This window comes from Balaenoptera ricei, chromosome 20 (genome assembly GCF_028023285.1).
Source record: "Balaenoptera ricei isolate mBalRic1 chromosome 20, mBalRic1.hap2, whole genome shotgun sequence".
In the NCBI taxonomy this organism is placed as follows: domain Eukaryota; kingdom Metazoa; phylum Chordata; class Mammalia; order Artiodactyla; family Balaenopteridae; genus Balaenoptera; species Balaenoptera ricei.
In genome coordinates this window covers 18,052,882-18,192,653 of record NC_082658.1, presented here as the reverse complement: position 1 = coordinate 18,192,653, position 139,772 = coordinate 18,052,882, and the positions used below count along the sequence as shown (strand labels likewise).

The 139,772-nt window shown below is 55.8% G+C and overlaps 2 protein-coding genes across 8 annotated transcripts in view; one reads left to right on the top strand and one right to left on the bottom strand.

Annotated features, from left to right (window-relative positions):
- Window positions 1-52,018, top strand: part of SRCIN1 (SRC kinase signaling inhibitor 1) — a 68,088-nt gene extending 16,070 nt beyond the window's left edge. Inside the window, exons 3-23 of one of the 6 annotated variants that reach the window (XR_009499598.1) lie at window positions 9,673-9,977; window positions 13,120-13,218; window positions 19,840-19,863; window positions 23,538-23,733; window positions 24,367-24,565; window positions 25,016-25,109; window positions 25,616-26,481; window positions 27,553-27,645; window positions 27,892-27,935; window positions 28,228-28,415; window positions 29,557-29,732; window positions 34,777-34,907; window positions 35,003-35,150; window positions 35,491-35,737; window positions 36,187-36,421; window positions 38,033-38,187; window positions 38,474-38,626; window positions 39,189-39,311; window positions 40,205-40,603; window positions 40,698-40,768; window positions 41,678-41,761. Coding sequence is in view for 4 of the 6 variants with exons in the window: in XM_059907674.1 (XP_059763657.1) it covers window positions 9,673-9,977; window positions 13,120-13,218; window positions 19,840-19,863; window positions 23,538-23,733; window positions 24,367-24,565; window positions 25,016-25,109; window positions 25,616-26,481; window positions 27,553-27,645; window positions 27,892-27,935; window positions 28,228-28,415; window positions 29,557-29,732; window positions 34,777-34,907; window positions 35,003-35,150; window positions 35,491-35,737; window positions 36,187-36,421; window positions 38,033-38,187; window positions 38,474-38,626; window positions 39,189-39,311; window positions 41,678-42,262; window positions 43,123-43,269; window positions 50,950-51,084 (4,343 nt within the window). In the remaining 2 variants the exon portion in view is untranslated. Of the gene's footprint in view, window positions 1-9,672; window positions 9,978-13,119; window positions 13,219-19,839; window positions 19,864-23,537; window positions 23,734-24,366; window positions 24,566-25,015; window positions 25,110-25,615; window positions 26,482-27,552; window positions 27,646-27,891; window positions 27,936-28,227; window positions 28,416-29,556; window positions 29,733-34,776; window positions 34,908-35,002; window positions 35,151-35,490; window positions 35,738-36,186; window positions 36,422-38,032; window positions 38,188-38,473; window positions 38,627-39,188; window positions 40,604-40,697; window positions 40,769-41,677; window positions 42,263-43,122; window positions 43,270-50,949 lie in introns of those variants that run through there. The other 5 variants (XM_059907675.1, XM_059907674.1, XM_059907676.1 and 2 more) reach the window with 5 other exon arrangements.
- Window positions 52,019-64,743: 12,725 nt separating this feature from the next.
- Window positions 64,744-137,484, bottom strand: ARHGAP23 (Rho GTPase activating protein 23). 2 transcript variants are annotated; one of them, XM_059907665.1, is made up of 24 exons: window positions 137,388-137,484; window positions 111,494-111,655; window positions 108,875-108,902; window positions 107,469-107,564; window positions 107,191-107,269; window positions 106,973-107,027; window positions 102,764-103,928; window positions 100,894-101,049; window positions 100,567-100,678; window positions 100,356-100,413; window positions 98,735-98,878; window positions 93,474-93,791; window positions 92,134-92,195; window positions 91,739-91,869; window positions 90,972-91,093; window positions 89,226-89,381; window positions 83,922-84,000; window positions 81,670-81,743; window positions 81,310-81,399; window positions 80,134-80,259; window positions 73,324-73,365; window positions 72,670-72,766; window positions 70,565-70,596; window positions 64,744-66,010 (listed from the first exon to the last, which is right to left on the bottom strand). In XM_059907665.1, the coding sequence occupies exons 1-24, from the start codon at window positions 137,448-137,450 to the stop codon at window positions 64,979-64,981; spliced, it is 4,479 nt and encodes a 1,492-aa protein (XP_059763648.1). In that variant the 5' UTR covers window positions 137,451-137,484; the 3' UTR covers window positions 64,744-64,978. The 2 variants fall into 2 exon arrangements, with proteins under 2 accessions (XP_059763648.1, XP_059763649.1); XM_059907666.1 differs by lacking the exon at window positions 137,388-137,484 and adding an exon at window positions 115,074-115,124.
- Window positions 137,485-139,772: the final 2,288 nt, after the last annotated feature.

The window sequence follows — 139,772 nt, the reverse complement described above, 5'->3', positions numbered from 1 at the left end:
GTATTTGTAGACAAAAATGTAAATGCTTTAGCAAGGAGACCCTGAACTTGACAAAGCAGGAGAGGGGCCAAGAAGTTGCCTCTCTGAGAAGGGGTAGCTGGACTCAGCATGGGCAAGTGGGGTCCCCAATGTCTTTCACTCCAAGCTGGAGATGCATCGAGCTGGCACCTGAGGGAACCCCCAGATGCACTGCAATCTGTTGAGGGGTTGTAAACGTATATGATGTGTGTGCATGGGCGCAGCACCCTGTCTGGCCACGTAGCATCCAAGGTGGCATCTCTGCAGTGACCCAGTCCCAGCTGGGCCCATGTTGATGCCTGTGGTGGGTGCAGGGGAGGCCTTCGTGACTGGGCATACGTTCGTGAGCCTGTGCTGGGCACGTGGGCATGTACCATGGGGGCACAGGCATGACGATAGAAGTGTGATGAGCAGAAGCGCGGTGGCCTGTGCTTGGAGTCTGGAGGCACCAGGACCCCGATCATCCTGGTGTCTGAGGGAGCTGTCTGGGTGCTGCTGGGCTGTGGGCCTGGGAAGAGCCTCCTCGAGAGAGCCTGACCCCATGAAGGGCAATGTCTCAGAGGAGGGTGTGGAGGGGTACAGCAGGGCTGAGGCTCCTGTCCAACATTTGTGAGGCCCTCGATGAATCCTGGGTGTTGACAACACTTCCCTGTGGGGAGGTGGGGTGATGGGTGGGGCTTCCACCCCTCACCTCCAAGAGATTGGGGTCCCTCCCCCTGGCAACAGGATGCCTCCCTCTGGGCTTGCTTTCAGCCTGAGGCAGCTAGAGGGGCGTGGGGAGGGTCCCTTTGCCCACAGCTGCTGCCCTGGCCTTGGCACCCTGAGGCTCGAGTGGCCCCGAGGAGAGGCGGCTCACTGGCAGCCGCCCCTGAGCAGTGGCAGAGCTGGGAGGACAGGCGTCAGCCCCCCTCCCTTCCCATCCTCTCCTTCCCTTCCTCCCAGCCTGTGTTCTTCTCCGCTGCCTCTCCAAGGAGATGTGGGGCTGACAGGACACCTTCCCTGGGCACGTGACGGTCGGGTGGAGACGCCAGGCGGGAGTTAGCTTGTTAGCGAGGGCTGTGTGGGCACACGCCAGGGCTGTTCCCAGCTTTTCCAGCGACGGCTTCAGACTGGGGGTGATGTGCTCCCCTCTGCTTCCCCGCCCCCGCCCTTCCTGGGGAAGCCAATTAGCCAGATCTTCATTAGTGGCTCAAAATCCAAACCCTACCATCCTGGGTTTGAGAAAACTCTGACTGTGGAGTGAAAGGAAATCAGGCGATTGGGCAGATCAGGAAGGAGCTGTCCCCCACCCGTTCCCTAGGCCGGTGTCTTCCTGCAGTGTACGACCCTCACGCCTGTTATTAGTTTAAAAAAAAACAAATAAAAACAAATGAAAGGACTGAAGCTCAGAGAGGCTGCTGACCTGCTCAAGGTTACACAGCTAGACAGTGGCAGAGCTGGGTTTGAACAGAGCTTTCTCACCTCCAAGTTGAGTGATTTTGGGTAATGCCATAGCTTTGCCGGCAGTGGGGGGAGGGTTGCAGGGAGAAGAGGGAGGGTTGTATATCTGAAATTCTGGGCAAGAGGCTGGCTTGTTGGCCCTTTCGCAGGAGAGGTGGGTCTTGTCTGAGGAGTATGGTCCGGACCCCACGTGGGGACCCTGGTTTCTGTGTGGCAAGCAGCCACTGGGCTGGGGCGGGCGCCTGGGGGTGCAGCTGGCCTGTGACCCACAGCTCTTCTCTCTTTGGGGCTGAGGGTGCTGCGGCATCTTCCACCCCTCTGCTGATTCCTCCTAAGGAGGTTGTTAGTCTCTGCCCACCTGGGGCCTGGAGAGGGGCTCCCTGGCAATTGCTTTCTGGGAAGTGGCAGACAGGTGTGGACAAGTCCTTGTCCCTGGGGGCCAGGGGGCCAGGGTTCCATTTCTGGCTCTGCTTCCAGCTCCTGTATGAATCGGTTCGCTCTCTGGGCCTCCGTTTCCTTCCCCGTGAAAGGCATTTGGCTGGAGGGAAAGCAGACACAGGCAAGGCTTAGCCGAACAATCTTGAGACATCACTCCTCTTTGCCTAAGAGCGAAGAACCGAAGGGAGGGAGGCCTCACCTCGCCAGGGTAGAGGGCTGCTGCGCTCTGTGCCCTGTGGACGTGGGGAGTTGGGGGGGAGAGGGCAGCAGGTAGAAGGAAGCAAGGACTCCAGGGCCACGCAGAGCCAGGGCAGCTGGCAGAGATGGCACTGAGACCAAGCCTGGCATCTTTGACTGTCCCCGGTCCCCCATCCCACTCCTGAGGTGGCTTGTGAATCTCTTCACCCCACCTAATTCCGTCCTGCAAGACCACCCAGTGTGGGCGGAGTGGTATGTCTGCCATCAAGGAGGCCCCGGTCTGAGGGGGGGGAGACAAGCGCCTTGCCCTGAGGGAGCTTCTGATCCAAAGAGGTAAACAGGGGCCCTCCCCTAGTGCCCCCCAAAGAGGAGGCACAGGTCCTGCCCAGTCTGAGGGAGAGATAAGGCTCTGTCCTAGGAGAACCCCTAGTCTGATGGGGGAAACAGGGGCCCTGCTCTGGGGTGTCCCTAGTCTAACGGGGGGAGACAAAGGCTCCCAATCGGAGGGAGGAGGCCTGGGCCCTGCCCTGCGATGTGCCCAGATTGAGGGAAGGGGCCCTGCCCTGCAGGGGCTCCCAGTCTGAGCAAGTGGGCAGAAGCAGCAGGACAGAGTCAGCCTGTGGACGGGTGAGAAGTGAGAGCTGGCAGAGGAAGCATCTGGCTGGGGCAGTGCCCGCCCTATCCCCCAGGAGCCCAACACCCTCTCTCTCTCAAATTCTCTCTCCCTGGGGAAAGCCCCAGAAGCTCTGCTGAGAGCAGCCAAGACCCAGGCAGGTGAGCTCTCCCTCCCCTAGCCCTGACGAGGTCCTTTAATTGATTCCGACTCGTTTACCAAGTGGCCTTTGGTGGGTCTTAAATCTGCGCAAATTGGTTCGTGTTTCTCTGCCTGCACGAAGCTGTGACTGGCAGTGCCCTGCACCCTCCCCTGCCCCCTGGCTCCCTCCGGGACTCTGTCGTCTCCACCCCACTCCCCAGCTGGGTCTAGATGCCCAGCTTCCCTGGGGGCTGGGGGGTAGCAGGGCTCCCTGGACGTGGGGGCAGAAGAGTCCAGGGGGTCACAGGCCACAGTCCTCCTCCCCCTCTGCCCCCCCAGCCCGGGGAGGGCAGTCCACACGGTGACTTCTTAACTCCCTCAGCCTCCCTGATCCCCAGTTTCCCTGCTGTACTGCCAGGAGAATCGACCCACCCCAGGCCGTCCTCCACGGTGGCTCTGTAGATCAGTGCTGGGGGGTGGGGAGGGGGCATCAGTGTCACCAGCCAAGGACTATCCTGCCTCTGATGCCCTCTCGCCTTGCCCACCTTCCCCTACCACTGCGCTGCCCGGGTAGTGGTCCATCGTGGGGATGGACTCCACCTGGCCTCTCCCCACTTGTGTGTCCTCCCTCTCCCACCTCAGGGACAGAGGGAGCTGCCTTCCCTGGGGACCCAGTGATGACAGCTTGCCTGGCCTTGCCCCTGTGCTCCCAGGTTCCAGGGAGTCACCTTTCTTGACTAACCGTCACCCCCATGCTTTCAAGTCATTTCCCTTTCCTCCCAGGCCTCCCTTCCGTGGGATCCCCTCCCCCTTCTTCTCTGTCATCCCCTCCCGGACCAGACAGGCTCTCCTGAGGAGGCCTGACCTTCAGGGCAGTGGGGCTGGGCTGGGGGGGATGGGGAAACACGGGGGCAGGTATGGAGGCTCATGCCAGGAGCTGGACTTGAAGCCCTGTCCGTAATCCTCAGTGCAGCCACCACCCCTGCTCCAATCGCCCTTCCTCCCACTGCCCACCTCCACCCCTGAGGCTCTGCTTGGAGTGACAGGGAGACTCAACAGGGTGCTGGGCATTAGCAGTTTGGGGGGATATTACACAGGAATGTTTACAGAAAGGCAATTGCCCGGAAAATGATTTTGGTTGCTGTGGTATGGGGCGGAAAAGATGGTTTTGCAAAACCGACACAGACGGGCTTCTGCTCCAAGGACCCACGGACAGACAGTGGACTGAGGACCATGGGCACACAGGGCGCCCAGAGCCAGGGGCGCCCAAAGACTGCAGGGCCAGCTACTTCACGGGGGGAGGTGGGGGCGAAGGGATGATCCCTTCACCTCATTCAAGTTCCTGGAGCCTCTGCCAAACTTGACCTTTGTCCTCTGGCCTCTGACCTCCCAGCACAGTGCACTTCCTGACTGCAGCAGCTGCCCAGCAGGATGGACTTGTCAGGCACAGTCGATGGTGGCAGTCGCCTTGGGGCTCCTCCTGGGTGACTTGGGCTCCTCTTGCTTTGGCTGCAGACGGTGGGACTGGGGGAGCCTTGCACTGCATGTGTTCAAGTGTGTGTGTGTGTGTGTATCTGTGGGCAAGGCACTTTGGGTGTGAACCAGGCCCTCCACTTTTCCAGCAATCTCCATGCATCCCTCCCCTTGCCCTGCCTGCGGATCACTCTGGGATCTAGCCCCAGGGTCCTCTGTACTCCCTGAGTTGGTGCTCAACCACCACCCCTGCCCAGGCAATGGATGGGGGCGCACCTGTGAGGTCTCTCAGGTCCCCAGGGGAGGAGCCTTGTCCAGCTTCCCCGTCTCTGGGGAGAGGGAGCCAGGGTCCTGAACTCCGGGTCCTCACAGCAGGCACCCCCGTGAGAGCCCTCTCTTCTCTGTAGCTCTTAGCTTTGCTCTCCCCTCTACTTCCTCCCCTTCCTCTCTCTTCTTCCCTCTCCCTCCCCCTCTCCTCTTCTCCACTCTCTCTTCCTCTGAAGATGATGTCATGGGTGGATGTTGCCCAGTGACAGCCAGAGGACAGAGTCGCTGGTGACATCTGGGGTAAAGACGCCAGGTGGGGAGGGGCTGGATGGCTTATGAGAGAGTGTCACTGAACCCTTGGGATCTTAATTCTCATCTTGAGTTACAGTGATCTCATGTAAAAGAATGCAGTGAGGATAAAAATAAATTGGGCTCATAAATAAACGTGGAATTTGGAGTTGGTGGAACAAATAACAATGTCGCTCTCTTCCCAAGCACCTGCGCCTTTATCCGCAGCCGGCCACTGGGGGGCGCCCACTGCTCCCTGGTCATCCCAGCCTCTGGCGGGTTCACTTACTGGTTGCCCAGGCCAAAAAGGTTGAGCTGAGGGTGACCAGAGGCCCCCTTTCCCACCTTCCTTTTCCCTCATTCTGAGCTGGATTTCATCAGTCCTGGGCATCTTCCCTGCAGCTTGAACCTCTCACTCAAAAATTATAGTTGGCCTTGCACACTGAGGATACTTGGGGAGTTGGCAAACCCTCCAGGCCCAACTTATCTCTCTGAATCCCCCAAGCCCCCATCCCTCAGGGACCTTCAGTCCCAGCGCCCCTTCCAGCAGTGTACCCCCGCTCTGCTTTCCCCTCCAGGGTCTCCCCACTTTTCCCCTGCCCTCAGAGCCCCCTACCCCTGCCCCTCCACCACAGAGTCTTCCAATTCCCATGTCCCTGCCCCCGTAGAACCCAGTCCTGCTTACCCCCTCAAGGCCTCCCTGTCCCATCCGCCCCCCATCCCCCACCCCCCACAAGACCCCCACCCCTCACCAGCCCCTTACTGGTAAACAGCAAACATCGATCTGCTCAGGACCACTGCTACCCAGAGCCTACTGCTTGCTAGACTGTAATCGATCTCCTGGGCTTCTCACTGGGCTGCTCGGTCTGGGGAGGGTCAGGGTCACTCAAGACCTTAGTGGTGGCTGGAGCAGGAGCAGGAGTAATGGGAAGGCTGTCCTGCTGTCACGACAGCCCGTGTGCCAGGCGTGTCTTTCATTCAAAGCAGTGTGCTTTCTCCTCATTATCTTGCCAGCTTCTCACCCAATGCCCAGAAGCAGGGTTTAGAGGTGGACGTCCCCATTTTACAGATTAGTACCCTCAGGCTCCAAGAGGGAAGAGGCTTGTTGATCGAATGGGTAACTAAAGGAATGGTGAACCCGGGGCCCCTCAGGGAAGGAGCTGACTCTAAACCCAGGGTGTCTGTGGCCTGTGTTTTTTTTCTCCCAATGTTCTGACTTCAAGTGCCCAGGGCTGGCTCAGATAAATTCATGCCTGAGCCCTCAGAGCCCCCAAGGGCCTCTTGCTCCCAAGGGCAACAGGATGGGCCCCCCAACCCAGAATCCCAGGCCAGCTGTCCCAGTCCACTGGGGCCCCAGAGAGGAGAGAAATCTGCACAGAGCAGGGAGCTAGGACTCATGGGTTACGCAGGCAACGCAGGAAACTCACCTCTCTCCCTGAGCCTAGTTTCTCTGTTAAACAAAGCCAAAGATCTTGAAGGTTCTTAAACAGATTCTAAAGCTTTTCAAATCAAAGCCCCACCTCCCCTCAGAGATAGCCGATTGTCTCTCCTACCCCCTCCTGTCTCTCTGCCACCCCCTAGAATCCAGCTCCTGCCTCACCCATGACCCCACCCTCTGCCCGTGCCCAGGCACCTGAGGGGTGAGCCCCGACTTGGAGGAGGCAGGGAGGAGTTGGGCCTCGCTTCACTCTCTGCTCGGGCCTGCTCAGCAGCTCTCTCCCCACCGCTGCTGCCCACCTTTGTGAGATTTATGGGGCTGTAGTCATCCAGTGTCTGGAGCCTCCGCCTCCCCGCTGCCCACTCTAGCAGCCGGGACCCCTCCCTGCCAGACCTGCCTCGCCCCTTTAATCGACCTGGGAGAGCCTGGGTGACCCCAGACCTCCCCACAGGGCCTGCTTCTCTCAGGCTGGCATACTGCTTGCCCCACTCCGGATGCACTGAGGCTCCGCCGCACCCCGCCCCAGGAGCCAGGGAAGGAAGTGCTGGCATGGAGGGTGCCAGTGGGCATGAGCATCTCTTCTGGGTCCAGGAGGGTGGAAGGGCAGGAGGGCAGATGTGAATTGGAGACCTTTCCCAGTGCACCTGTATGTGTCCAGAGCCCTAGGAGGCACGGCGAGCCTGGCTGGCACTGGGGAGGGCCCTCTGGCTCAGGCGGGGCTCATGCTGGGCTCTAGAGCTGGGCTTCCAGCAGCCAGGCCTTGGGCAGAGTCTGCCCCAGCCTAGGCAAAGGGAGGACTACGGAGTGTCCAGGGCACTCGGCCAGGGAGGGTCTCCTCCTGCTCAGTTGTGCCCCATGAGGTTGCAGACCTCCAGCAGGTGGTGGAAGAGAGAGTTTAAGGGTCATGGGAGGCAGCCCCCTGACTCCGGTTGGGGCTATTTCTCCTGTGCCCAGAGCAACCCCTATTCCAACTCTTCTTCTTCTGGACGATGATCAGGTCAGTCCCTTTCGGCCATATTCACTGGCCACCGTGGGTCACCACCAGCTCCTCAAGGGCAAGGACTAGGTCCCCAACGAGATGGCCCCAGGGTTCCCAGCCTCAGTCGGGGGCCAGCTTCAGGAATTTCCTCCCTACCAGGGAACCTTCTCACTGTCTTAACTAAATATGTTAACTCACTTTGAACTTAATAAATTTACTTTAAAGGAAACCTTATCTCACTACCATCCCAAGGAACAGTACCCATGAAATCAGTAGTTGGGCCTTCTTGGTTTTTTTTTTTAATCCTTGAAAATAAAGGTATAACTATTAAACTATGAAACAATATTCCTCCCCCAGTCATCTCTTGGGTATCTGGACCTCACTTTGGGGAGCACAACAGAGGGTTGTGACTGTGGTGAGAGGGACAGTTGCCTGCGGGAGGGAGGAGGGAGGGACCCCAGACTCAGCGCCAGCATGAGGAGACAGCAGGCAAACAAGGAGGTGGTACCATTTTTCCATCAATAAACAATTGTCGTCTGGCCAGGAAGGTGTGGTGGGAGGGGGTGAGGCAAACCTAATAAATGTTGGGGTCCAATCTGGCCTCTACCACTGACTGTGGCTTTGGGTGTGTCACTGGCCTTCTCTGACCTGGGTGGCCCCATCTCTGAAATGGGGCCACAGTAATACGCCCCCTCTCCCCCCACACACACACAGGAGGTTTGAAGGCTGTGGTAGCGGCAATCAGTCAGGCCCTTGGAAGCTTTGGAGCTCTGTGTCCACGGAAGCCATTCTTCCCTTGGCTTTGGTGGGCGGTGCTGGGTCATCGAGGGGTCAGTCCCCGAGATCGACATGCCTCTGCCATAGCCCAGGGAGGGGTGTGTGAGTGTGTTGGGCTGGGCGAGGGGTGGCTTTTCCTAGAACGTGGCTGAAACTCCTCTTTCCTCCTGTGGTGGACGGGAGGCGACTGAGGCCTGGCAGTGGGCCTGACGAACAGTGGATGTGTGGAGGGAGGGGGCTGACGGGGGCTGGGCTGGATGGAACGTGGCTGGGTCACAGAATCCTCAGCCCCTCCTCTTTTGCCCCAGTCGGCCCTGTGAGTTAGCCCCTGTATCAGGGTGCCTGTGTCCGCTACAGTGCTTGATGCCCCCCAGAGCTAGGCTACACTTAGGGGTGCTGCTTTGAGGCTAGTGGATTGTGAGGCTGGGGCTATGCTGGGGAGACCAAGTTTGTCTCTCAAGGGGGGTGACTTCTGGAGATGAGGGAGGGCAAATCTGTTTTACGACCAGGAATATGACTCAGGTAAGCCCCAGCAATTCCTCCCACCCCTGGTGTGGGTGACGCTCTGTAACCGCTGTCCCTGCTGGGCTTTGGGAAGGTCAGCGTTGAGGCTGGAGGGTAGGAGACAGCAGAGCTGGGCCTGGGGAGGCCAAGGGCTCAAGGCTGATGGGCATGTGGGGATGGGCTTCAGAGTTCTGCATGGAGACCTCAACCCCCGGCCTTCTCTTTTTTTTGCTTCCGTACTGTACTTTGTCCCCTGTGCGTCCCTTATAGGTCTTGAACTTGTTTGTGTGTGTTTTGGGAAGGGAGCCTGAAGAAAGAGAGGGAGGAGGGGAGGGTCCCGGGGGGGAAAGCTTGAGCTGTTCTGTCTGCTTTCTTTGAGTTTGTTCCCAGTCCATCTCTCACTGTCCTCTCTGTGCCCGGCCTCTCCTGTCTGTCTGTCTGTCTGTCTGTCTCTGGGGAGGGAAGGGAAAGGGGCTCCCATGTCCCAGGCCCTGGACCTCCATCTTCTTGGGAATCCCGGGTGTGATCTTTGCCCTCATTTCCCCCGTTTCCTAGTCCTGACCCTTTTCCAAGCCAGCCCGCAGCCTAAAGACAAGTGTGTCCTGACATGCTAGTCTGAGGGAGGAAGCTAGCCCCTGCCCCACTCCTTAGAAGATGCTCTTGAAAGAAAGACGGTGCAGGCTCCTTTCCACAGCTTTCAGGAAGCGTCTAAAAGGAGACTCCCCTTCCCTCCCCTGTTCAGCCCAGCATAAGGAAGGAGGAAGGGGCTGTGCAGCTAGAGGGGTGTCCAGGACCCCTGCTTCCAAGCCCTCCTTGGCCTCAAAGGAGAGCACCTCAGCCACCGTCCTTACCCTCCAAACCCACCGGCAGAGGGCAGGAAGCTGGGCACTGCCCTCGCTCCCCACGCTCCTGGGAGCCACCCCTTCTGCCTCTTCTGTTCCTAGTGGGGGGCAGGCAGCCCCTGCCTCACCCCAGGTGCCTCGTGCCGCCCCCCCCCCCCTTAGGCCAACCTCTCCTCGCAGTGATCCCAGTGGGAGATGGGCAGTCCCAGGCCGGGCACACGGTGACCCTGCCGTCCCCCCTCTCCCCCCCTTGCAGATCCGGAGCGGAGCAGCCCCCCCATGCTCTCTGCAGACGATGCCGAGTACCCTCGGGAGTACCGGACCCTGGGGGGCGGGGGCGGGGGCGGGGGCAGCGGGGGCCGGCGCTTCTCCAACGTGGGGCTGGTGCACACGTCGGAGCGGCGGCACACGGTGATCGCGGCGCAGAGCCTGGAGGCGCTCAGCGGGCTCCAGAAGGCCGATGCTGACCGCAAGCGCGATGCCTTCATGGACCACCTGAAGAGCAAGTACCCCCAGCACGCCCTAGCCCTGCGGAGTCAGCAGGACAGGATGCGGGAGCAGGTGAGCGGGGCCGGGCTGGGGAGGGGGTGTGACTTGTGCTCCCCTGTCCCCAGGCTCATCCTGATTCTGAGAGGCGTCTGGGGAGGGAAAGCGGATGCCCTGTTGCTGTTTATGGCCTTTTCTGGAGCCTGGGGAGGAAGGGGGTGGGGGCTCAGCACCCAGACCTCTGCCTGCAGCCCTGGAATTTGGAGCATGGGACTGGACAGAGAGAGCCCAGCCTCTAATCAGGCTGTTGGACTGAGCAGAGGAAGGCTGTCTTGGAGAGACAAGAGCGTGGTGGGGAGGGAGGGGGACAGCCTCGTCGTGGACTGAGTGTTCTGAGTCTGAGGGTCCATCCAGCGGTGGAGTTGAGACCTTGGGGTCGGCACCTCTGTGATATGGCCCCTAAGGGAAGGTCAGGCCTTGGGAACTTCAGAAGCCTGGGTCTCATGTGCCCCAGCCCTGCAAGAACAGAGCCCAGAATTCCTGGGGCCTTTTACCTCCTCCCCCACCCCGTTCCTTCCCCCCAAGACTCGCTGTGTGACTTTGAGCTAGAGGACTCCTCTCTCTGTGCCTTGCTTTCTCTCCTGTCATCAGTAGGGCTTAGACGGGAGTTAGGGCTCCTGCCTCTGGTCCAGGACCTGTCTCCTTCTTTATGGGGTGCGAAGCTTCCTTTGTAAAGCTCTCCCAGATCCTTGGGTTCCTGGATGCATCTCTGCATCCAAGTATGCCCTTCTTGTTCGTAGGAAAGTTCTTTCTTGGGATTGGCCTTCTACTTACAGTCCCACCTTGGTAGGGGCCTTGACAGCTGCAGCACGTTGGCTGTTGAGACCCAGGCATTGTCCACTCTGGGAGAAAGGGCTGAGGGGAGGGTGGTTCATCCCATCAGCATCCTTTCAATCAAGCCTTGGGGTATCCGTCCCTGCTCTCGCACCTGTCTGGCTCTGTCCCCCTTTCCAAGTACTGCTGGGTGTGGCTGGGGAGGGGGGAGAGTGTGCCCATCCCCATCCTCACTGTAGGGAACAAGGACACATCGGTGCATTTCTGGTACCTTATCTGCCCCTGATGTCACCTCCAGTTTTGTCCAGCCTTTACCTTTTCTCAGCTCCGGAGTCCTCCCGGGAGCAGAGTTCCAACTAAAATAAGGGAGAGTTGCAGAAGGAGATCTGGCCCTCCCCTTCAGGGGTCCCTCTCAGTGGATTCCTTCTCTGTGCTCTGGCTTAGGGGGAGGGGACAGGGACCTTTGTGATCTAGATGGGGTGAAAGGATGGTTAAACTTAAGTATAAGGGGCACAGTCAGTTGGAAGAGGGTTTGGAGTAGGGGAGATCAGGTGGATCGGCCTGGTCAGGGAAGGCTTCCTGGAGGAGGAGGTACCTAAACTAGGCTTAGAAGGATGGAAAGGGTCTGAATAGTCATAGAGGGGGAGAACGCTGTTTTGGGAGGTAGGGAGATGGGAGGTGAGCATAGGTCTGTGTTGGTTTGAGGACTGGCATAGAGGTCCAACTGGCTGATGCAGAGGGCTCGGGGTGGGAGGCAGTGAGAGGTGTGGGGGCCAGATGGTGGTGACTAGGGGGGCCGTGGCTGTTTCTGGATGGTGAATAGGAGGGGACAAGAGGGAGTGGCTGGCGGCAGGGAAAGGAGAGGAGGAAGAGAGTGTGTCAGGGATGATGAAGGGAAAGTGATGGGGTGGGGGTGGGGTTGGAGGGAAGATGAACAAGGCTTGTTTGCTGCCTGGATCCAGGAGGCAAAGACAGAAAAACCTGGGTGACAGGGACATGTTGGTGCCTTGGGGGGAAATAAGAGGGATGGGAGGGAAATGTTTCGGGGAGTGGGGGACAGGAATAGGGGAGATGAGTTTGAGGAGGGGGTAGGGGTTTCCTGCAGAAGTCTGTTAGGCACTGAATATACAACTCAAGACTCTGAAGGGACCACAGCTTCAGAAGGGAGGTTAGGCACGATATGGGCAGAAATGGTAGTGGGACCCAGGGTAAGCCTGGTCACCAAGGCAGAATGGAGTCTGAGAAGGGAGAGGGCCCTTGACAGCTGTGGGGGGGCACCAGAAATGTCCTGCATCCCTGAGGAAGAGGATAAAGGCCCAGCAGGAGGGCCCCCTGCACTTCTAAAGTCTGGAGGGATGGGAGAGAGAAACAGCCATTGGGACCGGCCAGGATCTGTGGGTCTGGAGGGTATCAAGAGCTCCTTTCTCGTGCTGTGGTGAGGTAACGGCCAGTGTCAGGGGTTGAGGAGGTTGGAGGTGGTGAGGGAACAGGACCCCTGGGCTGCAGATCTGTCTGGGGAGGTTTGGCCAGAAAAACATGAAGACAGCCGGGATGGCGGCCTCAAGGGGCAGCAGGCCTGTAAGAGAGCACGTGGGCATGTTTGAGGGCCTCCTATGTGTCTGGCACATTCACTGGCACAGAGTAGGTGCTCAGTAAATGAATCAAAGCACGGCCACTCACTCACAAATTCATTCCTTTATTCATTCACTCATTCATTCCCTGCCTTGGGGAGTAAGTGGGTAGGATCTACGGCTGTTTCACTTACATTGAACGCTCGGTGCCTAAGCCTAGCGCTGGCTCAGTACGTTAGTGGGGTGACCTAATGAGAGACGGATGACTTTGAGGTTGCTGAGGGCCTGGAGGAATCAGGAGGGGATGGGTTTCGAGCCTTAGGTGTGGTGTGGGAGAAGAAAGTCACCTCCGTGAGATGGCGGGGAGGAAAGCGGTGCTGTCAGGACAGAGGCACACTGGGGTGAGGCCCCCTGCGGAATGGTTCCCGAGTCTGTGGGGTAGGAGGTGACAGCTTCAGCGAGGGGGGAGTGAAGAGCTGGAAGAAGGGACAGGCGAGGGGCAGCCCCCTTGCAGAGTGTCCAGAGAGGCAGTCAAGAATTGAAGACAAGGACTTCAGGAGTATCCGTTGGGGAAGGCCTTGCCCTGGGCTCAAAGAGCCCCCAGCCTGACTGGAGAGAAAGACCCGGCAACAGGCCCAGGGCCCTGCATAGAGACCCAGCCTCGTAAGGGACTAGCCAGTGTCGCAGGGTCCCCCTGTGGGGTGAGCTCTGTGCCAGACTTGCCCCAGGAATGCCCTCCCCGCCCCGTCACAGTCCCCCAGCGGCTCCTGCCCGCTCCCCCTAATGGGGTGTCCCCCGCTTCGCACACACAGGTTGGCGGCTGGACCGTGGACCCCGTGTGCCTCCTCAGCTCCCTCTGCTCCCACCTCCATGGCGACTCCGCCCCCTCCGGGGCTGGCCAGCCGGCCCAGGTGAGTCACCCGCCTCCCCCCCACCCCCCAAACCCATGGCAGACTTGGGCTTTGGGGAGGATATTTTTTGGAGGGGGGATATCCAGGATTTTAATTTTGCATCCCTTTCTCTTATGTAGGAGCCCGCATTTTCAGGAGACTCCTATGCCCTGTACTCTCCCCGTGATAGGCTAATTCCTACCGCTACCTCCCCAAACCTGTGCCAAAGTTTGGCTTTGGGGAGGGAATTTTTTTGAGGGGGAATAGTCAGGTTAGTCTCTCCTTAAACAGGGGTACCTCTCCCCTCACCCCACTGGTTTTCAGGAATCTCTTGTGTCCTGTACCCAATTCCCACCCCCACTGTGGATCATCTCGTTCCTCTATCCCCACCCTATCCTCCATCTCTGAGCAGACCCAACCTTCCCCTGATGTCTCACCAGCAGGAAGTTCTTCATGATATCTCTCTCCCACACTTCTTGCTATGTCCACTGCTTAGTTTCAAAATGTGAAGAGGACCTTGGCCTCTAGCCATTTGTTCTGAACTGATTTCCTGATTCTTCATATTGCCTCAGTTTCCCTGATGGGAAGATGGGACAGGGGCACCCTGGTACAGGATCCTAAGGGCTCAGGCTCCCAGCTCAGGCCTGGAAATTGCTGTGGGAGAAAAGCAGTCATCTGAAGCCCCAGAGGGGAGGAGGGGCCAGGGAGTCAGAGTTACAGCAGGTCAGGGGCAGCCCTGAGGGGGCCTTGACTTGAGGGTGGCAGAGGAGGTGTAGTGGCAGAGAATCCAATGAGTCGCATGGGTGCCATCTTCTCTTCCTTGCATACCCTGCTCCCCCTGGAGAGGGGCAGCAAGCCTTGACTTTTTCAAGAAGAATTAGGAGAAGGAAAAACGTGACAGCCTAGGAAAAAACAAGGCTTCAGAGCACGGTACTGTTAGCCGCCTGTAACTCAAGTCTAGCAAGAGATCGGCATGGTTGGCATCACTCACAGGGCACCCAGCCCCACTTCCTTTCCCAGCTCTTGGCCCTGTACTGACTGAACTTAGGGAACAGAGATGTGTCTGCGCCCAAGGCTAGATGGCAAGTGGCATGGACTCATCTCGAGTGGCCACATGTGCGGTGGAGGTCAAAGTGGGGCTAGGACAGGGATGGTGAGAGGCAGAGGACGGTGCGCTCCCTGGATAGAGCGGATGGAGCGTCTTGAGTTGGGGTGATGGAGGGAAGTGAGGCTGGACTTGGTGAGCTCTGATGCCCCAGGTTATGGGGTCCCAGGCCTGTCCACATCTGGAATCTACTCTGATGGAGGAAAGAGGAGAGCTTGAAGGGACCTTCACCCCAGGGCTTTGAAGTACAGAGAAAAGTGGCTGTGCCCAGGATCTTGTCATCACTTTATACTTAGTGCTTATCACACTTCCCATTCCCCACGGCTGGGTACGAGGCTCCTTTTTGTAAAGTGCAGGACCAGAGACGTTCAGCAAATGCCAGAGTCACACAGCAGAGCAGGATCAGAGGCCACGGAGGAAATTTAGGCATCCTAGGCCTCCCAGACTTGGCTGGGAATTGAGTCATGGGAGAGCTAGAACTGAAACGGTGCACAGCCGAGAGAGACCCCGGTAGGGAGAGACTGTAAGCTCAGAGAGTGGCGGGTCGGGAGGCAGGCCACTCTCCTTCCCCCCGACACACACACAACCTAGGCCAGACCGTTGGGGGTTGGGGCCTAAAGAAGACCCTGAGAGGGGACCGGAGGCCAGACTCCAAGCCACGGCCCTTCCCCCACTTCCACTAGGCTGTCTAACCTCCCTCCCTCCTGCTGCAACCCGAGTCCCGGGCGGCGGGCCGGCGTATCGGGTGACCGCGGCGACGCAGCCACCAGCCTCCGCCGTTCCTTGGCGGGACTGCGCCGGCGGGGCCGCGCCGGGGAGGGGGCCAGAGAGAGGATGTGCACGGCGGCGCGCCGTGCCGCGCCAGGTGGAGTCGCGGTTACCGGGGCGACCGGGGCCCGGGCCGGCTCGGCGGCGGCGGCGGCGCCTCTCTCATTGCAGCAAAGGGCACCGGCGGCGGCGGCTGCGGGGGCTGCGGAGGCAGCCGGGGGAGGGGAGAGCCCGGGCGGGTGGGAGTAGGGGGCTGCCCTCCCTCCCCCGCCCGACGCGCGACCTGGGGCTGAGAACCCCGCGTATACACCTGTGGCCGCAGGTAAGGGGGAGCGGCTGCGGGGGCCGGGGTAGCCGCCTCGGGTTCCGCGGGGCGGCGGCACGGAGATGGGGGGGCCCTTCCCACGACTCCGAGGGGCGGTCTGGGGGTGGGGGGCTCGCAGGCCGTTGCGGTTCCGGATCCCTGAGAAACGCCCCCTCCCCTCCCCCATCTCGTTCTCAGCCTTCCGCAGGGGACCGGCCCCCACCCCGAAATGCGGCTGGCTCCCCCTCCCCCAGCCTCAGAAAGTCATGACCTTTCCGGGGTGCGCCCTTGTCCCCCGCTCAGCGCGGGTCCCGCAGCACCCCCCCTCCCCAACACACACACTCTGCATTGGGAAGGGGTAGGAGGTGACCGTGTCGACGGGCACACAGGGGAGAGGGCCGGGAGTAGTGCACGTGCGTCGCGGTGGGAGGCTGGCGCCCTCGGGGGGCGTTAAGGAGCCCCAGCCTGGCGGGGACAAGGGAGGGGGGAGGCGAATGTTTACGTGGACGCGTGTTCACAGGAGTTGAAAGGTGGGTGTGTGCGCCGGTGCACGCACAGCCAGGGGACTAGAGCGAGGGTGCGACCCATAGGTTGCCCTCGGTCTCCAAAGGATGCGTCCTCGTCGTCGGGGCTCGAGGTCAGGGAGGGGTCACGCACTCACCTAGCCTACAGAGGACGTTTGCCCAGGGGAGGGGAGAGACCTCAGCTGGCTGGGCTAAGGCTCCCAGGGGACACGGCCCCGCCCTCCCAGCGCACTGTGTGTGGGAGAAAGGACCAGCTGCAGGGGGGAGGGAAGAACCCCACCAAGGGCGCCTAGGGTGGAGGAGGGAGGGAGTTAACTCCTTAGCCCCCAGAGGGAAGAAGCTGTTTCCTCTTCTCAACAGGGAGTTTGAGGACCCCCTGGCGCTGCTTCCTTGGGTCTCCAGGAAGCTCCCCTTCTCGCATTTCTGAAAGCCTGGTCCCTACAGAGTGGATGGGTTGGCTTCCATCTTATCCTCCTAGAACACCTCTCATTTTGCCCCAGCTCCTGTAAGATTCTTCCCTACAAGTGATTACCCCAAAGGGTCTCTCCTACTCAGCCCTTTCTTTTTTTCACTGTCTCACTGTCCTCCGGGAAGGTGAGACACCCCTCTCTGAGTATGGGGGAGGGAGACAGCTTTGCCCTAATACTGGAGGTTTTCACTTGGGTTGGGGAGCCAGACCTCTCTTGGGCCCTTCCTGCCCTCTGCCCTCCTTCCGGGGGTTTCTGGTGCTGGGAGATTCCCAGGGAAAAGACATGGAAGGCTGAGCTCTACTGGGTGCCAGGAGATGGAAAGTGGTGCCAGACTAGAGTATGCAGAGATACCCCCTTCCACTTGTGGCTGGTCCTGTTTTCTTGACACTCATTCATGACCAAATATTTGTTGAGAGCCTACTCTATACCAGGCACTGTGTGGAGCAGGGCGGGAGGAACAGACAACCAGGAAGAGGGTGAGGAGTAAAGGGTGCTGGAGATGGGAGGAGGAGAGTCCCACCTTAGCAAACAGAGGAACCCTCTGCTCTCAGTCACCCAAGGCTGTCCCATGGGTTTAACACCCTGGAAAGAGACAGAGACGGGGGATAGACGGCATCCCCAAGGACCTCTCCCTACTATGGTTTTTCCCCTCCAAGGACACTGAGTTGCCAGGAGACTCTGTGTCTCACTCCTGGTGGGGCCAGCATGAAGGAGGATCATCCTTCCCACTTTCCGAGGTGACGGAGGGGCAGGATTCTGTGTACTCGACCAGCCAGCGCCCAAAGTCCCAGGACTCTGATCTCAGCCTCACTCCAAGTTCACCAAGCACAAAAACAGCATCTCTTCCATCTTTACCCTCTAGTGGGGCTTGGCTGGCCTGTTCTGTGGCACTGATGCCACCCAGCCCTCTCCTCTGGCCCCAGCTACTGATCCCTCCTTTCCAGGTCTGGCTGCCCCATGGATGTGCCCAGCGTTGCCTGAGGCAGGCCCAGGTTGAGGGCATAGCTAGTGTGGCTGTAACCAGGCCCCATCCCTGTCCCCCTCCCAGAGACATGAGGTGGGCCCCAGCTGTCTGCACATACTGAGTCCAATGTGTTGACATTTGGGGCAGGGGTGGAGGTGGGGCATCTTCTGCTTCTTTTGAATCAGGTGTTCACCTACCTGCCACGTGATGTCTGGGACATCACAGGCATGGTACAGTGACCGAGGTGGCCAGAGGCACCATGACCTGGCTAGTGGGGGGAAGGAGGGATGAGACTTTCTCTTTGTACGTGTGTGTGCTGCTTTGTGTGTCTCTGCAGTTGGTGTGCGTGTATGTGTGTACATATGTGTGAATGGGTATCCATCATGTCTCTGTTTCTGTGACTCCCTAGGGGCCGGGGTGGCCTCTCTGATTCTGCTTGTGGGAGTGTGTGTGAGCAGGTCAGTGTCCTGGGCGGGTCCGGGGTGCATGTTTTGTATGAATGGGGTTGGTCCACGTATGAATAGCTCTATCTCTGAGTTTCTGTTTCTGGGGTTGTTTCTGACCATGGAGGGCTTTTCTCCAAGTGTTTGTGTCCCTTCGTGGGCATGTCTTTGTTGCTCTGGGTGTGCTTGTGGCCATGTCATTATTGGAGGATGTCTGCGCGTCTGTACGCCGCTCTCCGTGTGGGGCCTGTCGTTGCAGGGCGCTGTGGGTGGCCTGTGTGTACACGGTGTGATGGTGATGGTGGATGAGGGACGGCGGCCTTCTCTGCAGAGCCGTCCATCACCACTGGGGCTGCAGACATGACTCTCATCATAAACCTTCCCCTGCCCTCTGCCTGGCTCTGCCTGCCCTGCCCCCCACCCCCTGCCATCACATGTCCACTCCCTCTGCTCTCCTTCCCCTCCCCAAGGCCACAGGCAGCTGTGGCTACAGCCTGATACTCCAGTCCCCCACCTCCCCTCCCCTCAGCATCTGTGGGCATCCCCTGACACCCACGGGGTGGCATGTGTCCATGGGTAGTTCCAGGCACTGGCTAGGTCACAGACTTTGCTGTCCCCTTCCTCTGCCTGGCATGTGACTATTTTTTGCATCTCTTGGAGCAAATGCTGGGGGGAGAGGTGGGGACTGTGGCCCAGAGGGGATGGTCCTGGTGAGTAAACCTCTTCATCCTAGCCCTAGCCTGGCATCACCCCACCCTAAAGATCCGAAGCCTCCATCCCAGTAGGGCCCCTCTCCAACTCCTTTCTGCCACTAAAGTATTCAGGCGGCACAGGACACCCTGCCATGGTGTCCTCCCCCCATCAGGGACCCTTGGTGTCACTCTCCTCTGCCAGTGGCTCTGAGGCCTAGGGAATCTTGTCTGCTGGTGCCAGGCACCCCAGGGCCAGGCCATCTGCTGCCTCTGTCTTCCTGCTGAGGCTGGCACCGGTCAGCAGGGTGCCCTCAGCTTTGCCAAGAACCAGTCCGGCCTCCGGGTCACTCCTCCCTTGTCCTTAGCCATCTGGAGGGGCCTTCTGGTCTCCAGGGAAGGCAGGGTGACTGTAGGTTATTGTTAATGAGGAGGAACCTGAGGCCCCCATTCTAGGGGAGCAAGGAGCCCTCCCCTCTCATCTGTTCAACCACAGAACGTTGCCGACACTCCCTTGCTGTCCATGGCTCCCCATCCATTGCCCAGTGCTGTGGGGTGACGGGCATCTGTCCACTTCCCCTGTAACCCAGGTGCATCATGTTACACAGGCCTCCCTGCCCTGGGCTCGGCCCCCTGCCTCCCTCTTCCACTCCTTGCCCCATCAGCCCTCCTGGGGTCCAGTCCCATCCCACTCAGTTTCACGCAAATGCTTTCTGCTTGTCCACCCAGTTAAGTCTCAATTCTTTCGCTTGGCATTTAAGGGCGCTCCTCTGGCCCCAGGGCCTTCTTCGCAGCCTAACCTGCTACTTTCCCAGGCCCTGCGCCCCAGCCAAACTGAACTGTTCCCCCAACACACCCTGCACATGCCTCCCCAGGCCCTCTGCTCAGCAGGCCCTTCCTCCCAACCTCCAGCTGCTCATTTTTTAAAGACCCACCAAAAATGTTCATTTTTTAAAGACTCACCAAAAATGCCACCTCTTCCGGGAAGTTTTCCCTGGCCGGCCACAACCAGATGCCATTTCTCTGACCCTGCAGCTCCGATTCAGCTCTGCCAGTGTCTCACGTGTCCCCTGTATCATGGTCATCTGCGTCTTTTCCTGCCTGTAACTCTCTGAGGACAGTTACGTGGCTTATAAACGTCTGGAATGATGGTTCTCCCCTCCCCCAGCAGCAGGCCTGGAGCCCGCTCAGGGCCATGCCGGGCTTCCGTAGAGAATGGGATGTACCAGGCATGGCTTCCTTCCTGTTCCTGGGAGGGTGGAGGGCCCACGTGCCAGGGCTGAGTGCTGAGCGCCAAGGGTCTCTAACCTGCCCCTGGCCCTACTCTGTCCTCCCAGCGCCCCCGCATAACCATCTCTTCTCTTATTTCCATCAGCAGCCAAACTACTGGAGTTTCAAGGTCAGTGTGTGGTGCTTCTGCGTCCGTGACAACCGCATGTGCTCTCCCGCCCCTGCCCCTCCCTGCACATGCTTTGCACAAGGTTGTGCATCTGCAAGGGACCGTCTGGTGTGGGTGGTGGGCCTTGGGACTGCAGGCTGGGTCTGCTGCTTTGAGAGAGCCTGGGTTCGCCTGCCAGGGGCTTGTGGATCCAGCGTGGGAGTTTGTGCCACCCCTGCTGGGGATCTGGGCTGGGGATGCTCAGGCTTCCCCAGGATGTAAAGAGCGTTTGGGAATGAGAGAGGCATTTTCCCCAGCCTGGAGGCACTGCTGGCTCCAGGGGAGGGAAGTGGACCTCATGATCTTATTGAGGGCCTTGTTCCCTGAACTCAGACTTCATCTTCCAGGGAGGCCCTGTGACTATAATGGGCCCCTCATCCCTTTCTTACTTTCCACTATGGGGAGCTGGTCAGTGCCAGGCAAGAGACCCACAGACTTACACCTCCAAACCCTTTGCCCAAGTGGAGGGCTGGGCTCAGGGATGGTGCCTTCCTGCCTCCTCTGGAGAGTTTGGACCATCCACAGCTGGAGAGATGTCTGTCCCCTCCAAGGGCATCCTGCTGACCCCCGAGGGAGCACGCTCCTGGACCTCCTCTTCTCTGGCACCAGACTCAGAACCGAACTGAGTTAGACTGCTGCTTGCGTCCTGGAGTCTCCGGTCCCTCAAATCCTGGGCATCATGACAGGGGGTGGGAAGTATACATTCCAGACTCCCTCAGTGTCATCTTGCTCCAAGCGTCTTGTTTGCATGCATCCTCCCAGAGAAAAGTCCTTGAATCAGAGAATCACGGAATTGTAGAGTCGTGGCATCAGGCATATAGCCTTTTTGGACGAAGCAGTAGAGCGTAGTGGTTCAATGCACAGGGCCAAGGGCCAGGCTGTCTGGTGGTGAATTCCAGTCTGCTACTAACTAGCTGGGTGACCTGGGGCAAGTTGCATAATTCTCTGAGCCTTGGTTTCTCCTCCATAAAATGGAACAGTATCTACATCATAGAGTTGTTGTAAAGGTAGAAGAAACACGAGACTGCATGTCCTAAGCACAGTGCCTGGCTCATGGTGAGCCTTACCTCATAAGCTACTAGCATCCTGGATACTGACTTGATTCCCAGCTCAGAATCACCTTGGGAACTTGTCAAAAACCTTGAACCCCAGGCTTCAAGCCCCAGAGATTCAGATTTAGTGAATGTGGGGCACTGGAAAGAGTGTTTTTAAAAGCTCCCAAGTGATTCTGTCCTAGCCTGTGGACAGCTTTTGGAAATCTCAGATCCTAGTCTGACTGCCCCACTCAGGGTTCCGTCTGCCTGATCTCTGACCAGGAGTCATCGGTTCCTCACTGGAGCATCTCCAGGGACTGGTGCTCACTGCTTCCGATCTTTGGGAAGCCCTTTCCTATCTTTGGAGAGCTCCGCTTAAATTACTGTTTTGTTCTCTTGCCATCTCCCTCTAGTCAGGAAGTCCTTCTGGATGTCTCACTTTTTTTCTGCTCTGTTGTCCCAGCCCAGGGCTGGAGAGACATGCTAATGGGCTTTCTCTCTTCTCAAGAGGGTTTTCTACAAAGGCTGTGAGAATGGAAAGGTGCCCAGGAGGCCAGGATGGAAACAGGAACTGGTGGGGCAGGGAATGTGGGCATCTCTTCTCGCAGGGTTCCCTGGGCTGCCTTCTCAGTCCCTAGGATCCCTGCCCCTCCTTCATTCTGGCCCCTGTTCCATCTTCTTATTGGTAACTGACTTGTGCCCCCCAGGCACTGTGGCCACCCCCTACTCTTCATCCCTGCTAGCTGCCTCATTTTGCCTGAATTCTGTAGCCCCTCATCCATACTAGCCTGGCAACCACTGACCTTCCAGTTGCCTGGCAACCTCATGACCACCAGACCAGGCCTGGTTCCCCACACTGGGAAGAGAGAAGGGCGTAGGCCGGCACTGGTGATCAGCCTAGAACTGAGCTGCAGGGTCCAAAGTCTGGGCACAGGCATCCCCCCAGTGGTTCCAGTTGCTACGCTGCCTCCCTCCTCCCCAGAACCATGCCCACCCGCTGGTCAAGGCATTGTGCTTGAGGCTGGATGCCCGCTAATGTCCCCAAATCTGACCTGCTCTATCTCCAAGCCCTTGAGGACACTTTGGGGACAGCTGGGCACACTGTCCATCAGAGGAAGATGCTCTCTCTTTTCGAGAGTGCTAATCCGACTAAAACATTAAATTGAGTTAATATGAAGATGGAGATTAATTAGGGGTTAATCAGGACTTGGGGATGGAGGGAGCTGAGGAGGAGAATAAATAATTCCTTTTTAGAGATACTTTTACTGTTTTTTAAAAAATGATAAAAATGATACATTCTGATTGTGCAAAGTTCACCCGGCAGAGAAATGTATAAAGTAGAAAGGGAATGCTCTGTCTCAACCCCAAGATAACCAATGTTAATGGTTTTGAATGATTTGTTGCTGTTGAAGATAGGCAATTTATTTTATAGAAAAATACAATTGGGCAACATGATTTTTTTCTTGATAACATGTATATGTGTGATACATCTAATATATATATAATGTTACATAACAGGGAATGATGTAGATCTGATTCAGTATCTTTCTCCCTTAAATAGATGGGTTTCTGACAGCAACCAGGTTTGAGGGGAGGGGCTGGGGCAGACTGACAGGAGCTGTGGCCCTGAGTGACAGCCCCAGCTTTCAGCCAAAAGTAGGCTCTTGATATGCAATTGAAATCAGGGTGTCCCCTCTCCCAAGGAGAGAGTAATCAAGCTGTCCCTGGGGCAGGGAATGGTCACTGGGTGACACCCTTCCCTAGCTCCAGCCAGATATCACCCTCAGCTGTGGCTTCAGGGCAAGGGGCTGCTATGTTGGTACTGGAGGAGGCTTTTCTGGGAGGCTAGCCAGGCAGGTTGGCTGTGTGGCAGCATGTGCCATGCAGGGAGGGGCTGAGGCCTGGCACTTATGCCATGTGCTCGTGTGGGCTGAGCATGTGCACTGCATGTACTAGGCAGGTAGTCTGTGTGAAACTGGGGTCCACTTGGCTTTGGGAGGTTTGGGGTGGTTCTCCCAGTCACTCTAAGTCCAGGACATTGTTCCCAGCTCTGTGAGGGCCCATACCTCCCAGAGCTGGGATCCTGGGGTCCCCAGCTCTCTGCTTTCTCCCTGCTTCCCGCCCCCACCCCAACCCTCTGAACTCCACGAAGGATAAGTTCATCGCTCGCGCATCCGCCGCTTAATTAATGTCTGGAACTAATGCCCCAATTTGCTCAACGATTCTGCTGCTCACCTCGGTGACAAATTTGTGTTGTTGTTCTTTGGAAGCTTAAAATAGCAGGCGTGCCCATGGCTCCCGCTCAGATGGTTTCTTGTCTGGCTTCCCAGGGTGCCTGAGTCCTTTGCCCACTGCTTACCTGCTGGGTGTCCTGGGGAGGCCAAGGCCCCAAGAGGTTGGGGGACTCTCCTGCAGCCACACAGCGAGTCTGGAATCCAGGAGACCCTCCCGTGTGTGTGTGTGTGTGTGTGTGTGTGTGTGTGTGTGTGTGTGTCGCTGGCTGGCTGGCTGGCTGGCTGGGGCTCCCTGAGCCTGGATGGGGGCAGTGGGCAGAGAGAAGGGGTCATTCCTGGTTCCTCTTGCCCCGCCCTGCCCCTGCAGACCCGCAGCTCGCGCCACACTCAGGGAGCCCAGCCTGGGCTGGCAGACCAGGCGGCCAAGCTGTCATACGCCTCGGCTGAGTCACTGGAGACCATGTCGGAGGCGGAGCTGCCCCTGGGCTTCAGTAGGATGAACCGCTTCCGACAGAGCCTGCCCCTCTCCCGCTCAACCAGCCAGACCAAGCTGCGCTCACCAGGTACTGCTGCCCATCTTCCCTCCAGGCTACTGGCTCCTCCCTCTGCTCTGCTCACCCTGGAGCCCTCTCCATCCCCTTCATCACTCCCTCTCTCCTCAACCATCTTTCTAGTAAGCCTCTGGCTCCCTTCCCCCATACCCATCTTCCCCCCCCCTACCCCCAGCAATCTCCTCCCCACAAGGCCTATCCCTCCTCTGCGGCTCCCTTCCCAACTTTCCTCCACTTCTCTCTTCCCTCACTTCTCTCTCCCTCAGCAGCCCCTGCCCTGTCCCTCTCTCTCCAAGCCTCCTCTCTCCCTTAGGCTTCTCTCTCACCCCCTTCAGCAGCCCCCCTTTCCTTCATCCCCTCCCTTCTCACCTCTCTCCCCCTCAGCAACCACTCACTCTCGGTTTCTGCCCCACCTGCTCCTGCCCCCAATTCCATTTCCTCGTCCAGACTCCAACCTGCCTGGGGTCGAGGAGGTGCCTTAAGGGGCCGGCAGCATGAGGAGTGCCTGGGTGCACCTGCACTCCGGGGCGGCATCCGGCCTCAGACCCTGCCTCTGCGGGACCAGCGCGGCTCCCCAAGGCTCCCCGGGCCGCCGGCGTGGTGGTGATAGCCGCCCTGACAGCGAGGGCGGCGTCTCCTTCGCAGGGGTGCTGTTCCTGCAGTTCGGGGAGGAGACTCGGCGCGTGCACATCACGCACGAGGTCAGCAGCCTGGACACGCTGCACGCACTCATCGCGCACATGTTCCCGCAGAAGCTCACCATGGGCATGCTGAAGTCGCCCAACACAGCCATCCTCATCAAGGACGAGGCTCGCAACGTCTTCTACGAGTTGGAGGACGTCCGGTGGGCGTGGCCCCGGGGGGGGGATGGGGTGGGCCTCCCCAGACTCCTCCTCTGAGGGGGGTTCGACGCCGCAGGTCATTCCCCAGCCGCCTCCTGACCTAACCTCAGCCCTTCCCCTCTCCTCCCGGAGCCCTACCGGCCCGCCCCCTTCTTCGGTCATCCCGGCCCCACTCCCTCCCTTTAAATCATCCACCCCTGCTGATTGGCCTTGGCTTGAGCTAACCTGAAAATGGCTCGTGAGGCCGAGAAGGTGTACGGGGTGGAAGCTGCTGAGTGTGTGTGTGTTGGTGGCAGGCAGCCCGAGGCACGAGATCCACTGAGCAAGGAGTTAGGAAGGGCTTGGGGCTCGTGGCCCTTCTTGGCCACCCCTCTTCCGTGTGCCTGGAGTAGCTTCCCCTCCTCATCACAGGGCTGGGGGATGGTGACCCTCTGCACCCCTCCCTCCCCCAGGGACATCCAGGACCGCAGTATTATCAAGATCTATAGGAAGGAGCCACTGTACGCCGCTTTCCCTGGCTCACACCTCACCAACGGGGACCTCCGGGTATGGCTGGGGAGGCCCAGGGCATTGGGGAGGCTGGGCAGATGGGGTCCAGGAGCACAGAGTCTAGTCACTTGTCACCAGGGACAGCTCTGGAGAAGGGAATGTGGAGGCTGAAGCAGAGGGTGGCCTCCCTTAATTGTGGAGTCAGGGAGGAGTCCTTCCCCTCACCTGCCACTTTCCCCTCCTGTCCGATCAGATTTCTCGAACCCGCCTCTAAATATACTAGGAGACCTCTCTCAGGAACCACCCCTCACCTTTTCGCTTCCCATCCCCCACCATAGGGTGGGCTGGGGTCGCTCCTCTGGTGCCTCTCCCTCCACCACTTCTTCCTCCGTGCTGGGAGCCCTGAAGGGAAAGGGGCCCAAGATGCAGCAGGCGGGTGGGAAGGCAGAGAACAGAAGGGACTTCCTAAGCGTCAGGGGGGAGCTGCTGGCTCCTCAAGTAAGAAGCAAGGGATCCCCCTTTGTGACCAGCCCTGTGGGGTTCGGGGGCTGTCTTCTGCACAGAGAGAGATGGTGTATGCGTCGCGGGAGTCGTCGCCCACGCGGCGCCTCAACAACCTGTCGCCGGCGCCGCACCTGGCCTCCGGTTCGCCGCCGCCGGGGCTACCGTCGGGGTTGCCGTCGGGGTTGCCTTCGGGCTCGCCGTCGCGCTCGCGCCTCTCGTACGCCGGGGGGCGCCCGCCCTCCTACGCCGGCAGCCCCGTGCACCACGCGGCCGAGCGGCTGGGAAGCGCCCCCGCCGCCCCGGGCGTTAGCCCGAGCCCCAGCGCCATCCTGGAGCGGCGCGACGTGAAGCCGGATGAGGACCTGGCGGGCAAGGCGGGCGGCATGGTGCTGGTGAAGGGCGAGGGCCTCTACGCCGACCCCTACGGGCTGCTCCACGAGGGCCGCCTGAGCCTGGCCGCGGCCGCCGGCGACCCATTCGCCTACCCGGGCGCCGGTGGCCTGTACAAGCGCGGCTCGGTGCGCTCACTCAGCACCTACTCGGCCGCCGCGCTGCAGTCCGACCTGGAGGACTCGCTGTACAAGGCGGCGGCCGGAGGCGGCCCGCTCTACGGCGACGGCTACGGCTTCCGCCTGCCGCCCTCGTCGCCGCAGAAGCTGGCCGACGTGGCTGCGCCCCCCGGGGGCCCCCCGCCGCCGCACAGCCCCTACTCGGGGCCGCCCAGCCGCGGCTCGCCGGTGCGCCAGTCCTTCCGCAAGGACTCAGGCTCCTCGTCGGTCTTCGCCGAGAGCCCCGGAGGCAAGACCCGCAGCACCGGGGGCTCCTCGACGGCTGGAGCCCCCCCTCCCGAGCTCTTCCCCGGGCCTGGGGAGCGCCCGCTCGTTGGGTTCGGGCCGCCTGTGCCAGCCAAGGACACGGAGACCAGGTGAGGGACGCTGGCGAGGCCCGGGGCTGCGCGGGTGGGGTGGGGAGAGGGGGCACGGCAGAGTCCGTGGCAGATTGTGTCCTGGACTCTGAGACCCGGGAATCCCTGTAGACCCGGAGTAGCCTTGAGGGGTCGCCAGAGTATCTTGGCCGTGGCAGGGAAGGCACTGGAAAGACGTTTCGTCTGCAAGGCCTGAGAGCTGGACGAGAGGGCCCCAGACAAGGACCCTGGAGACCTGGGTTTGCATCCGGTCCCTGAGCCTCAGTTTCCCCAACTAAAACTGAGGCTGAAGTAGAACTCTTCATTTAGTGCCTTTCCTGCTCAGACACAGAATGTGCCGCCATGAGAGCTGTCCAGCACAGGGCCGGCTGAAGTCCACTGGGGAGGGGGTGCTGGTAAGAAGTGGGGATGGGGAGAGAGGCACATTTCTTTAAGTAGCCTCCGAGCTGGGGAACTCTTGCCCATCATTCAGCTCCCTGCTAAGGGTGCAAGGCTGGAGGAAGTAACCAGGGCACTGAGCTGCCCCCCTCTGCCCTCAAGCAGCACTGCTAAGAGATGAGAAGAAACGATCCATTCACACAGCTTTCTTGTGGCCTGTGTGCCAGGCACTGCACTGGCCACTGTTTATGCCAAGCTGAGCAAACACGGTTCCTGCCCTGCCTAGTGACGGAGACACAGCAAAAAATACTTGTTCTTCCCTTGGGAGGGTGTACTCCTCAAGGCTGTTGGGGGCTCTGGGATGGCTTCAGAGAAGAGGGTAGGGAGGAGGGCATGCTGGCAGGGGGAATACATGTGCAGAGACCCAGAGTGGCCTGGTGGGGCCCATTAGGGAGCCAGTGATGAGAGATGAGTCTGGAGAGGGAGGGGGTGACTGTCAGATGGGGAAAGGCCTTTCCATTGTTGGGGGTAGGCTGTGGATCCTTAGGCAGTGGGACCCTTTGAATTGTCTGTGTGCTGGTGGCTGGGGAGGGAATGGTATTTCCTCTAATTATCAATCTTAGGAATGGGGCGCTGGGCAGGAGGGACCCCATGCCCAGAGATGGGGTTGCTCAAAGCCACCGTCTTCCCCAGGGAGCGCATGGAGGCCATGGAGAAGCAAATTGCCAGCCTCACCGGCCTGGTGCAGAGCGCCCTACTGCGAGGTTCGGAGCCAGAGACCCCCAGGTGAGGTTCTTCTCCCAACACCACTGCCAAGGCATGTGGTTGGGCGAGAGGGAGGGAAAGCGAGCAGCAGGAGCCCTGGGCTCAGCTCAGCCAGTGTCTCATCATTTTGCCCTGGGTGAGTCGCTTCCCTTCTCTGGGACTCCGTCCTGAGATCAGGGGACTGGAGGAGTTTATGTTAAGGTCTCACCCAGCTTTGACAGTCTGGGGCCTGGACCCCCTGATGGCCATCTTTCCCCTGTGCCACAGTGAGAAGATCGAAGGCTCCAATGGAGCAGCCACCCCCTCAGCACGTGAGTGACCCTTCTCCCCTCCCCCACAGGTTCTTGCCCTCTCTGAGCCTCAGATGCCTAATCTGTAAAGTGGCTACATCACCAGGCTTCAATGGATAAATGAGTAGTCACCTTAGACCAAGATGCCTTCGCTCCGGCGCTTTGCTCCTCACAGAGGGCTGACCACTAGTTGGGGCAGGGAGCCAGAGCCACGTCTCTCTGTGGCTGCTGTGTGGGGTCAGGAGTGGGGAGGACTTTACCCCAGGCTCACGATTTCTTCCCTTTCTCCCATCCTCGTGGTCCCTGTCTGCAGCCTGCGGGTCAGGCAGCCGGAGCAGCGGGGCCACCCCAGTGTCCGGCCCTCCCCCGCCCTCGGCCAGCAGCACGCCTGCGGGGCAGCCCACTGCCATCAACCGTTTGCAGATGCAGCTACACCTGCGTGGCCTGCAGAACAGCACCAATGACCTGCGCAGCCAGCTTCAGCAATTGCGGAAGCTCCAGGTACCACCCTCTCCGGGGCGTCGCCCTGTACCCCGCTTCCTCAAACCCCGCCCCCTAAAACCCCGCCCCGCCAGAACCCGCCCACGAAACTCCTTCCCGCGAGTCTGCCCCATCCCGAGGCCCTCCGCCGCTCACTGGGCTGCTCTCAGAAACCCTCCTCGAACTCTCGCCACCTCGCTGAGTCTCTACTCCCTCACCACGCCCCCATCCCTCGCCCGGGTCCCCCTCACTGAGCCCTCTTGCCCCTTTCCTGAATCCTCACCGCTCTCTGGAAGCCCCAATCCACCTCACTGAGCCCCCTTCTCCTGTCAGTATCCCTCAGGGCAGTCCCTGTCCCTTCCTGCCCCGCATTCTCTACCCCCTCCCCTCCCTTGGGCGGAAGCCCTTCCCCCAGATCCCCTCAGCTCTCCCTTCCTGAGCCCGCACAGTCTTCCCGCGCCTGCCCCGCCTGGCAGATGGTCCCACCAGTCAGGAGCCTGGCATCGCTGTGCCCGCTCCTCGAGAGTATCCCAGGGCCCGTCAGGTGAGAATAATGAGTAGAGACAGGCTGGAGAGGGGGCAGAGAGTTGCCATCTGGGCAATGGGTAAGATCTCGCCCACCCCCACCTTTGCCCCAACTCGGCCTTAGAACTCGGTTTTCCCGGCCCAGCCACCGAAGCTCTATCAAACCCCAGTGCTTGAGTCCTTCATCGAAGCCATAGCCATGCAGCCGCAAGGTGGGCAGGGCCCTACGCAGGGCCACCCCTTGCCCCCCAAATATCCGCTACCCCGTTCTCCTGCCTCTATATTTCCCCAGACGAAACATTGTCCTCCGCCCCCCACCATCTTACCCCTTCGCTGCAGCTAACCGCCACGGCCATGCAGCTGCACCTTCTGCAGGACCCAACTTGGCACTCCTCCCTCCACTATCCCAGGCCGTTCTCCTCCTGCCTCTATTCTTCCGCAGAACTAAGCCCTCGGCCTGTGCCTCCCCACCATCCCACCCTTTCACTGCTGCTCACGGCCACAGCCGAGCATTGGTATCTTCCGTGGAGCTTGCCCCGCGTCGGGCTCTCCTCTGCCTGCCTCCTCCTAGCCCTCTCCCGGCTGCGCGCCTCCGTTCCCTCCCGCCCCTGTCCATCGGTCCGTCTGCGTCCCGCAGCTGCAGAACCTGGAGTCTTTGCGCGCGCTGCTGAAGGGCACGGAGGCGGAGCTGAGCATGCGCGTGTCGGAGGCGGCGCGGCGGCAGGAGGACCCGCTGCAGCGGCAGCGCACCCTAGTGGAGGAGGAGCGGCTGCGCTACCTCAACGACGAGGAGCTCATTACCCAGCAGCTCAAGTGAGGCTGGGCGCAGCTTTGGAGGGAGGGCTGGGGGTGCGGCCTGGGTGGCCGGCAACCTGGTTTCACGGGGAGGTGAAGCTCCCTTCCTTCTGAATCACAGGTGACGTTCTGAAGCCTGATTTCCTTCTCCTCTGTGGCCTGATTTCTCTGTGACCCACAAACCTTTGACCATCTGGCACAATTCCTGTTTTCTTTTTTTCTGGCTTGATGCCTGCTTTTGCTATGGTCTTGCTTCCTAATGGTCCACAGTCTGGTTTCCCCGTGGCCTGCAGCCTTACTCTCGTGCGTCCAGCTGCCCGATATCACTCTGCCCTCTGCCTGCTTTCATTCTGGCCTGTGACCCGTGCAAGCTGACCCTCGAGTATTCAGGTGGAGCTTTCAGGTGTGGCCAGCTTGGTCAGCTTGGTGCTGACCAGTCACAGTTGCCACCACTCCAAGTCTCTGATCTCTGAGACTAGGTATAGCCAAGGAGAACCCTCCTCCCGTCCTAGTGCAGCTGAAACAGGGCTCCAGGAATAGAGAACACCCCACCCCCAAATGCTTAGACATGGAAGGGTTAACAGAAGACAGTCCTCTGATCCAAATTTAGCAAATGGCTGTCTGGCCAAGATTCGATTGTCTGGCACCATTGAAGGGAGAAGCTGCCTGCCGCTGTCCATCCACTGAGTGAGCAGACCCAGCCCACTGCCGCCTTCCCTGGTCAGTCCCTGGGGTCTGAGACAGAGGCCCTGTTCCTCCATCTGGTCTCCCTCTTGGTGGTACAGGGCACAAGGGGCCTGAGGTCCAGCTCCAACACTGAGAGGCTGTTCGATCACGACAGTTTTTACCCTTCTCTGCACTTCAGCTTCCTCACCTGTGCCCAGTATTAAGATTTTCGCAATTCTTTCCAGAGAGGACTTGGATTCTACTGGTCAGCGACTCGGAGCCGGGGAGGCTGCTCAGAGGGGCCCAGCTTTCTCACCAAGGTCATAATTGGCTGTATCACTTGCAAGGCGCTACTTGAAAAGGGTCCCTGCTCCTCAGTCTTGGGCTCACAGCCTATAAGTACATGTGCTTTTCAGTGATGCACAGGGCAAAGATTCTCATGACCCCTTGTGGCTGAGATGAAATAAGGGGCCATCGCACTTGGAAATAAGCTGGTGGCAGCCACTGCATCACCCCTAGTGTGACAGCTGAGTGACAACTCTTGTCAGATCTCCAAGTAGACTGATGGCTGCCATCCCCCCTTACCCAGGGAATTCCATTTACCCAACTTTCCTGTCCCCTTTTTGCCCCTTTTTATCCAGCACAGAGGAGCGGGGTTGGAATTTTCAAAAGGAACTTTACTGAGACATTAAAGGAAAATAAAAGGAAATATAAAAGTACAGAGGCAGAAGGGATGAAAAGATGTATTTATGCTCCTGTCATATGAGTGTCTCTGTCCGCAGCTTCCTGGGGGCCTCAGTTCTCCAGGAGTACACAGACTCCCTACCCGCTGCCCTGTTATCAAACCCATTGCTCAGACTGCTCAGTTGAGAGAGCTTGGGGGCTGATATATGCTTCCGGCAGGATTCTCCATCTACTTCGAAAGGAGTTCCTGCCTTTTTTTGAGTGGGGCCTGGGCTGCACACCAGCGCTGCAGTGGCTTTGGCTTGGCCAGGGGGACGTCCCTGCCCAGCTCCCATAGCCTCCTGGCATTAAGTCAGCCAGCAGGCCCATTCTTACCCCTGCTCTGGCTGCAGCCCCTGTACCCTTGCTCTTGCTCGGCTTCACTCTGCCCCTTCCTTTTGCCCTGGCATCCTGCTGGAAGTAAAGGCTGATTCAGTGCTTCACTCAGCTTGGCTCACTCACCTGTCCTTCTAGCCAAGCACTTGAGCTCTGTTTAGACGTTGCCCTTAGGGAAAGCCTCTGCTGACTGAGACCTTTTGGCCTCCGGAGCATAATGTGACCCAACCCAGGACCAGCTTTGTAAGCATGTGACCTGTGTAATCGCACAGGGCCCCACACTTGTGAAGGCCCATGCTTGGTTTAATGCTCTGCTGTCACTATCTTGAAATTCTTAATTTCTAAACTAGGGGCAAAATCTTCATTTTGCTTTGGGACCCCCAAATTATATAGCTGGTTCTGTCCTGACCCTCACCTCTCAACTCCTCTAGAACTAAATCTGGGTCTGGAAAGCCCCACTACTTTCTGATCCCAGTGTCTAGACTTGGGATGGTCTGGACTCACTTGTAGAGCCTGCCCAGGTTATGGGCCCCCAAACTTTGGCAGATGGTATGATCAGAAAATCGAGGTGCTAATTGAGCCTAAGAGGGGCCTTGTCCCTTCTGCCTGAGAGTTGCAGTGTTATTTCCTCCTGAAGGCTTACCTGAGTGCTCTTTTAAATGAAGGTCCCTTCCTCTGCAGAGTGATGTTTGGGAGTGACCGTTTTACAAAACTGGCCCGCCCTGAGCCAGTCAGGTATCACACACATCAAAAGAGAGTTGTTCTTTCGCGTGTGGCGGAGTGAAGGCTGGGTGGGACAGTGGGTGGGTGTGGGGTGATGTTAGTCCAGTGTGGGAGGGAGATGCAGCAGAACCCAATGGCTGAAGTCAGACAGGAGTAGATCCTGCTTTGCCACAAAATAGTTGAGTGACCTTGGACAAGTTACTTAATCTCTCTGAGCCTCTTTTTGTTTTTTTTTAATGCCAAAGCCCATTGTTAGGGTAGCTTAGTTAGGGTAGCTAATTAATTAGTTAGGTTAGCTGCTGTAACAAATTGTATAATGGTTCAAAAGTAATCAATATACCTTTCTTTCTCATGGAACAGTATTGGTGGGTTAGCAGAATGGCTTTCCTCCATGCAGTCATTCAGGGACCCAGGCTAATGGAGGTTTTGCCATCTTCAATATGTGTCTTCCAAGATTATCCACAGGGTCATTGTCTTTCAACCAACAGGAAGGGGAAGTGAGCATGGAGGAGCTTACATGGGAGGTTTTTAGGGGCCAGGTCTGGAAGCAGCATGTACCCCTTCCACTCATATTCCATTCGCTAGACCTCAGTCGAATGGCCACTTCTACCTGCAAGGGAGGCTGGGAAATGTAGTCTAGTGTCTAAGCTACTGCTTGTCTGTGTGTAAACTGGAGGTAATAATGGTTCCCACTCGCAGGATTTGTTGTGAGGATTAAATAAGGTAAAGAAAGTGAGGAGATGAATGTGCACCTGGCAGGCCGTAAGCACTTAGTACAAGATAGCTCTTTAACTGGTAGTGCTGACTCACAGCATTTTGTCCTTGGCTCCAGTGTGATCTGTCTTTTCACCCGCTAGTTGGATGAAGATGTATAAAGCATGCTGATAAGATTTGCTGATGACACAGAGCTTTGAGGGGGAGCAAATCTGTTGGATGGTAGAACTGAGATTCAAAAGTTGTTCCTACATGGATTGTTGAGCTGAAATCCAACAGATGGGGTTTGACAGGAATGTATGTAGAGTCCCGCATGTGGGTCAGGGACATCAGTGACTCAAGTACACAACTGAGATGACCTACCTGGGCAGAGTTCCTTCTTTCACTTATTCATTCCTTCCATAATTATTTACCAGGCATTTATTCTGTTCCAGGCACCATGCCAGGTGCTGGAAATCAGAGATGAATCAGAAAGACATGGTGTCTGCCTGCCTAGAGTTGCTTAGCCCAGCAAACAGGAGCTCCAGGAAGGAAGCAGACCCCCAACCCCAAGCGTAGGGAAGGGGGGAGAGGTTGTAGGGAAGTGTAGGTGGGCGGGGGTGCGAAATGGAGTGTTCTAGGCAGAGGAAATGGCATTATAGAGGCCCAGGGAGAGCAGCACATACAAGGACCTCAGCAATTCTGGATGGTTCTAAACAGAAGCAAGCCAGACGAGGAGGACAGTGGATGTAGCTGGAGAGAAAATAAGAGCAGCTCCCAGGGACTGACCCCTTGCATTAGCTCATTTAATCCTCACAGTGGCCCCAGGAGGGAGGAACTCTTACCATCCCCATTTTTTTGGGTGAGGAAATTGAGACCTGGAGGCAGTCAGTAACTTGTCTAAGATCTCTGCTGGGTCGGGCAGAGCTGGGATTGGAATTTGGATCTGTCTGACTCCAGGGCCAAATTTTCAACTACTACCCTCATACCCTTCTTGGCTACATTGAAGAATTTGGATTTTAGCCTCAAAATGTTGGGATCCATTTCGGGTTCAAAACAGGTGGTGGTGACTTGGTGGTCTGATTTACATTTTAGAAATATGGAGGGTTTTAAAATGACACAAGGGCTTCCCTGGTGGTGCAGTGGTTAAGAATCTGCCTACCAATCCAGGGGACACAGGTTCCAGCCCTGGTCCGGGAAGATCCCACATGCCACGGAGCAACTAAGCCCGTGCGCCACAACTACTGAGCCCACGCACCACAACTACTGAAGCCTGCGCACCTAGAGCCTGTGCTCTGCAACAAGAGAAGCCACCTCAGTGAGAAGCCCGTGCACCGCCACTAAGAGTAGCCCCCGCTCGCCACAACTAGAGAAAGCCTGAGCGCACCAACGAAGACCCAATGCAGCCAAAAATAAATAAATAAATAAATTTAAAAAAAAGAAAAAAACCCCACAAGCTCAGCATAAACCATCTGAAAATTGAAAGCAGCTTTGTCATTGAGGAAAGAGGCTGAGCGTCTGAATCACTTGAGCAAAGGTAGATGGACGTGGCAGTGCCACCCTGAAAAAGAAGAGACTCTTTAGGAGCACATGCAACTGCCTCCAGTTCTCTGAAAAGCTGCCAATTTCTCTGCTGTGTCCTTGGCATAATCAGTATCAGAGGATGCAAGTTATCGGGAGGGAGATTTGGATTGATGTTGCTAAAGATCAGAACTTCAAAGAGGGGACCCAGGGCACCTGTTAGGGAGTGCCTCTGAAGTCTCATCTCTGAAGTTTGGCTTTCTGATTTCACTTGGGCTTGTGGCCTGGAGGATGGCTTTTAATTTTGATCTGATTGGTGGCCTGATTTCTTTCCAGCTGCCCAATTTCAGGGGGCTGGGCTGGGGCCAGAGGGGCTGAAAGGGTCTTTCTGTGGCTGCAGTGACCTGGAGAAGTCAGTGGAGAAGATCCAGAGGGACGTGTCCCACAACCACCGACTGGTGCCTGGGCCCGAGCTGGAAGAGAAGGCGCTGGTGCTGAAGCAGCTCGGGGAGACGCTGACTGAACTCAAGGGTGAGCCTGGGGGCACCCCTACCCCCACCCCACTGCCCATCCTCCCAATCCTCGGAGCTGCTCCCTCCCCAGCTCACTCCTTCCCTTCCCCTCAGCTCACTTCCCAGGCCTGCAGAGCAAGATGCGGGTAGTGCTGCGTGTGGAGGTGGAGGCAGTGAAGTTCCTGAAGGAGGAGCCACAGCGCCTGGATGGGCTACTCAAGCGCTGCCGTGGGGTCACAGACACGCTGGCCCAGATCCGAAGGTCATTCTATCCCTGAGTTCTTATCTCTGACCTCCAGTTTCCCAGTGGGGTCACACACTGAGCTAAATCGATAGGTCAACCTGACCCCTTATCCCAATTCCCACAAAGCTCACTGGTGTGCTGACTGGATCTGCACCTCAGCTCTGACCTGTGGCCCCGTGCATGTTGTAGGCTTGGCCCTCCCATTTGCCGGATGCAGTCACTCCTCCCCAGGCCCTTCCACTTGTCCTGCAAGATCCCAGAACCCTCCTCAAACCCCACCTCCCCCAGGCCAGGCTTCCCTCCCATGGGGCCACCACCCTGCAGGCCTCACAGCTGCTCCCAACTCTCCCAACCCCAGGCAAGTGGACGAAGGTGCGTGGCCACCCCCCAGCAACCTCCTGAATCAGTCCCCCAAGAAGGTGACAGCCGAGACTGACTTCAACAAGAGCTTAGACTTTGAAATGCCACCCCCCAGCCCTCCACTGAAGCTCCACGAGATGAGCGGGCCAACCGAGGGGGCCCCTCCGACCCCGAAGGCGGGCAACCCCACCAAAGGCCTGGACACTCCTGGCAAGAGAAGCGTGGACAAGGCTGTGTCTGTTGAGGTGCTGGGCCCGGCATGGGGGGGGCCAGAACTAGGCTCACACGTTCTCACCACCGTCCTAGATTGGCAAGTGCCAACACGTGGGGACTTGTTCCTGGGAGACGAGGAAGTCCGAGAAGCATATTGAGGGTGACATTAGTCCTGCTAGACAGAAAAGCATATTATAAACCTATGGTAATCAAGGCAGTGTGGTGTTAGCATAGGAGTAGATTATGTGCTCAGTGAAACAGAATAGAATGTCTAAAAGCAGGTCTAAGTTTATCCCAAGAGTAGTTTGTAATGAAGGTGGTATTCCGGACTCACAGGGAAAGCACGTAATACTCAAGGAGAAGCCCGAGGCTCGGCCCAAACGGGAGGCTTCCTTTCCATTCCTTGCATGGTGGCTGAGGCCCCAAAGGTCCAGGAGCAGGGCAGCCGCTTCAGTCCTGACTGTCGACCCCTCCTCTCAAGGCTGCCGAGTGGGACTGGGAGGAGAAGCGGGCAGCCCTGACCCAGTACAGCGCCAAGGACATCAACCGGCTTCTGGAGGAGACACAGGCAGAGCTGCTGAAGGCCATCCCTGACCTGGACTGTGGGAGCAAGGCCCACCCCGGCCCAGCCCCCACCCCTGACCACAAGCCCCCCAAGATGCCCCACAGCCAGAAGGCAACCCCCCGAACGGAGCCCAGTGGAAGGAGAGGCTCAGGTATGGGGGCAGGTAGGGGGCTGGCGAAGAGCCCAGAGGAGGGGAGCCCCAGCCTCGGGAGCTCTCAGGTTGATGGGGGAGGCGCTTGGGAGTGAGAATCTTTGTGGTCGGGCTGCCAGAGGAGGGAGGTGCTGGCCTGCCCCTCAGCCACGAAGGGAGACCCAGAAGGAGGGGATAGCACCGGACTCCATGCAGGGATTTTTCCCACTGCTCTGACTGCTGCTGAGAGGACCATGCAGGGAGGACGAGCAAGTCCAGGCAGAGGGTCATCCCCCTGCACGTTCTGACCCAGCGTGTGTGCCAGAAGCGAGGCTGTGCTGAGACGGGGTGCGGGTGCAGTGCTGAGCTATACGGACGGGGTTCCTGGGCTCCCTGAGCCTGTGAGAAGCCCGAACCAGAAATGGCAATTGTCATTCACGCATTTATTCATTCCTGCCACATATATTTGTTAAGCACCCACTATGTGCTAGGTGCTGGGGATAAGGAGATAAGGCTGCTTTCAAAGAGCTTAAAATTTCGTGGGAGAATAATACTAACATCTGTGTTTATCAAGCACTTACTATGCGGCAAGAACTGCTCCAAATGCTTTCTATGTATCAATCCTTATAATTTTACAACAATCCCAGGAGGCAGATATAGTAATTATTTCCATTTTACAGATGAGGACACTAAGGCTCAGTGTGGTTAAGTAATCTGTCCCAGGCCATACCTCGTGTGTAAACCAGAAACAGGATTCAGGTGCTAAATGCTGTCCTAGAGGAGGCCCTGGAAGGGCAGGAAGGGCTTCCCATGGAAGGGGACTTTCCATTGGAGTCTTGCATTTCCCTGGCTAGTGAAAGAGGGCATTCCAGGGAGAAACAGCACATACAAATGCCTGGAGGTGTGTGTTTGGTGTTGCCCAGCTGGGTCCAGACCAGGGAGTAGTAAGCAGAGCTGAAGCTGAAAGGTTGGCAGGCACAGAGGGTGCTGGGCCAAGAAATTTGAACATGGTTTGGGGTCATGGGGAATCACTGGGGGATCAAAGGCAGAGGAATGTCAGGCTTGAGTGACTTTTCTGAAGGTTGCCCAGGAAGCAGCCCCCACCCCAGGAAGAATTGGGGGAAAGGAGAGCCTGGTGGGTGGGGTCAGACTCTCAGAATAGTATAACCACTCTCTCTTGATGGAGAAAGGATGAAGATCTGTGCAGGGCAGGGCTGAGGGCCGGGCAAGAAAGGGATGGATTAGAGCAGCGATTCTCAGACTTGAATGTGCACGTGAAATCACCCGGGGATCTGCTAGAACGTGGATTCTGATTCAGCAGCTCTGGGTGGGGCCTGAGCTTCTGCATTTCTAACAAGCTCCCAGGTGCTGCCAATGCTGTTGTTCCACGGGCCACACTTTGAGTAGCAAGGCGTGAGAGTGCTGTAAGGGGAGGAGCAACAGGGCTTGGGGTTGGATTGCACGGGGAGGTAGGAGAGAAGGAGGAGGGGGCCTGTGTCCTTTCCCCTGAGCGTTCCTCTCCCTTCCTCCCTGGAGGAGGAAGCCAGGTTTATCCTAACCCTGGAGTCAGATGTGGCGCACAGACTCCAGGGTTACAAGTCCCCTGACCCCCAGTCCCTTGGCTGCCCGCAGATGAGCTGACAGTGCCCCGATACCGCACGGAGAAGCCCTCCAAGTCGCCCCCGCCGCCCCCTCCCCGCCGGAGCTTCCCCTCCTCCCATGGCCTGACCACCACGCGCACTGGAGAGGTCGTGGTCACCAGCAAGAAGGACTCGGCCTTCATCAAGGTACCGCCACCGCTTGGGTAGGGGTCAGGGGGCTGAGTTGGGGGCATGCCTGAGATGACCTCTGGAGACTCTCTGGGGTGGTCCCCTCTCTCAGAGGAAGTGGAAGGAAAGGAAGGAGGCTGGCCAGTGGTGACTCTACTTCTGGCTTGGGCTTCCTCCATGGGAAGGGGCCGTCCCGGCAGATGAGGAGCTGGGGCAGGTGGGAGATGGTCTGGAAGTGATAGGGCCTAGGAGGTGAGCTGGAGGGGGCCAGGGCCTGGTCTTGATGGGGACCGGGCCCTTGCAGAAGGCCGAGTCTGAGGAGCTGGAGGTGCAGAAGCCCCAAGTGAAGCTGCGCCGAGCCGTGTCCGAGGTGGCCCGCCCGGCCTCCACACCCCCCATCATGGCCTCTGCCATCAAGGATGAGGACGATGAGGACCGCATCATCGCAGAGCTGGAGGTGGGTCAGGGGCGCACCTGGCCCCTGAGGCATCAGCCAGGCCCCCTCCCTTTCCCTGTCAAGCTGACCCCAGGGTGAGGTGCCCGGACTAGGACAGGGGACTGGATTCTTGGCTCCCCACTGAGGCTGGTTCAGGATCCTGTCCTTCTTGCCTCAGTTTCTTCTCCACTGTAAAGTGGGGGAGGGGGTCTAAAGCCCCTCCCTGCATGTTTGAGTTTTTTACTTTAGTGTCTGAGACGCCGTGCAACTGCCCTGACACCTCCTGTGCTCTGAGACCCCCATCCCCTAGTGTTCTGAGAACAGAAGCTCTAACAAACTCACCTATATACCTTGACCCCCTCCCACTGCTGTAAGTCACCCAGACTCGAGTGTTCTCAGCACCCCTCTCCAAGAGGCTGAAGACCTGGACCACCAGGGCCTCTGGTGGCCAATGGCCATGGTGAGGGGCCAAGGAGTGCCAGCCCAGGCCACCCCCTCCCCATGAGTGCCTGGGTCAGAGCCCAGCACCCCCATCCTCCCTGTACCCCCTCCTCCAAACCTGCCCCCACCTTCTGCTCCCCAGGTGTTTGAGAGAAGCTCAGTGTCTCCCCTCCCCCCCACGCCCTGCCGCCAGCCGATCCCCACCTTGCTGTTCCCCCAGGACCCGGGGCCTCCTGGGGGCTCAGCCCCGGGCCCCACATGGAAGGTAACGGGCTGCCCCCCACCTCTCACGGCGCTCTCTCTGCCTGTGCCTCCACGCTTCCTCTCCTCACTTCTCACGCTAACCCGCTAGAACCTGCCAGTCACATCCCTGAGTCCCGCCACTGCCACGGCCTCACCCCCTCCCCCGCCCCAAGGACGGGTGCATCACCCTTCCTTCCCTCTCCAGACTCCAGCAGCCTGGTACCTGGTGGCCCCCCTTGGGTCTGCATTTCCTTACAGGCTTGATTCCGGGTCTGGCCTGTGGTGGCTTGGGTATTTTGTTCCTATCTGCAGCCAGAGTTTAGGTCTGGCCCGAAGCCCACGTTTTGTCTTGGTCCAAGATTGGAGTTTGGATCTTGCTTGTTACATGACTTTAGGCCCAACTCAAAGTCTGACACTGTCCTGAGCCCTTGCCTAGTCCCTGCCCCCATCTCCCCTACTCTGCTGCCTGTGCCAAGTGGGGGCTCTTTCTCCCACTAGAATCTATGCCTTGCACTGGGCACCAGGATGCCCAGGAGGAAGACTCATTTACAGCCTCTCTCCACCCCATGGCCCCATCTGGGCAGAGAGCTTGGGATGGAAGAAACCCATGCCCTTCCTTGGCTGCCGGTTCTGTCTTTCGGCATTGGGAGTTTCTTCCTTCTCTCTAACTTCAGTCCTTGCTGCTGTCCTGCTGCACTTACTTCCTTTTTATTTTTTCTTGGGAATTTGAGGGTGACCTGCTGTCTGCACCCCAGGGGGCTGTGCTTGGTTGGGGAGGGGGAATTGCGGGGCGGTGGTCTGGGAATCTCTCCCTCTGCCCAGTTAGGTTGTAGCAGGAGGGCGTCTGCTCTGCAGAGGGGAGCCTCCCATGCACGCACGTGTTCACCTTCCTCACCTGGTTCTCTTGGCCCACAGTGGGTTCTGTGCTGGCCGCCACCTGATTTCTAACCTGGCTTGAGGCCTGGTGGTGCTTTGGCTCCCTGGCGGGGGGAGCAGACAGGCACCAAACGAGTAGACAGTGCTGTCTGCTGGGCAGAGGATGGGCACAGAGCAGTCCAAGGAGCCGTCTGGGGGTGAACAGTACGGCAGGGCTGCCCCAGGCTGGCTGTGCCCTCGGCACCTTGGCCCACTGCACCCAGCCACTGCGCCTTTCTGGCCCTGGAAGCCAATCCTGATGGGGTCCAGTGGGCAGAGCCTCTCCACTGGCCCTTTGGGCTGGCTGCCCTTCTGCATCCTGAGGCGCCATCGGGCAGTGGAGCCGGGCGGGCATGGGTCGCCCTCTCTGCCTTCCCAGTCTGCACCTGCCACATCCAGGTAAGCAGGTGGCAGGGCTGGGTGGGTTGCCTTGGGCGGGGGGGCTGGGGGTCCCTGCTGCCCCCCCCCCACATCTCCCCATGGCTCCTTTTAGTGGAAAGAGCACTGGACTTGGAGTCAGACTGCCTGGGTTCAAATCCTGGCTCTGCCACTAGCTAGCTGTGGGTAAGTGACCTTGGGTAAATTACATGACACCCCCCCACCTCAGTTTTCTCATCTGTAAAGTGATGAGAGTAGTAGCCATTTCACGGGCAACAGAAAGGATTAAAGATGAAGGCGTATATGGCAGTTCCTGGTATAAGACTCTGCTCAGAATTAGACCAGAATTCACTCAAGTGGGGTAGGGGTGACTGGGGACCTCTCTCTGTGCCCCCACCAAAGCCAGAGCCCGGGACGCTCACACAGAGGCAGATGCTCTAGCTTTGCCCAAGCCTGTGCAGCAGAGGGACTTAGCTGAGCCCCTCCCGTTGTGACTGTGAAGCCGTCAGAGAAAGCTCCGGAAGTAAGGGGTAGGGACCAGGAGACTCTGGCCTGAGATGAGGATGGCAGACCCACCCTCCGAGGCCAGAGGCCAACACCTGGTCTCCACCCACACGGGGCTGCGGGTCTCGGACATTCAGTTCAAGTCCACAAATAGCTAATATCTATCGAGCACTTACGCCGTGCCAGGCATTGTTCCAAGCAGGTGCCCACTTGAGCTCACTTCATCTTCCACCAGCCTCACGTTATTGTTACTCCATCGCACAGATGGGCAAACTCCTGGCAGTAACCATGAGAGCTGCTCTCAGAGTTTAACATGGGTGATGAGAAGTAAACATGTGTCTGTGCTTCTAGGTAAACTGGCATCTTTGCCAGAAAGTGGGAGACCGTAGGATGTGGTGGAAAAAGGCCTGAATCCTAGTCCCAGCTTTGCCTCTAACTTGCTGGGTAAACTCAGTCAGGACCCTCCCCTGCCTCGGTTTCCCCATCTGTGAAAGGAAAGGGCTGGGCTCACCCACATGTGACCCCCCATCCCAGCTCAGGGTGCTTTGGTTGCAGGGATCACACTCTCCCTCATCTTTCCTGTCCCCGCAGGCTGCCGCAGGCCCCAGGCCCTTCTGCGTCCCCCGGATCATCTTGACAGAGTGTGCCCCCAAACCTCCCTCTCCACCAGAGGCCAGGCTTGAGGAACCCGGTCTTAGGACAACCCCTACCCCACGACCCCGGACCCTGGCTGGCAGCGGGAGGGGCTGGGGTAATCCACGGGCCCCTCCAGGGCTAATGGCTGAGGTTTCCCAGCCCAGGAACAGCTCGATGCTGGAGAAGGAAGGGGCGGCTCTGAAGAGACTGGAGACAGGGAGCTGCAGCCCAGAAAAGGAAGGAGCTGGGGTCCCCTGTTCTCGGGCACCTGCCCCAGACAGGACCCAGGAGCCCTCCGCTGCCGAGACCTACCCAGAGGAGACCCTCAAAGACTCTGGACACGACGCCCAACCCTGCAGCGGGGAGAGCAGGGGTCAGCGTGCTGCTGGCCTGGGCTGCACGGGGCGCGGTGCCACCACCCAGCGGATGGACAGCCTGGAGGAGACGCTCCGGGAGCTGGAAGCCACCCTGAGCCAGATGGGCACGGCCCCTGCCGCGGGGTCCCCTGGCAGCCCCCCACCCCCGGCCCCTGGTCCCCAGGTGGCTGCCTCCTGCCCCGTCCTCTCCTCTTATCTTCCGGCTCCAGTCTCAGAGCTGGAGGGAGTGGGAGGCTGCAGGAGCACCACGGCAGCCCCCTCCTCCCACTGGCCTTCTCTCAGCCCCGCCACCCTCCTGGGAGCCCGGTGCCAGGCTGGGTTTGCAGGCAGAGCCCCTGGCAGGCTGGGAAGCTGGCCTGCCCAGGGATCAGCCTAACCAGCCGTGGCGGGGACCAGGGCCTCTCCCCTCTGCTCTGTATCTGTAAACCGACAAATAAAGTTCTTTCCCCCTTTTCCATCCCCACACTCCCCTCCTCCTCTCCTGTCTGACTCTCTCTGTCTCTGCTGTTTCTCTGCCTGCGCCTCTGGATCCCCAGAACCCTTCCGGGCAGGCCTGGTCCCTGGGGTGGTTCAAGGGGGCTGGACTTGTCCATCTCTAGGGAGACTTCGCCCCCATCCTCCCATTCAGAGGAAGATGTGGGCCTGGGGCTGCCAATCCTACTTTGTCTGCCATTATAAAGACCCCTCCCCCAAATCTCAGGCACGTTCTCTCGGGCCAGGGGTGGTGGTGGTGGTGGTGCCAGGGACCTTCACCTTAAAACTGGCTCCCCCAGAAGGGCACCAGCTGCCCCCGGGCTACTCAAGGAAGCCACCAGGGTTCTCACCCAGGAGCTGTTGGGAACCTGGCCGGGGGCCCCGTCCCCTCTCCTGCAGGGAGGCCTTAAACCTGGCCTCAGAGAGTGGGCCTGATTCCTGGGTGGGGTGTGGAGCCAGGGAGGGCTCTCCAGGTCTCAGAGGGCCCACTGCGCCTGGGGTGCCTGTGTGATCCCACCTCCAGTCCTGACCCTGTTCCTCTTCCTGCAGAGTGGCGGTGGCAGTGTGCCGCCCATGAAGGTGGTGACTCCGGGGACCTCTCGGCTGAAGGCGGCCCAGGGCCAGGCAGGCAGCCCCGACAAAGGCAAGCATGGCAAGCAGAGGGCCGAGTACATGAGGATCCAGGCCCAGCAGCAGGTAAGCCTGGGCACCACGGGGGCGGGGCCTGGGCCCCATCCAGACCCCCTCCCCCTCCCCACTGGCAGTGCTGTGTGCTCCTGCTGTGTGCTGGTCATCTCCTGCCAGTATTCCTGTGACCACCTTCCTGCCGGCGGCCCAGAGAGGTCCTCCCTGCCAGGACTGCCCCACCGGTCCCTTAAGCCATCTTCTCCTTCCTCTCTCCAGTCCCAGCGCTCAGGATCTGGTTCTCAGCCAGATGGCTCCTTTCTCAGAAGGCCCCTCACTCAGGACCAGAGAGGGCTGTCTCCTCAGCCGCTCCTGGACAAGACCCTGCTGAGGCTGGTGGCCCCGGGGTGTGGAAGGGGCCTTTATGCCTGTCTTCCTGCCACTCCACTCCCCGCCTCTGCTTCCTTCCCTCTGCTCTCAGGTCCCACCTGCTCTCTGGGGTCCCCACTCTCATCTCAGCCTCCCTCTTAGCTCTTAGACCACCTCCCAACTAAGGGAGAAACCAGTTTTGCATCTGCTTTTCAGTCTCGTGTTTGGGTTGCAGTGTGGTTAATGGGGAGGGGGAGAAAGGGGAGAAGTACTTCGGCCCCCCGGTGGGTGCCGTAGTAGTGGTGGAGGCGCTGCACCCTCTTTCAGATTTAATTAGTGGGCCTGGGACGGTATATAGAGTTGACAGCCTCACCCGTGGATGTTTCTGCCCTGTGGCTCACCTGTGGCCTGGTCGGAAGATGCAGATGGTCCTCAGGCCTCGATGTTTAGAGAGACCTTTAGTGCACTCATTTGGTTCAGTAAATATTTCCGAGCAGTTCCTGTATGCCAGGTCCATTCTGAGTGCTGGGTGGGAGTAGGGGTCATGCAATGTCCAGATGCTGTGACTTGAAGAAAGTTCTAGGCTCAGAGGCAGGAGGTGAGAGATGGGCAAGTCTAGCCACCTCCTTTATAGATGAGGGGAAAGCTCAGAGAAGGAAAGGGACTTCCCACGGGCCCACAGCAAGGTGGCATTAAAGCCAGGACTGGGACCCAGGGATCCCAAAGCCCTTCCCACCACATGGCTCTGCCCAGCCCTGGGCACACAGGCCTGCCTGCTGGTCCTCTGGAGAGTCCAGTGGAGACGGGCCAGCCAGGCCCCTCACTAGCTCCCTGCTGGCCACCCGTCTTCCTCATGGGTCCCCAGCCACATCCTGCCAACCCCACCCCAGCTCTTTTTCCTGCCACCACCAAGGATGAGTTCCCCTCATCCTGTCCAGGCTGGTCTCTCTTCGGTGTCTAGAACAGCTGCTGACATTCCCGGGGTGTTCACTTGTGCCAGACACACACATTAATTCATTGCACACTCACTACTCTAAGGATGGGCCGTATTATCCCCATTTGACAGATGGGGAAACTGAGGCTTTACCCAAGGTCACAGGGCTGGCAAGTGCTGGAGCAGTGTTCAAATCCAGACTGACACCCCGCCCCCCACCCCTTCACAGAGTTGCTTCAGCCTCTTCAGCGGGCGCCTCCCTCCTCTGGAATTATGCTCCCCACCTCTCACCCTGACTCCCAACTCCCCCAGCACCCAGCTCCTCTACCTGTTGCCCTCTCTCCTACCCCTCCAGTCACCTCCATCGCCTCCACGCCCTCTCGTCCGTTCATTCCTCAACCCACCCCCTCCTCCTACTTCCTTCCAACCTCACCCCTGGGCTTGGCTAGGTCTCCAGTGGCCTCCAAATGGCCTCTTTGCACCGTGCTCTACCCACCTCTCTGCAGCGTGTTGGGCACATACCCTGCCCCCCCTACATGCACTGGGGGGCCGTGGGACCCTCGCTCCTTGGCATCCTCTCCTCCCTTGTCGGCCCTCACTGACCCTCCTGGGCAACTCTCCTCTGCCCCCCTCTTCACTCCTCCGCGTCCATCTTCTTCCACAGCCTCTCTGCTCCTCACACCACGTGCTCCTCTCCTTGGGCACCAGGCGCCATCTGTCCCTGCCCAGGTGTCTGTTCTGAGCTCAAGCCTGCCCCCGCTGCTCGCTGCTCGCCACTTGGGAAAGTCACCGGCCCCGGGCATGCACCTACGCTGAGGGGTCCGCTGAGCTCCCCCCCTCCCTCACCTTCCCCAGCTACATGGTGCTCCTCTCTTCCCACGTGACTGGTCTGGCTGTATCTCTGTCACTTTCACTTTTCTAGAAACCTTTCTTTAAAAAAGCATCTTCTCTCTAATGAAGTATTACACGTTCTTTGCAGAAATGTTTTAAAGTAAAGAAACGTTATAAAGCAGCAGGGGAAAAAATTATCCTGTGCCTCGGTACCCCAGTGCGTGCCCTTCTAAGGTTTCCCTGCAACTTCTGTGACCCCTAACCTATCTTCCCAGACCTGCGGGGTGGGGAGGGTTGTTTGTAAAATGCGGATTTGATTTTATCACTCCCCCAGCTTACAGACCCGTGCCCTCCAGCCCCGGCCGGGTAAGAAAATCAAAACTCCCTCACTGGCCGCCCTGGCGCTTCATGACCAACCTCGGCTCCCTCAGCCCAGTTCTCCCTGCCCGCCCCCCACCCCCGACCCCAGCCCCTCCATTTGCTCCAGTCACCCATATCACCTGGCCCTCCATCCTCAGGCCAGGGCACCGTTCCATCCCAGCTCAGTCTGTGACCCTGGTCAAAGTCCTCTGCCTTCTGAAGCCTTTTTCCTCATCTGTACAATGGGGACGAAAACCCAGAGGCCGGCTTCTGAGTTCATGTAATATAATACCGTGTGTGGGAAAGAGCTTCGAAAGCCACAGAGCGCTCTCCAAAGGGAAGGAGTCGCCACCATGCTTGGCTGCACTGTACCTTTGTCAGGGCCAAGGGCTGGACAGAGGCCTCTCCTTCATCTCGGGGTTCTGACACTAGGAGCTCGAAGCTGCCTTGCCAATGATGAGGGGGAGGGGAATAGAAGTGCCAGGACCAGACAGAGAAATCGGGGTGGAGGAGTGGAGAAAGTTCCGAGAGGGGGTGCAACAGTGCCTGATACCACAGAGAAATCAGAGGAAATGATTGGGGAAAAGCTCTTGGATGTTGTGCTCAAGATTCAGGGGTGGGATGAGAGCCAGATTCTCAGGGGACAAGGATCAAGGGCTTGGTGCAGGCATGAAACTGTGGACACCCCCTCTTCTACTAGGGCTAAGCAACTGTTGGACACCTAGTGTATCTCCTCCATTGGTTCCAGTGAAGAGACTGTAATGAAGGGACCAGCAAGAGATGCTGAGGCACCCAGGGACCAGTGAGAGCAGGAAGCTGGACCTCCCTGGGGGGAGGGGTCTGGGGACATAGGGTTTAGGGAGTCCTGTGAGAGCTGGACAGTAGGTGCTATAGTTATGGAGGGCACAGCATGCCAGCGACATGGCACCAAGTGGGGAGGGAGTAAGGAAGAAACTTTACCCCCTCTCTCTTTCCGCCCTGTCATAATCCCCAATGGCCAAACCCAGCCAAGCCAGCCAGCCAAGGCATGGCGGGGTCAGCCAACCAGGGTGCAGAGCAGGGCAGAAATCAGATCTGGGGATGGAGAGGCAAATAGAAAATAGCACCCCTCTTCTGTACCAATTTTAAGTATCTTATTTAATCCTCGTAACACCTTTATATCTTTAAAAATATGTGCATTAACCCTTTTGTCACTGCTACATCCCTACAGCACCTAGAACAGTACTTGGCACACATAGGCACTCAATAAATATTTGTTGGTTAGGTGAAGGAATGAATGAATTTGCCACTGATCAGGCCCAATCCAGGTGGAACTAGACAATGCAGACTTGAAATGTTAATATACTAATGATATAATAATAATAGCTACCATTTATTGCCTGCATCCTGAGTGCAGGCATTGGGCCTCGTGCTCTGTGTGCATCGTCTCACGTGATTCTGGTGCTGTAGGGACTGTTATCCCTGCTTTGCGAGTAACGACATGAAGACCCAGAGGGATACCTGCCTCAGGTCACACGGTTAGGAAGTGGCAGAGCTGGGACTTAAACCCAGGTCTGCCAGATACAAATTCTGCTTGTCCTAATGCTGGATTCTACTGCTTTGCTGGGAAGCATAACTCCGTGGGTGCCGCCAACCCTTGGGGAGACAGCACTCATGACGGGAGCGCTGTTGACAACAACATTAGAGGAACAGTGGTGGGCCTCACATGTAGCAGTCTAAGCGGTTTTAGCTGCACATAACAGAAACTCCAAAATGGCTTAAACAACAAGGAAAGGTATTAGCTAACGAAACAAGAAGCAAGGAGGTTCCAGGGTTGGGGAATTCAGCAGCTCAAGGACATCAAGACCTGTGTTCCTTCCATATTTCTGTTCTGTTGGCCAATCATCCCACCCCACCCGAACACATCTGCCTTCATTCCAGGGCTCCTAGGCACACAGATCATTTTAGGAGCAGGAGAACCTTCCCCAGAGGCCCCCAAGTGACCTCCCCTCTCTACTCATTGCCTGTCTCTAGGTCAGTCACTGGCTAGGAGAAGGGAACGGCTTGAATTGCCATAGGTTTTATCAGGACCCATTCCCCTTGGGCTGGGGGAAGCCGCACCTCTTCTGCCAGCCCAGTGCCTGATTCAGGCAAATAGCTAGGAAGAAGGGCACGTGGGGGCTTCCCTGGTGGCGCAGTGGTTGAGAATCCGCCTGCCAATGCAGGGGACACGGGTTCGAGCCCTGGTCTGGGAAGATCCCACATGCCGCGGAGAGACTAGGCCTGTGAGCCACAATTGCCGAGCCTGTGTGTCTGGAGCCTGTGCTCCGCAACAAGAGAGGCCACGATAGTGAGAGGCCCGCGCACCGCGATTAAGAGTGGCCCCCACTTGCCGCAACTGGAGAAAGCCCTCGCACAGAAACGAAGACCCAACACAGCCATAAATAAAATAAAATAAATAAATTTATTTAAAAAAAAAAAAAGAAGGGCATGTGGGCAGGAGGAGGTGGCCCTGGGAATGGCCCTGGAGGAGGCACCAACAGGGTCGGCAGCACCAAGATGACCTACGCTTGTGTGGAAATCTATGCCTCGTAGCCCGGAGGGACAGGTCAGCAGGCTCGGGGCGCAGAGAGGGAGCTAGACTCTGGCCCACAGGAAGGGGAGGGGTGTGGGGTTCAGCCCTTTGGGTCTGGCTAACGGTTCCAGTCTCCCCCAGCTAAAGCTGACCATCTATGAGGTTTCTGCCTGTCACAAAGGTGGCAAAGCTCTGTTTCTCTGGACATAATTAAGAGCAACGGGGGGAGGACTGGCTGGTGACACGGAAGCAACGAGAACCTTCAGAGACAGCAGCTGTGCCAGCTGAGAGCTCTGAGCAGCACAGGACATGCTCACTGGACACAGTTGGACATGCTCCCTCAGCTTCAGAAAAGTGGGTTTTGGACGCTGCTGCGGCCAGTCTCCCGGGAGGGAAGATGGCCTGAGACGTTGTTACAAAACAAATGCTCACAGAGCAAGTATAAGAGGTCTCCATGCAGAAGGGGGGTATCCACGTAAGCCGGTGAACGCTGCTGCTTGCTGAAGTTTAAAGGCCTTGCACCGGCTGTAGGAGAAGGGGGACATCGCCTAGGCGAGGACACATCACCTGAGTGAATGCAGGAGTCAGGTGGCGGCACAAGCCGGAAGGCAGGTGTTCCAAAGACCAAAGCTCGGAGTAGACCGAGGCTCTTGACAAATGCTAAAGGGAAGGAATGGAAAAAGCTTTTAACTAGAGAGGCGAGCTGAGACCAAAGAGGACAGCCAGGAGGGAACCAACAGCTGGCTTGGGACGCAGTGGGATGTGAAGGGACACAGGAGAAAGCAGGTGTGCTCCCCTTCCACCTGGCTTTGGGAGAAAGAACTCTAAACGGGAAGTGATGGGCGGGGAGGGGTGGGACTGGAGCCCAAAGTAAGTGATAAAGGAGGAAGAAAGCTCTTGGTTGTCTTTATTTCTTTTTAATTATTTTTTAAATTAATTTATTTATTTCTGTTTTTGGCTGCATTGGGTCTCCGTTGCTGCGCACGGGCTTTCTCTAGTTGTGGCAAGCGGGGGCTTCTCTTGTTGAGGAGCACGGGCTCTAGGCGTGTGGGCTTCAGTAGTTGTGGCACGCAGGCTCAGTAGTTGTGGTGCACGGGCTTAGTTTCTCCGCGGCATGTGGGATCTTCCTGGACCAGGGCTTGAACCTATGTCCCCTCCATTGGCAGGCGGATTCTTAACCAACGGGGAAGTCCCCTCTAGGTTGTGTTTAAATGAGTCTGTCTCCAGGCCCAGGTACCCGGACCCTGCGAACACAGGCCATGCCTGGCACGTGGCACTCGGCAAAGGGCTGAGTGGTTGCTAGGATGTGGGGCTGTGGGCCTGGAACCCCTCTGAGTAAGGAATGAGCAGCCAGTCACGACGAGAGGCGTTAGAAGACCCAAACGGGGAACTCTTGCCTAGATGTTCATAAAGGGGGAAATGTAGACCTCAGACTGCAGTGTGGTGAGCATAACCCACAGCTGGATTGCTGTGCACGTGTGGAGGAAGAAATGTGAGCAGCAACCTCAAGGGCGGGTTCACTGTCAGCCAGTCAGGTACATACGGTCTCCTTGGTTCCCTTCCAGGCTGCGGGAGGCACCGTCTGGGTTTCCCCCTGCGGAGCGTCTGATAGGGGCTGCCCAGCAGCTGGGCGATAGTGTAGGTCGGGGAGAAAGGGCGCGGCCGTGCGCAGACCCGGGCTGCAGGGGGCTCTGACGGTGAGCCACAGCACTGTGCTTCTAGCCCTCTCCCCGTCTGTCTTTCTGCATCAGGATGGGCCGGTAGCTACGCAAGGCCAGGAGGGACAGTGGCTACAACTACAGGGAGGAAACCTGGTCTATGGTGCCCTAATCGAGTGATCTCAGAGTTAACTGTGCAGCGGGATCACGTGGGGCGCCTGCCTAAAATGCAGATTCCTGAGCTCACGCTAGAGATGGGACCCTGGGGCGGGGCCCTGGAGTCTGCATTTGTGACAGGCCATCACCTCCAGGACCAGTGTAAATGCAAGGGGTCCGCTGGAGGTGAGGAGGGGGCACGGCTGTTTCTGTCAGAGGTGACCCCTGAGTACCGGACACGTCATGAGGGGGTGACCTCCCGTTACCCACAAGGCACAGCTCAGAGCTGGACGAACACTTGCGGGGCAGGAGGCGGCGGGGGGAGGGTCTTTAAAGAAGCGCCCCCCCAGGAGGACACGCTCATTCCTCAGGTGCCCCTGTAAGACCTGCTGGGGTTGGAAGGGGCCCTGACTGGGCTGCTGGCCGCTTGGGCCCACCTACCCCCAGCCGGGGCTGCCCCCCTCCCGCCTCCCCTTTGACAGCTAACATTTCACCTCTTCCTCCCTTCTCCTGCCCTCTCCCTGCTCCCCACCCGGTCTGCTCCTGGTCCGTGTCCTGGTCCCCATCCTGGCCCTGGGCTGCCCTCCCTTGTGCTTCTCTGGTCTCTGTCTCCCGCCTTCTCTCTTTCCTATCAGTAACCGTGGACCTGCCCTCCCACCCCAGGCCCTCTGTTCCAACCCCGTGCCCCCTTTCTGCTCCTGCTGTGGCCCCCCTCCTCCCCTGTCTTAGGGGACCACTCACTCTCTCCACATCCTCCTCTGATTTCTACTGTTTGCAGTTAATTTTCTCTTGGATTTGTGGAGATTTTTCACTTTTTGAAACTGTAACTGGGGGCCAGCGCGAAGGCTCCCCTTCCTGTCTCTGACCCCTGACCTCTGTTTTTGTTCCAGGCCACTAAACCGTCTAAAGAGATGAGCGGGTCGAATGAGACCTCAAGCCCAGTCTCAGAAAAGCCCTCGGCTTCCAGAACCTCCATTCCCGTATTGACTTCCTTTGGGGCGAGGAATTCTTCCATCTCCTTCTAGAAACTCCCTTACCCCCCACCCCCGCCTGCCCCCTCCCTCATCCCTGCCATTTCTCTTCTCGGCTACCCTTCATCTCCACCCCACCCCGACACCATTCTCCAGACCCCCCGAAGGTGGCCCGTCCTCAGCTCTCTCTGCCCATCCCCTGTTGGTGTTTTTGGTTTTTTTAATGATTCACTTTTAATTATCTTTTTTTTAAAAAAAAAAGAAAAAAAAGAAAAAGCAAACCAGTAAAACTAAAAACCAAAACATGACACCTTCCCTTGATTTCCTCTTCCAGAATGGCACACTTCCTGTCATCATGCCTCCTTTTCTCTTTCCCCACTTTCCCTCCCAAGTCCATCCTGAAGTTCCTGCACCCCTGCCCCCACCTCCCCATCTCCCACACGCTCCTCCCAAGAGCACTCCAAGCAAACTCTGCGCAGTGGAGGCTTGGAGCAGACAGACACCCCCTCTCCCCTTCCTCAGAAGCCTGCCTGGAGGAAAACCTGGACATTGGACCAACCCCAAAATCAGGCTGGAAAATGGGACGTAGGGAGACTTTGGCCCTGGAGGCGCCCCACCTGTCCAGCCTCGGGATGTGACTCAACACCGCTGCTTCTCTGCTCCCGTCCACTCACGCCTGGGTGGGCCTGGAGTCGAGACAGACGGGCTGGAGAGGGAGGCCAGAGGTGGAGGGGCCTCAGGGTGGTGTGAGGCCGTGGAATCTGTGTGTCCTCGGAGAGGAGCTGGCTTCCCGGGACCACCTTCCTGTGGTGCGGAGCTGCCTGGCTGGCGCCGATCGGAGGCAGGGGCACCTCTGGACTGCTGGCTGTGGGTGGTGGGTTGAGCAGACAGCCTGACACTGGGGACACTGCCCTGGGAGAGGGCAGCCCCGAGGAGGGGTATTTGGTACTTTTAGTTTCCTAATTTAGCACTTTAAATGGCATTAACTTATTTAACGGGGGTGGGGTGGGCAAGAATGAAGGGCCTATAGCAAATTAGATTTTGAGGCCTCGAGGGTGGGGAGGGTCTGGTGTGAGGGAAGTGGGGGGAATAGAGGGGGGCTTCATGGGGGGCAGCGAGGACAGCTCTGACCTCACAGGTGGGGTGACTTGACCTTCAACCATCCTCTTTGAGATTTGAGGGTTTTCAGGGAAGGACTGGGGACCCCTGGTGAGATCCTCGAGGGTCCCTGAAGCCTGACCAGCCAGCCAGCACCACCCCCAGCCTGTGGGCGCCTGCTTTGCAGAGGCTGTGGGCAGTGAGGCTTGCTTTTAGTGGGGTCCTGAGAAGGAGCGGGAGAGACCAGTTTTGGCTCTTAGCCCCACTCCCCCCAGGGCACAGTGAGGGGCCAGAAGGGAGAGTATGTGGTTGGGGGAGGAGGAGGAAGATGGAGTGGGGTCCCCAGGGAGCAGGATTCCTATTTGGAGCACAAAGTGGGGTAAGCACAGGGGAGGGGGCGTTGGGATTAGTCTCCCCGAGTAAGCACAGAAAGAAGGAGCCATCGAAGGGGCAGAAGCTCCTAGACCCTGGAGCCTGGCGTTTGGGGAGAGCCAGGGGGAGCTGTGGAGGTTTGGGGCGGGAGGGGAATTGGGTTGTGTTCCTTCATTTCTTTCTTTTTCTGTTGTTGTTTTTGTTGGCTCATCCTTGTTTTCTAGCTTTGGATCATTTTTGTACAAAGGCAAGCAAGCCTTTTTGAAAAATAACAAAAGAAGAGGTAAAAAAAAAAAATCCGTCCTGAAAAAAAAAACCCCTGGAAAATAGAAAAAAAAAAAACAAAAAAAGGACCTCATAAATGATGCAATTACTTTTAATTGCAGGCAACTCTTTACATTTAAGTGAAGTGTCTTAACATTTTATATTGTTTTAAAAATATATTTACATATTATATATATATATAATATACGTAATATAAATATATATAAATATTTAAAAAAGAAAAAAAAAAGAAAACCACGGCACTCTCTCCCTGGCCGCTGTTTTGGCAGGGGAGGGGGCTAGAAGGTGGGCACATTGGCCTGGCTTCTGTGGTCCAGTGAAACGGTTCGGTTTGATTCGGCTGTACAGAGACACCCTGACTTGGGAGGGAAGGGGGGAGTGGTGCCCCCTCCTCCCTCCACTCCATTACTCTCTGCTTGCTACTCTTCCCTTGCCCCACCTCCCACTCTCAACCCTGTGCCCTGAACGTTTGCCCCACCGTCATTGTCCTGAGTTGAATGTCTCCTGTGGGGGGCAGAGGGGAAGGGCGTGTCCATCCACAAGGGAGCAAACGGAGGGAGTCCTGTGCCCCACCCCACCCGCTCACATGGAGCCCAGTGGAATTTGCATCTTTCATTTTGGTGCCTGCACATTTACAGGAGGAGTTGTGCGCAGCCTCTGTGTGTGTGTGTGTGTGTGTGTGTGTGTATCCACTGGCACAAGTCTATTCACCAGTGTGTGGAAGGAAGGAAGCATGAGCGTGCACAGGCGTGACCTCCCACACGTGTGCAGGGAGGCGTGCGCACAGCGGTGCATGTAACTGGCCTGGGCATTGGTATATGCCCACCTGCACATTGATGTGGAGGAGCTTGGCATGTGAGAACGCGTGTAATGTGTGACCTGTATGTGAGTGGACAGAAGGGTGTACGTGGAGGGGTGTGTGAGCTGCGCATGCACGTGCACATGCGTGTAGACCCCACGTGTGGGAGCGCCTGTGTGTATGGTCCCTCGTCCCTGCACCACTCGCTCCGGCTCCCCTCCCAAGCCCCCAGCCCCTGGGCCCTCTCAAAGCCCCCAGCACGTCAAGGCCCCCCCAGCTGCATGCGCCTCGCTGCTCTGTCCATCAGTGTGTGCTTGACCAAGAGAAAACCAAGACGTCTGGGGGGACCCCTGTAGCTGGTCCCCCCAGCCCCTGCCCACTGTGCTGTGTTACTCGCATGGGGGGTTTCTCTCCCACCCCTTCCACAATATGCTGTTTCCCCAGGAGCCTCAGGCCCGAGGCTCTGAGAGGGGTCCCAGGTGGGACCCCCCAGGGCGAGCCCGGCTCCGCACCCCGCCCTCTCCACCCTGTAGGGCCCGTGTTGGTGTAGCAGTGATGGCTTCTGTGGATATTCTGTGATCTCTGTCAGTGTAACTTGACAATTTCTAAATGGAAAAGGGTTGCTGTGTTTTCTCTGTCTCTCTTTTTTAATGTCCCTTTTCTTCTCCCACTTTCCTGCTCTCTCTCCTTTTTGGTTTTTCTAGCCGAGTGTTTGGGGCTTAAATAAAACTTGTTTCTTTTTCCTCTCCTGAATCTCCTTCCTAGAGACTGCTGTCTCATTATTTCTCATCTTCATCCTAGAAGGTGCTGGGGTGGGTGGGATGGAGGATGGGGAATCCCTGTCAGCCACTGCCCCTCAGCTGAGCTGGCAGAGCGCGAAGAGGGAGGGGCCGAAACAGGGGCCCTGGGGCTGCTGCTGCCTGCAAGAGCCCGTGAGAACTGACCTCATCCAGATGCCGGAGAAGAGCACCGCTAACTCACGGGGCGCCAGCTGTCCACCGTCAGCGAGGAAGCTACTGACGTCACTTACACCTGCAAGTGACAAAGCCAGAGGCATTAGGCGTCTTGCCCAGAGTCACACAACTAGTTGGATGCAGAGTCAGGACTGGAGTCCAGCTCTGCCCGACTCCAAACCCAATGCTTTCCCACAAAGCCAAGTCGGATCTGCTTACCTCCAGCAGTCCCCTGGATCGGGTCTTAGCCTCCTGCCCTTTGGGTGGGATGACCCTTTAATGGTATCCACCCACCTATCAAGAACATCAGCTTTCAAACTTTTTTAAAACTGTAACTCACAGTAAGAAATCCATTTTAGGGACTTCGCTGGTGGTCCAGTAGTTAGGACTCCGCACTTCTACTGCAGGGGGGCGCGGGTTTGATCCTTGGTCGGGGAACTAAGATCCTGCATACCATGTGGCACAGCCAAAAAAAAAAAAAGAAATCCATTTTACATCTCAATGATTTAGACATGTCCACACACAAACACCCACGTATTTAGTGAAACAGCACCTACTATATACAATGTACTCTGCTATTTTCTGTTATAGTCTAAACATTTGGTGACAACCCACTGAATTGGGTTCAATCATGAATCATGATTTCATGACCCTTGAATGGGTCAGAACCTACAGTTTGAAAAATACTCACCTGAAGATTTAGCCCCAATCATGCTGCATCTCTGCTTTGTCCTCCTCAAAGGCCTACTGGCTCCACTTACTCCATGGTCGCCTATGAAATTAGAAGACCCCTGAGAGGATATTTACCCTCGATTCTGGTTGGGTGGGAGCCCTGGCCCCTGGCCCTGTAGGCAGTGAGCTGACTGACCCCTTCCAAGGCTACCACATCAAGAGTCTAGCCTGCCCCGCCATCGAGTGGGCCAGATGTCCTGCTTGGGTTTTTCAGGTTTACCTGGAATTCTGAAAGCTGTGCCACTGTCCCAGCATGTTCTAAGGGTCCTTGAGGCTGCCCTTCCAGGCATTCTCCAGCTTGGCTGAGACCTGGGGTATTATTGGGTCTCCTCTACCCCCGCCTCCCGCAAACCATCCCTTCCATCCCATGAGGTAATGTCAGCGGCCTACGCCACCCTCTTCCAGGCCTCACTGGAGGCTGAGGGTGAGGATGTGCTCCCTGTCTGCAGGGAATGCCCCACTCCATGGGTCACCCACTTACCAAGCAGCCCTTCAGACTCTCAGCCAGACCTCATCCCTTTTGTCCCTTTTTAAATGTCAGCAGATCTTGCCTTCTCTCTCCCACTCTATTCCCAGAAAGCTGGGCCAGTAGGCAAAACCCCCTCATCTTCTAGAATCACCTCAGTCACTGACAGTTCAAGATCAAGTAATAGGGGGCTTCCCTGGTGGCACAGTGGTTGAGAATCCGCCTGCCAATGCAGGGGACACGGGTTCAAGCCCTGGTCTGGGAAGATCCCACATGCTGCGGAGCAACTGGGCCCGTGAGCCACAACTACTGAGCCTGCGCGTCTGGAGCCTGTGCTCCGCAACAAGAGAGGCCGCGATAGTGAGAGGTCCGCGCACCGTGATGAAGAGTGGCCCCCGCTTGCCACAACTAGAGAAAGCCCTCGCACAGAAACGAAGACCCAACAGAGCCAAAAATAAATAAATAAATAAATTTATTAAAAAAAAAAAAAAGATCAAGTAATAAATGGGACCATCAATGCATGACAGGAATTATGCCAGGCACTTCATTCGTCCTTCAAATGCCTCCCGACTGTCTACTCCTTGCCGGCGCTGCTCGTTGACTCACTGGGACTGTGGCTGAGCGCCTAGGAGGGGACTCAGCCAAAACACAAATACCTGATGGTGAGTCGTGCCCCAGGGAAGCAGGCGTGCAACGGCTGTGGCCTTGAGTAATGGGGACCACTTCAGAGAGTGCGACCAGGCCCTGAGGTCACATTTGCAGGGAGATCTTTCGAATGGACAGGGTGGCTGTATGGGAGCTGGTGGCTGAGTGTCCCACACAGAAGGCCCTGAGGTGGGAAGTCATCTGGGGGCTCTAGAAAATACATGAAACCCAAGGAAACTGAGAAGGGGAAAGGGGCCACGACATGACATGGGAGTGTGAGCAAAGCCCCATCACAGGGGGTCTTGGGTGAATGTGGTGAGGAAGGTGGATTTCTTCTCAGAGCCGTTGAACCAATAGGAGGGTTTTAAGTCAGAAAGTGACGTGATTTGATGCAGAAGTTACCTGTGGCTGTGGTGTGATGAGATGGGGCGAGGGCAGGGCGGGAGTGAGAGCAGAGCTGTTATTTAGGGGCAGGTACAGATGACGGCTGCCTGGACTCACTCAAACCAAACAATCTGAGGGCTGAGGGAGGGAAACTGAATCTCAGAGACTTTGTAGCTGCAAAGTGATGGAGCTAAGACTTAAACCCACGACTTCTCTCTCCCAATAGCCATGCTTTCTTAGTGCTTTATAATACTCATCACTATACTTATTAAGTGTTCGTTTAATCTTCATCACGTGGGCTATTGGTATTATTACCTCCAGTCTACTGATGGGGAGAGTGAATGAGCAAAGGATTTGACTGACCTCAGGTTAGCCTCAGAGCCAGATCCTAATTCATAGGAGAAAAGGGACTGCTTTACAAATAGAAACCTGGGAAACCCACATCTTCTCTCCCTCACTGCACATCTCTGAGTCCTCTGAGTGTGTTCTTCCTCCGGGACCTCTGAGTGGCTTAAGCGATCCTGGAGCTCACAGGGTAGCTGAGCACCATCCACAGTGCTGGGGCCCTGGGCACGAGGCCACCATGCCCATTAGCTGACACAGGCTCCCTTGACACTCCCTGATGCCGAATGATTGACAGCACTCATAATGACACCTGGCAGGAAGCTCCATCCCATACCCCTGGCCACAGTGCCAGAAATTTCACTCAAAATCCACAGACTCTCCACTTCAGCTCAGGCCTCCATCATGCCCACGTCAGGGAAAAATCCTTATTCGTCTTAGTTCAACCCAAAAAGATTTGGAGTTTTCCAAAGAAATGTTTCCTATGAAATATATGTCTATCTTTATGCCAGTACCACATGTCTTGATTGGTAGTAAGTTTTGAAATTGGGAACTTTCAACTTTGTTTTCTTTTTCAAGATTGTTTTGGCTGTTCTGGGTCCCTTGCATTTCCATAGGAATTTTAGGATCAGCTTGTCAATTTCTGCCAAAAAGACAAAAAGATGGGATTTTAATGGGGATTGTGTTGAATCTACCATCTTAACAACATAAGGTCTTCTGAAGCATGGAATATCTTTCCATTTATTTAGATCTTTTAAAATTTCTTTCAACAATGTTTTAGTTTTCTTGGTACAAATTTTGCACTTCTTTTGTTAAATTTATTCCTAGGTATTTTATTATTTAAATAGAATTGTTTTCTTAATTCCATTTTTAAATTGTTCATTGCTTACAGAAATAAAATGGTTGGAACAATAAAGTTTTTTTCTTGAGGTACAATTGACATACAACATTATATTAGTTTCAGGTATACAACATAATGACTGAATATTTGTATGTATTGTGAAATGATCACCACAATAAGTCTAGTTAACATCTGTCACCATCCCTAGTTACAGAAAATTTTTTTCTTGTGATGCGAACTTTTTTTTTTTAATTTAATATTTATTTATTTATTTATTTATATTTGGCTGTGTTGGTTCTTCGTTGCTGCGCATGGTCTTTCTCTAGTTGTGGTGAGCAGAGGCTACTCTGTTGCGCTGCGCAGTCTTCTCATTGCGGTGGCTTCTCTTGTTATGGAGCACAGGCTCTAGGAGCGCGGGCTTCAGTAGTTGTGGCTTGCAGTCTCAGTAGTTGTGGCGCACAGGCTTAGTTGCTCCGCGGCTTGTGGGATCTTCCCAGACCACGGATCGAACCCCCGTGCCCTGCATTGGCAGGCTGATTCTTATCCACTGCGCCACCAGGGAAGTCCCGTGATGCGAACTTTTAAGATTTACTCTCAGGACTTCCCTGGTGGTCCAGTGGCTAAGACTCCGCCCTTCCAAAGCAGGAGGCGTGGGTTTGATCCCTGCTTGGGGAACTAAGATCCCACATGCCTCAGTGTGCAGCCAAAAGAAAAGATTTACTCTCTTAGCAACTTTCAAATATGCAATACGGTGTTATTAACTATAGTTGCCACGCTGTGCATTACATCCCCAGGACTTATTTATTTTATAACTGAAAGTTTGTACCTTTTGACTCCCTTCTTCCATTTCACCCCATTCCCACCCCCGCCACTTCTGGCAACCACCAATCTGTTCTCTGTATCTGTGAGATTTCTTTTTTTTTTAGATTCCACATAAAAGTGTGAGAGCATACTGTATTTGTCTTCTCTATCTGACTTGTTTCACGTAGCATAGTGCCCTCAAGGTCTATCCATGTTGTCAAAATGCCAAGATTTCCTTCTTTTTTATGGCCAAATAATATTTCATTAAATGTATATACAATGATTTGTTTATCCATTATGGACCTTTGGGCTATTTCCACCTTTTGGCTATTATGAATAATGCTGCTATAACATTCAGGAACAAGTTACTGTTGGGACATAATATGTTTTCATTTCTACTGGGTATAACCTGGGAGTAGAATTGCTGGGTCATTGGTAATTTTATGTTTAACTTTTTGAGGAACCACCAAACTGTTTCTCATAGTGGCTGTATTATTTTACACTCCCACCAGCAATGTACCAGGGTTCCTATTTCTCCATATCCTCACCAACGCTTGTTGTTTTCTATTTTCTTGATTTAATCTATCTTGGTGGGTGTGAAATGGTATCTCACTGTGGTTGTGATTTGCATTTCTTTAATGATCAATGAAAATAGAAAAATAGAGAACATTAATAAAAAATTAATAAGACTAAAAGTTAGTTTTTGGAAGAGATTGACAAAATTGATAAACATTTAGCTAGACTGACCAAGAAAAAAAGCTAAATATTTGTCAACTTTATTGATCTTTTCCAAGAACCAACTTTTAGTCTCATTAATTTTCTCTATTTTTTCTATTTCCTATTTCATTTATTTCCACTCTTTATTATTTCCTTCCTTTGGCTTGCTTTGGGTTTAGTTTGCTCTTCTTTTTCTAGTTTCTTAAGGTGAAAAGTTAGGATATTGACTTGAAATCTTTCTTCTTTTCCAATATGATGTTTACAGCTATAAAGTTCCCTCTAAGCACCGCTTTAGCTTCATCCCATAAGCTTTGATATGTTGTGTTTTTGCTTTCATTCATCTTAAGGTATTTCTAATTTCCCCTGTGATTTCTTCTTTGATTCATTGGTTATTTAGTAGTGTGCTTTTATATTTTTACATATTTGTGAACTTCACAAAATCTCCTGTTGCTAACTTCTAATTTAATTCCATTGTGTTTGGAGGACAAACTTTGTATGATGTCAAACCTTTTAAATTTATTGAGGCATGTCTTATGGCCTAGCATTTGGTCTATCCTGAAGAATGTTCCATGTATACTTGAGAAAAATGTTTATTCTGCTGTTGTTGGGTAGAATATTCTTTAGATATCTGTTAGGTCTAGTTGGTGTGTAGTATTGTTCACATTTTCTACTTCCTTGTTGATCTTCTGCCCAGTTGTTCTAGCCATTATTTTTTTTTTAATTAATTAATTAATTATTTTTGGCTGCTTTGGGTCTTTGTTGCTGTGCACGGCTTTCTCTAGTTGCAGCGAGAGGGGGCTACTCTTCGTTACAGTGCACAGGCTTCTTATTGCGGTGGCTTCTCTTGTTGTGGAGCACGGGCTCTAGGTGCACAGGCTTCAGTAGATGTGGCATGCAGGCTCAGTAGTTGTGGCTCACGGGCTCCAGAGCACAGGCTCAGTAGTTGTGGCACATGGGTTTAGTTGCTCCGCAGCATGTGGGATCTTCCTTGACCAGGGCTCAAACCTGTGTCCCCTGCATCGGCAGGCAGATTCTAAACCACTGCGCCATGAGGGAAGCCCTCTGGCCATTATTGAAAGTGGCAATCTCCAACTATTATTTTGGGGGTTTTTTGTTTGGATTTTTTTTTTTTTGGCCAAGCCGCATGGCTTGCGGGATCTTAGTACCCCAACCAGGGATTGAACCCGCACTCTCAGCAGTGAAAGTGTGGAATCCTAACCACTGGACCGCCAGGGAATTTCCTCCAACTAGTATTTTGAATTGTCTACTTTCCCTTCAATTCTGTTAGTTTTTGCTTCAGGTTTTTGTTGTTATAAGTGTATATATTTATAATCATTTTGTCTTCTTGATAGATTGACCCTTTTATTCTTATAAAATGTCCTTCTTGTCTCTAGTAATGATTTTTGTCTTTAAAGCCTATTTCATCTCTTACATGTATAACCACTCTAGCTCTCTTTGGTAACTCTTTTCATCATATCTTTTTCCATTCTTTCACTTTCAACAATTTTTTGTCTTTGAATCTAAGGTATATTTTTTGTGAACAACATGTAGTCGGAGCATGTTTTTTAATCTATTCTGCCAATCTCTGCCTTTTGATTAGGGTGTTTACTCCATTTACATTCAATATAATTACTGATAAGGTAGGATTTATGTCTGCCATTTTGCTTTTTTTTTAAAATATGTCATTTTTTGTTGTTGTTGTTCTTCTAGTCTGTGATTCTTGCCTTCTTTGTGTAAAATAGATATATTCTAGTGTATCTTTTTAATTCGTGTTTGTTTCATTTACAATATTTTGGGAGAGTTATTTTCTTTTTTTTAATATAAATTTATTTATTTATTTATTTTTTGGCTGCATTGGGTTTTCGTTGCTGGGCGCGGGCTTTCTCTAGTTTCGGCAAGCGGGTAAGTCCTGGGAGAGTTATTTTCTTAGTCGTTGCCCTGGGATCACAATTAGCATCCTAATTTAAAACAATATAGTTCAGGGACTTCCCTGGTGGTCCAGTGGTTAAGAATCCACCTTCCAATGCAGGGGATGAGGGTTTGATCCCTGGTCGAGGAACTAAGAGCCCACATGCTGCGGGGCAACTAAGCCTGTGCCCCACAACTACTGAGCCTGCATGCTGCAACGGAAGATCTGGCATGCCCCAACAAAGATCCCGCATGCCGCAACTAAGACCCGATGCAGCCAAAAAAAAAAAAAAAAAAAAAATATATATATATATATATATATAGTTCAGATTAATATTAACTTAATTTTCATAGTGTACAAAAACTTTGCTTCATTATAGCTCCATTCCCTCCTGACTCCTTCATGCTATTATCGTCATAAAAATTTGATCTTTATACATTATAAGCCTGTCAACACAGTCTTGCAATTATCACTTTATGCAATTGCCTTTTAAAGACAAAGAGTTAAAGACAAAAAAAGATTTACAAATAAAAATGTTTATACTGTCTTTTATAATGCCTATGTGTTTCCCTTACTGGTGTTCTTTATTGCTTTGTGTGGATTCAAGTTACCATCTAGTGCAGTGGTCCCCAACATTTTTGGCACTAGGGACCGGTTTCATGGAAGACAATTTTTCCACGGACTGGGGCGGGGTTGGGGGGTGGGGGGAATGGTTCAGGGTTCAGGCGGTTAACGCGAGCAATGGTTCAGGTGGTAATGTGAGCGATGCTGAGCAGCAGATGAAACTTCACTTGCTTGCCTGCCGCTCACCTCCCGCTGTGCGGCCTGGTTCCTAACAGGCCTCGGACCTGTACCGGGGACTGGAGACCCCTGATCTAGTGTATTTCACTTCAGCTTGCCGGACTCCCTTCAGTATTTCTTATAGGGCATGTCTGCTAACGACAAGTTCTCTGTTTTTCTTTACTGGAGATGTCTTCATTTCTCTTTGTTTTTGAAGAAGAACACAAGGTTTTGATCCATTCTCATCCAAAACCTACTACAGCTTGAAGGTGGCCCAACTGGCAGTAACTCTGTCTTTATGTCTTTTCTCAGGGCTTAGATTTATCCTGGCTTCACCACTTACTAGCTGTGTGACCTTGGACAAGTATGTCACCTCTCCGTGTGCCTTAGTTTCCTCATGTGTAAAATGGAGATAACAGTGTTGTGGCCAGAGCCCCAAAGAGTGTTGGAGGATTACCTTAGGACATATAAAGCCCTTGGGGCTGGTGTGGGCCCACAATAACACTGGCTCTAGCTCATTTGCCAAACAAAAACAAGCTATGGGGCAAGAGGTGGAGGAAGGAAGGGGATTCAGTGAGCCACTAAGCTCTTCCCAGCTCCAGGCCTCTTCCCTAGGTTCTCTTTGACAACTGTCATCTGTTTTTCCTACAGGTGGCTACTAGGCTCATCACAGGCAGCCTGGAAGCTGGCAGGGGCAACTACAGAGACATGACATGGAAAGAAGCCCATCCCAGGTTGTAAGGCCTACACGTGTGAATAAGACAAAGGGCGAAACCCATACTGTCCTCTTGGGATATCACCTGGATCTGGAGTGCCTCTGATGACAGCCGGCCAGGATGGACCCCATCAGTGGCCTGGGCCTTGCCCAAGCCTCCCCTCTGCTCAGCAGCACCTCTGGACCATTCTGAAGTTCCAGACAGACCTGAGAAGGAAGGTGCCTGTGCACCTTCCTGGTCTCTACAGGAAAAGAGAGAACAGGTGCATGAAAATCTCCTGCAGCAATGAGGGTCAGTGCCCTTCCATCTTGTTTCTGTGCCCAAATCATTGCTCAGGCCAGTCTCCCAGGACACCTATAAGCCACCAGGAAGCAAAGGTTTGTCTCCATTCTGCCACCACCTGGTCCAGCCCCACTGCCCTCCTTCCGTGGGCCAGGTACCTCACTCTTCCCCCATCCTAGCCCCGTTCTTGCCCTCTCCTCCCTCCCAAACAAGTGAGACAGCTGACTCATGCCTCGAGGAAGGCCATTTATTTCCAAGATATAGACTATACTTTTCAGACAGGACTTTTCAGAAGCAGGAAATCTTAGTTGTCGCCTAGAGAGGTGTGTCGAGGACACAGTGAAAGGAGACATGCGGACGTGGAGCAGAGGCTTATCCAACACTGTTACAACACTTTTTTAAATGAGCAAAACATCTTTAAAAATCCTTATAAATTCTTTATAATATGTTACACATTTAGAGACAATATTTACAATAAAGGATGAGGGAGGGAGGAGCGAGAAATCTACTTTACAGCAAATCTTTGCATAAAACAAGAGGACTGATAGACGTGGCAGTGGGTTCACAACCCCACCTGGGCTTCCCTGGAATGAGTGAGGGCGTGTGTGGGGAGGCCTGTTATCTGAGGTCTATTTACAATTTGTGGGGAGAAGAGGGGGCTGGGTCCCACCCACCCTTCCGGAAGGAGCAGCCCTGCTGAGAGCTCATCAATTAGTGTATCCGCACGCGCGTGCGCGTGTGTTATGAGTGGGGGGAGAGAGAGAGAGAGAGACAGAAAGACACCAGGGATGTTTTCTACGCCCCCTCCTAAAGGGAAGAAGGCGAGGGCCTGTGTGCCTGAGCCATGGAAGGAGCAGGCACAGCTGGAAGAACAAATAGAGGGGCAAGAGGTCTAGCAGGGGTGACCGTGGACCCTCCCCAAACCGTCTGGGGAACAGGCAGCTCCCCGTGGTCAAAGCGCTTGGGGAGTGTGATTTAGAGATTGGAAAAAGGTGGTGGTGGGGGAATAACCCTGGTGAAAGTCTCAGTCCTGCCTCTTGAGGAGGTTGAGAAGTCCCAACCCCCTTCTCTGGCTCTGACAAGCAGCAGGGGGGCAGGATCCCTGTGTGCACCGAAGGCAGGGAGCCCCGGTGGGAGCTGGGTTTGAAGGGGGCAGGAGTGGCAGAAGTTGCTACGGGGAACACTTTGGGACAGTGGCTACACACACTCGCACACACCACGCCCCTCCCCGCATGGACACCACCACCCTACACCTCCTCTCCCCAGACATACATACACAACCGCCCTCCCTTAGCTGGCAGCTAGGAGCTAACTGGGGGGAGGTGGGCAGAGGAAAGGAGTGAAGAGCCAGCATCACCCAGTGTCTTTTCTTTAGTCTGAGGCTTGGGGGTTCCCTATCCACACCCCATGGCCGACAAGGGTCCCTAAGTGCAGACACAAAGGCCCAGAAGGGCACACTCTGTCACTTATCCAAGGGACAGAGACCCCCCCCCCCCCACACACACACACAGGAGCCCTGCACAGAGCCCCAGCAGCCTAGCCCCTCTCCGTCTCCTCAACCCTGGAGCCCCCCTCCCTCCCTCACACTCACACTCTGCGTCCAGTCCCGTCTTCTCCTCTGCCCGCCCCCTACCAATTCCAGCGCACAAACCAGAGACACGGCCTCAGCGCCGCCCACTTGCACCCGGATGCTCCCAGGGGCAACAAGGCGGGGCGGAGGTGCAAGCAGAGGCGACTCTCGGGAAACCAAGGGGCTCCGGGTGGGTCGAAGGGGCGCTCGGCGCGGGGCGGCGCGGGGCGGGGCGGTGGGAGGGAGGGAGGGGCGGTCACAGACACTGATGGAGGCGGGAGGCGGCCGAGCGGCGCGGGGGCTGGCTCTGCAGGGCCCCCGGGTCCCCGGGCGCGGGCGGCAACGAGGCGGCGGTCGACGGGGCCCGCGCCTTGGTGGACTCCAGGCTGCTGAGGCCCGAGTCCTTGTTGTCACTGTGCGCCCGCGGGCCCACGGGCTCCGGGGGACCCCCTCCGCCCAGCTCCTTCCACTCGTGGAAGTTGAGGTCGGTCAGCGGGCTCTGCACCACCACCGTGTGGCGGCGCCAGCTGCTCCGGCGCCGCCGCGTCTCGGGAGACAGCGGCCGCCTCAGCCGCACCGGCAGCATGTCGTCCGCGGTGCCGCGGAGGCGCAGCCGCAGCGCCTCGAGGCGCGAGGGCCGCGAGCCCAGCGCCGCCGCCGCCGCCGCCGCCAGGGCCGCCGGGGGACGCAGCGACTCCTGGCTGCTGGACGAGGCGGAGCCCGGCAGCCCGACGGCCGCGCCCGCGCCCTCGCCGTCCGCTCGGCTCCGGGCCAGGCGGCGCCGTGCCAGGGTGTCGCCGGGCATCAGGTGGTGCGAGCTGAACGAGGGCTGGCGCTCCGGGAGCCCCCCGGGCCCCGCGCCGCCCTCCGTGTCCGTCTCCACGTGGCTCAGCTCGCTGCGCTCGTCGTCCGCCTCGTCCCCCGCGCCCGCTCGCCGGCCCCCGGCGCCCGAGCACACGCTGCGGTCCATGGTAGACAGGGTGGAGTAGCCCGAGACGATGGAGCGCGTGTCCGCGGCCGGCCGCTCCTCCAGCGCCGCCGGGGGGCTGAGGCGCCCGGGGGCCTCGGGGGCGGCGGCGCCCGGCCGCTGCCCCTCCGGCCGGTCCTGGGCCCCCGGCGCCGGCGCCCCCGCCTCGGGCTTGTGTGCCTCCTGCTCCGAGTCGTCGTCCGTGCTGCTGCCCAGCCCCCGCGCCTCCCGCCGCTTCTTCCTCTTGCGGTTGACCGCCGAGATGAAGGAGATCGCCAGCATCTCCCGGGTGTACGGCTCCTTCTTGGGGGCCCACGAGCCCTGTGCGGGAGACAGGTCAGTGTGCTGGGGGCGCCCGGAGAGCCTCAGCGCCCTCCAAGCCCCCACCCCTACACCCCAGCACCACAGCACCCAATCTCGAGAGGTCCAAGCCCAGCACCCTCACGTCCGCTGTTCCTCCTGGACGGCTGTCCCAACTGGAGTGTCACTATCCACTCTAGAGACTACCCCTCTGCGCCCCCCTCAATCCTGAAGCCTCCTCCGCACCTCCTCCGGTCTTAATCCAGACTCTCAGCTCTTTCCTGCGAGCTGGGGGCTGGTTTCTCACCTCGCCCCAACTTTCACTCCATTCTCTACATCCAGTGCTGCATAAATCCTTTTAGACCCAGCTCTCCTAATAATAGACTCTGCAACAGCGAATGACACTTGACAGTTTGAACCCATTTCACATATACTATCCTGGGTTATAATACCAGAGCCTGCAGGGACCTTTCTCGGACCACAGCTCCTCCCTCCCTCCCTCTCCACTCACTCACCTGGGAAACCTGCCTTTCCACCTACTCAGTAGGTACAGGCCTCTCCAGGGCAACACGCCCAAGCTCATTTCCCTTCCCACCGCACCCCATGCCATTTCCACCGTCCCATCAGCACCCCACCCTGACAATCCCCAACCCCAGATCAATCCAACCACCAGCTCTGTTGCCAAAAGTGGCTTTAAAATCCTGCACAATCCGATGATTTGGATTGAAGCCGCTCCCAAACTGTGATTTACAGCCCCATGGTGGGCAACTTTCAGCCACTGCTCTCACTGCTGAGCCCCGTGGGTGTTTTTTGGTCCTGGCCTTCCATGATCCCCCAGCAGAGCCCAAGCTGCCCATCACTGCCTCCTCCAACCTGGTTTTTAATCCTCCCTTTCTGGCCTCTCCTCTCTTGGGAGGCTCTTCTTCCTCCTCTTACTCCTTAAGAAGCCGTGTTCCCAGGGCTCTGTTCTCAGCCTCTCTCCTCTCTCCCTGGGGACATCCTGCTCCTGAGGTCTCCCTCGGCCAACACCAAACTCTCTGCCTCTTGAGCTCCAGAACTCTTCTTCCAACTGTGAATCTGTCTCTACCAAGGTGTCTGCCAGCACCTGAAACTCACCTATCTGGAACCACATTATGCTCCCTACCCCTGCCCCAAACTACCTCCATTCATGTCCCCAGCTCAGGGTGATTTCTCTGCCTCCTCCCTCTCCCCTCCTCATCATCCTCTGTTCAGACCCTCACTCTGCCTTTTCTGGGCCCTTCTGCCCTCTCCTAATAGAACTCCCTGCCTCCACCCTAGCCTCACTCCAGCCCTTCCTCCTCAGGAGCCATTAGTCCTTCTAAGGCAAGGCAGGAATCTAATCGCCTCCAGACTCTGCAGGACCCCACCCCCACCAGGATAAAGCACAGACACAGGGCCCTTCACAACCTGCCTAGTTCCCCCCCTGCCCCAACACAGCCTTCACTCTGGCGATGCTGCCCTCCGACCCCTCCCTCGATAGGACTAGCATTGGCAGCCCTTAGTCCCACCCCACCCCCGCACCCTATTTATGGGATGAGCTCTTACTCCCTCTACTAGGCCCAGCTCAAACACGGCATTCTCTATACAGCAACCTCCCACCCAGCTCTCCCTTTGGCTGATCTGGGAAATCTCTTCTTCTCTTCTCATAGGCCTTTGAAACTACACATACACCAGCTCTTCTCATGTCAGAATAGCTTTGTTTCCATAACATCTATATCAAACCCTGAGTTCTCAGAGGGCAAGGTCAGTGGCATATTTGTGTTTGCATCCATGACACCTAGTACAGTGCCTGTCACATAACAGGCACTCGAGAAATGTTAAGTGAATGGGGTGAATGGGGTCCCCTGAACATAAAAAGCCCTGTAGAAACGGATGCTGGGACTGGTCCCCAGCTGGGCTGAAATGACCTGCGCTTGCATCCCTTCTCACAGGTCCCCTCCTGATTCAGCTGCAGCGTAATAGGCACACCTCAGAGATACTGCAGGCTCAGTTCCACACTACAGCAATAAGGCAAATACCACAGTAAAGAGAGTCACATGAATTTTTTGGTTTCCCGGAGCATATAAAAGTTATGTGTACACTGTAGTCTATTAAGCGTGTGCTAGCATTATGTCTAAAAAATGTACATCCTTTAATTTAAAAATACCTTATTGCTGGGCTTCCCTGGTAGCGCAGTGGTTGGGAGTCCGCCTGCCAAGGCAGGGGACACGGGTTCAAGCCCTGGTCCAGGAGGATCCCACATGCCACGGAGCGACTAAGCCTGTGTGCCACAACTACTGAGCCTGCGCTCTAGAGCCCGTGAGCCACAACTACTGAAGCCCACGTGCCTAGAGCCCGTGCTCCACAACAAGAGAAGCCACCGCAATGAGAAGCCCACGCACAGCAATGAAGAGTAGGCCCCGCTCTCTGCAACTAGAGAAAAGCCAGCATGCAGCAAGGAAGATCCAATGCAGCCAAAAATAAAATAAATAAAATAAAATAAATAAATTTATAAAAAAAAAATACTTTATTGCTAAAAAATACCATTATCTGAGCCTTCAGGGAGTCGTAATTTTTTGCAATAGTAACATCAAAGTTCACTGATCACAGATCACCGTAACGAATATAATTATCATGAAAAGGTTGAATTACCCAAGAATTATCAAAAATGTGACACAGAGACATGAAGTGAGCAAATACTGTTGGAAAAATGGTGCCAAGAGACTTGCTCAACATAGGGTGGCCACAAACCTTCAATTTGTTTAAAAAAAAAATGCGGTATCTGTGAAGCACAATAAAGGAAAGCGCAAGAAAACGCGGTGTGTTTGTAGTGGATGGAGACATAAGAGCTGCCTCCCGTGGCCACGGCACTCTCTCACATCAGTTAGTTTTGAGAAAGCCGGAGCCTGTCAGCGATTCAGGATTCACAGGCGTGCAGCTCCTGGGCTGTGGCTGCCCACACAGCACGACTCCAGAAGGCACCACCTGCAGCACTGCTACGGCCAGCGTGAGGCACATGGTGGCCAGCGCCGCTTTCTGCCTCTGCTCTCTGAGAGACTTGAGAGGCTGCTGGGATCATCTGATCAAATTACCCTCTCATCCTGGCTAGTTACAGAAGCAATGAGGTCAGAATGGTCACTTTCAGGGAATGCAGAGGTCAGCAGGTTCACATAAAGGTTGAGGGGTCAGTCCAGGAGAGGCTACAGGAAACCAGGGGTCTAGCACGAGCAAGGGGTGGAGGTGATCAGGAGCTAGATTCAGGTCACTCTAATGAACTTGCTCCCCGCCACAGCAGTCTTGTGATGGAGTGAGCTCCCCATCACCAGAGGTGTGCAGGCAGAGGCTCTATGGAGAGGTTACAAGGGTCCTCTGCACCAGACTAGAGCAGCCATCTTTCTGTCCAGTGCTTTCATCTGACACATAATGGGCTAATGAGCACCTGCTTGGTGTCAGGCACACTGATCTCACTGGGACTCGGCCAGTGCTTAGAGATCCAGAGAGAAATGAGCCCAGTTTGACCAGCCAACATTTAGTTGACTCCACTACTATGGACAGAACTGTTCCCCCACTAAATTCATATGATGAAGCCCTAACCCCCAATGTGATAGTATTCGGGGTCTTTGGGAGGTAATTAGGTTTAGATGACGTCATGAGGGTGGGGCCTTTATGGTGGAACTAGTGCCCTTACAAGAAGAGACACCAGAGAGCTTGCAGTTTCTCTCACATGCATGCTCGGTTTCTGCTTGCCATATGAGGACACAGCGAGAAGGCGGCCGTCTACAAGCCAGGAAGAGAGCTTCCACCAGAAACTGACCATGCTAACATCCTGATCTTGGACTTCTAGCCTCCAGAACTGTGAGAAAATAAATTTCTGTTGTTTTAAGCCACCCAGTCTATAGTATTTTGTTATGGCAGCCTGAGCTGATTAAGACACACTCCTGGTCTTCGGGCTGCCTGGGGCAGGCATCCTGGCCCTACTGGTTCTGTCTCACAGGGCAGGCTCTGCAGCAGGCAACTCACTGCCTGTGAGACCTGGTTCAAAGAACCGGCTTGGGTTTTGTTGTTTTCAATTTCATTGATTTCTGTTCTTATCTTTATTATTTCCTTCCTTCTGTTGGCTTTGGGCTCTGCAAAGACCTTAAAAAATAATTATTATATCAGACATATTTGTTGTTAACCCCATTTTTGGGGATAAATCTTATCCCCATGAATAGTATGAGCAAGCTGAGGATCAGAAAGAGGTTAAGTAACTTGCCCAATGTCCCAAAGCTACTAAGTAGTGGAGCCAGGGCTCAGGTCCAGGACTGTCTGTGCTTCTGACTGCTGAGCAACACTGCCTCCAGGCCACCTAACTCCCAAGTCAGATCCTCTACTACAGCAGTTACCTCCCCAAGCACTGCCAAGGTGAGCGACTTCTCAGCTTACCTTGGACACTCGGTATTTCCCACCTTCCTTCCCAGTGACTATCAATCTCCTTCAAGGCTCCAATCACAATTCCCCCAACTCCCTTGACCAAAAAGCAAAGTGGGCTGGCTTGTACAGGGATATAACTTTCAGAATTGCCGTGGCACTTACCTTGGACTTGGCTGAACTACAGGTGGTGGAATCTATTGTTAAGAAACGAAAGAAAAATGAAAGTTGGATTGAGCAAGAGAAGACTGAGTCTTGTAAACACAATTCCCTCTCCTCAAAGGCTTCAGAAACCAGGGAGTTTGGAAACCTGAGCTCTCCCCAGATCCTGGGAGTGTGATGGGCCTCTGATGTCACTCCCTATGGGATAAGGATGGAGCAGAGAAGGATGTCAATAACCACTTCCTTTTGAGGCAGAAAGTGACATCAGGCTGCCAGCCACTGGACCCTCATTTGCTCAGGGTTAAGAGCAAGGGGGACTTTTCTTTGGCCTAGTTCCTCTCTCCTCCCCTCCTATCCCTGTTACTCTGAAGCACTGGAGAGAAAATGCCAAATATCAGATGCAGTTCACGGAAACCACAACGATGAAACACATCAAATCACAGATGCTCTGGAGAAATGGAGACCACACGGCGCACAGAGAGGTGGGTGCCCTATATCCACCCTCCCCCCCACCCCACTTCCAGGCATGATAGGGCAGAGGGACCATGTGAATGACGGAGTACAGAGCAGACAGGAAGTGGGTGGGGCAGGAGGTAGAGAGGGCTGGTGATTACAGCCTGGAAATGTTCCACCTCCAGACCTGAGGTCAGTCTGCCCTCGTGGGGCACGGCTGCTGTTAATGATCAGAGTTATGAAGGGATGCGGGTCCCACTCCCCTGATATCACTGGGGTGGAGAAGGAACCAGAAACAAGTCCTGGCAGTGCTGTCTCCAGGACGGGGGAGGGAGCAGGCCGACCCCAGGATCTCCCGGGGTCCCAGGGGGCAGTGGGCAGGTGCGGTTAATCCACACTCTCCGGCAAGCAAGTTAGATGCCTCCTCCCCAGCCCTCCCCTGCACACAGTGAGAAGAGCAGACGGGCTGACCACACGGCGACACACACGGGGCAGGAGAGTGGCAGCAGGTGATTAGAAGAGACGGGGGGCTCCTCTCTGCCATCCCCACCCCCCATGTCCTCTGGCCCCTCCCCAGCCTGCCTCTTGCATCTAGGGGTGCTGTGGTATACCTCTGTCAGAGACAGAAGCGGTCAAAATACTAAGGGCGGGTCACCCACAGGTGGTAGGAATTAGTGGCTCGAGCCAAGAAGGCACTGGCCGTTCCTTTGGCCCTGGACTCCAACGCTATGATAAGGCCAGAGGCCTGGAAGCGGGACTTAGGGGCTGAGTAGCCAGGGGCTCCGATTTCGGAAGCAGGAAGAGCCAGCCCTTGGAGGCGGCTGAGGCAGGAGCTATAGCTATACAGAGGCTTCCGGGGTAGCATCCCTGGTGTCCGGAGATGCTGGGTCCCACCACCAGCAAGCCTCCCCCACCCAGATAACCAGAAGTGGCCGAACTCGGCACAGAGAGAAGCCACAGAGCGTGGGGGACTGCAGGAGGGCAGCCGTGCAGTGCCCAGACTTCCTGGCAAGAGGGACCAGACGTGGCTCCAACAAGTGCCTCCTTCCTCCTGAGAAGGGGCTTCTGGACGGGACGTGGGTGGGGGTAAGTTGTTAACAGCTGTGGGTAACTGGCATGTCAGGGTGAGGTCCTCATGGCCCCGGACCGTCCTGCCCGCCCCTCATGCCTGCCCAGCCTTCTTATAATCACCCGCCACTGTTAGTGACCGAGGCCGCGATGCCACACTGTACCCGTTAAATCTCCAACAGGTCCGCTGGAGGAGGGAAGGGGAGGAGAAGAGAAGGGGCAGGATCCAGGGGATGGGGGGAGAGCACAGGGAGAAGAGGGAGGAGGGGTGGAGGGGTGCAAGGAGAAAAGGAAGAAAAATTAAAAAGAGGAACGTGCCCAGGACACAGCCCATGAGAAATAAAAAGCTCAGGAAAGCAATCGGTGAAAACAAAGCTCCTACCCAGCCCGGGGTGGGAGCGGCTGAGTGGCGGAGGAGGCGGCACACAGGCAGGCTGGGCCTCCCCAGAGAGGCAGAAGGCCGCACCACAGCCCAGTCCAGCGGCGGGGGCAGGAGCAGGGAAGCTGGGCCCCTGACCAGGCATCTGGGACCCTCAGGAATGCAGATCCCACCCCCTCTCCACCCCTTCCCAGGCCCCTGCTCTCACCTGAACCTGGCTCACCAGGGGGCACTGTCCTGCCAATGTTAGGCAGGAGGTACTCGATGTTTGGCACTGACTGAGGCTCCTTGTCGTCCACAGGGGTCTGCGAACAGAAGGAGGGCCAGCCAGCACAGCCTCAGTTGTCTGACTGCAGACCCGACGGAACGGGGAGCCCTGAGGACAGGGCGCAGGTCTCCTCCATCAGACCGGGGCTCACCCGTGCAGGGAATGTCTCCTTCATCAGCCAGGCCCTCGAGTGCAGGTCCTACATGTCCCCCATTAGACTGTTTTGTGCCTTCCCCCACACCTTGGTTGAACCCTAAAGGCCAGAGCTGTGACTCCCCCGTCAGACTGGACCTTCCTAAGCCCTCGATCCTCCTCGCAAGATTAGAGGACGGGGTCTGCCTTTGCTACTGGACTAAGTTTCCTTAGGGCAAGGCCTCTATCTCCCCCTCAGACTGGGGCTCATGAAGGTGAGGACTGTTGTCCCCCATCAGATTGGAGGCTCCGGAGGAGAGGGCTTATGTTCCTTCCATCAGACTGGGATGTCCCAAGGGCAAGGACCTTCCCCTGCTTGAGTCTTGCTGCCCACCCCGCCCACCTGGGACGAGGGCCCACCATCGACCAGACCCCACCCCACGGGCCCTCTGCATCACTCACTCTCTCTCCCTTGTCCTCGCTGTCGCTGAAGAACCAGTCTGACTGCAGAGGAGACAAAAGGAAGTGATGGAATCAGCGTGGGAAGGAGCTGAGGGAAGACAGGGAGACACGGGCTCCCAACCTGCTCAGTTCAGAGGACCCACTCAGGCGCCTGATGGAAAAGTTTGGACCCCAGTGTGGAAGGGAAATGCAGCCTGGAGTGGGAGAAGGCCTGAGCACAGATGGATGACTGGCTCAGGGAGAGCTTCTCTTTGCCAGTTTTTCACTAAACACAGTCCCCTGCACATCACCTGAAGCGAGGGGGCAGCAGCGCCATCTAGTGCCAGCCAGGTCCACTGCGGGAACAAGGCCAGTCCCGGAGGCTGTAGCTGCATGTACCCCACACCAGCCTAGGCTCCGCACTGACAACAGGGGTGGAACACCCCCGACCCCCGGAAAAGGCAAGTGCCTAGAGGGAGGTGTTAGGAGGTTGCCTGAGGGGCAGGCAGGCAAGGTTTTCTCATAAATGCCAAACAGAATAGAAAATAAAGTAATAATCCCACTCAAATATATTTTGTGAAATTTGAGAATCTTGAAGATAAAACTCTAAAAGTTTTCGGAGGAACAAAAACAGATTGCTTACACGTGAACGAGTATCAGCTTTAACTAGAACTTTCAGCAGCAACAGACACAAGAAGACAAGGAAGTAATATTTTTGATGTGTTTCTGAACTACAAGTGCAGGGATTTTGAACCTAGAACTTTATACCTTGCTAAACTCTCATTTAAATTTGAGTGTGAAATAAAGCTATTCTAAGACATCAGAAAGTTTGCTACACGAAGACTCTCTTAACTGAGTACATGAGCAAGTAAAGAAATGAATCCAGGATGGAACAAGAAGTTCTAAGAAGTAAGGATGGATAATAGCATAGAAAAGTCAACTGTTATCAAACTAAGCAATGATACACACACACATGTACAAACACAGGCAAAGTATACCCATGACAATCTGGAATTTAAATTCAGAGGAAGAAACCAGTGACAGGTGAAAGTACACTAAGGTACTTGGCTTTTAGATGTGGTGGAAGGAAGATGTGGATGCTGATAAGCTTTAGAAATTGATAGTAAAAATTAAACATAACTACGGGCTTTTGCAATTGCATCATTCAACGTAAGTATGCGTTTTATAAATTATGTAAGTTTTATATCAGGAAAATAAAATGAACCCATCCAAAGCAAGGTAGAAAAGACCAAAAAAAGGAAATAAAATGAAAATGTAGTAAACAGAAAATGACATTTAAGATGGCAGAAATAAGCCCGGACAGGGACTTCCCTGGGGGCGCAGTGGTTAAGAATCTGCCTGCCAATACAGGGAACACGGGTTCGAGCCCTGGTGTGGAAAGAACCCACATGCCTCAGAGCAACTAAGCCCGTGCGCCACAACCTCTGAGCCTGCGCTCTAGAGCCCGTGAGCCACAACTACTGAGCCCATGCGCCACAACTACTGAAGCCCGTGTGCCTAGAGCCTGTGAGGTCCGCAACAAGAGAAGCCACCGCAATGAGAAGTCCGTGCAGTACAACGAAGAGTAGCCCCCACTCGACGCAACTAGAGAAAGCCTGTGTGCGGCAACAAATGCAATGCAGCCAAAAATTAAATAAATAAATAAGTCCTGGCAGTACAGAAATTACAAAAAAGTAAATGAGCTAAGCTCACTAACTGAAAGTTAAAACACACAGAATGTTATATATATTTAAGGATATCCTTATACTTAAAATTAGCATCTAGAAGGTGGATTGAAAATACACACATTAACCTATCAGAGTGGTAATTATTGGGGGATGGGCAGAGTGGGCTTTGGAATGAGGTGGGGAAACAAGGAGACTTGCAAGGTTGATTATGACCTTGGGCCATGAACCTCAATTATTATTCATCATAATCAGGCATATGATTAACTCAAATAAGACAGAAGAGAAACAAGAGATAGAAGAGAAAAGAGAGATAGAGGATGAGGGAGAAATGCAGGATCTGGAGTCAGCTTCGGGCTCAAGTCCACATCAGGTAAATTACCTCTCTATTTACTTATCTTTAAAATGGGCATAATGTATGAGTATCTACTTCTAAAACTGTGGTGAGGATTAAAATAAAATACTGTATGGCTGTTATCTAAAAGACAGGAAGGGCTTCCCTGGTGGTGCAGTGGTTGGGAGTCCGCCTGCCAATGCAGGGGACACGGGTTCGAGCCCTGGTCTGGGAAGATCCCACATGCCACGGAGCAACTAGGCCCATGAGCCACAACTACTGAGCCTGCACGTCTGGAGCCTGTGCTCTGCAACAAGAGAGGCCGCGATAGTGAGAGGCCCGCGCACCGCGATGAAGAGTGGCCCCCGCTTGCCGCAACTAGAGAAAGCCCTCGCACAGAAACGAAGACCCAACACAGCCAAAAATAAAATAATAAATAAATAATAAATTAATTTAAAAAATAAATAAATTAAAAGACAGGAAATAAATAACAAGTGTCGGCAAGGATGTGGAGAAAAGGGAACCCTCCTACACTGTTGGTGGGAATGTAAATTGGTGCAGCCACTATGGAAAACAGTATGGAGGGTCCTCAAAAAATTAAAAATAGAGCTACCATATGACCCAGCAAATCCACTTCTGGGTATTTATCTGAAGGAAACAAAAACACTAACTTGAAAACATACATGCGTCCCCATGTTCGTTGCAGCATTATTCACCATAGCCAAGACATGGACGCAACCTAAATGTCCATCGATGGATGAATGGATAAAGAAATGTGCATATACTGTATGTGTGTGTATATATATACACACACACACACATACATATATGCAGTAGAATATTATTCAACAATTAAAAAAAGGAAATCTTGCCATTTGCAACAACATGGATGAAACTTGAGGGCATTATGCTAAAGTGAAACAAGACAGAGAGAGACAAATACTGTATGATCTCACTTGCATGTGGCATAAGAAACCCCCAAATTATCCAAGTTCATAGATGCAGACAACAGACTGGTGGTTGCCAGAGGTGAGAGGGTGGAGGGTGGCTGAGATGAGTGAAGGCAGTCAAAAGGTACAAACTCCCAGTTATAAAATGAGCAAGTCCTGGGGATGTAATGTACATCATGGTGACTATAGCTAATAACACTGTACTGTACATCTGAAAGTTGCAAAGAGAGTAGATCTTGAAAGTTCTCATCACAAGAAAAAAAAACTTGTCACTGTGTGTGGTGATGGATGTTAACTAGACATTGTGCTGATCATTTCACAATCTACACAAATATTGAATCATTATGTTATACACCTGAAACTAATATAATGTTGTTTGTCAATTACAACTCAATTTAAAAAAACAAAAAAGAATACCATATGTAAAACACTTAGTACAACACATCAATGTATAATAAATGTTAGCTATTATTAATAAAAGGTGCAGTCCCCGGAGACAGGCTGACCAGAGGGAGCCCCAAGAAGCCAGCCTCTAACTCGGGTTTGAGGGAACCTAAAAGTGCTCTGGGAACCTGGAAGTCTACAGGAAGCTTCCGGGTGGCCCATGGTTCTCTGGAAGAATTCATGCTAGCTTATGCCACCCTGCTTTTGCCCATGCTGTTCCCTCTGCCTGGAATGTTCATTCTCCCTTCTCTGCCTGGCTAAATTCTTTATGTCTTTCAAAAACTCCCTGACTATAGTCCCAGCTCTACACCCAGGGCTGGGTTGGGTCTTTCCATGGGGCTTCCCTGGACATAGCCCAGAGGATGAAGAAGTGATGTCTTCAGAGCAGGGCCTGAGTTCCATTCATCTCTGTGTTCCCAGCACCTGCATTTGTATCTGGCATGGAATGACGATGATGGTGGTGGTGGTGATGATGATAGTTAACTTTTTTTGGGGGCGGGGGGGTGGTTTGGCATGCCGTAAAGCTTGTGGAATCTTAGCTCCCCGACCAGGGATCGAACCTGGGCCCCTGGCAGTGAGAGTGTGGAGTCCTAACCACTGGACCGCCAAGGAATTCCAATAGCTAACTCTTATATAACACTACCTGCCAGGCACCATTTTAAGTGCCTTACAGATAACAACTCGTGCAACCCTCACAGTAACATCGTGAGGTAAGTACTATTGTTATCTCCACTTTACAGGGGAGGAAATGGAGGCACAAAAAGAATAAGTATTGTCCAGGGTCCCACAGCATATAAGGAGCACAGCCAGGGTTCAACCTTGGGCAGGCTGGCTCAAGAGGCAGTGCCCTGAACCTCTACACCAGTGCTTCTCAACTGGGGCGACTCTGCCCCCCGAGGGGGCATTTGGCAATGTCCAGAGACATTCTCAGTTGTCACAAGTGGAGGGAGGCTCCTGGTATCTGGCCAAGAGATGCCGCTAAACATGCTATAAGCCACAGGACAGCCCCCAACAAAGAAGAATGATCTGGCCCCAAAGGTCACTAGTGCCAGGCTGAGAAATCCCAGGGCACACATAGTAGGAATCACCACGTGTGCCGAGTGAATAAATGAACAAATGCCTTGGCATGGTCTTTGTTTGGCTTCCAACTGACTAAGTAAACATGAGTATGAGCTGGCTGCTGACTTGCTGATGGGCAGCTGAATACCCGGGTTTGCTCATCTCCACTCTGCCATTATCTTGCTGTGTGACCCCGGGCAAGTCACTGCTCCTCTTTATGCCTCAGTTTCCACCCTCTGTACAATGCAAGGTCAGGTCTGCTGCCTTAAGGCCCCTTCCAGCTCTGCTGTCCAAGAGTTCCACAGAAACCAGGAGTCCTAGGCAGGGAGGCCAGGTGATGGTTGCAGCTGAAACTCCCAGCAGGAGGTCATGTCACCCATGAACTCCAACCGTCCACTGACTGACCAGGGGCTCAGAGCCAGAGCCAGAGCAGTCTCTGTCACAAGTCCCACCCTGCCTGAGCTCGTGACTACACTGATCCCTGGCTACAGAGCCTCTTAGGTGGGCGGGCTCAGTGGGCTCAATGTGAATTGAGGGGGTAGCTCACTCCCTCGACAATAGTCCGGGGCTGATTATGTTCTAATGCCAAGCGGGCAGAGAATGGAGGGTTGCACGCTCAGTTAGTTCCCAGGAAGGAATCCCTCAGTGGGAAAGCCCAGACTGGCATAACCTCAACAGCAAGTCATTCATTCAACAAACACTGAGTGTTCGCCATGTGCCAGGCGCTAGGCTCGGTGCTGGGATTACACCTATGAAGGAGACTGATGTGCTCCATATCCCCCGACCCTGCCCAGAGGAGGAGCCGCCGTCGGCTGGGGACTTCCCCCGGGACCCTAGGGGAGGGTAAGTGGACATACTTTGGGCCTTCCTTCTTCCTGAAGACTGCTGTTCCTGACATCCCAGCTGACCCCAGGCCTTGGGCTTCCTGGGACTTCACTAGGAGCCAGGACTTCACTCCTAGCTTCACTAGGAGCCTCTCTTCCCCGCTGCCCCCCCAAAAGCATTCACTCATGGGGACCCCGATGGCTCCCTGTTGGTTTGGGGAGCTGAACTTTTCCAAGAGAGATAAGCTTCCCCAGACCAAGGCCACATCAGGATCCCTGACATTGCTCACCAGCCCTGGCCTCCCTGACAGCTCTGGAGTGGGCCTCCGGGCTGGGGGTCCCAATGTTAGAGTGCGAACAGGCCTCGACATACCCTCCTATGGCTCAGAGCCCTGACACGTGGTGAAGGAAGGAAACAAGCAGAGAAGGCCAGCCAGCATGACCAAAGTCTACCCATGGCCTCACTTGGCTAACTCTGACCAATCTCCCTCACTCCAAAGCTCCCAGGAGTCAGACCTCCCAGTTGGCCGGGGAGTAAAGCACAGGCTTTGGCCAGACAGTCCCGGCTTAAAATCCTGGGGCTGCTACTTATTAGCTGTGTGACCTTGAGCAAATCACTTTGCCTCTCTGAGTCCCCCAGTTTCCTCATCTGTAAAATGGGAGTAACATGACCTGGTTTCCCTTCCCTAAAGTGTCTATGAGGTGGGGGAGGCTGAGGTTTCCCTTCCCTTGACCAGCTGCCAATCTTATTTCTCCTGGCAGGAGGGTTCTGGTTCCATTCTTTGTGGACTAGACCACAGGCCACACCAAGATCTGGAAATGGAAAAATTTATGATTCATAAAAACATCCCTGAGGGCCCCAGAGTGGGTGGTGCTGCCCTGGGTCTGGCTCTGGAAAACCAAGGTCTCCTGCGCCCTCTGCTGGCCACTCTGGGTTCTCATCCCGTGGTAGATAACAATATGAATCCTTAGAAACACCAGGCTCTTGGGGCCTCCAGGCAGCCGTGAGAGAAAGGTGACCAGCCCAAGACACACTGAACATGCAGCCAGGATCCTGCCCCAGCCCATCATCCGCCCTGCGACATCCGCCTCCCCCTATCCCGGGCATCACTATTTTCTCCCTGAAGTCTCAGTGGGCCTGCAGGGAGAGCTCTGTCCCTAGCTCTGCACCTGTCTGCCACGTTTCTGCCAGGACACCTCTCCTGGGGGCCACCGTCTGAAGGCATCCCTTCTTTCACCCCTTCTGCCCTCCAACCCGGCAGCACCTTTCCCTGACCTTCCTCCTCCCTCCGACCCTCACATGCATCTTGGAAGCTCAGGGCCTCCTGATTCCCCTGCTGGGGATGCAGTATCCCGGAAGGACAGGGATTCAGGACCCGTTCCCGTCCGGCCTTAAAACGCAGCCTACTGCCTCTGAAGGGCATCCACCATCTCAGCAGCATTTTACTCAGCTGCCTCATCCTTCCCTGAGCACATCCACCCAGGCAAGCGGGAGCCAGGGGCCCAGGGGGACTTGGGCCAGGGCAGCTGCTTACGTGCTGGATCAGCGTCTCTACAATCTTGTAGCGGTCAGGCATGTGGGTCACCATGTCCGCCATGTTGTCCTCGGACGTCCTCACCAGCGTTGGCCCGAAGACTAGGGCCAGGTTCCGGGGTTCCATCTGGGCAGGGGAGGGAAGCGGGTCAGCGTCAACACCCCTGTGAGCTCTGACTCCCAGCCCCCCAGGCCTCCCTCACTCTGGGCCCTCAGGCCCCCAGCCCGACCCCATCCTGAGCTGACCCTGGCTTAGGGGCCGGATGCCTCCTTGCCGGGCATGAAGGTGCCTGGTAAGTAGAGAACAGGCCAGCTTTCAGCCCCACTCACCCCAGGCCCGGCACTCACGGGCAGTTCCCCACCTGCACACCCACACTATGCTTGCTAGCAGTGGGAGAAGCCAGAGTGAGGACCCAATGGCAGTTCCAAGGGTGTTTTAGGACCAGGAGAAATCCTATACCTCCCCTCATTTCCCCCACCCCTCCACCGCAGAATCAGAAGATATAAGGGGCTTGCTTAGGAAAAGGCAACACAAGGGATCTGAGCTAGATCAGAGGATAGACCTCCATCAGACCCAGGGGTCTGAGGCTCTCTGCCTCTGGAAGACCCTCAGAAATTCAGGAGATGGCTCTCGGGGGAGAAGCACTGGCCAGTATGCAGGGAAGGGGTGGGGACAGAACAACCCTTAAGGAGGAGGGCGTGGCCAGAGGGGCTTGAGATTATCTAACCTGGAGGAGCTTAGAAGGTGCTGAGGAGGGACTTCCCTGGCAGCGCAGGGGTTAAGAATCTGCCTGCCAGTGCAGGGGACACGGGTTCAAGCCCTGGTCTGGGAAGATCCCACACGCCGCAGAGCAACTAAGCCTGCGTGCCACAACTACTGAGCCTGTGCTCTAGAGCCCATGAGCCACAACTACTGAGCCCACGTGCCACAACTACTGAAGCCTGCACACCTAGAGCCCGTGCTCCGCTACAAGAGAAGCCACTTCAAGGAGAAGCCCGCACACCACAACAAAGAGTAGCCCCCGCTCGATGCAACTAGAGAAAGCCCGCGCGCAGCAACAAAGACCCAACACAACCAAAAATAAATAAATTTATAAAAAAAAAAAAAAAAAGAATATGCGGAGGAGACCCCGGTAGGCTTCCCTCCCCCACACTTCACAGCAGGGCCTCCACCCACCTTGTTTTTCTCCGAGTGGTCAGCTATGGTCTTCAGATGGCTCACAAGGAATTTGAGTGTTTCATAGTAATGTCCTGGGAGATCCCGGATCTGGGTGGGAGAAAGAAGGGGCGTGGGACCAGGCTGTGATGACCTCCGCCTCCCCACCATACCCCAAAGGGGCTCCACTGCCATATCTCAGGGGGTCTGGAATCCACCCTCTAACTGCCCCCCTCGTATAGATGGAGAAACTGAGGCCGTGAGGGGAGAAGGGCTTGCTGAGGTCACAGAGGGAAGTGGTGGCACAGGGCTCGGGTGCCTGGGGCAGTGGTGCTCGCACCGTCCAGTCTGCCCTTTGCCTAACAGCACCCCCCTCCTTACCAGCTTCCGCAGAGTCTGCATCCGCTCCCTCGAGTCTTCAATGCGATTGGCCTCGATGAAGTCATTGTATTTGTCTAGAACACAGTGAGAACTCTTTAGAGAGGTGGGCCTCCAGGCTGACGAGGCCCTGCCGGGAGGTCAGTGTTTTGTGCCGAGGCTGTTCCAGTTTTGGGATGGACTCTGTGGCCTTGTGTTCACGTGACCAAACGCACCACAGCTGCCCTCAGGTGCGCACCTGACCTGGGATAGCCCAGGTAGGTTCGTTTGGGAAGAAATAAGACCTCAGCTGCCTGCTGATCCTGGAAAAGGGGTCCCTGCCCCAGCCTCCAGGACAAGGACACCACAAGGTTGGAAGAGAAACGAGAAGGTTACCTAGAAAGAGGGAGGGGTCTTTCAGCCTCCAAATACCCCTCCCCCTGTGTCAGCGTTCCCCCAACTCCCTTCAGAAAAAGTCCATGGGGAACTTTAAAAAATGGAATGTGTTAAGTTTATCCTAAAATTCATCTGGAAGAATGATGAGGGAGGATTTGCCCTGTTAGGTACTGAAATATACTAAAAAGATAGCACAGTTAAGGCAGGTGATGAAGGATCAGGACAGATAAAGGCAGCACTTCAAGTCAGTTATCTTGTTGGGAAAATAAATCCATTTCTAGCTCACATAATACACAAACAAATTCAGTTGCATGACAGAGCCGAAAACAAAAGTTATTAAAATATTGGGGAAAAATAAGAAAATACTTTTGTAATCATAAGGCATTCTTAAACATGAGATAGACTCCATTAACGGTTAACAGCTTGACTACACATAAAATAACTGTTTTCAATTTCTATACTGAAAAGTTAAAAGGCAATAGCAGACCAAGAGCAAATATTTACAAAAACTAATAAAGGGTTAATATCCATAATGTACAAAGAGCTCGTCTCCTACAAATCAATAGGAAAAAAGACCAAGAACCCAGTAGCAAAATGGGCACATAGTCTGAACGAGCAGCTACAGAGGAAACAGTACAGGCCAATAAACTAATGAAAAGATAGTTAATCTCTTAGTAATGACAGAAATGAAAATGGTAACAATAGTGAGATGCCGTGTTCTCTCTCCGATCAGCAAAAGTTTAAAATATTAATAACATCCAGTGCCGACGGGGATGTAGGGAAACAAAATCTCTTACGCTGCTACTGAGAGTGTGAACTAGGGCCGCCTCCCCAGAATACAACTTGACTTTGGCTTTCAAAATGTTTTCCAGGACTTTAACCCAGCAATTCAATGTCTACGAATCCACCTCCAGGACACTGGCCCAGGTGTGCAGGAACATAGTCAAGGAAAGTCACTGTAACACGTTTCGAAATAGCAAAAATGCGAAGACAACCTAAATACCCAGCAGTAGGGGAGTGATTAGACAAATTATAGTCTATTCAGGCTATGAAAAACTATGTGGTTGGTTTAAAGAAGAATGAGGTAGAGCTCTTTGTACTGACACGAATGAATCTCAAAATTATAAGCCTCCTTCTGTTAAGAACTCAAGCAGTGGTGTGCTGGAGCCGCTCGCTCGCATGGGCTCCTGACAACCAGTTGTGTTTGTCTTTCATGTTGGTGATAGCAAATCGGGAGCTTGAAATAAGCCGTGGTGGGAGTATTTATACCATGGAAACTGGAAAATGCTACACATCATGGCTTTTTTCCCTTGAGAGCCAGATGTGAAACATTTACCAGTGCGCCACTGAACCCGCCCAACTTCAAGCCCTACATATGCGTGTATATCTTTGTCACACGTGTAAGAGAGTCTGGAAGGAAATGCAATGCACTGTTAATAAGCAGCTCAGCAAATGGTCAAGCACTGGGCTCTGGAGCCAGATGCCTGGGGCTGAACCCTGGCTCTGACACTTACAACCTCTGTGACCTTGGGCAAGTCACTTAACCTCTCTGTGCCATAGTTTCCTCATCCACAGAGTGGAAATAATAGTACTACCTCATGGAGTTGTAGGGAGTCGTGCCTGGCACATAGTAAATGCTCAGAAAGTGTTAGGATAACCTCTGCAGACAGGGAATGGGAGGATGACAGGGGCCCTTGCGTTTACTTGATTTCGTATCTGTACTAAGTTTTTTACAAGCGTGTGTTTCTTTTGTATTAAAACAAAAACCCCAAAAGTAAAACCAACACACCCAATTTAAAAAGTGGTCAGGATGCAGCATAGACAGGTATCCTCCCATCCTCCCATCCTCCTCCCATCCTCCACTTCCACCCCCTACTCACCATCGGTGAAAAGAGGCTCAGGTAGCTTTCGGAAGAAGGACTTGAGCAGGCTGCTGATCACGTTGAGGTCTTGCCAGCGCTGCGGAGGGGGCAATGACGTCAGGCCACAGGTAGGGCCCTGCCCAGGTGCCCAAACCCGCACGCCCCCAGGTTCAGAGCCAGCCAGGCCCCGCTCAGGTGCCCACACCTCCATGCTGGCCCAGCCCTAGAGCCCAGTCCGGCCCGGCTCGGGCCCTCCCTGGGATCCACTCATAGCCAGCTCTCCCGAGACCAGGGCTGTCTGGGCTAAGAAGACTCATCACAGTAGGACAGAGTCCCCAGCTAGGTCCTAGCCCCTCCACCACCTGGCCCCAGCACCCCCCTGCTCCAGCCAGCCCAGTGGGCTCGGACATTCATCCACGCAGAGAAAGGAGCAGGTCCCTTCCCTGGTGCAGGCACTGTGGGGGACAGAGGTGAGCAAAACCCATCCCCACACGAGCCTGCCCACTGGACCTCCATTAGGCCTGCTGGTGCCAACTCCTGCTTCCCAGCGCCCCCCACTTAGGGGAGACATTCTCGGACCCCTCTCCTCATCCATGACACAGCTCACGTTCATGCCTGGTGGCTTCCTGTCTCGGGCCCTTTGCACTGGCTGGTTCCCTCCACTAGAACTTGTCTCCCCCTGCCCTTCACATGACTGGCTCCTCCCGAATCTAAACATCTTGGGAGAGGCCTCCCCTGACCTGACCATCGCAGCACAGCCGCCATCACCATCTGTAGCACAGCCCTGACGTTTTTTTCTCCTGTGGCACTTACCGCAGTTGATCGTTACTGTATGCATTAGTTTCCTTGTTCCTGCCTGTTTCCCTGGCGGATCTGTAAGCCACATGAGGGGCAGGGATCCTGTCTGTTTTATTCTCACTGCGTTCCTATCACCTAGCCAGCCCTATTTTTATTTATTTATTTATTTATTTTTATTTTTGGCTGCCTTAAGTCTTTGTTGCTGTGACCGGGCTTTCTCTAGTTGCGGCGAGCAGGGGCTACTCTTCGTTGTGGTTCGCGGGCTTCTCATTGGGTGGCTTCTCTTATTGCAGAGCACGGGCTTTAGGCGCGTGGGCTTCAGTAGTTGTGGCACTCAGGCTCAGTAGTTGTGGCTCGCGGGCTCTAGAGCACAGGCTCCGTAGTTGTGGCTCACGGGCTTAGTTGCTCCGCGACATGTGGGATCTTCCCGGACCAGGGCTCGAGCCCGTGTCCCCTGCACTGGCAGGTGGATTCTTAACCACTGCGCCACCAGGGAAGTCCCCTAGCCAGCCCTATTAACCTGGCACTTAAATGGTCTAAATCTTGAATTCTCAACCAGGGCGACTCAGCCCCCCAGGGACGTTTAGCAGTGTGTGGAACCGTTTGGTTTTCACAAGCGGGGGGTGCCACCGGCATCTAGTGGACAGAGGCCAGGGATACTTCTAAACTTCCTCCAGTGCACAGGATAACCTCCCACAAAAAAGAATTATTCTGCCCAAAGGGTCAAGGTTGAGAAACTCTGATCTTAAATAAATGGTTGTTGAATACAAGAATGAATAAAGAATGGCCGGGTCAGTGTCTCTCCTGTCCACCAGGGGGCACCGTCAGCCTGCACAAAGTCAAGGATAACTCGAAAGGAACTGCTCAGAATAACTCATGTCCAGAAAGCAACAGAATACCCCCAACAAAGACACACAACTCAACAATATACACACTCATTACCATGGGTCCACAGCTTAATGCTAAACCATCCATAGGCTCAATGGGAACGCTTAACTTCTAGCACTCCCCATGACAAATGACACAAACTGATGTCTGAGACAAAATCACACACCCAACACACACAGCACGGCCCCACCCTGGTCCCTCTTCTCCCTGGATGAGGCCCAGCTAATGTGCACACCCAGTGTGGGCTCCTGCCCACCTCCCTCCACTGCCTCCTGGCCCTGATGTGTGGGCTCTTCTCATCTCCCAGCTGCCAAACCCAAGGCCTTGCCCTGTCCTTCTTTTTTTCTTTTCCCCCCATTGGAGAAAAATTTATCAAGGCTAAAGACTGGAAACAACTGAAATGCTTAACTACTAAAGAATACATAAATTATTTGTGGAATATCTATACCATGAAATAAAAAGAGCAATAAAAAATATATGAACTCTAGCTTTTTCAACAAAAGATGAATTTCACAAACAAATTATAGATGGTGATAATCCCATTTTTGTTGTTTTGTTGTTGTTACTTACTCCACCTTTATTGAGGTATAATTAACAGATAAAAATTGTATATATTTAAGATATACAATGTGATTGATTTGATAAATCTATACACTGTGTAATGATTCACACCATCAAGCAGATTAAAACACTTATCACCTCACATAGTTACCTTTTATTTTGTGGTAGGAATACTTAAGGTCTAATAGCTTAGCATATTTCAGGTATACAATATTTAATTATAGTCACCATGCTGTACATTAGATCCCAGAATTGCCCTGTCCCTCTTGACCCCTCCTATGCCTAAGCATCTGCCCCCCCATCCCCAGCCTCACCTGAGCTGCCCTCTCCTTCTGTCCCACTCAGAGCCTGGCCCTTGCAGTTCCCATGCCCACCCTCTCCCCAGACGGCAGCTCCCTCCATCGTCTCACCTCTGTGCCCCAGCGTGACCCCACGCCCACTCTGCAATTCACCCTCGGTCTAGTGCCTGATTATGCATCACCCCCATGTGGGTGACTTACCACCACTCCAAGTCCAATGCGGTCCCTACCTGACACATCCTCCCTCTCCTGCCCTACTCCCCAGGTCTGCCAGGGACAGATACCACCAGTCTGCAGCTCAAAGTTTTGGCTCTTTCCTACCCCTCCTTCCTCCCTCTCATGCAGTCAACTCCTAGAGCTGCTCCCATCCTCCTTACCCCCTCCCCCTGGGACCACCAAGACCTCCTGACCCCTCCCACAATATCGGTAATTTCTTCCCTAGATGCCCTGCTCTGGGCCTCCCTCGTTCGTGTCCATTAGGCATAAGCTAAAGCACTACTTTCTCAAACCCTACTCTCATTTATGCCTCCCCAGCTGAAGAACCATCAAAGGCTCCCTATTGTCCATTGGCTCAAGGTCAAAGGCTTTAGTGAAGCCATCAAAAGCCCTCTGTCCCCTGCCCTGGGCCTCACCCTCTCCACTGCCAAGCCCAGGAGGTGGGTCCATTCTCTGTCCTGACACTCAGACCCTTCTCTGGGATTTTGGAAAATGCCATCACCCGCTGCCTGGACTGCCTTCCTATTCACCTGCCCCTTCCTATTCATCCTTCAAAGATTCAAACACCTGCTCCAGTCCCCAGCATCCTCTCCTTCCTCATCAAACAATCTGGTCCTTGATGAGAACCAGCTTTTTCTCTTGTCCACTATTTCACACGTACTCATCTTGTCTCCCTAGCTCCTTCCCAAGGACAGGAAGACTATCTTACATTTTCACATACAGCTTCAGCGTACTGTTGACTCATGGGACTTCACTGTCCAGATCCATGGTTTTGCAAAACATCTTTTCCAGCAGAGCGCTTTTTGTCAAGTGAAATGATACATGAAAACCCAATATGAAAAAAACCAACATAAAAAAGCAGACAGAGCAAAGCAGGTTACTCTAGTTCAAGTAAGGATGGGGGGTCCTGGCCTCCCACAGCACCTCTGGGGAACCTTAGAGTTCTGGGAAACATTGGCCCTGCTGCAAACTCTTTTTTTTAATTGAAATATTTATTTGGATATTTTCCCCAGTTTTACTGAGATATAACTGACATATAACCTGCTGCAAACTCTTTTTTTTTTTTTTTGGCTTAAACAACAGAAATTTCTTTTCTCACAACTCTGGAGGCTGGGAAATCTAAGAACAAGGTGCCGACCCATTCAGTTTTTGATGAGGGCTCCCTTCCTGGTTTGCAGGCACTCACCTTCTTGCTGTGTCCTTACAAGATGGAGCAGGTGAGTCAGGGAGCTCTCTGGTGTCTCCTTTCACAAGGACACTAATCCTATCGTACCAGGGCCCTGACTTTATGACTTCATTTAACCTTAATTACCTCCTAATCGGCCCTATCTCCAAATAGACTCATCTTGGGAGTTAGGGCTTCAACGTATAAATTTTGGGAGGACACGATTCAGTTCACAGCACAAGAGAAAGAGGAGATGATTGTTACAGCAGAATTCTGGAGGAATCCAGAATTCTCCAAAAGAGGATTGTGAACACTGTTTAAAGATATTAACATTTCTCTCTATAGCAGAAATGACGAGTTGTAGTGAAAGTACGGAAACATTTTTAGACAGGACAGACATTTCAGGAGTCTGCATTAGACGGCCTAGATCTTCTTTGGAATGCTGCACTCTACCTCCTTGGTCTGCTGTTATCCACTTTTCAGAGTTATTTGATAGTTACTTTCTATATTCTGTCCAGAATTTTTAGAAGTAATCAGTAGGAAAGATTGGACAGAGTGTGCTTGCTCTATCTTAACTGGAACCAGAGCCCCGGTATGTAATTTTTTTTCCTGCTCTAAACACATCTTTTTTTTAAATTGAGGTCTAGTTGATGTACAGTGTAAGTTTCAGGGGTACAGCATAGTGATTCACAATTTTTAAAGGTTATATTCCATTTATAGTTACTATAACCTGCTGCAAACTCTTGTGTAGTTGTCAGATCCCTTCACGAGCTGCTCTTGTCTCATCTGATCAGCCACCCACGTTGCTGGCCGCTCCAGCAAACACCATATACTCCCCTTCTAACCAGGTGTCTGCAAACCTCAGCCTGTAGGTCAAATCCAGCCAACGACCTGTTTTTGTGTGGCCCTTGAGCTAAGAATGGGTTTTGCATCTTTAAAAGATTGTGAAGAAAAAGAAGGAAGAGAAGGAAGAGGATAAGGAAGAGGAGGGTTTGCAACAGACCATGTGGTAACCAAAGTCTGGAATACTTGCTACCTGGCCCTTGACAGAGAAGGTATGGTGTCTGCCGGCAAACCTTAGGGGCCCACGCCTTTCCCCAGGCTGTTCCCTCTGCCTGGAGTGCCCTTTCCTGGCTTTCGCTGGCTTTTCATGGACTCTATTCATCCTCAAGGCCCAAAAAACTGTCACCTGCCAGCCTCTGTCTCCGGGCTCTCAGGCCATGGCTGCAGCTGGGGTGATGCCCTTCCCCATGGCTGGCCTGCAAAGGCAAGTTGCGTCTTGCCCACCTTGGGGCCCTGACCCAGTGCCAGGCACACCACAGGGTACAATGAACAGAACAGACACCACCACATTGGCCCCCCTTCCATAGACCGACACCCCCCAGTCGCACTCACCTCATCCTGCAGGTTGATGTCCCCGGGGCCACGGTTGAGCTGCTCCTGCAGGCTGGACACCACTGCGTTGTTGCCTGGCACCCGGTAAATGCCCGTGGACTCCAGCCCCCGTGCCTCCACAATGCGACAGCATGCAGCCACGATCAGGGGGACACGCTGGGGACACAGCAGGGCAGGGGTGTTAGGAAGAGTAAGAACAGCATTCTCTGGGAGAAAATACTTGCAAATGATATGACCGACTAATAAGGGGTTAATAGCCAACATACATAAACAGCTCATACAACTCAACATCAAAAATACAAACGACCTGGGAATTCCCTGGCGGTCCAGTGGTTAGGACTCTGCACTTCCACTGCTGGGGGCCAGGTTCGATCCCTGGTCAGGGAACTAAGATCCCACAAGCCGCGAGACACGGCCAAAAAAAAAAAAAAATACAAAGACCCGATTAAAAAAATGGGCAGAAGAACTGAATAGACGTTTTTCCAAAGAGGAAATGCAGATGGCCAAGAGGCACATGAAAAGATGCTCAACATCGCCAGTCATGAGGGAAATGCAAATCAAAACCACAATGAGATACCAGTTCACACCTGTCAGAATGGCTGTCATCAAAAAGACCACAAATAACAAATGTTGGCGAGGATGTGGAGAAAAGGGAACCCTCGTACACTGTTGGTGGGAATGTAAATTGGTGCAGCCACTGTGGAAAACAGTATGGAGGTTTCTCAAAAAAACTAAAAATAGAGCTACCATATGACCCAGCAATTCCACTCCTCGGTATATATCCAAAAAAAAACAAAAACACTAATTCGAAAAGATACATGCACCCCAGTGTTCACAGCAATATTATTTACAATTGCCAAGATATGGAAGCAAACTAAATGTCCATCAAAGATGAATGGATAAAGGAGATGTGATGTATATATATATCTATATATATCTATATATATATATACACAATGGAATACTACTCAGTCATAAAAAAGAATGAAATTTTGCCATTTGCAGCAACATGGATGGACTTGGAGGGCATTATGCTACGTGAAATAAGTCAGAGAGAAAAAGACAAATACTGTATGATATCATTTATATGTGGAATCTAAAAAATAAAACAAACTAGTGAATATAACAAAAAAGAAGCAGACTCACAGATATAGAGAACAAACTAGTGGTTATCAGTGGGGAGAGGAAAGAGGGGAGGGGAAGCATAGGGCTAGGGAATTAAGAGGTACAAACTATTAGGCAGAAAATAAGCTACAAGGATATACTGTACAACACAGGGAATATAGCCAATATTTTATAGTAACTATAAATGGAGTATAACCTTTAAAAACTGTGAATCACTACATTGTACACCTGTAACCTATATAATATTGTACAGCAACTACAGTTCAATAAAAGAAAAAAAGAACAGCATTCTCCACCAGTGGGCCAGAGGTAGGGAGAACAAGCTGGGGGCAGTGCAAGGCCAGAACCCCAGGGGTTCTGGTGGTTACTAAGGCTCTCACTGTCTCCGGTCTGGAAGCAGAAATCGCACCAAAGCCTCGCCATGATCTAAGAAGGAGCACCAGCTGGGAGTCAGGGATTGTGGGCTCTGTCTCAACTCTGCTGCTCCCTCGCAGGGCTGCTTCCCCAGCTGTGTCTGTAACACGCGGTGGAGAGCTGGTTCCAAAGTCCCTTGCAGCTCTGACCCTCTGTGCCTCGGTCTCCCCACTTCCCTGCTGGCTCTGGAGCACGGCGGGAACCCACCTGGTTCTCTGTGGCTGGCTGGCACTCCTCCAGTCGGACCCCAAATGCCCTGGGGGCTGCCTTCTTGCTCTTCTTGATGATGTTGATGCCCCAGGGGGTTCTGGGGGTGGAGACACTGTCATCTGGGGTTGGGGACGGCAGAGAGAGGCAGGGTGAGCTGGGGGCCCGGGGAGGGCCAGCCACCACACTAGGTCACACACGCTCACACACCACATTCACACACTGGACGTATGGGGACTCCGTCAGAGAAGCAACCGGGGTGCTGAGGGCTGATGGCAAATTATAATATCCCAGCAGAGATGGCCGAAGAGATGAGGGTGTCTACCCTGGAGGAGAGAGGCCTCAGAGTGATACACGGACTTCTGTATGGCTGAAACAACAAGGTGGGAGCCATAGATTCTGGTACAACCGAAGGAGGAACTTTCTAATGGCCAAAAGTGTGTGAAGATGGAAAAGGCCACCTGCAGACAGGATGAGGCTCCTGATCCTGAAGGGACACAAGGAGAGACTGGAGGACCACACAGCTGGGATGTCATGGAGGGAAATCAGGCTCCGGGCCCTTCCAGCCCTGAGACCCTGAGGGCCCCGGGACCCTCACAGGCATGCACATGTGGGCAGACACACGAGGATAACTGTGGCACACACCTACAGGCACACACATCGCCTGACACACACACACAGGCCCTCCGCTCCCATGCAGACCCACAGGCTGACCCCCCCTCCCCACGCGTGGGTGCACACCACCCCCTTAGCAGCCACCTTCCTACCCTTGCTCCCTGCAGGCTGGTCCTGAGTCCTGAGGCCACGTGCCGTACTCTGTTTGAGGAACTCAGACTTGAGGCCCCCCAGGCCACGAGAGCCTTTGGGGGAGGAATCAGCTTTGGGCCCAGAGCTATGGCTGTGAGGGAAGAGGGGAGAGGTCTTCACTGGGGTGACCCAGCATGCCACCTGCCCTGGCCTCCCACCTCTTCGGACCTCCCCTCCATCCCCTCCATGCCCTTCTGGGGACTGGAGGCCTCAATGCCCCTGCCACCCTCCCTGCCCCCAGCAGAGGGCAATTCTGGGGCCACCCTCAGGTCTGAAGGTGGGCCAGGAGGACGACCTCTGCCCAAGGTGTCTCCCACCCCGTGGCCAGGACTGCTCCATGAGGGCTGGGCCTCACCTCACTTTGCGATAATCATTAAGCTTCTTGCTGATCAGAGCTTGGTTGGCACAGCCGGGGTCCTGGAGGAGGGGGAAGAGAAAGCAGACCCCATCAGTGCCCATGGTCAGCCCACCCAAGGCTTCTCCCTGGCCCCTGCCTCGGCCTCGCCTCCCCTCTCCTCCACCTGCCAGCTGAAGGGTACAGACCCTGGAGCGAGAAAGACCAGGGCTGGACTCCTGAGCACACCCTCACCAGCTATGTGACCTTGGGTAATCCCTTAGCCTCTCTGAGCCTCAGTCTCCTCAGCAGTAACATGGGGAGACAACATGGCAACCTCAGGGTCAGGGTGCGGAATTATGCACGTAGCACTCATCAGAGTCCTGGCAAGGCACAGATGAGGTGCCCCATGAGGGGCAGCTATTGCAATAATGAAGGTGACTTGGGACCCTCAGATAGTGCCTGTTGGGGACAGCCCAGCCAGTCCCCCCAGAAAAAGGCCCCAAATTTCTCGTGCTTTCCTCCTTGCAGTGAGGAACGACAATGTCCTGGGGAGGCAGAGCCTGGTTCAGTGAGATGGTGTCCTCAGCGTGCCCTAGCACCCCTCTACCTGTGGCCAGAGCAGTTGCACGTCTGGACCAGGGCCACACCATCCTCTTGGCAGAGACCAGCCGCCAAGCCCAGGACCCCCACATAACTCTGTGCAGGTGTGCAGAGGCACCTGGTGGAGGGGGTGGGCGGAGGCAGAAAGCCCAGCCCAGGCTCCTAGTGTGCAGCTGCAGCTGCCCAGGAGGGGGCGCCATTTAAAAATGCTCCTGGAGTCCCTGCCAAAGCCCTTGGCTCAGCCCCTGCTGCCTGCTGCCAAAGGCCAATCCTCTTGGCCTCCTCCCAAGGTCAATGTGTTTGTGCCCCTGCAGACAGGCCAGCCCTGTCAGAGGGGCCAGCCACAGTTTTGGCCCGGGGGCACCCCTTTCTGTAATAATTCCATAGGAGACCCCCGCCTCCCAAACCTCCAGCAAGAGGCTGAGGTTGGCCGGGAGCTGACCTCTCTGTGCCAGAGCCTGCCCAAGGCAGTCATAACGATGATGATAATAATTACTGTCATTCCTACAGCTATTATTGTTCCTGCCAGTCATGGAACACCAAAGACGCCAGGTCCTCTGTGAGCCACTGCCCCAAGCATCGTCTCTTCACACCAAACCCTTGGAGGGCACAGTTGCAAGGTGTGTACTCCCGTCAGCCCATTTTATGCAGGAGGGGACTGAGGCTCAGAGCGGTGAAGGGAGGATCCCGGCAGGTGAGAGGCGCCCGGGGCCTGCCCTGCCCTCCCTGGCCCGGCTGGGGCCGGGCGGGGCCCTCACCTCGCCCTCGGCCCTGCTGTTCTCTCGGATCGCTCTGATCCAGCCCAGCATGTCATCCCGGTCCTCAGCCTGAAAGAGATATTCACAGAAGTCAGCGGTGGTCAGCCGGAACACGTGCCTCCTCTTGGTCTCGCTGTAGGAGATGTCCACCAGGCAGGAGCCGATGCAGACGGGCGCCGCCTCGTCCTCACCTGCGACGGCCGCCGCCGCCCCCGCCGCCGCCGGCCCGGGCTCCCGCCGCTCCTTGCTCAGCGAGAGCGAGCGCGCCCGCAGCGCGGCGTACACCCGCTTCCACTGGCGCAGGCCGCCGCCCGCTTTCTGCAGGGAGACACGGGGAGAGGGGGAGAGAGGGGAGGGGGAGGGGGTGAGAGGCCAGGCCTGCCCTCCTCCCCGCCCCCAGAGGCCAAGGGGGGCCCTAGGCGCTGCAGACAGTGGACAGCAGTGGGGACCCCACCCCACTGGCCGCCGGGAGCCCCCTGCTCCACTCCCGCCGGCACCTGGGGCAGCCTCCTGCCCACAGTCCCCCAAGTCTCTCAGCCCCTCACCGGCCTGGACGCCCGTACCCATCGTTCTCAGTCCCCGCAGAGGGTCCCCAACCTTCTCTTTAACGCTCCTCTGCCGTTGGCAATGCCCCCAGAGAACCAGCAGGGGGCTCCAGAGGGCAATCGGGCGCCCCACCAAACATGACCCACCTTACATAAAATCCTCCTAAGCCATTCCTGGTCCACATACTGCTTCGCTCAGGGCAAAGCTAGTCAAAAGTTGTCAACCACACCTACTCTCCCCGCTTCTTTGCCTCGCACTCAAGACTCCACTCAGTATCCCTTTCCTGGGAAGCTGCTCACCAGGTCACCCAGCCGCCATGTTGCCAAAGCCAGTGGCAGCGTCTGGGCACTTCTCAGTCCTTTGCTTAGCCTCTTGGTGGCATATGACCCAGCTAGCGGTCACTTCATCCCTCTCCAAACTCTCTCTTGGCACCCAGGACCCTACGGTTCATGGTTTTCCTCCTAACTCCGCTGGCTCCTTCTCTGGTCCCCTCTACCCAACATCCTCTACACCAGCGGTTCTCAACCAGGGCGAAGAGCCGCCAGGGGACTTTGTCTGAAGACATTTTCAGTTGTCGCACCTGGGGAAATGCTATGGCATCTAGTGGGTAGAGGCCAAGGATGCTGCTAAACATGTCGGATGCCCAGGACAGCCCCACAGCAAAGAATCATCTGGTCCAAAATGTCAACAGTGCTGAGGCTGACAGTGCCTGCCCTAAAGGAAGGGGAGCTCCAGAACTTTGTCCTCGGCCCTCCTCCTCCTGCATGCCTCCCCCATGACGCCATCCACACCCATGGCTTTCAATCTTGTCTGTCTGCTGATGGTGATGCCCAGATGTGCCCCTGGCCCAGCATCTCCCCGGAGCCACACTCCGGTACCTCCAACTGTCTGCTCAGTGTCTCCATTTGCATGTCCCATGGGCACTGCAGGTGCTGCTTGCTCACTATGGGGCCCTTGATTTTCCCCATCAGACCTGTTCTCCACCCCCACCTCCATCTTTTCCAGCTCAGTAAATCTACCCAGTTGCCCAGAAACTTGGGAGCTGCCCTTGACTCCTCCTCGTTCTTCACCCTTGACATCCAACCCGTCAGGAAATCACAACTGTTCTGCTTCCAAAATATCACCTGTCTCCATCTTTCCTGCCACCACCTTGCCCACACCATCAACAGCTCTTGCCAGGACCACTGCACGAACCTTCCCAGGCTCCACTCTCCTTCCTGCAACCTATTCTCCACGCAGCAGCTGCAGTGACCATTTGAAAATGTAAACAAAGTCCTGTCTCTCCCCTGCTTAGTGCCCTCTCATGGCTTCCCATCGCCCTTGGAATCATATCTAAGCTCTATTGTGATCTGGTCCCTGCCTCTCCTAACCCATCCCTCTTTCTGTCTCACGATGTCGAGACACAGGGTGGTTTTCCAGTGAACAAGCCAAGCCTTTCCTTTCCCGGGGCCTTTGCACGTGCTATTCCTTCTGCCCAGAGCCCCTTCTCTTGCTTCTTCACGTGGCTGCTTCCCTCTCGCCCTTAAGGTCTGAGCTCAAGGTCATCAACATCACCTCCTCAGCGAGGCCGCCTCTAAGCATTTTTCCCCTAACGGCAGCTCCCCGCTTCCTCCAACTTAAAGGCAATCACATCACCCTGTTCATATTCCCTGAGTGCCCACTGCAGTCTCAGGTTACTGGCTGTGGGTGGCTTTCTCCAGTATAGGGAAAGCTCCTGGCGCAGGGAGCTCGTCTGCCCTCTCACCTCCATACTCCAGGGCCTAGAGCCATGCTGGCACAGGGTAAGTGCTCATCAATATTTACTGAATAACTGAATTAATCGGCCTCGGAACACCCTGCAGGCGGGGGTTCCATCTCCCCCATCAGAGCAAGGGCTCCTTTCCTCTGGCTCACAGCCCACCTACGACTCCACACCCAGCCCAAGCTTCTATCTTCAGAGCAAACCAGATGAGGAGACTTCATGGCTGGCAGGTGAACACAGCCACATCCGGCCATGAACCCTGCCCATCATCACATACCTGCTGGACCCAGGCAGGGACGTTCAGAGCAGGAGACAGTAGGGCCCTCCAGGAGAAGTTTAGTGTCAGAGTGAGGTGGTGACAAGGGTGCCCCTTTGAGACTGAACCAGCTAGGTGACCTTGGATAAGTCAGGCCCCCTCCCCTAGCATCAGTATGCCCTACTGGAAAAAACGAGAGGTGAGCCAGCTGGTCTCCAAGTCGCATCCAGCTCAAATGCTGGGTCTGTGGCTGCAGAGACAGGTCATACCCACCCACCCCCTCCTCTGCCTGACAGTCAGTGGTCTCCAAAAGAGACTGGGAGCTGGGGGCGAGGAGAGGCTGGACTTGCTGAAGCAGACAACATCTGGCTGGCGATCAGGACCCTGGACAGACCGAGAGACCAGATGGGAGTGGAAAGCCCTCTCCTTCAGAACCGGCCAGTGAGCAGGAAGGGGCCAGGTCCTCTCCCTGCCCAGGAAACACTGCGGCTGGGCTGCCAGAGGCCACCCAGAGGCGGGGGCAGGCTATGTGGCAGGCAGAACTCAGCAGTTGTCACCAGGCCCTCGGAAGGGCTCAAGCCTTGGGCTGGAAGTCTTTGTCCACACCTGGCTCCTCCTCCTTGGTCTCCATCCCCCACTTCCTCCCGAGGCCCGGCCGTCTCTTGCTTTCTCCCTCAGTGTTCCCGCGCCCATGGCTGCAGGTGCTTGTGTCCTCTCTGATGGACAAATGCCCTCCCCAGGTGGACCTCCCTCCCAATGCCACACCCTCAGAGCCTCTGTTGCCAGGACACCTCCACAGAAGTATGCGCCAGGGCCCTCGGACTCCATAGGCCCCAAAGGAACCTCTTGGCTTCCTCTCCCCAAACCTGCCCCTCCGGTGCCCTGTGGCTCCAGGAAGGGTCCCACCACTCACTGACCCCACAGCCCAAGCTGGGACCCCAGGAACCTCCTCCATCCTCCCTCACTTCCCAGCCCTCAGCCCGCCCAGGCTTTCCTTACCCCTGAATCTCTCTAAGTTGTCCCCTCCCCTTGGTCCCACTCCCCTCGCTCACCTGGACAGCAGCAATGGCCTTGTCTCCTCCTGTCACAGATGCAACACTTGCCTCCTGGGCTCACACCTCCCACCCCCCACCCTTTAAATGCCTGCAAAGGCTCACCCTGAGCGATGCGCCCACGCCCAGGCGCCCGACTCCCCACCCGGCTTCCATCTCCTGCCCTGGCTCCCAGCTGCCCAGCACCCCCTACCACCCTTCTCCTAGCTGTGCAGGAGGGCATCTCCCCTGTCAGACCACACCCCCACCTCCCTGCTTTGTGGACTCCCACACACCCTTCACAGCCTTCCAGACACCCCCTCCCACCCTGCTGAGGTCAGGGTCATATGCTACTATATGCCGCTCCCCTGAACTCCCCCATCATAGCAGTCAAGCACTGGTAACTGGTAAGCAACACATGCTCTCTCTGCCCAGCAGGAACCCCAGCAGGGCAGGACTGGCCTGGCTCCCTCACCACTGAATCCCCGGAACCTCAACGGAGAATTGGAGCAGGGCGGGCTGGACGAGGGCGCAGACGAGTGCCGGTCCTGCCTGGACTACACTTCTCACTTCACCCTCACACTGGCCCTTGGAGTAGAATAACACTGTCCCCATCTTACAGATCAGAAAAGTGAGGCTCAGACGTTAAGGGGGTTGCCCGAAGCCTTATGCTTGATAAGTGGCTGGGCAGGAATTCCAAGTCTGTCTGACTTCAAAGCTTATGTTCTTTTCAGGTACAAGACCCCTAGAAGGCAGGGTGGACAAATAATAGCAAATAATAGCAATAAGCAGAATAGCTGCTCCCGGGGAACAGGCACTGGGTAAGCTCTTTTTGCTTAGATCATCTCATTTAATCCTCAGCAAAGGCATATGAGCTACTGATTATTATTTGCTCCATTTACATACGAGGAAACTGGTAGGTGAGCCAAACAAGCTCCCCCAGCAACTCGTGGCACGGTCAGGAGCCAAGCCCAGGTTCATGCTAACTGCTCTGCTCCACTTTGCCTGGGCTGCTCAGGTGACAGCAGTCGGGCGGCCTCCTCCTCCCTCTTCTGCTGCCTGGAACCTGGGATTGTGCTCCATGGACCCAGGGGCCCCGCCTTCTCCCCTTGGGATCCTGCTTATCTCCCGGCCCCAGGCCCAAGCCCCCTTCATCTCTCACCTGGATCTCTGTGGCAGCCCTGAACTGGTCTTCTTGCCTCCCTCTGGCCCTCTCTTAATTCACCCCCCAGGAAGCCCAGTGGAAGAGGCCCCAGGGGCTTTTAGTTGCCCTTAGGATGAAGACTAAAACCTTTGCTGGCCTTGAAAAGGCTCACCTCTGCTTTCTTTTGGGGCTTCAGCTCCCCTAAAAGAATCACCCTGGCCTTGCTCTCTCATTTTCCATGAGCCCCAGTGGCCATTTTGGGGGTGATCTGCCAACCAAGGATCAACCATGGGATGGTTCTGTCAGAATTCCAAGCACAACTTGATCAGATCCACCCCACAGCAAAGACCACCTCTCTGGTTAACTCTTTTTCATGAGTTCTTTAGGACCCCCAGGAAGTTCTTCCTAGCATCTAACCTCTACCCCTCATGCTGCAGCCTCAGCTGGCTCTCCTCAGCTCCAGAGGGTGGGCGTAGGAAAAGCTGGGAGTTCTGCTGGAGCCAGCTTCCATCCACCTCCAGCTCATTCCTCCAGCCATCTTACCTTCCCCTTCTTGGTGAGGACCTGCTTATAATACAACCAGCCTTCTCTCCTGATGTCGCTGAAGGTTGCGTCTGAGAGGTCAGAGGTTGAGTGTCGCTTGGAAGGAGCGTCAGCATCTTCGGAAGTGCCCCAGCTATCCAAGGACTGCAGAGAGACGACAGAGGGCAATTTAGGGTGGCTCCCACAGTGCCAGCGTCTCAGAAACCCCATGGACCATTTGCAGCCACAAGGGCCTGGCATATGCCTGTGCTACGCTCTGCTGTGCTGTGTGGCCTCATGGGCCTTGCTTACCCTCTCCGACCCATCTGTGTTGAGGTCATGAGACATATGTGATGGGGAAGCCAGAAAGGAGGAAAGGCTATGACCTGCAGGCCACATGCCTCACCACGCTTAACTTTATAGACTTGAAGGAACTAAGGAAACAGAGGAAGTGATTGTGTCCACATGGAGCTACATAAACAGAGGAAGTGGGAACATCAACAAAGACTGAGTTAGTGGAGCAGGTAGTCAAGTCCACAAGGAGTTAAACAGAGGAAGTGATAGTGTCAGCAGGACTCCAGCAATAGAGGTGACAGGTCAAGGGAGAGTTAAGTAAGCAGAGGATGTGATAAGGAATAAGCCAGGTGACAGTATCATCAAGGTATTAAACAAACCGAAGATATCGAGGATTTGAAATCAATATGGTTCTTCCAACCCATCCATAATCAAAAAGATTTAAGGTCATTTCAGAACTGATTCTGTGTCGGGACTTCCCTGGTTGTCCAGTGGTTAAGATTCTGCTCTCCCAACGCAGGGGGCCTGAGTTTGATACCTGGTCAGGGCACTAGATCCCGCATGCTGCAACTAAAGATCCTGCACAAGGCAACGAAGATCCCACACAAGGCAACGAAGATCCCGCGGGCCACAACTAAGACCCAGCACAGCCAGGTCCTGAGGCTGGAAATTTCGGCCTCTCCATCACTCTCAGCCCTGTGTGTCCCCCCCCCCCTTTCCAGGGTGTCCCCTGTCCCCTGAAGACACCATGCAAATACTGACCCAGTACCTCCACAGTGCAGGCACTGTTCTAGGTATGCAGAGGGGTCAGTGAATAAGACGAATGAAATCCCTGCCCTCATGGAGCTTACATTCTAGCTGGGGAGACAGGCAAGAAAGGAGATGGACGCACAAATTGTGTACATGAGAAGTGCTAGGAGAAAAGCAGAGTGGTGAGGGGAGGCATGGAATATCAGGCGTAAAGGCTGAAATTTCACAGAAGGCCTAAACAAATCTAAAGAAAGTGAAAAAGTGAGTCATGTGGCATGTGGACCGTGGAAAGGGCCTTCTAGATGGGAGATGGGGGAGGGGCGGTTGGAAGGACAGTGCAAAGGCCTTGGGAAGGAAGGCTCACGGTGTCTTTAGGTGATGACTGAGCCCACAGAGAGGGTGGGTCACATGGCCGACACGAGGTGAGTGTGGGGACAGCCAAGGCCGGAAGGAGACGGGAGCCGGAGGGGCCCATTTCGGGTTGCAGGAGTCACAGGCCGGGTCCCTCTGCCAAGGCTGGACTCCACAGCTGAGGGGTGGGCCCCTGGGCCCCTCCCCAGACCTCCGACAGCCTCACCTGCACACACGTGCCACTCACCCCGTCAGTGAAGAAGCTTCGGAGCATCCGCAGGCTGGGCACGCGGTTCGGCAGGCGCCTGGGGGGTGAGGACAGAGGATGAGGGCTGCGGGAGGCACAGCCAGGACCTCCCACAAGCCCCAAGGCTCAAAGGCCCTCCCGGGGGAAGCAGGCTGCCCCGGTGTGTAGACGACCCCAGGGCCGAGAGCCCCTCCATAGCCCCCATCCTCACCGCAGAGCCCGGCCCTCGTCCCGGAAGGTGTTGAGCCCGTCGTCGCAGGACTTGGAGCGTTCGGTGGTGATGGCCAGCAGGTAGGAGGAGCGCCGGCCGGCCTTGATGCTGCCTGTGAAGCCGCCCACAGGGGCCCAGGGTCAGCGGGGCAGCAGGCGGGGGCTTGCCCGGAGCCCTCCTGTCTGGGCAGGGCCAAGAGGGGACTCTCCCCGTGGGTCCCCGGGAGGAGCAGAAGCCAGTCGGAAGAGGCCAGACATCAGGCAGCGGGCACCCCTGGGACCAGGCAGCAAGGGAGCGGGTGGGGCTGGGGTCGCGGGCAGCACTCACTGCAGTCCTGGGAGTAATGGCGGCCGAGGGCAAAGGTGAAGGTTGGGGAGGAGGGGCTGGTGCCCAGGACAGGGGCTGAGTTCATGGCGCTGGAGACCACAGCAGAAGCAGGGACGTGCTTGGCTTGGAGGTCAATGCTGGGGCTGGTGGGCTCATCTGCGAGAGCGGAGGGAGCGGTGGGTGAAGGTACCAGAAGGCTGAACCTCTCTGCCCCCTGGCCCCTGCCTCCCATCCGGGCCGGGACCACATCCCCAAGGCTCCAGAAGCCCTCCAGGGCCCTGCTGGCAACATGCCCACTGCCGGTGGAGCTGACCCACCACGGGTCACCTCCCACTGTGGTCATGGAGGCTCAGCCTCTGCCTCCTCCATCACACTGAGGGCACCCAGGGGTGGGGTCGCGCCACCCCTCTTAGTCCTGGCCGGGAGGCCAGCCTCTCTGAGGCCATGGCTGGTGTCTCCCCCATCAGACTGGGAGCTTCTTGAGGATAAGCACCATCTCCCCCATCAGCTGGGGGCTCCTTGAAGGTGGCTGCCACGTCCCCCCACCCCAGACTGGAAGTACCCTGAAACTAAAGACTTCACCTCCCGCCCTCAGACTGGGAGCTTACTGAGACAAGAGGCTGCGTCTGCCCTGTTAGACTGAAGGCTGGCTGGGGGGGGGGGGGGGGGGGGGGGGCCAGGGCTGTGCCTCCTCTCCTGGCCGGGGCTGCTTCTCCATCACTCCCATGGCTGCCCTAGGGTGAGCTCACCACTCTCAGCCCCAGTTACCATCTCTGGGCTCCTGCTTAGCAGTCCCATGCTCCTGCATCCCAGTCTTCCTCCCAAGCCCCTAGACCCAGCCCGGCTCATCCTGCTCCCTCCATGAGCGCCTCTTACTCAGCCGAAACCTTTTCCTGCCTCGCTCCCTCTCTTTCCCAATATGGAGGTGAAGCTCCACCCTCCAGCAGGGCCAGAAACCTGGGAATCCCTGACCCCTCCACTCTCTTGCCTCTCCCTTACCCAACATCTATTCTAAAGGTGGCAAATTTTCAGTATTCCCTCTGCTCTCAGAATGACATCCCAACTCCCCAGTGACTGACAAGGCCCCTCCAGACCTGTTCCGATGACCTGGAAGGGCATCCTACCTCTCACTTCAGGGTCTTTGCATATTCTAGTCTCTCTCCCTGAACATTCTTACCCTGACTAACTCCCTCAAGTCTTAGCCGAAATTTCCTTTCTCCAAGATTCTCTCCTTGGCCACCATGCCCCGGTCTAGCCCTTCTCTGCCTCCTAGAGCTCCCTGTCCTCCTATCACAAACCCATTCAACTGGATCGTTCTTGTCTGATCATCTGTCCCCATGGTTGGATCACACACTCCAGGAGAGCACGGAGCTAGCACAGTGCCTGACACAAATATGCGTTGGACGGATGGAGGGATGGAGGGTGGATGGAAAGAACAAAGAGTGAAAGGAACAAAGGAACAAAGGAAGGATAGAAAAAGAAAGAAAAAAAGAAAGAATGAAAGGATGGAAGGACAGGTGAAAGGAAGGAAGAATGGAAGAATGGAAGGAAGGAGGGAGGAAGGAGGGAGGAAGGAGGGAGGAAAGGAGAGAAGGAAGGGAGGGAGGAGGGAGGGGGAAGTAAAGGTGGATGGAAAGAAGGCTGGAAGGGTCAGTGAATGGGAGGAAGGATGATGGGATGATGGAAGGGAGACAGAAGGATGGATGGAGGAATGCAAGAATGGATAGTTGGATGGACAGACAGATGCACGGACACAGAAACGGGTTGATCCCATGAGCACCCAACCCAGAGTTTTGCCCACGGTGGCAGGTGGGTGAAGTACAACAGGGCACGGAAAACCAAGTCTCCCAAGACAGCCACCTGCACTCACCGATGAAGGGAATGGAAGCCAGAGAGTCGTCAGTAGTGGCCAAAGGGGCCACCTTTCTGCCCAGGCGTTCCCCTCGCCCACTGGCCTCTGGCTCTGGGGACTCGTCACCAAACCCAAGGTTCATCTGTCTGGAAGGGGGCAGCTGGACCTTGCGGCCCGTTGGAGGCTTCTGCCTCAGGACCACTTCGTCACGGCGATCCTCGGCGGGAGGCTCCAAGGCCCTGGTGCTGGGTTCTGGTCGGACAACTCTTGGTGGTTCAGAGGCCTCCGGTGGGAATGGTGCAGGGGACTGGGCCAAGTTGAAGGTGGGCAGCCCCCCAAAGGGCGAGTCCCGGAAGGAGAGGGCATGCAGAAGGCCAGTCCGGCGCTGGAACGATGGGCTATAGCTCCGGTATCCGATATACCCAGTGTCATCCAGGCCCTGCAGGCCAGGCGGGGGTGGGGCCTGGGGCCCGGGCAGGTCCCTGGGTGGGCAGGCAGGGGTGCGGGCAGACGGACGCTGCGAAGCCCAGCCACAGCGCTCGAAGCGGGGTGACACCAGTGCCCCTGGCCCAAGCGCCTCGGCTGAGCGGGTGGCCCGGCTCAGGTAGTCGTCTGAGCGAGCGCGGTGCCAGCCCTCCTGGCCCAGCTGGCTCAAGGCACCCTGGGAGGTGGAGCAGGGCCACGGGCGGTGGGCAGTCACATCCTCCAGCCGGTCCTGGGAGGCACTGCGGGCCCGGGGGGGCATGGCGGGGCACCGTCTCTCCCCCGCCCTGCGGGGTACTTGGTTCGACAGCCAGTGTGACAAGGCCTGCTGGCACTCCAGTCTGCTGGGGGGCGCCCGGCTGCCAGGCTCCGGGAAGGCACGAAGCGTCCGGGGCTCCGAGGGGAGGCGGGGGAAGGCACCAGGGCTGGGGCGGGGCTGGCTCATCCCCAAGGAAGGGTTGTCCGGATGGGAGCGGGCAGTAGACGGGATGCGCGGCCCCGGGTCACTCCAGGCAGCAGGACTCCGGGGGTCACTGGGCAGTGCTGAGAGCGGCTCAGGCACCATAGTGGCCCAGGTAGAGACCCGGGCCGGCGGGGCGTAGGTCTTTCGGGGGTAGCAGATCGGGGGTGGCTCTGGGATGCTCCGGGCCTCTCCAGAATACGGCTCGTTCCCCTTCAGGTAGGCGTCCTGGGAGTAGGCCTGGCCAGGGACACAGAGGCAGGTAAGCAGGTCTGAACAGGCCTCACAGGGGAAGGCTACAGCAGCCCCTGGAGGCCAAGGTCTCCAGAGAAGGGGACTGAAGGGAGGGGACCAAGCAGGGGGAGTCCTGAGCGGGTGGGGGTGAGAGGGCATGCTCCAAAGAGAGTCGGGGGGAGGACAAAGAAATAAGACGCCTTTGAGAGTCTTACACACATACACATACACACACACACACACACACACACACACACACTCACACACTCACTTGAGAAAGAGCCAGGATTTTTCTAAGACTTATGACAAGGACTGCCTTTAGCCACAAACATTCCAACATCTGTTTTCTGGGGTCCTCCCCCGATGCTGGCCTCAGCTGCCTCCCTGCTTTCTTATGTCCAATGGTGCCCACAGACCCTCGGGCGGAGCTGGGAAACCCTACCAGAGACCAGTCAAGGTGGCAGATGACAGGGGAGGAAGCGGCCTAAGGGGTGTGTCCAGGGTGGGGTGGGCTGGGGGTGGGCGGGGGCTGGGAGAGCCCAGCTGTCCCTCCATCGCCCGGATGGGAAGCTGAGGGCCTGGCTCCTGGGCCACTGGGGTGAGGAGGAACTTGCTTCTCTGGGCCAGGCTTGGGAGAGGGGCCAGACTGGCTAAGGGGCCTTGGGCCACCTTCTGGCACCCCAGGCCTGGAATTTGGCGCTGGGAGCTGAGGCTGACGCTGCATTGCTGAGGAGTGACAGGGCGGGCGCCCAGGCCCAGCCAAAAAAGGAGGCGGCCCCCAGGGACAGCAGCCTTGTGGCTCTGGCCTAGCCTGGCCCACGATGGGCTGCCCGGGGCCCTATCTCAGGGTGAAGTATCAAAGAGGGAGGGTGAAACCGAACACACATACACACACACACACATCACAAGGAGACACAGGAAAATACACACCCAGAGACACACTCACACACACATAGAGAAACACAATGAGACATACACACAGACAAATAACTACACCTCCAGTCCCAGGCACACACATCATGAGATGAGGACGAGCTAAACCACACCCCTGTACTCAACCCCCTTCGGACCCACACGCCGGCCGGCCGGCCGGCCGGCCGGGGACACGCACGTACCTCTCCCTCCTGCCATCCTGCCGGCTCCCCGGACTCCCCACATCACGGCAGTGGCGGCAGCATCCCGGCCCGCCTCCACCCTCCCCCCGCCCCCCGCTAAATCCCACTGACCACTGTACCGGCCCTGGCCTCCGTCCCCCCAGTCTGCCCTCCCCGCGGCTGCCCTCGGCCCCCACGGGCTCTCTCGCTGGCGGGAGGAGGAGGGAGGGGAGGATGGGTGTGGAGGGGCCTCGCCGCGTCGGCGGTGGCGTCAGCGGCTGCCGCGGCCCCATTGGCCTCCAGCCTTGGCTCCCAACCACAGGAATGCCTGGGCCCCACCCTCTGGCCAGCCAGGGAGAGGGGGGCCAGCTGAGGCCCCCAGATGCTGACATCTGGGGCTGCCTGCCCACCCGAGCCTGGGCAGCAGAGCTCAAGGCTGCTGCCCCCTCCGGCTGGAGAGAGCAACGCCCCAGGTCCCGCCCTGTCACACCCCACCCCCCCCAGCACGCCGCCCTCAGCCTGGGGAAGGGCGTACTGGCAGGGCCCTGGAGACTTGGGGAGAGCCGCCCACCCCTCTGCGCCCCCACCCCTGCCTCCCCCTCCCCAGGAAGGGCAAGGGGACAATCGAGGTCACGGGCTGGAGGTTCCCAGAGGGGCATGGGGCCAAGCATGGCATTGTGATTACAGTGATTGTGAGAGCACATCCAGGGCAGAAGCCAGCACGGCGGCTCCCAGGACCTCCCAGGCTTGGCCCTCGGCCGTCTCCCAGAGGGGCAGTGACCTCGGGGGCAAGCAAGCTGGCATCTGGCTGGCACCCATGAGACCAGGAAACTGGGCACTGGGCAGAGAGGATTGCTCTGGACTCGGGGTCAGAGCTGGGGGCGAAACAGAGAGAGGCAGCCTGTGTGTGTGAGTGTGCGTGTGTGACGCGCATAGAGTGCGTGGCATAAACGGGTACATGTGTGAGTGCAGCGTCTGCCGCGTGCAGCGTCTGTGGTACCTGCTCTGTGAGCGGTGGGTGAATGCCGAGTGCTAGCTGTGAAGGAAGGGGCATTTGCACTCGCATCGTGATTGTGGAAGTCTGGGTTGCTGTGACACCGGTGAGCGCACGCGCCTGTGCTGGGATGGAGCAGGCTGCGATGTCTGTGGGCGTACGTGTTGTGACTACAGCAAACATCTGTGATGCCATAAGTGTTCATGTTGCGGTGGTGAGAAGTCCAGGTGTATGTGGTGGGACACGCTGCGGTGCTGTGTTGTGGGGATCTGAGATGCGGAGGAGTGTGTGGTGCGCTGTGATGTTTGGGGTCGTGGGTGTGGGGTAGTGGGTGCCTGTGTGTAGCACTGAGGGGTGGTGTGTATCGTGGTAAGTGCCTGGTAGGGTGTGTCTGGCAGGTGGTGTGCGTTATCACATACTGCAGTGTACGGTGTGCTAGTTGAAGGGTGGGCTGTGTGCGGCTGTGTATCTAGTGTTCTCTGCTTATGTATCGGGTGGTCCATGGTATGCTGTGTGAATGGGAGCACATGACAGTGGGGTACTGTGTGTGTGTGTGTGTGTGTGTGTGTGTGTGTGGACACATCTATAGGAGACACGCTCACTCGAGGCCAGGCAGGGAGGGGTGTGAGGAACAGGTGTCTCACGGGAGCCACAGGAACGTGCCAGTCTGGCAGGGCCCGCTGGGCCACGCTCCTTCCGGACACCCTGGCAGGAATCCTGCCGGCCAAGGCCAGCGCCTCCCCCTCCCCCAGCACAGCCCCGATTGGATTGAAGCAACCAGCAGCCCCAGCCCGGGGACGGGCCTGGCATCCCCAGTTGGGCAACGCCGGGCTGGTGCTGCCCCCACACTCTCTCCTCCGCCTCCCAGAGGGCCCGATGCAGGAGCGAGGCCCAAGGAGAAGGGCTGCATCCTGCCCCCAGCACCCAGGGTCCTCCACCTCAGATAGCAGGGCAGGACTCACCAGCTGGAGGATGTCCTCGTCCTTGGGCATGATGGAGAGTTCCAGAGTATCATCGCTACAGAGACAGGGCAGGGGGTCAGGCCAGGCTGAGGCAACAGGGTCTGGGAGAACAGGGATCCTGGTCGCCAGGGCACCACCAGGGCCAAGGGGGTGGGGTGAGTAGGGACTTGTGAGTGGGCTGGGGGCTCTCGTGGGAGAAGGGAGGCAGGGGCGCTCACCTATTCTGGATCAGAGCTATGACCTGGGAGTAGGTCTTCCCGATGACGCTCTCCCCATTCACCTTCACCAGCCGGTCTCCTGGGGACCAGGGACAGGGCCACAGGTGAGCAGGCCAAAGGGTGTCAATGACCCTACCTGAGAACCCCTGTACCATGTATGGATGACAGTGGGGGACAGGAGCCTCTCCAACACCTGGATCCCAAAATTCCATCCTAACCAGAGGGTAGGAGAAGAGACCCACAGCGGTGCGATGAGCCAGGTAACTGGGACAGCTCACCTGTTCGAAGCCCCGCCCTATGGGCGGGGCCATCATCCTTCACATTCTTGACAAAGATGGTGTCCATGGGCTCCAGGCGGTGCCGGGGGGAGGGTCCTGGTGAGCATCAGCCAGGTTAGCTGGGGGTGGCTGCTGAAGGTCACACCCATGCACAGCTACACACACAGGGGACACACACTCAGAGAGTGATCACACTCACACGGACACAAACACAGACCCACACATCCACAGGGACACAGATGCACAGGATCAGACAAGACAACACACTGCTGGGAAAATGAAAACACACGGAGTCACTCCTTAAATGGCTCCTGCGTCCCAGCACTGTGCTAGAAAGTAGACTACAAAGGATGGACAGACATGGCCCTTGCCCTTCCCGAGCTCACAGTCTAGAGGGGCAGGCAGACAGACGTGTGTGTGCGCGCGCACACACACACGTCACAAGACAGAGGAAGGGTGCCATGAAAGTCCTGAAGATACACAGCAGGGAGGAAAACCCACACGCACAGAGCGTGTCCACACCCAGATCCAAGGAGATCCAAGCAAGACCCTGAGGCTCACAGAGACCCAGCACCTGCACCTCCCACCCCACTCCCTTCCCCAGTGTCAGGGGACTCCAAGCAGAGGCCTAAGGATCCCAGGACTGGCACTCAGCCCTTCATGACATCACGTTACACCCCAGCAATACTCCTCCGCTGCTAAGTGCTAACTGCTAACTGTTAACTGTCTCCACCAGAGAAACGGGCCTGCTCTAGGGCAGCTGGCTCCTCCCCCATCACAGGCCTCTGCAATGGGGATTCGGGAAGACAGTGGCCCCATGGTTGCCCAGCAAAAGCCCCAGTGGCAGAGAAGGAAGTCTGCCTGTTCAAGGGGTTCTGCCTTGAATACCCCGGGAAGCCTGGGTTCCAGTAAGGAGCCGTTTGGGAGAGCAAGGGTGACAGCCAGGGGAGTTAGGCTCACATCTGAACAGAGAAAGACCTCAGGGCCCCCGTTATGCCCCGAGAACCCCAGTGCCTCTATCCCCAAGGACAGCCCTTGATCAGCGGCGCACTACCTCCTGCCGCAAGGGCCCTGCAGGCCCTGCCTCTGCCTCCATCTAGGCTGGGAGTAACTCCAGGGCAGGGGTCAGGGCTTAGAAACCTATCTGCTCCCCAGAACGCCACCCCCAGCGCGGAATGGACAGACGCAGAGGAAGACAACTGCGAGAAAAGAAAGGGAGGTCAGAGAGAGTGAGCAGAGGCTTAGAGCGGACACACAGGGAAGAGCCAAGACAGGGGCGTCAGTCAAGGGTGGGGGGCGCAGCAGAATCCAGGCTGACTTGGGGGGAGAGGGAGAGACACAGAAGCGGGAGGACCAGTCCCAGCTCAGCCCCAGCCCCTGGAGCCCAGCCCCCTGCCACTCCTCACCTCCTCCTCGGCCTCCATTCTCTTCCTCCTGCAGGGAACAGAGGTGGGTGTGGGCCCTCGGCAGCACAGGGGGAGGCCCAGCTCCACCTGGGAGGGCCCCTTCAAGCTCCCCCACCCGGCAGCCTCCCCTCTTATCATCTTTCAACTAGCCCAGCAGCCAGAGTGGGGGTGGGAGGGGTGCCCACGGGGAGGTCAAGTCCCAGGCAGTGTCCCCGGGTAACAGGAGCCCGCTCTCATGCCTGCCGTTCCTACCCGCATCAGCATCTCAGCCGTCCGAAAGGCCCCAATCCAATGGGGGACCCACGACCCCTTCCCTTGGGGAGCTTGAAGCCCAATGGGGGAGGGCCCAAACACACTCACACGCAGACAGGACCCAGGCAGACACAGATAAGCAGGCATGACAAGTGCAAACAGTGGCTATCAGCTCTTAGAGAATGGGGAGGGAAGGCCTGATTAGAGCCCCTCTGGGAGGGGGTTTTAAGGCAAGTTTGAGGCCGGCTGGGAGAAGGTATTCTGGGTGAGGTGAGTGGAGTGTGCTGGCACTTGGTGGCAGAAACAGGACTGGATCAACTGAGCTGAAGCAGAAGGAGTGTCAACACCAGCAAGTGACAGGAGTCAGACTAAAGCTTTCAGGTTTGAAAGCAGAGAAAGAGGGAGCCAGTGAAGGTTCTTGAGTGGGCTGGAGTAGATGTGAAAATACTTCTGGCATCTAGGTGCAGGGCTAAGAAATGGAGTCGACGAGACCCACTAGGGAGGCCTCTGGGGTCATCCTGGTGAGTGAGGGGGCGGGGCAGGGCACTGCATCTGGGGAGGAATCAGGAACAAGGGCAAGAAGAAGTCAGAGAGACAGGGCAGGCCAGCAGGATGTGGCATCTTCGAGTTGGACAGGACCTTTGGGGTCATCTTGTCTAATCCTCTCTACAGATCATCCATTTTACAGATGACAGGGTGTGACTTGTCCAGGGCCACTCAGAGACAATAGAGGAGCCAGTGCTGGAACCCAGGACTCTTGGGCATCCCACCCAGGACAGGAAGGCTGCTGGGCTCTGCTGGAGAGCAGTCCCTCTGGCCCTGCCCTCCCGTGCGGGGAGCGTGCCCGCTGATGTGAGCTGACAGCACAGTGAGTGGGTCGCAGAGGCAGATGGATGCATTGAGACGGCTGAGCTCCCTGTGGGCTCCCAGCCCTGGGCATGTTCTGGAAAGGGATGGAGCCCGTCCCTGGCTTGCCCTGCCCCAGGGTCTTCCAGCCCCCCATGTGAGCGAGGTCTCTCTGAGACAGGTCCGCCACCCAGTCTAGACCACTCAGGCTGTGTCTGCAGGGTCACCCTCAGCAGGGTTCCCTGAGAGAAGGTGGAAGGGCCAGGAAGGAGGGACATTCTGGAGAAGGAGGGAAGGAAGGACCAGAGGGAGGTTCCAGGGAACTGGGAGGCTGGTGTCCTTGGGCATAAGGGGAGAGGCAGCGCCCCTCCCACACACCATCAGCCCCCACTTATAGCCAGTGCGAAGAGTTTGTGCAGGGGCCCCAGACTCAGACACAGGTGTGAGAGCTGCACAGCGACACGTACACACGTGTACACACGTACACATGAAGCGTATACACAGACACGTGTCTAGATACACACGCATGCACGTACATGGCTAGCATACCATGCATGCACGTGTGCATACAAAGAGACACGTGCAGGCACACAGACACAGGCAGAGAAATCCAATGCCTTGGTTCTCTGGCAGGTGGGACTAAGCTCCCCAAGGGAGAGTCCCCCAACAGCTGTGCCGGCCCGTCCCAGCCCTGGGGGAGGGGAGAAACAGGTTCACGGACTCTAGAATAAATCTTTCTCCCCTCCTGCTGGGAGAGAGGTGGGGGAAGGGAGCTGGCCCCTCCTTGGGAGCCCTGGTTCCTGCCTAGGCCCCCCTCATGTCTTCCTGTCAGGGACCCCCTCCCCCAGCCCACACCGTGGCTTAGGCTGAGTAGCCCTGGTTCCTGGACTCGGAGAACTAGACGTTCATATTAGGGTTGGAAGGGCCCTCAGGGGTCAAATAGATCAATGCCCTCAGGAGATGGAAGGAGAAATGGGGCCCAGAGAGGGTGAGACCACCCAAGATCCACAGTGAGTTAGGAGTCGTACCAGGACTGGAACCCAGGTCTCCAGCCCAGCCCAGGGCTCTTTCCAGGCCCAAATCTGGGCCAGCATGGGCCTGGGGTGCTCTGGGAGGGGTCCCGGAGGTGTGTGAGGACAGACTCCCGGAGAGCTCAGGCTAGGGAGCGGCAACTAACCCAGCTCAGAAGCGGCCAGTGGACACGGGTCCCCGGAAGCACATCTCTCTGAGAAGCTGCTCACCTTCCAGAGGCTGAGAGTCGGGGGGGGGGGGGCACCCCGGCTCCCCCACCTCTAGCTCCTTGCCCCGAGCCAGCCTCGGCCCCTCCTCCTGAGAAGACTGAGCCCAGAGCGGGCGGGGGCTTGTCTACGATCACCCCACACAAACAACCCAGCCAGTGCTGCCCCTGCCTCTCGGTGACCCTCTTCTCCAGGCCACAGAAGCACCGGGGAGGGGGCAGCGCAAAGGAATCCCCCCTGAAAGCTCCCTCAGGCCAGGCCGGCAGGGGCACAGGACGTGTACCTTCAGGCTACAGTGCACAGCGGACTCAGGCGGGTACACGATGAAGTGGCGCAGGGTGAAGCCAAAGCCGTCCTGGAGGCTTTTGTGCAGCAGCAGTGTCCTCGGGCCCTGCCAGGGGAGGGGGCGCCCGGGAAAGCACCCATCTCTTGGGCCCAGTGGCAGCTGTGGGAGCACAGGGAGCCAGGGTGAGACGCCAGTCTGCACACTGCCTCCTGCAGCCCAGAGGTCCTGGGGGGCTGCCAGGTGCACAGACCCTCTTGTGCCCTGACCGACCCCCTGCTCTCCCCTTCCTCCTTCCCTTCCCCCCTCATCAGCCCAACAGCTTCTTCCTTCTTTCTTTCCTCAATCCCCTCACAACACCTTTGTGTCCAGGGAAATAACAGTGCAGCGAGCCAGGTGTCCATTCAATTCAGTTCGGCCAACGTTCACTGACTCTGGACACACAGCCTTCCTGCCTGGGAAGTGCCTGCCGCTGTCTGAGCTCATTCCCGCCTGCTGCCCGCGCTCATTCCCGCCTGCTGCCCAATCTCACACAGGCACACACGCACACCTAGGCAGACACAGACCCATCCATACGCACTCATGCACACAGGACACATCACAAACACCCAGACAAGCACACTCATGTGCAAAGGTGCACAGACACACCGATGAGCACGTACACGCTCACTCAGGTAGACACACAGACACACGCACACAGCACACACAGGCGCAGAGAGACTGACGCACACATGCATCCTTCCGGAGCAGCAGCAGGAACAGGTGGGGCACTACGAGCCACAAGGGAGTGGACTGGACATCAGAGAGTCCACTGAAGGAGCTGAGGCTCGGAGCCCAGCCCAGAGGCCCGGTTGGCTCACCGGAACTGAGCGGAGAACCGGGTGGGGCGGGGGGAGACACTCCGCTGCCCTCTGGCCGCCCCACCGGAATACTTGGGACTCCCCAAGATGACAGGGCAGAGGGTGTCTGAAGACAAGGGTTTGGGGGCACACGGGTCTGTTTCTGAGGCAAGAGGGAGAAGAGGAGGATAGTGCCTGAGAGGGGGCTCCCTTCAGGTGCCCTGCTCGGACACAGAGAGGGAAAGTGGGTGACAGGAGGGTGTCAGAGAGATGGGTACACAGGGAGGCAGATGGCAGACTGGAGGACATGGGAGCCACGGGCAGGCTGCCTAGTGAAAAGCCAGGAGGGCTCCCTCGGGGGCTCTTTAACCCCTGATCTCGGGCAGCCTAACCTACCTGGTGCCCCTAACCCAAACCCCTCAAAGGGCAAGAAGCCCCTCCCCCACCCTCAACAGTCCTCACCCCCTCATTCCTCCTTGGCACCAGGCAGGAGCCTTCAGCTGCGGGAAGACAGGTGCGGCCGGGTGCAGAGGGAAGAAGCCCATCGGTTTCGGGGTGAGGGGCTCCCACTTCACTACGAAGTTCCCCTGGCTTCCCCAGCTCGAATCCGCCACTCAAATGTACTGATACTGAGGAGTCCCTGCATGCATCCATCCACCCTCCTGTTCACACATGCGGCAGGAGGAGCAGGTCCTGTGCCCAGCCCTAAGCTAGTGATTTCTGCGGGGGGTGGGAGGCTGGGCTGCATGGGGCGGGAGGTTTGGGGAGGGGATATCCTCAAATCTCAGAAGATTAAAGAAAAACGTAACAGAGGCAATAGGCTTACTTGGTACAGTCCCAGAGGACACAGCCAGGTGGAAGATACGAGGAGGCCGAGTCAAGCTCTGGGCCAGGGAGACCATTCTATAATCACATACATCTGCAAAGCTACCGGGATGAGGCTGTGAGTTCTCTGTCCTCACAAGGGTCCAAGCAAAAGCTGGACAACCCCCATCCAGGAGGCCTTAGGAGGACTTAGCAGGGATTCTGGCATCGGGCAGGAGGTCCAGTGATGGCCCCTCAGCTCCTTCCACTTGTGGCTATAGTCTGGACTCTCCCGCTGAGCCCCACACCCCCATGGGGGTCTGAGGAGCCCAGAGGAGAAAATTCTCTGGGAATTCTGCTGAGGTCTGAAATCCCCTGGATTTCCTATCTCTACGGACCTGGCAAGGAACTGATCAGGGAGGGAAGAGGGCCTCAGGGGACCCTCCACTGCCCCCTCCTACCAAAACCCCTGCTCTTGCCCAGTGTGGGCTGCCTCCCCTGAATGCCCTCCACCCGGGCTCTGGGCTGAGGCTGTTCACAGGGCCTATTGTTTTGCTGGTGTCCTGGATTAAGGTTTAAGCCACCAGCTGCCCCAGTGACGAGAAGTGGCTGGGACAGGTCCCCGCACGTCCCCCACCTTTCCCCCAGCACACATCCTGACTGGAGCTGCCAGCTGCCTGGGGGTGCCACTCCCGGGGGCGGTTGGGGGGGTTGGAGGAGGGGCCTGTAATCCAGGGCAGTGGGCATGCCTTTCTCTCTCAGGTCCTCTCCTCACCCAGGCATGCCCCCTCCCTTAGCTCTCCCTCTCCCTTTCCTCTTTTCCTTCCTTCCAGTGTTCCTTCCCCCATCCCTGCCAACGAGGTTCCTGAGAATGTCAGTGTGGTAATCCCCCGCCACAGCTACCACACCCCTGCCTGAAGAGGAGACACTGAGGCCCCCATCAGTGGCCAGATTTCGCCACTCTCCCGTGGGAAGTTCTTCCTTAGGTTTAACCTCAGTCCTTCATTCTATTATACATGCATGTTTCCTCTCCTCTCCTTCCCTCCAATCTGGGACAATACTGGGTCTTGCTCTCCTCTTGAGGGGGAGGGAGGTGACAGATGCAGAAACAGAGAAGGGAGCAGCAATGGAAGGTGATTAGATTGGGAAGAGGTACAGTTCACACACATCCCCACCTCTGCTGTCTAAGGTAGGCACAGAGACAAGGGGAAGGAGAGCGAGAGGCTCAGAAAACATAGGGACATCACTGATTAATGCTCCCAGGCCCAGATCTATTTCCAAACACTCCCACTCTCATGTCAGGAAAGAAAGAGACATCCAGAAATACAGCTGATGGTGGGAGAAGGGCAGGTGACCCCAGGGCCACAAATTAGACAGAACTGGACACGTGGTGGTTTGGCAACACCAGGAACTAGAACCCAGGAGTCCTGCTCCTCCCCTCCCCCAGGAGCATAAAGAGGTCATTGCAGGGAGCACAGCTTTCATGCCGGGCATGGCGCCCACTGTGACTCACGCCCTCCCAGCCTGGTCGATCCCGGACATCAGAAACGCTGTCCCCACCCCCCTCTCCAGCCCTGTCAGTCCTCACCCTGAGATCACTCATTACCCGCTGGGGCCCATTCTGCCACCTCAGCCTCCTTGGCTCACTTGAAAACCCTTGTGTGTCTCTGCGCCCAGGTCCCCTACCAGGGAGACGGCAGAGTGATGCCCTTCCTGCTTCATTAGGGTACCCCTGCGTGGTTCTGACTCAGGGTCACTGCCAGCCCGAACTCTGCAGGATTCCATGTCCTGGCATCTCTTCAAACAACCCTGCTCCCTTCCATCCTTCCACCGCCTGTAAACCAAGAGGCTTGAGCCCACTGGAGGCCACCAGCAGACTGAGGGTTGTAATCCGGCACCCCTGGAAAAGCTCTCAGCCAGGAGCCTGCCGCCCTCACCTGCATCTCTCCAGCTTCTCACTCACTCCCCACTCCGGGGGGGATCGGTCCCGAAGCGCAGGGCGCACACAGCTCAAGGAACGCAGGGAGTTGGTGGCCCGATCCCACCCACCGGAGCGAGGCCTGCCCGGACCCCTAGCCCTGCCTCCGACCCCGTTGGCCCCCGAGGCGCTCACCCTGGCCGGACGCTGCCCGGGCGCGCAGCGGTCGCTGTGGCTGAGGCACGGCAGCCAGAGGCAGCGCGGCTCCGGGGCGCTGCAGTCCACGCCGACGGCGCGCTCCCAGCGCCAGCCCCCGGCCCCCGCGCGCTCCACGCGCCACACCGCGCTGCCCACGAGCGCCGCGGCCGGCGGGGGCCCCCGGGCCCGGCCGCCGCCCCGGCCCCAGCGCGCCGTGTGCCCGGCTTCCGGAGACCGGCGCGCTGCGCGGGGGCCGGCGGCCGCTCCTCGGCGCCCGGCGGGCGGCGTCCTCGGCCCCCCGGGCGGCGGCGGCGGCGGCGGGCGGGCCCCGGGGGTCCCCGCCCGCCCCCCGGAGCCACGGGCCCGGAGCCCTGGGGCCCCGAGGGGACGGACGGCCCGCGCGGACGGCGGCAGGACGGCTGCAGCAGCTCCGCGCCTTCCGCGCCTCCCGGCCGAGGGCGCCTGAGCCCGGACACGCCGGCGAGTCTCGCAGGGCAGACGCCTCCCCCTCCGGGGCGGCCCCTGTGCGCGGCCGCCCCATCCCACACACTCACACCCCCACACACGAGAGGCCCTGCACAGCGCCCCCGCAGTCACACACATACACACACACACACACACACACACACACACACACCCCACTCACACAAAAACTTACTGTACCTGCCCGCGCACGCTTATACTCCTTCCAGGCCAAAGCTCAACCAGCTGCCTGCGCCCCAGAGAAATACACATTCCCGCGCGTACATATGTAAACACACACCCAACCCACCTCTACAGACCCGCACCACACACACATCTAGACACCCCACACCCTCCCCCCCCACACACACAGTCACTCACTCTCCCTCTGCCCACATACCCCACACAAACACACACACAAACACACTATTCCCCTCATATACACATTGCACGTGGACATCCTTCTGTATGCACACACACTTTGGACACCCTCCCATGGGTACAATGGCCCACATACCCCACAGAGACACATTTGCAAGCATACCCACTGTGCCCCTGAAAGCACACCAGGCCCCCACCTGCCCACCCATGCATTCCACACACACCCCACAGAGAGACCCACAAACCCCACGAAGGCGCACACCTAGAGGGCATGCACACACTACCAGCACACCCACTCCACGCATTGCTGCCGTGCCCCCTCAGGTCTCACACACGCTCTGCCCTGCTCAGAGAGCAGCGCTCTCTCATAGTCACCCCGCCTCAGAGTCACGTTATACCCTTCTCACCACCACCTGTGGGAGCGTGTGACGGACCCTTTTCCCCAGGACCCCCTGCCCATTATGCTCTACCCAGAGGGGCCACCACAAGCCGACAATGGGCTCTAAGCTGGCCCCCACCTCACCCCTAGCATGTGAGTCAGACAGGAAGCCCCAGTCGATGGCAGACCCTGCCCTCCGCCCCTTCCTGGCTCTCTCTCTTCCCAGGCCCCTTCCCGGGTGGGGCTGACAGAGGCCTTGGCTAGTAGGCGTGTCATGGCCACCCTCATTTCTATCCCACTTGACTGTTCACCGTGTGCTCCCCCCCCCCCCCCCGCACAGCCACTCCCTGGGGCCTGGGGCCACTGCCCTGACCCAGTTTTCAGAAAACAACAGAAGCCCAAGAGCACTCAACTCGTTAGGGCGGCCCTGGGACTCCAAGTCCGGAGCCCCTCATCCCAACTTTGGATCTTATACCTAAATTCTAGCCAGCATCCAGGTAAGGGAGGCCGGGGGCAGAGGCGAGCAGATCCAGCCCAACCCTGCTCCCAAATCTAGGAGTCGGGGGAGGAAGAGTCATAGGGTTGGGCCCTTGTGGGGGAAGCCACCAGAAGGGAGACCCAGGCAGAAGAGTCAGCTCCCCCTTCCCTCCCTCGTCCCATCAGCTGCTGTCCCCAGCAAGGACAGGCCAGGATGGAGGATCCTGTGGGGGGAGGTAGAGGAGAGAGACAGAGGGGCACAGAGAGGAGGGGAAACCAAGGGGAGAAGGAAGAGAAATAGAGGACCATGGGGGTGGGCAGGAGCAGGGTTGGGGGGGGAGGAGGAAGGGTGAGGGTGAGGCGTGTGGGGGCCAGGGAGCGGTTTTGTTCTCCTGTTTCCTGTTTGCCGCTTGCTGGGCCCCCTGTGCAGGAGCTGGACCCCCACCCCCACCCTGGCGGAAGCCGGAAGGGAAGAGCGAGGCTGCCACCAGCGCTGAGTCAGGAGGGCTTGGGACCGACGGGGAAAAGACCGCGGTCAGGGGAGGACTCCTGGCATCTCCCTCAGCACCTCCCCTGCCCCCATCACTAGAAAACCAAGGCTTCTGGGTCAGGATCATTCCTGCCCTTGTCATGCCCTCCAAAGGCCAGGGCCTCAGACCAGCTGGAAGCACCACCGAGATGTCCTCAGCCATGTCAGACTCTGCCGCCCCAAATGGAGGGCAATGACCACAGGGATGTCCTGACTCAGAGTCTGACCTGCTTTCCCAGCAGGCAACCAGTTAGTCCCCCCAGCTGCCTAACTTCCTTTCCTCTTGCTGCAAGTCCAGTCCCTGGTTGGGAGGAAATAAGACTCACTCTCCCCTCTCACGCCCCATGGAGCTTCTCATGGCCAACAGGTGCTGCTGTGTATCTGGATCAAGAATCAACCTCCCTGGGGCTTCCCTGGTGGCGCAGTGGTTAAGAATCTGCCTGCCAGTGCAGGGGACACAGGTTCGAGCCCTGGTCAGGGGAGATCCCACATGCCACGGAGCAATTAAGCCCGTGAGCCACAACTACTGAAACCTGTGCACCTAGAGCCCGTGCTCCGCAACAAGAGAAGCCACCGCAATGTGAAGCCCGCGCATCTCAACAAAGAGTAGCCCCTGCTCACCGCAACGAGAGAAAGCCCGCGTGCAGCAAAAATAAAATAAATAAATTCATAAAAAAAAAAAAGAATCAACTCCCCCCAGCCCTCGAAACTGCTGAGGGTTCCGAGGGCTGGTTCTGAGGGCTGCAGGGAGAGGCGAGGTGGAGAAGCAGCACGGGGTTTCTGTGTCCAGGGCAGCAGAGACCTGGGAAATGATAAGCCATCTATGACGCCCATCTCCTGCCCTCTAATCTGGCAGGGGCGACAAGGCCCCCAGAAGGAGGTAACAGCCTCCTCCAACACAAACCCACACCTGCCCCACCCCACCCACTCCACCCCAGCTTCCTCCACAGGCATGTGGGGAGCAAGGTACACACCGCAGGGCCTAGAAACTTATACATAGTTTGAATAAATGATCTTCCAGGCCTGGGGAGCCTCTCGGCCCCCTCCCCCATTTCCTTTGGGAAAGGAATGTGGGGTGGGCCCCAGAGTGCAGTGGGGGAGGGGGCCAAGGGCTGGGAAATACCAGGCGTAGCTGAGATTCTATTCCAAGCCTTCCTGCCTGGTGTGAGTCCTCCTCCCCTACACCCTCCCCAGCTTCCTCCCCCCAAATCAGGAATTACCCCGCTGAGCAGTCCCTCCCATCAATCCTCTAGTTTGACCAGCTTGCAAAATCCATTCAACCTTATCTTCCTGAAGGTCCCCGCGGAGGGCTTGGGGACTACACCCCCAAAGGGAGGGCATCCGGTCTTCCTCTCTCCACATGAGATCATCATCCTTTACTGTTTGAAAGCACTTTCACTTTATCTCATTTGACCCTTACCCTAAGAGTTGGATATTTGAGATTGTTTTTATACCCATTTCTCAGATGCAGAAACTGAGACTCAAAGAGGACAAGTGACTGGTTCAAGGCTTGCTTTTACTAAGGTGGGACCATCCCAGGGTTCTAACCCCTAACTCAGATCTCTTTCCATTATCCTCTCATTTATCTATTCAAGAACCACGACTTGAGTGCCTGCTGTGGGCCAGGGGCTGTGCTGGGGGCTGGGACACCTTAGAAAAACAAGACCTTACCCTCAGGGCGCTTACAGTTCTACTAGTGTTGTCCTAGCTCCTGAAGTCTTCAGGGGTCCCCAGTTCCAGATCCAGGCCCAAGCCAGCTGCCTTCAGCCCCACCAAGGGAGACCCCCATACACATACCAAAGGAGCCCCTGTGTCAGGGGTTCAGGGCCTCTTCTCTCTGGGAGCGGACAGTTTGTTTGAGAGTGGGGTTAGGGGCCTCCCAGGTAAGCCTTTGAACCAGGGAGTGGGCTGAGCTGGAGGAGCAGAAGCCTGCAGGGGCCAGCCTGACAACCAGAAACTGGGGAAGAGAGGAGCATCCTGGGGCCCAAGGGTCAGGTGATAGGAGAAGGAGGGAAACTGACACCGCTGAAGGGCGTGTGGCTCAGGAAGTGAGAGAGAGGGGTCTCAGGGTCAATTTGCCTGCTTTTCCTTCCTCTGCTTGCTTTGTGCCTCCTCCCAGAATGCAGGCTTCAAACCACAGGACAAACAATGCCCCCAACCCAAGAGAATCATCCGGCATTTCTAAAGCTCCGACTGGTTCCATACACCCATTGCACACCATCAAACTGGGACCCACCCCACAACCTCACACACAGACGGAGCAAATCCCCTGCCAGCCCGTCCATCCCAGGCATGCAGGCAATGCGATACCCAAGGCATGCCCGCCCCGCCCACGCCTGGGCCTCTGACCCCTGCCCCAGTCTCCTCGCTCAAGGGCAGCCACCCCCTCCGTCCTCCTCCACCCTTCTGCCCCACTCAGATGCCTGCTTCCCAGCACCACTTGTGTGCAGTCCCGACGTGCCCCAACAGGCCAAGCGGATGAGCCGGCCAGGCAGGCCGGAGTCTCCCCAACACCCTCAATGTGCAGATAACCCCGCGTCACCGGCAACCTCGGAACCCCACACTCGGTCTAGCCTGCGGGCAGCGGGTGGTTCAGAGGGTCTCTCCAGACCCCGTGCTTTCCCCATCCAGGGCCAGTCTTGCCCTGAGTGAGGGTGTTGCGACACTCCTCTCCCACCCTGAAACTGGGCCCGAGCCAAGGAAGGCTGGGGGAGGGGAGGGTGAGAGAAAAGGAAGGAGGAAGCACTCGTGATGCCAGAAATCAAGGAGGGACCAACACAATCCCAAGCAGCACAGAATCCCCTAGTTCTTCCGGTGGCAGTACGGTTCAGGGGTTAGCACGTGGGCTCCAGGGTCCTCTGGAATCCAGGACTTCTGGGACTGAGTCCTATCTCTACCCCTTTCTGGCTGTGAGACCTTGGGTGAGTTATTTAACCTCTTTGAGCCTCAGTTCCTCACCAATAAAATGGGAATGACACTAAGTTCCACCTCATAGGTTCTTAGGAGAATTAAGTCAATTAAAGAAAGTCTTGAGCATATAGTAGGGGTTCAATAAATGCAAACTTTTGTTTGTTTTCTTTTTTTAAAAAAATTTTTTATTGAGGTATAATTGACATGTAATGTTATATTAGTTTCAGGTGTACAGCATGATTGGATATTTATGTATATATTGAAATGATCTCCACAATAAGTCTAGTTAAACATCTGTCACCATACTTAGTTACAGAATTTTTTTCTTGTGATGAGATCTTTTAAGATCTACCCTCTTAGCAACTTCCAAACATACAATACTCTATTATTAACTATAGTTGCCATGCTGTACATTACAGCCCCAGGACTTATTTAGTTTATAACCGGAAGTTTGTACTTTTTGACTCCCTTCACCCATTTCACCCCACGCCCCCGCCACTCTGGCAACCACCAGTCTGTTCTCTGTATCTGTGAGCTTGGGGTTTGGGGGGTTTTGTTTGGGGGGGTTCTTTTTAGATTCACATATAAGTGAGATCATACATAAGGTATTTGTCTTTCTCTGACTTATTTCACTTAGCATAATGCCCTCAAGGTCAACGCAAGATGTTTTCATTGTCTTTTGGATATTCACACTCTCACACACCCAACCACACTCACATTCAGACATGCAGACAACTCAGCCACATGTACACAAAGACAGTGACACATGCAGACACTCAAGCAGGTCTGTACAAACCCAGGCGAACCTATTCACGTGGGCATCACCACCACCTCCCACTGCCTACCCCCTACAGGCCCCTATGTACCCCACCTCCCCCTAATAAGCAGGGAGGAATCATCAGGAGCCCCCCTTCCATAGCAGAACTTCGGCAGGCCCAGAGCCCTGTCAGTAGGCCATTTGGGAGTGAGGAAGGGGCGGGCGACATGAGACCCCAAGATGGAACCTGCTCCCAGCAGACAAGGAGGATGGCAAAGGTGCCAGGCTGGCAGGGCCCCCTCCCCAGCAAGAGAGCCAGTTCCCTCCTCAGGGACACCAGAGGGAGGAGAAACTGAAGATGAGTATCTTTCCTCATGGTGGGAAATGAGCACTTGCAGAAAAGGGTGAGTCTGGAGCCAGCCACAAAGTAAACAGTGGGGCCATTGCCCAGGCAACTGTGGGCCAGCGTGGGCTAGAGCCCACCACAAGCCCTCTCCAGCCCCTGATTTGCTACACTCACCAGCCCCTTGACTGTCTCAAGGCATGCCCTCCACGTATCCAATCTGGCCTCTGGGCCTGTCTGGGGACTCCCCAAAAGGAAGAAGTTATGCTTCCTCCATCAGATTGGGCTCCCTGAGAGCGGGATTGTTGTTTTTGCCCCATATTAGTCCAGAGTCTCCCAGAGGTCATGGCCTGTGTCTTTCCCCCTCAGATTGGAGACTGCTCAAGGGCCTGGCCTGAGTCTCCCACATTAGACTGAGAGCTTCCTAAGGACAATAGCTACTAAATTTTCAGAAATGTATTTGTGGGCTTCCCTGGTGGTGCAGTGGTTAAAAATCCTCCTGCCAATGTAGGGGACACGGTTTCGAACCCTGGCCCGGGAGGATCCCACATGTCATGGAGCAGCTGAACCCACAGGCCACAACTACTGAAGCCCGCACGCCTAGATCCCTTGCTCCACAACAAGAGAAGCCGCCGCGATGAGTAGCCCCTGTCATCGCAACTAGAGAAAGCCCCAACGCAGCAACGAAGACCCAACGCAGCCAAAAATAAATAAATAAGTTTTTTTTAAAAAGTAAAGAAATGTATTTGTACTGCTAGAGTGCTTTGTCCATAGTAGGCTCTCAAAAATTATTTGCTGACGGCGAGAATGTGGAGGAATTGGAACTCATGTCTTGCTGGTAGAAATGCAAAATGGTGGAAAACAGTATGGTGGTTACTCAAAAAATTAAACATAGAATTACAATATGATCCAGCAATTCCACATCTGACCATGTACCCCAAAGGAGAGAAAGCAGGGACTCAGATATTTGTACAATGATGTTCATAGCAGCATTATGCATAAAAGGGAAAAGGTGGAAACAACCCAAATGTCCAATGACAGATGAATTAGATAAACAAAATGTGGCACAAACATACAATGGAATTTTATTGTCTTAAAACTCTGACACATGCTACAACATGGATGAACCTTGAAGACATTATGCTAAGTGAAATAAGCCAGACACAAAAAGGCAAGTATTTTATGATTCTACTTATATGTGATACCTAGATTCATAGAGACAGGAAATAGAATGATGGTTGCCAAAGGCTGCAGGAAAGGGGAATGTAAGTTACGGTTTAGTGGGTACAGAGTTTCAGTTTGGGAAGATGAAAAAAGTTCTGGAGGGGCTTCCCTGGTGGCGCAGTGGTTAAGAATCTGCTTGCCAATGCAGGGGACACAGGTTGGAGCCCTGGTCCGGGAGGATCCCACATGCCACGGAGCAACTGGGCCCATGCGCCACGACTGCTGGACCTGCGCTCTGGAGCCCGTGAACCACAACTACTGAAGCCTGCGCGCCTGGAGCCCGTGCTCTGCAGCAAGAGAGGCCACCACAGTGAGAGGCCGGCGCACAGCGGTGAAGAGTGGCTCCCGCTCGCCGCGGCTGGAGGGAGCCCGCGTGCAGCAACAAGGACCCAATGTAGCCAAAAATAAATAAATTTAAAAAAAAAAAGAAAAAGCTTTGGAGGCATGTGGTGGTGATTGTTGCACAACGATGTGAATGTACTTAATGCCACCGAACTCTACACTTAAAAATGATAAATTCTGAGTTACGTATATTTTGCCACACACCAAAACAAATGACAAAGTCAGAATTCAAATGAAAAAAATATATATTGTTGAAAGAAGATGGAACAAATGAATGGGTCTTCCAATGGGGCCCAGGAGCAGGCCCTGCCCACAGAGATTGCCCAGGACAGCTGGGTACCTCCTGCTGGGAGGACCGTTCCCTCCCACCCCGTCCATTGTGCCTTCTCAGAACCCCTGCTGTCATCTTTGAGGCCCTAGTAGTCCGAGCACAGGGGGAGCTCTCAGGCTTCCAGGGGAGTCTGAACCTCCCACAGAGTAGGTCCTGGGCATTGATGAGGACCTACCATCTATCGGAGGCTGGACTGATGGATGCACGGTCCCTTGAGAGGCCACATTCCAAGGTGTCAGAACCTTGGAAGAGTTTTTCTAGCAAAAGCCAGGCTAAGTATGGGGTTCCTGACCCCCTGAGGCCTGACCCCACCTCAGCACACACGTCTTTCCCAAGCCTACACATGCTTACACACCACCCGTAACATATACACACATACCAGGGTGTGCACACAGAGGCAAGACCCCGTTCTCGCGTGCTCTCTTGTGCACACGCTCCAAGAAAACCATGCCTGAACGCTGAAGGATGCACGGTCTTGTCAGAGACGGAGGTAGGTCCTGTGTATGGGAGAGCCCCCTGGTGGCCCAGGTCTGGCACACTTAGCTCCCTCACAGCCCAGAGTGGGCAGGGTGCCCTCATTCCTTCCACCCCACCTCCCCCACTGCATTCAGTGGGGGCCCCCAACCAGGCCCCAGGGTCACCCTCCCCATCTCCTACAGAGGAGCAGGGTCTTCTGCAGAAGGACAGAGCAACTGTGGGACCTTAGGAAGGGTCTCACTTCGGTTGGTCAAGGAATCCTGGAGAGAGGCCAGAGCCCTTTTTCAGACTAGATCATGTTAGGGACAGTCATTCCCGCAGGCCAGAAAATGCCTGCAGTGACTCTTCTCCAAAATCATCGTATCCCTGTGCCCCGCAACGGGAGGGGCCGCGATAGTGAAAGGCCCGCGCACCGCGATGAGGAGTGGCCCCCACTTGCCGCAACTAGAGAAAGCCTTCACACGAAAACTAAGAGACCCAACATAGCCATAAATAAATAAATAAATAAATAAAGTATTAAAAAAAAAAAACAACTAATCTTTAAAAAAAAAAAAAAAAAAAAAAAAAATCATCGTATCCATTCTTTGACTCCACACTGAACAGCTCATTTCAGAGGAGACTGGGGGAGAACTCTGGGCATGGCTCTTCCTATTGTCCCCCACACCTCTCTCTGGAAGTTCTTCCTGTTATCTGACCACCTGGGCAGAGACAACAGGTGCACCCACTGGTTTCTTCCAGGGGATCGCTCAGTCCAAGCCAAGCTGAGATGTCATCCCCTCCCAGGGCAGGTCTCAGCAGATGCCAAAAGTCTCCCCAAGGGCACATGGGGCTCCCTGCAGGGAGAGGTTCTCAGCTCCACCCCTGAAACCACCCACCCCCACCTCCACCCCAGGCCCTACTCAACCTGCCCAGGTTATCCCTTCACCTTGCCTAAGAGCTGAACCTCTCCCTAATCCAGCCCATGATGCTGCAGAGGCAGCTGGAAGGGTGGAGGGGATGGATGGTGGCTCTGCAGGGACAAACAACCTCCCCTGGCTCCTGCCTGTGAGGGAGCTGAGATGATTTCTGGGCTGGGCTCTGTGGTCAGAAGAGGACAGACAGCAATGCCTTCAGCCCCAGATCCTCCCCCTTACCATATGCCTGGCTCTGCATCTGGGGACATTGTAACAGCCACAGCAGTAATTAATATTTGTTGAGCCCTCACTATATGCCAGGCACACTTCGCATGCATTACCTCATTTAACAGCAGAGCAGCCTCTTGGGATAAGTGTGACACACACCCACACACCACCTTGGCCTCTTGGGCCCCCCACCCAGTCTGGTGCTAGGAAGGGAATGCTGAGCTAACCCACAGGGCGCCTAGGGGTGGTGGATAGAAGGCTGGTGAGAGAGAGACCACTGGCCCAGCATCGAGAAAAGCTGATCTAGAGAAAGGGTCACACTTGCCAATGGTATTGGCCCTAGTCCTTTTCTGGATGTGTGACCTCAAGGTCACACAGGTTTTCTTATTTCTTCAACTACAAAATGAAGCTAGGGATAGCAGCCTGACAAAGTTGCTGGGAAAGCATTCTGGGAACCAATAAATGGGAGAGGTTATGGCCCCAGCCCTACATCCCACCCATCAGAGTGGACTTTGCTTCCCAAATGTCTCCTGAGTCCACCCACTTCACCATGTCCAGTCTACCCCAAGTCTCCATCACTCCTCTGGCCCCTTACAGTCCAGACTAATTGTTTTAATATTATGACCACCAGGCCCTGGGGGACGTGCCTCTGGGTTCCACGCCCACCACACCTCCTTTCTCTGTGCTCCAGTTACCCTGGCCTCCTTCCATTTCCTTTGAGGACCAGGCAGTCTTCCAGCCTCAGGTCCTTTGCACATGCTGTTTCTGGAATGCTGTTCTCTCTTCCCTGGCTCCCTCCCTGCCTCACCAACCCACACCCTAATTAACTCCTACCCACCCTGCAGTTCTCCGCAGAAAAGTCACTCCCCAGAGACACCTCCTCTGGCCCCCAGACGAGGTCAGGTCCCTTTGCACCCTCTCACAGCACTCTCGAGATAGTGTCTGCATATTTATGAGGTTATTTTGACCAACATCTCCCCCCTGGGGCTGTGAGTTCCGGAAGGCTGGAACCATGTCTGCTTTGCTGGCAGTCAAATCCACAGCTCCTGGCATGGCACCTGGCGCGGAGCGGGTGCTCGGCACACTGCTTCTGAATGTACAGGAATGAATGAGGAGCTTCTCCTCAGAGAAAGCAGATTGCTGGCAAACCCCCTGCCCCCAGGAAAGGTCTACCTGGGGCAGAGGCTGCTTTGGATCTTTGTCCTTCTTTTTGTACCCCCCCGCTCCTTCCTCAGTAGGAACCAGATCCAGAAAGTGGGGGTGCTGGAATAAGGGAGTAAGGGGTGTGGAGAAAAGGAAAGCTACTTCATCTCTTTTGCAGGGTCCGCTGTCCCATCACCTCAGCTGGCCAAGCCTTTGTCCACTCAGGGCTGGTCCACCACATCCACAGTTCCCTCTCCCTGGAATATAACATTTGTCTCTCTCCTTCCCCCACCTTCCCTTAACTGATCCCTTATCCTCGAGGTCTCAGCTTGACTGTTTCTGAAAAGCTTCCCGGACTGCAAGCTAAGGAACTTGCCAGGGTGCCACAGCTAGCGGCAGCTCAGATTCAAGCTCAGGTCTGTCTGCCGGCAGAGCCCAGGCTCTCAGCCACCTCATTATACGCCTCATTACTACCAGTTTCTCCCTTGAGGCCCGGCCGAAAGACACGCCCCCTCCCTAGGCCTCAGTTTCCTCCTGTGGGTTCGGCCAACCCTGGATTTCAGGAAAATTGGCAGAGATCGAAGGTGGGAGAGGAGACAGAGGGAGGAGCGAAGAGGGGAGGAAAGAGGAGGGAGAGAGGAGCGCGGAGGGGCGGCAGCCGCAGGCCAGCCAGACGAGAGTAACGCCAAATATGCGAACTACGCCAGCCCTTGAACTATGAATAGGGCGGCCAGGCTGGCCGCCCAGGTCTGCCCTTCACGCCCCGCAGCCCCCCAGCCCAGCCCTCCCACGCCAGCCCTAAACAGTGTCCTGAAATGGGGCGGAGGCCAAGGAGGCACTCTTGGAGGCGGAGGCTGAGTGGCAGGAGCGAAGAGGTGTGGTCATGCAGATGACATGCAAATAGAGAGCAGCTGGCTTATCTGATTGGTGGGTCTCTGTCCTTCCGGGAAGGTGGTCCTAAGGGGCACTAGACCCGCGCAGGGCCCCTGCTCACACCGGCTTCCACCCGGGCAGCCGCGGTTCCCGAGCGGTCCTTCGGGTCACCCCTTGGCTGAAGTCGCACTGACGTGTGCAGCCTCTGGAGGCCTCTCACCCTGTTCTGTCAAGGTCCTGGTACGGCTCTGCTGCTGTGATACCATCCCCGCCCACCCCAGCGCCAGGTCAGCCTCTCCTCCTTGGAGCTCACATGTCTGACAGACAGCTGGGCACTTGGGAAATTACAACAGTTCCATCCCTGCCTCTGGACCCCCTTTCTTCATCAGTGACGGAAGTGGGGAGCACTTCCCTGGACCAGTCCAGCCCCTTGTGTGCCCCCAAACAAGTCAGTCAATCTCAGAGCCCGGCTCCTATTTCTTTCGTTCTGGCACTATTGACTAGGTGTCCCGGAGGGCGAGGCGTCAAAGAGTTGTAAGATCAGGTCCCAGCTGTGTGATCCCAGTCAAGTCTCTTTCCTCTCAAGTCTCCTCAGTTGTAAATGGGGTCCTTGAGAGGGCTTAGTGTGGAGTGCCTAGCACACAGAAGTTGTTCAACAAATCTTAGTTCAGTAGTCCACAAAGGATTTTTTTTCATTAATAAAAAGAACATGAGATTTTATGAAGAAACAAACATGAGACAAAATTAAAAGGCTGCAGAGCGTAATGTTTAAACATTCCTAAACAGGATTCAGAGGAATCTGGTTTTGAATCCCAACTTGAATCCCACTTCCTAGCTGTGTATCCTTTTGGACTAGTTACTAACCTCTCTGAGCTTCTGTTTCTGCATTTATAAAATAGAGATAATCTATTCTCCATGAGGTTGTTGTGCAGATTAAAGAGCTAGTGTGTATAAAGTGCTCAGCACAGCAGTGCCTGGCACTGAAATGTTCAATAAATGTTAGTTGCAACCAATACTCCTATTATTATCATGGGGTTTTCACAAGGCTGTGCGAAGTGCTATGGAAACTTGCAGTTCATCAGTCAACAATATTCATTCAACTTGGCCTGGTCTAGAAGCTGGAGATAGAGCAGTGAACAAGACAAAAGTCCCTACCCTGATGGGGCTTAAAGTCTAGTCCCCAGAGGAGGAAATCCCCATATATTCGAGGAATTGGTGGCTGGTGGGGGGAGGGGTGGCAGATTTACAGAGAAGGATATTTGAACTGAGCATTGAAGGATAAATAGAAGTTTGTGGAATGGAGAAGGCAGGGAAGGCTATATCAGACAAGGGGAAGAGATGGCACGGAAGCTTCTGGGGAGGGGAAGAGAGTGATGCATCCCACTCCTATCCTCTCCTCTCCATCTCCAATTCCACGTTCAGCCCTCATCATCTCTCAGCTGGTCTGCTGCCTCCACTTCCTGACACCTTTCCATGGCTCCACAGCATCTACGAGAGCAAGTCAAGTTCCTTAGTATGGCATGAAGGATCCGCCATGATGACGGAGGAGAGGGACAGGATCTGGCCCTCACTGGCCTTGACAATCTCATCTTTCTACTCTCAGTCTTGCTCTCATTGACCCCACAAGAGGCCAGGCTGTTTCACACCTCCTTGCCTTTGCTCATGCTGGGTCCTTCTGCCTGGAATGCCCTGCTCTCCCTTCTCCACCACCCCACTGATCCCAGCAGGCATCTTTCAAGCCTTGGCAAGCCTCACCTCCTTGGTAAAGTCTTCTTCCCCTCAGAGCTGGAGCATCTCTAGAGGAGGCAGGGACTCAGCCCGTGTTTAGTGACAGAGCCATGGAGTCCTCCACACCACTCGTGAGCAAACCCAGACTCCAGGGAGGCATAGGGAAAATCCCTGTGCAAGCAGAGTCACGAAGAAGCAGAACATAATTGTGCTGCCTGCATCCACCACCTTTCCCTCATTAGGCCAACCCCTACTTGGATTTCAAGGCTCAGCTGGGGGCAGGGGGAAGGGTCCACTTTCCCAGGGTGGCAGCTGTGCTCCCAGGCTCTTCCTTGTCAGGGAATGTAGCCGTGACACAGGATAGCCTTAGTTAGGATTCAGAAAGACCCAGATTTAAATTCGGATGCCGGGTGACCTTTGGTGGAGTAATTTAGCCTCTCAGGGTCTTGGTTCTTATATCAGTAAATGTACAACCACTTCATGATGGTCCTTGAAAATTGATCAAAAGAAGTTTCGATAAAGAATCCTCAGCTTAACTATTGTTTGGAAACAGGAGCTGAGAGAAAGGAGATTAATCATATCACCAACTGGTTTTTAACCAATCCCTATAGCAATTCTCCCCAGTGACACTGTTTCCATCTGTAAACTCCTGTTACCACTTTTGTGACTTCAATCACACTCAAATGATGTCACAGTGAAGACAGGGTCTGTCTAACTGGGTCTGTCTCCCCAGTTAGATCAGGCCAATTTTTATGATAATATTTTGGGGGGTGGCAAGGGGTGTTCTGGACTGGCAGACACTGTAGATGCACATCTCAGAACCCCTGAAAAAATCTTAGTGGAGCTTTTGGGTGGTGAGAAAAGCAGACAAGGAACCCCTTGAGGGCAGGACTGTGTCATATCCATCCAGGTCCCAAGACCCACAGAGAGAGCCTGGAACCCAGAGGGCACAGAGGAAATGGTCACCAAATGAACAAAGTGTGTTTTGCGTGAAAATCTAGCCGCTGCCTGATTTTCCCAGGCACTGAGCCTCCAGTTTCTGGAGTCAGGGCCTTCTCCTGCCCCAGGCTATAATTAGGGAGAGGGACACTCTCATGCAAGCCAGGCCTGGGAATGTCCTCAGAGCCCTGGGCCACACCCAGTCTCGGATAATGCTTTCCCTAGCACTGTGGGGACCATAGCACCTGGGAGCCACCGGAGGAGGAAAAGGTCCCAGTTCGAAAGGAAGAGGGCCCTGTTTCTCATCCCACCAGCAGTCCTGGCCTTGTTGTGTGACCCCCATTTCCTGACTCCCACTTTCCCCTCTTGCAGACATCCCACCCCCTCCTAGGCTTTGGGTCCAACCTCAGCTGCCCCCTTATCCCCTCACCCCCACCAGGTGCTGCAGGGCAGAGGTGGGGCACGGTGCCAAGGCTTCATTAGAGCTAATGAGGGCTCAGCTCTTCAGATGCCAGTGCAAGATACAGGAAAGTACCAGAACTGCCCACAGCCCCCAGTCACGGCCTGGGGTACTCAGCTCCCTCCTCCCTCTCTTGGGGAGGAACCAGGGGGCCACACCCTCGGAAGAGGAAAGGGAGATTTGGAAGAATCTTCCCAAGTACAGAGAGTGCTGAGGCACCAGGGGAAGATGGGGATGCGGGGCATGAACCAGAAAACAGCCTCAGGGTGGGGTAGGGGTCTCACCTGGGCTGCTGAAGGCTTCACGGTCCACTACTCAGTCCAAAAAAACTGCCAACAGAAACTTGCCCCTTCCTTTCCCCCGGTTCATGGAATCACAGCAGGTCAGGGCTGGAGAGACCATGGGCACTTCTCCACTACCCTCGGATTAGAACTCAGCAGCCTGAACCCACTTCTCGCCTGGTGTCCAACCTCCCTCTTCCTCCCACTTTTGCTTGTCCCTTCCCCTCTGCTTCTAATCTCTTGGCCTTGGCCTTTCTCTAGGCCTCAGTTTCCCTTTGAGCCAAGTGGGGAGGCGGGGTGGGGGTGGGGTCTCTAATATCTGTCCAGCTAAAGCTTACAAAGATGTTCCCTTTCTCGGGGGCGTCTCTCCCCACTCCCTCGCTCTCTTTCGGAGAATGGTGGAGGCATCTCTCCCCACTCCCTCGCTCTCTTTCGGAGAATGGTGGAGGCATCTCTCCCCACTCCCTCGCTCTCTTTCGGAGAATGGTGGAGGCATCTCTCCCCACTCCCTCGCTCTCTTTCGGAGAATGGTGGAGGCATCTCTCCCCACTCCCTCGCTCTCTTTCGGAGAATGGTGGAGGCATCTCTCCCCACTCCCTCGCTCTCTTTCGGAGAATGGTGGAGGCATCTCTCCCCACTCCCTCGCTCTCTTTCGGAGAATGGTGGAGGCATCTCTCCCCACTCCCTCGCTCTCTTTCGGAGAACGGTGGAAACTCTGTGGTGGAGGGTAGGGGTCTGCACTGCAGCGTCCCCTTCCAGCCTTTCCGGGCTCTCAGGCTAGCCCAGATCTCCACCCCTCCCTCCTACCGAGGCCTCTAAGTCCTGCGTCTACACCCAATTCTCTCCAAGGAGCTCTCACACTCTCTGAGGAAATTACAAAGGAAAAAGCTGCAGATTTAGGAGCCCAGAGTCAGAGAGAAGTCAAGCTAGGGACTGTTGGAAACCAGGCCAAAATGAACTCTGTCCTTCCCTAATTAACCCTCACTTGGGGGCCAAGACCCTGGAGTGGTTGTCCTCCCACATGGCTCCCACATGGCTCCCACATGTCCCCCTAGCCTGACCACATTCCTCCGGCCCACACACCTCCCCCCAGCCCTCCCGCCAAAGGGGCCAGTCCTGGGTCTGTTTCCATCCTTGGCTTGTGGGTCTCAGTCATCCCCACGCTCCGCCCCAAGTTCTCTCCTCGCAGGGATTCAGGCTGAGCTTTGAAAGGGTCACTTCAAAGAGGACCTGCCTGCCGAGGGCCCAGCCAGACCCAGGGCTGGCTGCTCGGCCAGATTCCCGGTGGCTGGGGACAAAGGCCCCACTGTTCCCCCGACCCCCAGACGCCCCCAAATGCACTGGGCATAAGAAGTCTTTCTTTCCACAGTTCCGTTCCTTACAGGCCCCGGCTCTTTGCCACAGGGAGTAGCCCTGGCCCCTCGTCCAGGAGAGTCTGGGGGGTGGGGGGTCAGGGAGCTACCAGTTCCCCACCCCCACCATACACCCAACCCCTTTGGGCAGCCAGGATGTGGAGGCAGCCTTGGGCTGACTTCAGAGCCAGTGGTCCAGGCACCGCACCGCCCCTCAGCCACCAAGCCCTTCCTGGCCTGCAGTGGCCTCCCCGCTTCTCCCACCCATCAGAACCATGCCCATCCTTCCAGGCCTCCTCCAGGCAGCCTCTCAGGACTCCCTCTCCTCAGAGGAGCCTCCTAGCCCAAACCACAGCAGCCAACCTCTCACTCCGCTCCCCAGTTCCCAACAGCGGGAACCAGGTCTCGCCTGCTCCTCTAATTTCCTACCACATGGTGCTGATCCCAAAGCAGGGTCCTTAAGGTCTTCTCTGTCAACCCCTCACCCAACGCCTGAATTCTCTCTAGTCTAGTCTGTGCTTGCTCACCTCCACTGACAGGGGCCTCATTACCTCCAGGGACAGCTCTTCAGATTACTCCGACCATAAAGGGTTCTCTTTATTTATTGAGCCCAAATTGTGTTGTTCTCATTTCCATCCAGTTGCTGCTAATAGTTGAGATTACCAAATGTCAGCCAGTTTACCTGTATTACCTCATTTAATCCTCTCAACAATTTTGAGGGATTATTTCAGGGATGAGACAATGGAGGCTAAAAACAACTAACTAAGTAACTTGGTCAAGGTCACATAGTGAATAAGGGTAAAGCTGAAATGTGAACCCCCTCAGGCTGAAGGCAGGGCCTAGACACCCAATGTGCCTCCCAGTGTACCAGGGGCCGTGCCAGGCCTGGGCCTCTCATCTCCCCCGAGGTTGCTTGTCAATACGAGAAGGCAGACCACACCCACCACACTTCTTTTTTCCTAGTTAGCTCCCACCAGCCTTCGTCAGCAGATGAAGTGTGGCCTGGGGATAGTGACAGACCCAGCCAGTGGGAAGCAGGGAGAGTCAGAGGGGAAGATGTCACCAGCCTAGGGGTACGCAGGTTGGAGGAGGTTGGAGGAGGTGACCTTGGGACTCAGGTTTAGGACTGGAGGTGAGAGATGGAGAATTGATAACTATGACAGGCCCTGTCCCAAACCTGACACTCCGTCCACCCTCCAACTTGAAAGGCACAGAATCTTCCACAAAGGTGATGCATTGGGCTGAACATCTCAGGGCCACAGAGATGAAAAAGGAACAGACATCTTTAATCCAGCCTGTAGTCTTTTCCCACCTGCCCATTGCTCAGCGCCATCCCCTTGGAACTCTGCAGGAGGAAGGGAGGGAGTGGGAGCAAGAGAGAAGTCAGAAAGCTGAGGGGCCCCAGTGGCTGTTGTTAAGCCTTGGAGGGCAGTACTGATAGGGCGTGGGGTTTTTTTGGCCACACCAGGCGGGGCTTGCAGGATCTTAATTCCCCCATCAGGGATGGAACCCGTGCCCCCTGCTGTGAGGGCACGGAGTCCTAACCACTGGACTGCCAGGGAATTCCCCAGGGTGAGCTTTCCTTTCCTCTCTAGGTTTGGCTCAGGCACTCCTGGCATAGATAACATAACGATGCTCCTCTAGGCTACTTTCCCAAGACTCCAACCCAGCTACTTCCAAAGGATTACAGGATTCTGTGATTTTTCCATACACCGTCAGTGAGTCAGTGAGTCAGTCAGTCAACAAACATTCTCGGAGTACGGGCTGCATACCAGGCTCTGTGGTACCAAGATAAACATGACACCTCTGGGGCTGCTCGGAATAATCACAGTCAACGCCCTAGCTCTGCCACTTACTAGCTGTGTGACCTCAGGAAGCCACATCATTCTTTGTGCCAGTTTCTTCATCTGTCAAATGGATAGGAATAATGTACCCAGTGGTCAGCACTGTGGAAGTAGTTGCTATGATTATTTTCCCAGTCCGGCAGGGGAGACTGATGTGTAGACCAAACATCACAATGCTGGGGCAGAGCTGGGCACGGGGCACCCACGAGGCCAGGGGAGGGGCTGCTCCCGGCCTGCACTTCACAAACATTTATGGAGGGCCGCTCTGTGCCAGGCACTGTGCTGGTCACTGGGGACACAGAGATGAACGGGACACATTGTCCACTTGTCCCTGCTCCTCCCTGCCCTCCTTTTCCCTTCCTGGGGCCTAGTCTCAGAACCCTGCACTGGAGGGCGGCACCCGGGACAGAACTGTGTGGGGAAAGGCATGGCCTGGGAGCCCGGGAGTCAGAACCCCTGGGTTCATGTCCACCACTCCCGGCCTATCTGACCTTGGCCACTCTCTGGCCTCAGGTTCCCCACTGTTGGACAAGATGACCCCTCTGGTCCTGACCCACTCTGATAGATGATGAATACACTCCACCCCCATAGAGCTTTAAACTCGCCCCAGAGTCCAGTCCCAAGGCCATCCCAGCCTGTCGTCCCACTGAGGCAGTGAAGAGGAGACGCCTGCCTGGTACTGACTGGCACTGCCCTGCTGACAAGCTGGCACAATTTCACATGAAAGAGGGAGGCCTGGATCTAAAGGCGGGTTGTTTGAAGGGGGTGGAGGGTACTAGGGGAAAGGCAGAGCCAGCTCCCACAGGCCCTATTCATGGCTCTCTCTGGGGAGGGAGAGAGAGCAGGATAATTAAAACCAGGCTTTGTCCAAATCCCTGACCAAGCCAATATCTCACCTTTGAACCCCTGCAGCCAATAGAGCAGGGCTGATGCCCCTTTGGAAGGAAAACACCAATGAACCAAGCCACAGCCCAAGTGCGGTGGGCTAGCATAGGACGGGATGGGGGGTTGGTGGAGTAAATGAGCTGATTCCCCACCCAACAATCATGGATGGATACCTGAGGCTTTGCCACCCTGAGACCTCTTGTCCCCATCCGTGTCCCAGCTGAAAGCAACCAAGCTCCAATCCAGCAAGAGGTTGACCTTGATCTTGGCTTGTATCCAAGACAGACCCAGATCCAGGGAGTGACAGCAGACAAGGCAGGTCATGAAAAGCAGGGTAGTGGAGTGAGACCATGAACTTGAGCCAGACTGCTGGGTTCCTACCCTGGCTCTGCCACTTGTTAGCGATGGGATTTTGGCCAAGCTATTGGCTCTCTGTGCCTCAGTGTCCTCAACTGAAAAATGAGGATAATAACAGCACCCACGTCATGGTGGTTTTGTGAGGATTAAATGAGGTAACTTATATAAATCCTGGCCTAGAGTAATTGCTATCTATGTCTTAGCTATCAGCTATACTATTAGAGCAATTCTCCATCCTTAAAACACATTTTTTTCAGGCACTAATACATATGCTCATTTGAGTATATTTGCATCTCCCATGAATCTCTCCAGATTTTTACACTGGAATCCAACATTGCAGGAATCTACCTAACCCACTATACTGGAGGAAACTTCCCTGCGTGATGTTCCAGGTTCACCTGGGAGGCTGCAGCTCGTACGCCTCTCCCTAGAAGTTCTTCCAAATGGCTAATTGCAATCCCTCATTCGGTAACTTATTCCATTCTCCTTTGTAGACTCTCTTTTAATCTGATACATCATGAAGTCCTTCCTAAGTATCCCTGAGATAAAGGATGAAGCAATAAATGCCTCTGCCCACTACTGCACTGCCCTGTTCTGTAACCAGCACCCTTCCTCATCCCCCACTCCATGCCAAAACTGCTGCACCCCTGGGGGCCAGACTGGCCTCCTGCTCCCCTTGCCCCTGAGCTCAGGGTTGGCCTGATGCGGGGGCACAGAGGTCCCCATCCAGGCTGCCCAAACACAAGGCCTATTCCCAGCATCCAGTCCCTCTCTGTTTGAGCTGAGATCCTCAAAAGCCTGCCCCATTCTCCATGGTGTCTCAAAGGCACCTTCCTAATAATGCTCCCCTCCCTAGAGCTTCATCTTGTGCTGTGACTCCCATCAGAAGACCCGGGTTCTAGACCTGGCACTGTCGCTGTGTAGTCTCAGACCCTAATACACACCCTGCCTGCTCCCAGGGCTTTTGAGGCCCTCAAATCCAGCATTGAAGGATTTACTGCTCTCATCATTCCCAAGGGGAGGGAGGGGCTTCAGATGCAGGAACTTGGAGCTCCCAGAAACCTACGGTGGACCCAACCACCTTGTGAGCAAGTGGAAGAAGAGGCTGGGGCTGGGAGCCTCTGGGCTGTGTTTGGAGGCGAAATGACTGGTTATGTAATTGAGATTCAAATCGCAGGCCAGTGAGCACATCTCAGTGAGAGCAGCCGTTCTGGGGAATAGGGCTGTTGCCCTGGCAGAGGGGGAGAACCCCAGGGGATCAAACACCTTCCCTGCTCTCCCACAGCTAGGCCACAGGCTGGGGCTGGGGGTGGAGATAGTAGGGGGGGTGGAGATGAAGTAGGTGTTGGTGTGTGTGTGTTGGAGGGTGGGGGGTGGGAATCCAAGGAACTTGACGATAATGACCTTCACTTCCATCCCCAGTCCACCCTGAAATTCAAGTTTCTAGTTAGGAAACACTTTGGCTGAAAGGTGGAGGGGGAGTCAGGGGATAGAGATGCAGACCAAGGGAGAACTGTGCCTACATCCAGCTACTGAGATACACACCAGTCTCAGAGTTTGCAAAGCACCAGACCCCAGCTCCAACACTGAGGGGATGGTTGGGGAGGAATGGCCCTAAATCCTCCAGCCACGTCAAAAGAGGAAGAGACCTCCTCAGCCCAGGTCTTGATCCCAACCTGGACCCCCAGGAAACTTCTTTTTCAAGCTCAGAAAATGACTGGCCTGACAGTGTTCAACCCTTCGACTTGGAAAGGGGTGGAGTGCATGTTGGGGTGCTCCAGCGGAACGGGGCAGTCAGGCTCAGAGGTAGGGTGCTGGCCCTCCCCAGCCTCAGCAGCCGGCAAATGAAAGAACCCAAGCAAAGCAGCCCAGCGCTGAGTAATGCCCCTGGCACCCCGTGCCGAGACCCACCCACAGCCAGCCCGAGAGGGCAGAGGGGAGGGCAGCCGCGCCTGCAAGACCAAGGGTCCCCGGCCTGTTTCTCTTCCCCTGGGGGGGCGGTGGACCCGCGCCGGGCAGCTCGTCGGGCGGTCCGGCCCGGCAGCGCGGGGAGTGTGGCGCAGGGAGGGGGTGTCCGGCCACAGTGGCCAAGGACATCCCGCTCCAGGAACCCCTCCCCCACTCCCTCTCCCTCCAGCTGTGCCGGGGCCTCGCCAACGGAAAACGAAAACTCGGGCAGAGGAAACGGCGGCAGGCGCCCCGCCTGGAAAACCCGGACAAAAGGCGCGGGCCTCCCGCCCCCGCTGCCCGGCCGCTGGGGGCCTGGCACCGCCGCCCGGGTCGGTACCCCCGGCCCTGGCAGCCCCGTGCTAGCCCCGGCCCCTTGCCTGCCTTCTTCCTTCCCGCCCCCTGCCCAGGGCAGCTCGCGCTCCGGCCCCCTCCCCGGCCACCAGCCGATGTTCCCTGCAGCCATGCCCGTGGTGCCCGCGCCGTGCGCCCCAGGCTGTGCCCGCCGAGCGGGGGCGCAGCGACCCCGGCCCCAGCTGCCAGCTTCCCGTTAGCGCCTGGATCCGCCCCCTCCCCTGGCTCAGCACCCTCACCTTGGGGGGCCGGGGCTCCGGGCGGGGTGGGATCCCGACCAGGCAGAAGGCGACTCCATTCATCGGGCGGCAGCTGCGGCTCTGCTGCCAGGGCACTGCTGGGGGCGCGGGCAAGGACCAGGGAGGGGCGGGGCCGGAGGGGCGGGGCCGAACGCGGAGGGGTGGAGCGTCTCTTCGCTCCTCCTCCTGCGCTCCTAAAGGGGCGCACCCTCGGCCTCTTGTTAGGGTAGCAGACTGGTACAGAGGGCTGAGGCAGGGGTTGGCGCAGGCAGCGGAGCTAGGGGGCAGAACACAGCCAGCGGAAGAGAGATGGTCTTAGAGAGGGTTTGGGCCGGCCTCCAGGGGACCAGCCCAGATAGACGGTGATCCGGGCCGGCCGAGGAAAGAGGACAACGGCACAGAACACAGAACTAGCACCGAGAGAGGGAGGGAGGGAGGAAGGAAGGGAAAGGAAAGCAGAGAGAAACACAGCCAGACAGAGATGGTCAGAAACAGAGACGGAGAGAGCCAGAAAGCATGAGAGAGGCAGGGACATGACAGAGACAGAGTAGAGAGAGGCAGAGAAAATCAAAGACAAAGATGAAGAGACACAGGTTGGAAGAGAGGGAGAGACAGAAAAAAGGCTTAGGGAGCCTTCCATCCAGAGACTCACGGAAGCTGAGACAAGGGCAGAGATGGTTATACCCAAGGGGGAGGGGGAGGGCGACGAGGGTAACAGGGGAACTTTCAGGGGCTTCATGCCCCTCAATCTAGGACACCCCTCCCAGGCAGAGTCTCAGCCCAGGATCCCATGCAGGCTGTAAGAGAGAGGCAGGTGCCCCAGCCCTTCAGACCCCCACCCAGCCAGCCTGTGGCTCAGGCCTCTAGACAGCCCACAGACCCACTCTGCAGTGGGTGACAGTAAGAGCAGAGACCCTCCAGGCCTCCCAATCACAAGCTCCCACAGCCTCCCTTCCCAGCTTCACTTTGAGCTGGGCCCAAAGAACCGTCGGGGTCCTGAGTCAATTTCTCATTTCCCTGCCCCCAGGCAGGACCCCTGCAGCCCATCCCCTGATGATCCAGGAAGGGACAGTCTCTCAGTCCTTAGTTTCTGCTGGAAAGTTCTTTCTGCTATCTAACATCCTTCCTACCTCCTATTTTTTACAGCCTATGCTTACCTCTTTCCCTTGCCTTTTTGTAGTTTTAAAGGGCTCCTGCATTCCTTCACCCAGATTGTGAAGAAAGGAAGGCAGAGACCATAGATAAATAGGAATATGATTTGGGCAAGGCAGGCAATGAAAGTGGGAAGGCCGACTCTGCCTGCTGAAATGGCCCACCCACTCTGGGGCAGTGAGCCTCATAAAACCTCTTTGCTCCACCACCACCACCATCCCGACTCCTGAGAGTGGATCAGCCCCAAGTCCTGGACCCCTCAGGATCAGGGAGTCAGGCCCTGCAGGGGGCAGTATGGCCCAGACACCTACTAGAACATCCTTACTCCTGTAAACCTGAGGAAGGAGACGTTGACTTGTTTTTAAATCTTATGTTTTATTTAATTTATTTTAAATTCCCTGGAAGTCAATGGAAAGGGATGCTTTTGTAATAATGGAAGGGCAGTTAAGGACTCCTTCATTCCCCACCTCTCTTCATCAAGGTCATGTGCAGCCAGAATTATGCCCCACTTCTGAGAAGTTCTTCCTGCTATCTAACGGTAATCCATCATACTGCCTGTATTTTCTTGCTTAATCTTAAACCAGGTCCCTCTGTCTGCCTCTTTCTGCCCTGTGGCTCCAACAGTCCAAGGCTTGCTGCCACCCTGGTTCAGGGGTCCTTTCCTCTCAAAACAAATGTGTAAGGGGGGAGTGGTGGCATCTGAGATCCAGACTGGACTGAGGCTGTGGGGAAGGGGAGGAGGGTGGTGGCCTCTGGGGTGCCCCTGGCTCACTTTTTCCAGAGCCTGATGCCCTCAGACACTGCAGGAGGCGGTGAGAGGAAATGAGCTCACACTGGCCGGCAGGCAATTCCTCCCTCCACAATGCACTGCACTCACCTCCCCCACCCTCTCCCACTTCCCAGAAAGTGCGCTCTTCCCCCACCCTGCTGCCCTTCCCACCTCTTCCTGCACCTTGACCTGCACCCCCATCCTGTCCCAGCCCTGCCCCATCCACCTTCTCCAGCACCTCTTTCATTCTTCCTTTCCGTCCGGGCTCCGCATCCCCTTTGACGACTGTGCCTCATTCCCTGTATCCCACCATCCACGCCCCCCAAATCCACTCTATTCCTGGCACACTCTTTCTCTGGGGATTAGGGCAGTGAAGCCCAACATGGGATGGAGGGTGTCCCTCACTGAGGACCCTCTTTATACTCCCCCTCTTTCTAAATTCCTCTCCCAGCCCAATCACCTCC

Coding starts and splice junctions, on each gene's coding strand:
- ARHGAP23 (XM_059907665.1), bottom strand. CDS start 137,450: ATGAATGGAGTCGCCTTCTGCCTGGTCGGGATCCCACCCCGCCCGGAG. Junction 107,270..107,468: donor TAGGGCGGGGCTTCGAACAG/GTGAGCTGTCCC, acceptor CCTGGTCCCCAG/GAGACCGGCTGGTGAAGGTG. Junction 98,879..100,355: donor GAAGCTTCTTCACTGACGGG/GTGAGTGGCACG, acceptor GTCTCTCTGCAG/TCCTTGGATAGCTGGGGCAC.